At 42.9% G+C, this 144,179-nt stretch overlaps 2 protein-coding genes and 2 long non-coding RNA genes across 12 annotated transcripts; 2 read left to right on the top strand and 2 right to left on the bottom strand.

Moving 5' to 3' along the window:
• The first annotated feature begins 4,503 nt into the window (after positions 1-4,503).
• Positions 4,504-7,105, top strand: LOC309346527. The gene is made up of 2 exons (XR_014158671.1): positions 4,504-5,161; positions 5,198-7,105. It is a non-coding gene; the product is annotated as an uncharacterized lncRNA (long non-coding RNA).
• DPY19L3 (dpy-19 like C-mannosyltransferase 3) lies at positions 5,707-43,649 on the bottom strand. 3 transcript variants are annotated; one of them, XM_081870214.1, is made up of 19 exons: positions 43,515-43,649; positions 40,749-40,891; positions 37,845-37,969; positions 32,432-32,522; positions 31,597-31,718; positions 30,617-30,762; positions 29,388-29,511; positions 28,184-28,318; positions 27,501-27,632; positions 25,478-25,579; positions 24,607-24,680; positions 23,864-24,022; positions 22,399-22,521; positions 21,893-22,004; positions 21,289-21,345; positions 18,114-18,196; positions 11,130-11,262; positions 9,859-10,017; positions 5,707-9,033 (listed from the first exon to the last, which is right to left on the bottom strand). In XM_081870214.1, exons 2-19 carry the CDS (start codon positions 40,849-40,851, stop codon positions 8,863-8,865), a joined length of 2,151 nt encoding a protein of 716 aa, XP_081726340.1. In that variant the 5' UTR covers positions 40,852-40,891; positions 43,515-43,649; the 3' UTR covers positions 5,707-8,862. The 3 variants fall into 3 exon arrangements, with proteins under 3 accessions (XP_081726340.1, XP_081726341.1, XP_081726342.1); XM_081870215.1 differs by having other exon boundaries at positions 43,511-43,649; XM_081870216.1 differs by lacking the exon at positions 43,515-43,649 and adding an exon at positions 43,165-43,266.
• A 95-nt stretch (positions 43,650-43,744) lies between these two features.
• Positions 43,745-50,846, top strand: LOC309346504. 3 transcript variants are annotated; one of them, XR_014158641.1, is made up of 3 exons: positions 43,745-43,915; positions 46,000-46,435; positions 50,748-50,846. It is a non-coding gene; the product is annotated as an uncharacterized lncRNA (long non-coding RNA). The 3 variants fall into 3 exon arrangements; XR_014158642.1 differs by having other exon boundaries at positions 43,793-43,915; positions 44,795-46,435; XR_014158643.1 differs by having other exon boundaries at positions 43,793-43,915; positions 44,795-46,440; positions 50,748-50,836.
• ZNF507 (zinc finger protein 507) lies at positions 47,150-63,616 on the bottom strand. 5 transcript variants are annotated; one of them, XM_081870187.1, is made up of 9 exons: positions 63,443-63,616; positions 58,947-59,115; positions 58,423-58,704; positions 56,585-58,275; positions 55,446-55,551; positions 53,562-53,676; positions 52,716-52,820; positions 51,557-51,691; positions 47,150-51,184 (listed from the first exon to the last, which is right to left on the bottom strand). In XM_081870187.1, the coding sequence occupies exons 3-9, from the start codon at positions 58,691-58,693 to the stop codon at positions 50,833-50,835; spliced, it is 2,775 nt and encodes a 924-aa protein (XP_081726313.1). In that variant the 5' UTR covers positions 58,694-58,704; positions 58,947-59,115; positions 63,443-63,616; the 3' UTR covers positions 47,150-50,832. The 5 variants fall into 5 exon arrangements, with proteins under 5 accessions (XP_081726313.1, XP_081726311.1, XP_081726309.1 ...); XM_081870185.1 differs by adding an exon at positions 61,198-61,249 and having other exon boundaries at positions 56,585-58,704; XM_081870183.1 differs by having other exon boundaries at positions 56,585-58,704.
• Positions 63,617-144,179: the final 80,563 nt, after the last annotated feature.

Here is a 144,179-nt window from a genome sequence, read left to right on the forward strand (position 1 = left end):
GCAGAACCTGAACATAAGAGCACTCTCCCTCCCTCTACTGGTTCCCAGTAGATGATATTCAGAAGAATTCCTGCCTCCCAACTGTGGAGGAAACATGGCTAGTAGTGCCTTCAGAATGCACCCTGAAGGACACCACACCAACTCTCATTGATGCCAGCCAGCATGGCCAATGCTCGGGGATAATGGCAGGTACAGTCTAACAGTATCTACCTCCTCCCTGTCTTACACTGCCTTTGCAGCTTCCCAAGCCATATTGATCTATCTGGATGGCACATAAGCCTCAAGGTTACCAAAGCACGCGTGGAGTGATCATAGTCCAGTGCTGGGGTTCATGCTTTGCATGCAGAAGGTCTTATGTTCCATCCTTGGCATCTCCAGTTAAGAATACGATCAGGTGACAGAAGAGGGGAAAGACCCTGTGTCAGAGAGAACCACAAAGCCACTGCCAGGCAGAGGAGACGCTGTTGGGTGAGATGGACAATCTTGCCTGGTATGAGGCAGCTTCCTAGGTATGAACCGCCCTGTTAGGGATGCAGTTTTCAAAGTGTGAGGGAAATGATGATGTGGGATGGTTAGGCTAGACTCAAGAATGTCTGCCTGAACAGAAATGGAAGAGTGGTATGTCAATCTTAAAAGAACTTGCGTGGCATCCCACCCTATTTTGAGCACCTTCCAGCCTTCTCACTAAGTGAAGATGTGAAAAGCATTTCCAGCTATTCATGCAACTCTGCAAGGTGAAATGATGGCAGGGGCTGTCATCTTCCTCTTAATGGAGACTGTTATTCCTGCCACACTTCCAGTATTTCATGGCCACCACTGTGTTGCATGTTCCATGCAGCAGTCAAAAAGTACTTGCTTTCTGCCTTGCAGGACTTGCCTATTCGTTTCCTTAAAAGCCTATGCAAGGGAGTTGTGGCATTGTCAAGAAAGAGGCCAGCAGACCTGATTATTAGAAGTCCTGCAGCTGACAGGAAAGAGAAAAGAAATAAGTATGTCCCTAGGTAGTTGGATTTTCAGTAATCTGGTACTTTAACTAATCTCCTGCCAAGCTCTTTACAGGCTAACATGTAGCAACAACAATTCTATTTCCTATACAAATTGTGTATAGGCCTGCAATTTAAATAATCTTCTATATATTAGTATTTAATCTGTCAACCTGTCAAGCTCTATTGGTTTTCATAAGTTTCCAACCACCATTTCTACAAAATGAAAGTCAACAGATAACATAGTTCTGTGGCACTGAGGCAACCCTCAGAGCATCATCCCAGGAATAAAGTGTACTCTTTTACATGCCTTAAGAGTAGACACTGCAGCAACTAAAAATAAGTTGAGACTTCTGAGCCTGGTGGCCTCAGTGATGCAATCAACTGTTTCCCCCAAAAAGTCAGGCATGATTTCCTTATACCAGCTGCAAAGGGCTGTAGCTCAGCAGCTGAGCAGTTTGTATGCAGAAGGTCCCGAGTCCAATTCCTGCCATCTCCAGGTAGGTCTTGGAAAGATCCCCCATCAGAAATCCTGGGGAGTCATGCCAATTAGCATGGACAATACTAAGCCAGATGGACCAATGCTCTGACTTGCTATCACACCATTTCCTATCTTCCTGTGTGCTGCTAGGAGAGGGAACATAAGCCACTGCACCACCTCTTACCAGATGCTACCAAAGATATTCCCGATACAGGTTAACAATTGTTCTATGCCCTAAAGACTATGGCTGCATGCCACTCCCTTGATGAAGTTTGTCCAGCTAGCTCAGCTTCACGGATCTGCATTTTATTTAATATGAACACCTTAGTAACCAGAGCACTCCCATCACCTGATGTAGCTAGCACTAGCCACAGTAGTTCATGGTTACTGCAACAGCTTATTGTCACCCCCTGGACCCCAAGCTATTGTGTTTCCTTTCCTTTCCAGGCAACCTCCCAACCTCCACCTCTGGAGCAGCATGTAAAAAGGGTCACTGCCAGCTTTCCTGACAGTATAGTAAACGTGCTCTTGAGTAATACTGCTGCTCTACAGAGGCTCATACTAGATCAATTATTTCTGAAATAGGTTTCCTGAAGCAATTACATCCAACATAGACCGTCATCAACCCGATCTAGTTTGAGTTCCTAGCTTGCACTTGCTTTACACTACAAACTTTTAATCACTTTACTAGTCAAACAAGGCAGTGGTTTTGACTGAAGACAGGCCATGCTTATCCATGAGATCTCGGCAATACTGTATTTTTAAACCCTTGTCCTAGACCAACCTTTCAAAATTCAAATAAGGCCGCATGCCACATGCAATTACTTTTGGCTGGGCTTCCCTGACAAGAGACCTGCTTCTTTCTATCATATAAAGTTTCAAAACTATTGAGAAATTCACCATTAGGAGGAAAGGGAAAAAGCAGCAATGGATCCCCATGGATCAGAAAGCAACTTCTATTTAACGCTATCCAAATAACTTTCTCAGACAAGCTGCTAACCTCACAAAAGTTAAGTGCGCCAGGCAGCAATGGCAGGGGGAAAAAATGCTACTGCTAAATCATTTAACTTGGAAATTCAATAAAAGCTACTCTTACAAGCTGTCAAAGCCCAAAGATGATTTAAATAAATATTAACTCCTTTCAGCATGTTAAGGCGCTTAAGACAAGGTCAAAAAGCTTCTTTTGGCAGAAGAATGAGCTGCTTTTGACAGAGGATGTGAGCAACAACAAGAGAAGCAGGTTTTTAAATGGCTGCCTTAAAAAGGACAGATGGCAACAGGTTTTGATTTGCAGATCAAACTTTATTTAGAAGACAATATTCATGCATCTCAGTACAGCATCTTATAAAATGCCTGCACGGTGAAGTGTTAACCAGCAAAAATATTGAAGATGTGTGTCTCCTCATGTTCATACTGGCCTCCTTTTGACTTTTTAGCTCCACAGACTGACAATTTCACTTTCACCGTAACTGTATAGAAAACTTCTCTTCTGAATAAATGTAGAGTAACCTTTTCTTCCACACTAAGGGGCCAAGGAGCAGACAAGGGCGGCAACAAGTTGGGTTTGAACTTGGAAGCAGATCCACTGGACATCCGTTGGATCTACTTCTGTGTAAACATGGTTTAGGATTGCACTGCAAGTAGCTTGCAGGTTGGATGCAAGTGTTTCTTGCAAGCAAGAAGAGAATCATGTTTAATAATAAAACAACTTTTTTTGGCATGCATTTGGTAGCACAATGTTACAGATGGCACAGTGAGGAACGGGAATGGCTAGCATGTGGCCTTTCACTTGGGACTCTAGTGTCCATCATTGCTAAACACTGGCCACTCTGGCTGGGTCTGATGAACATTGAGTACAACCACATTTGGAGGGCTACAGATTTCTCATCCCATGTGCTAAAGGCAGGCTTCCCAGGCCAGCTCAACAAATGCAATTCATCAGCCATGTTCCCCCCACCCAGTCCCGCTCAGGTTTGCAGTCAAAGACAGGCAGATTTGCTGACCATCTGGTGGGCCAATAGGCCTGGCTGGTGTGTTACACTTGGCTTGGTGGGTCATAAATTGTACAGGCCTGAACTAAGGGAATGTAATACTGAAGAAGAAGAAAAACTGACCTGAAGCAGCATGAAAACCCCCAATCTTTGCTCCCAGAATGGGAACTAGCCCTGTCGCTAAACTAGCTCACAGCTAGACTTGAATCTTTGGCAGCTTATGAATTCTACAGCTGTGCCCCCTTCCTACAGTTCCCTCCTATGCTGTAGTTTCTACCCCAAGTTCAAGGGCTTGACCTGCTTCCCTCAAAACAGGGGACCCCCCCCCCGACTTCTCCAGTTTTGGTTGCAGCAGAAAAGTGAAAATAAATACAGATGACTCACAACTTGCGTGGGAGTTAGATTCAGACCACAATAGCTATAGCCTCAATAAGTGCAGGAGATGATGTGTAAAGCCAAAATTGTGTGTAGCCAAAACCACCCCAGAACCGCTCCCATGCAACCATCCCTACCTTTCTGGAGCCAGTACACCATGTGAGCCTTGCCACCCAAGCAAGGCAGAGCTTATAAGCTCTTTGCCTTGCTTAAGGGGCTATGGGAGGCTCTCATACCAGCTCTGGGAGGCTCCTGAGATCTCACTGGAGCCTCCCAGAGCCAATGTGAGACCTTCCCAGAACCAGATAGCAAGGTGGAGACCTTAAAAGCTTTTTCCACGGCAGGAAAATGTGATGCAGAAACAGCTTTTAAGCTCTCCACCTTGTGTGTGTTTAATTTGGGTGACTGTGTGCTGGCCGGCCGCTAAGAGCATAAAGCTGCGATTGTGCAAGTTAAATGCACACAAGTTGTGAGCTGGCTGTACACAGCACAGGCTGGGCAGAGCCCAGGACCTGAGAGATTATGTAAATCATGCCGTTCCCAGACATCAGACTGATCATTTGTTGAGTGGTGAGACGATAGCTCTTTCTTCATGGATCAGCTGAGGCAGGTGGGCTATGTGCCTGTGTGTGTTCCTGCGTTATAGTGTGGTGGCTGCACCCAGTTTTGGCAGGTGTGACCCTTGGGCTGTAAAAGGAAGCCACCCAGCCACAGCATGCTGAGAAACAGGGCAAATGCCTGCAAGGTTCTGAATACAGCTTTCTAGGATTCTGTTTCCAACCAATCCCAACTCCCGCTCCCCATATACTTATTTGCTAAGGGTCCCTCAAACTTCCTTTGATGATTGTGTCACTCACCACCTTGAGCTGTACCATGCTGGCATCCAAAATGTCATCTCCTGCACTTACTGAGGCTATAGCTATTGTGGTCTGTATTGCATGTGTTTCTCATTATACATGTCGCTGCTTGGATTTATTCCACAATCCCTGATGTTGGGGCTTTTTCAGGTTGTCAGACCTGCCTTCCAATTGTGCATGTTCAAGTAAGGATGTGGGGGAAACCATTGCTTTTCTTCTTGTAAAACGGTGCTGGTACTCGCCATGAAGCTGTTACATTAAATGCCACACTTTAAACCAGTGCTTTTCTTCTAGAAAAAAAAAGGTGCCAGCACTGTGTATCCTTGAGTGCTCGCAGAAAAAAGGCACGGGATGGGGACTCACCAGCCAACCTACTGGCCAATCTTTACTTCTGAACTTCCTCCTTCCTTCCTTAAATTAAAATGAAGTGGGTGGGGGTGGGGGTACACTTCCATGACTGGAAAGGGTGGGAAGGTGGGAAGGAAGGAAGGAAGGAAGGAAGGAAGGAAGGAAGGAAGGAAGGAAGGAATATTAGACAGGAAAAGGACCCCTGGCACATTCTAACAGGCCTCAAGTACAGGAGCAAAGCAAACAAAAATCATTTGGCACCCAGCATCTCAAAGGCTATTCCTGATGCCTACAACATTCCCACAACAACACCAAGCCACCCAGACCCCTGAAATTGCTTTGCAGGTATCAGGCACATTACAAAGAAAAGGAAATTTCCCTTTAACACCCTTAATGCAGCTCCAGCTCCATCATTCCAATGACCCAAGTAGCAGCTCTCTCTCTCTCCCTCCTTCTCCACTGACCATGTCCCTCATAAGGTCACACTAAGCCCACCAGAGAGTTCTGTGCAACCCAAAAACTTGCATCCAGTATTTTAGTTGGCCTAATAAAAAAAGATTGCCTTCTCACACTGTTTTGTTATAGTCAAGGTCAGATTTGGCTTGATCGGGGGTGGGGGGTGGGGGGTGGGGGGGGAGTGGGACAACTGACAGCTCCAGTTAAAAAAAAAAAAAGCTTGCTTTTTTAAGATGGCAATATTTGATCATACATATTTGGTAATAAAAAATGTGATGTGAAAATACTGAAACAGTGCATGGGTCAGTGTTCTTTTTAAAAAAAGATAGCAGTGCCATCGGAACTCTTGCTGGGGAAGCTGAATTTAAGCAGCAGGTACTAGTGTGGTGAGCTGCCAGCACCTCAAGTGCCCACCTGGCCATGCCCCTGTTTTGCATATGCCATGACAGTGGCGTCTGCAGCAGCTGCAATAAGACCTCAGAACCACATGCAGGCTGTCATATCTCTGCCTGCTCCTCCACACTGGCTGAGCTTAAGGCTTAAAATAAGATGAGGCCTGATATACTGCGGCTGTGTGGGCTGCTTGGGAGACAGGTGCATAATGTTCTGGGCAAAGTGGCCCTGAGCGCCTGCATCCTCAGCTGATTGTGCCCACTGCCTCTAAAGGACAGGGCAACCTTATCTCACTCCACCGTGCCTGGGATGTGCTTATCCTGAATTAGCATGCAGCATTACCAGCGAGGAATCTGCTGACCCAGGCTCCCAGCAAGATCAGGCACACATCACTACAGGCTTAATTAAAGTTTTACTACTTATTAGAATGTTTTATTATTGTATTATGTTGAAGCGGCAGTGGGCTCCAACCTCATTAAGGGAAACAGAGTAGGAATTATTCAGGGGCTTTGCTTCCTCACTAAAAAATAATAAAAAATAAATAAAAAATCCTGCATGGCTCACCTCCAGGTTTGATTTAAGTGTGAGCTGATTAAAGTCTGCTTTCCTTTTGGTGGTGGTGGGATGAAAGCGCAGAAGGATCCTGTGTGTTATTTAATGAATACTTGCACCTAAATGTAAAATTATTTTGTGTGAGGGTGACAGAACCGTATCTAGCCCTGCAGCAATTTACCAAGGAACAACTGCAGAGGGGAAAAATGTTTAAATCATTGGGAACTGGAACATAGCTCAGTTGGGGAACTTTAATCTCATTACACATCTTGATTTAATTAAATGTGGGGGAGGCTAGCTGAAGCTCTGCAAGTTTCTCATTGTTAGGAATTAATTGCAACAATTTTCTTACGTGAACTATTTGAGCAGGCCAAATATGCTTCCTATTGATGTTTTTCCAGAGGCACTTGATTACCATCAGATTTTGCACCAGAAGTGAACACTGGCCATTATTACACCAGGGAAAAAATGGAGTTAACAGGAGATGGATTGTGGCCTTGCCCAACTCCCATTCATTTGAATGGGACTTTGAAGTTAATAAAGATTGTGCCTACAGCTGCCAAGTTACATGTTAATGATTGGGAAGGTTCTACTTCCAAACCAACCCTGCCATAAATCTCATATAAAAATGTTAAAATTAGCTTTAAAAACATCACAGTGACTTTTTTTTAATAAAAAAGCACAGCATTATAAAGTTGATAGTCTTCATAAAAGTACAAAAATGTGAAATCTATTTGCTTCAACATAAGGAACATGATTCATGGGGTTGTTGTTTTTTCTCCAAGTAAGGAGGGGAAAAACATTGAAGGGGGAGGGAGGATCTTTGAGAGGAAACGGTTGGTGTAAGTACTTGTCACATACAATAAAGCAAAAATCTCCCTTAAAGCACAATATATCCTACCACTTTTAATAACGAAGCTTATGACAGTGTTTCTCTTGGGTTTGGTATTCTTACTTAAAAAGACACACTTAGAAGGGGGGTGGGAGAACAGAATACAGTAATTGAATATTGTAATATGCAGGAGGGGACATGGGGGGGGGCATTTTGCTTGTTTGTAAAAGCTCCTCTGAAAGGACGCCACAACATGCTACATTATCAAAAGAAAAACGAAGAAACCCAACATGCTCCAGTCTTCAAAGTTTGAAAACCACACACAAAAATCAGTCATCAAGTGTGGAACCACAGGTAAAACAAGCAGCCACTAAACATTACAAATGGAATGCTGAGCAACAAGTGTTTGAAAGTCAAGAGAGCTTGAGAAGTACCATACAATGAGGAAGGGGAGCAATGTTCAAATGATGGATGCAAACCTTTTGCTGGACTATGGTCTTCAGCAACAGCACTCACACAAAGCCCAGAGCTTTGCTTTGGGGCAGATCAACCTGCAGCAAAAATGTTGGATGAGCAATGGCACAAAGACAATGCTGTGGCAAGAACAGCAAAGCTGTCCCTGCTGGGGAAAACCCTCACTTTTTAGTCCCTGCTAAGAGCAAAACTGTACGCAGGGATGTTCTTGGGTTACTTTGCCCTTAGCTGCACAGTGGCTGCTAAGAGACTGGCAGCTCCATCCTTGTCAGCAGAGGGCCAAGTATCCTCAGAGCTGTGCTGTCTGAGAGAGAAGCAAGGGAGAGCAGGGAGTGCGTGTGAAGGGAAGGTTACCAAAAGCATTGCATTGCTGATGGCTATTACAGAGCTCACATCTGGGTCCTAGCATTAGAAAAGGAAAAGGTCACTGGTATATACACCCTAAGCACTTTGGCAGCAAAGCTCTGGGATCCGGGTTGAGGGCTGAGACATCAGAAGATTAGTCTGTGATGCTTAAGCAACCATGGAAAAAGCACCAAGAAAAACCGGGAGAAACTACTCCCAAGTAAATGTTTTTGGATTGGTGTTCCCAAGCACCCTAAGGAAAATAACCGAAGAAGCAACAACAAGACACAAATGGTATCAACAGGATCATGTTAGCAAGCCAGAACCCTGAGCAGACTCCCCTAGATTAGCAGTAGATGGAAAGACACGACAGCTGGTCCACAGAGGTCCTGGGTAAGTATGCTTTGAGTGCAATGCAGGTGAGACTAAGTCTCAGACTCCCCCCCCCCCCTTTCTCTGTATGTTGAGCATCGTTTTCATGGGGGATGTGCCATCGTGCTTCACAAAAGAGTCACTCCTACATGACACTGACGATGTCAGGGTGGAGCTTGCACCACACCACTTGTACAGCGTCTGCACCAGAGCCCTTTCTCAACCAGCCTTCTGTAGTCTAGAAAAGCTTTCTGGACACATAACAACATTATCAGCACAAACCCTTTCTAATGATCACAGTAATTAAAAGGTAAAACACTTAACCCAGTGTACAATGATTCCACCCCGCCCCATGAACCGTTTCTGTAAACTCTTGGCATGAGCTGCTGCGGTCACAGCAAAGCTACGTAGTCTTTTTATGTCTAGCGAGCTTGTAAACATGGAACGTTTTGTTCTGAAATACTTTAGCAAAATATATTGTGTATGAAGGCAGGTCTCGTTTGATTTCCTCACAGAAGCGAGGATGTGGCGAATGTTTTAAATCAGGATCATTCTCCCCAGGACCATCCATGGTCTGTAACAGAAATTACAAGGTTGTTCAAACATCTTCTTGTTGCCACATTCTAAAACAATGAACTGCTCTCTTAATGCAATACAAAGGAAACACACTAAGCTGTACAAGCACCAGATGCCATTGTATAGTCAGAGAAAAGCCCACAGCTGCCTACACACCATACACCTAAAAAGCACACGCACCTCACACACCCAGCAAAGATTCCTTTAGTTTGTTACAAACTGCAGTTTGTTAAGGGTGCTGGGAATTGTGGCTGTTTGAGAGGCAAACTAGAGTTCCCTAGATTCTTTGGAGGAAAAATGTGCTTTCAGTGTATGGCACGTTGTACTTTACTGCTGTACTTTACTCGATTCAATCCTATATTAATTCACATGGGCAATCCTAACGCCTGACCACAGATTACAGGACAATTCTAACTATGTCTACTCAGAAGTTAGTCCAGCAGAATTCAATGGGGTTTACTCACAGACAAGTGGGATTAGGATTGCAGCCTTCTTTATAAACTCCAAACAGAACATAAATGCTAGACTTCCCAGTGACATAATAGCCCTGCTGTCTGGTTCATAGTACATTTCACACTATGTTTGCTGTGTATTTAAGGCAAGACAGCCAATCAAGACACCATCCAGTTACTGTTGGTACAACTCCCATCATTCCTAACCATTTGCCAGGATGTTTTGTGGCTGATGGGAGTTGGAGTCTAACAACATCTGGAGTGCATCGTGTTGACTACAAAGCCACAGGGTGTTACAGGGAGAGATGATCCTGTGCCACAGTTCCTGCAAATACTGTAATGCAAACAGGAAGGCAGGCTCCAGTACTTACGTGGCCATTTGCTATGTCCAGAAGATCACGCAGCCGACAGCCCCTGCTGTGTCTTCTTTCATAACAAATACTGTCCTCCAGGATCACAAAGTCAGTCCCAAAAGATCTGAGGATCCTGTGGACTTCTTCAGGAGATCTTTTTGCATACACCTGATAAACCTAGAAACAGTGTAATTTAATTATAATTGTGATTCCCACCCCCATTTCCGCCATTTCTTTATTGCTCGAAGTTGGGGGGAAAAGACAACTCAAGAGGAGCATAAGACAGAGATTTATGAAATAACATGGAGAAATTTGACAGTCCCCTACACCTGTCCCATAATACTAGAATTCAGGGTCATCCACTGAAACTGGATGGAGGTATATTTCAGAACACACGAAAGGAAGAACACACGCAACACAAAATTGAAGTATGAAATTCATTGTGCCAAGATATGGTAACAGTCACTGGCTTAGATAGCTTTAAAAGACAAATTTGTGAAGAAGTCTGTCAATTAGTCATGATGGGGCCCTCTGTATTCAGAGAAGGTATACCATGGAATACGATTTGATGGGAGGTAACAGCAGGAACTGGCTTGCAGCCTTGATGGCTGCTTGTGGACTTCCTGCGAGCATCCTGCTAATTATTGTGGGAAATAAGACACTGGGCAAGATGGATCTTTTGTCTGGCTTAGCATGGCTCTTTTGCATTGACTAAAATAGAGATATGGATAAGAAATGGGTAGAAGAAAAAGATCAAAGAATCTGAATGCACAACTTCTGAAATATAAAGGAAGGGAATACTCTCTACAAGACTGCTACCTAAGTTACCAGCAGTACCTTAAATCTGGCTCAGCATCAAGTTTGTGTTTGGGATGGGATGGGATGTCAAACTTAGCAGTCTAGCACCAGCTATGGCTTCCGGACCAGACCTAATGGCAGCACTGCATAGAACGCACTCAGTAATTAAGTCTTGAGGTTCTCAATACCAGATTATGTTAGGTCCAGGTCCAGGTGCAGTTGCTGTTGGTGTGTTGATTACAAGTTGGGCCTTATGTGACAATGGTGGATCAAAGAGAACCCCCAAACAGTGCATCTGTTCCCTCAGAAAACAGTTTTGGTAATACTGATTTAGTTTTAATCACTGCTGAGTGCCTTGCAATGTATGTTTGACTTGGGCCAGGTGTCAGTGGGAGATAATGGAGCTTCCTTTAGCTACACTCATTAATAACTTTATGCCAGGCCTGACCAATGGCTCAGCTGTAAGGACCTGCTGAGAAGGTCTCCCTTACCTGTTTTGTTCTTTCTCTCAGGCTCTTGTCCTCGTAGTGGGGGTGATTTGTTAAAATCCTTCCTGTACACAGCTTGACGCCTGCTAAGAGCTGCATGCTTCCAGCAATCACTGACTTCTTGGGGGTGTTAGACCTGGGCAAATATTAAGAACAACTTTACTATCATATTGGTATAACTGTATAGCTAAAGGTTAAACTGTATACTTTGTAATATAGGCAAGAGAAATTCCTATATCCTCACATCTGCTTGCAAAACAGCTACATTTGGTTGCAAGAATTAATTTTGTTTTAAATTAATTAGTTCTTAGACAATTAACGTGATTTGTGTGTGTGTGTCTGTGTGCTGATCTAGTTAAAGAAAGTGAGACAAGGCATGTAAAACCCCCAGTCCTTTTCAAAAGGACCTGAACAGCTTTCTCAAGCAAGTGCTCCTGAGACGGATGGAGGGAATATCACTTTAGTGGGTTTTATCTGGCAACTCTCTTTGCAACTGAAGTGAAAGATGAAGAAGCAGTCAAGGACTGAGAGTTGGCAATTACATACCCAAAGTTGCAGATTTTGTCTCCATTGGAGGCAGACTTAGGCTTTGTGGGGCTCTAGAGGGGACCATCTCTACACACACACTTATTTGCCCTAGCAACTCCCTCAAGCCCCATGTCTTTTGACCAGCCCTCATTTTGGGGTTTTAGGATAGGCTTAAGAATTAAGGCAACAGTCCATGCAGGTAAGAGTTAGGTCAACCATCCTAGTAAAAGCCCACTTCAGATTGCAGCCATGCAATTCAGAAGGTCAAAAGCATCTTGCTTATGAAAAGCTAGTTTGTAGGGATAAGGCCTTTAAAACACTCATCCTGAAGTAATACAATCCCAGGCTGGCTGTACTGTAATCATAAGTAACAGTAGAAATAAGATGCCCATGTTGTTATTGCAGATACCTGATTGAAGGTATACAATTTAACAAATAAAGAGAAGAGGTCATTTCAAGAAAGCTGGAAAGCTGCCAACATGAACATATCTCTACACTTAACTATGTGTACCTGCCCAAGTTATTGCACATTATTTAAGCTCTCACTTAATTTTCCATTGAATTATCTGATCAAACTTTGAATATATTAAGAGACAACCATAAATGTTTGCTATAGCCCCAAAGGAGAAAACTTGTAGCAACGATGCAAGACATACCACAGGGCTGCTTTAAAACTTCTTACAAGGCCAAGTGAATCTCATATACAGACAGCAGAGTTAATATTTTTTAGTAAGCCATTTAAACTTTTGATGAAAAAAGAAAACTGTCAGTTTCTCTTTGACTTCTAAAGCCAGCTTCTTTTGAAAAATCTCTTTGCTCTGGTTTAATATTTTATAATTACATTTAAAATATTCAAAGTCACAAATACCATGAAGCGAGGTGGTCTCAGCATATGAATCGGCAGAAGAACTTAATGTGATGCGTGTGCGTAATCATCTCTCCCCATTAGCCCAAGTTGGGAGATGAATTTCAGACAGGTCTCAAGCTGAGACCTCAGCCATCTGAACTGGAAGAAACTCTGCCAAGGGCCAATGCAGCACCGTTGAAAAGTCAGATTGAAAGAGGACCCTTAGGTCAACCCATGCACTTCCTATGTCTCTTGCAATATGAGAGATCTGGGACATCATCCATGGTAAGTATTCTGGGACTTTTAAAACATCATTTAATTATTTAATTTATAATCTTTCCACCCTGTTTAAAGATCACTTAATGCAACAAATAATGAAACTGAATCACAAAACTAAGCATAATCAAATTAAATAGCCAGCAGCAATAAATAGCAAAAGATGGGCATCGTTCAAGATAAGCCCCAGGAAAACAGCAACAATTTGATGCCTAACAAGGTTAACAGTGATGAGATCAGACAGGGTCACCAGTGACTAGGCATCACCACTGAGAAGGCCTAACCTCTGAAGGCAGAGACACCCAGAGCAGGACCTTGGCTGATGACCTAAGCAATTAGGATCACCAAACAGCCAGTGTTTTACTGGTCCAAGCAGTAAAAGTCAATTCTATGTGGGAACCAGCACTTGGAGCTGAAAACCCAGCTGACTTCTGACTCTGCCAGTCATCAACCACAACCCCTGTCAGGTTTTGCCTAGTTCTATCCAGAGCCGGGCACATTCTTCCTGACTTGTCAGATTCTGCCATGGCTCCACTGGTGGCGATTTCACCAGCATTTTGAAAATGAGATGAGGTCTACAAATTCAACTGGGGTGCTTCAGTAGAAGGAAGAAAAGAGGGGTCAGGATTCACCTGTGCTTCTTCCCTTGGATCTCTTTAATGGTTATTTACTACAAATAAGTGGCAGAAATGTAGAGTAATTCTCCCAGGGAATGACCACAAGAGGGGGACAATTAGCCTGCATGGTCTTAGGCACATTGCAAAGAGGAACACCGAATTCCTCTGCTCTTATTGCCCAATGCAGCTGCTAAAAAGCTCAGCCTGAATCTTACACAGCTAATGTCTTCAAAGGCCCAAATGACACTTTTCCATTATGGAAAAACGAAGCAATTTTTACAAATGTCTGAACAAATGATGTATAAAATGAAAGGATAATTTGTTTTTATAGGTTTCTGCCAAGCTCCATAACCAGGCTGCCCAACCTGCAAACAATTTATTCTGCAAGAAATGTCACTAAATAATGACAAGGACTTACAGGTCAAACTGATTTACATTATGTAATTTAAATGTCATTCCATGCGGACCTGATGGCATTTTGAACAAATAATCTCATTTATTTTTGAAGCTCTAAGCTTCAACAAGTTAATTACTGCTGAACTAATGGGGTAAACTGAGCACTATAATACAAAATGGGAACCTCTGCTTTATCTACACTTTTAAGAATTATAGGATTACTACAAAATAACTCATTTACAACAGAAAGCTTTAATGGGAATTACAGGGCTCCATGTACAATTTTGGAGGAAGGTGGGTGGAAAGAACCCTGCTTAAGATTCTAGGAAAATTCAAAGCAAAAAGTCATGCTTAAAAAGGAAGATTTATTTGATGGTCAAATCAGAAGAGATAAATTATGAACATTTTATGCACATTTTGAGCTCCTCCACTTTAGAGCTTAGTGCTGCAAATAATGTATCTACAAGACACTTCTAAATGCAATATTAGAAATGTCAGAACTTTGAGACTTCTAGAGAATTAGGGTGGCCACTGATGCAGCTTCAAGGAGTAAAGTAACAAAGAAAAGGAAGATACAGTTGTACCTCAGGTTACATACGCTTCAGGTTACAGACTCCGCTAACCCAGAAATAGTACCTCGGGTTAAGAACTTTGCTTCAGGATGAGAACAGAAATCGTGCTCCGGTGGCAGCGGGAGGCCCCATTAGCTAAAGTGGTGCTTCAGGTTAAGAACAGTTTCAGGTTAAGAACGAACCTCCGGAACGAATTAAGTACTTAACCCAAGGTACCACTGTACCAGGAAGCACTTTTTAGAAAAGCCAATTTTTATGGGGGTTAGAGGTTTGACTGAGTGCTGCCCACTGCCACACACCCCTACTTTGTTCCTCATTTCAATAATAATAATAATAATAATAATAATAATAATAATTAGTAGTAGTAGTAGTAGTAGTAGTAGTAGTAGTAGTTTTATTTATATCCCGCCCTCCCCAGCTGAAGCCGGGCTCAGGGCGGCTAACAACAATAAAATAATACAACATTCTAAAATTATTTCATTCTAAAATTAATTCAAATCAAATTGATGGCAACCATTGGGCTAGAGTTCTGTGAAGATTGCCAAAGGAGGGAGTCAGGCGGTGCCTTGGCCAAAGTCCTGGTGGAACAGCTCTGTCTTGCAGGCCCTGCGGAAAGATGTCAAGTCCCACAGGGCCCTAGTCTCTTGTGACAGAGCGTTCCACCAGATCAGAGCCACAGCCGAAAAAGCCCCAGCTCTAGTTGAGGCCAGCCTAACCTCTCTGTGGCCCGGGACCTCCCATATGTTTTTGTTTGAAGACCGTAAGGTCCTCCGTGGGACATACCAGGAGAGGCGGTCCTGTAGGTATGAGAGTCCTAGGCCATATAGGGCTTTAAAGGTTAAAACCAGCACCTTAAACCTGATCCTGTACTCCACTGGGAGCCAGTGCAGCTGGTATAGCACTGGGAGAATGTGCTCTCGCAGCGAGAACCCCGTAAGGAGTCTTGCCGCGGCATTCTGCACTCGCTGGAGTTTCTGGGTCAGTCTCAAGGGCAGCCCCACGTAGAGCGAGTTACAATAATCCAGTATGGAGGTGACCGTTGCATGGACTACAGTGGCTAAGTCAGGGCGAGAGAGGTAAGGAGCCAACTGCTTAGCTTGGCAGAGATGAAAAAATGCCACCTTTGTTATAGCTGCAATCTGCGCCTCCATGGAAAGGTGTCGAAGATTACACCCAAACTCTTAATGGACGGTGCCGGCACTAACTGCGCCCCCGCAAGAGATGGGAGTTGCCCCCCCATCCCATATCGTCCCGACCCAGCTAAAAGACCTCTGTCTTCGAAGGATTTAACTTCAACCGGCTCCCACGTAACCATCCAGCCACAGCTTCCAAACATCTGATGAGTGTGTCTGGGGCCAAGTCAGGATGGCCATCCATCAATTTCAGCACAACCTATCCATTTTAGTTCCATTAGCCCAAACAAAAGGATGCAGCATACACATGCTTCTTCTGGTTGATGCTGAAGGCACCTTTGTGCTATATTTTCCTTTTTTAAAAAAGCAGCTGTTTTGTGCAAAACTGCTCTTGCACAAAACAGTTGTATTAAAAATAAAACTGTCCCCTCAGGAAGAACCAGCAGAAGCCATTTGTTCCTTCATTGGACAAAATGATGCTTATTTCCAATTGCTGCACGATGGGGGCACGTTTGCAGAACATAAATCAACCTCTTATTTTTTGTTTTGTTTTTTAATATGAAGGTTTGGCAAGACTGCTCTTGCGCAAAACCTCTGTATAAAAACAACAATTTAAAAAACGAACAGTAATCCACAGCCAAACATGAATTAGGAATGAAGGTACATTTGCAGATCATAAATCAATCTTTTAATTGTTTTATTTAAGTTTTTAATTCAGAGGTTTTGTGCAAGAGCAGTGTTGTGCAAAACCTCCATATTAGATTACACACACACACACACAGAGAGAGAGAGAGAGAGAGAGAGAGAGAGAAAGAGAGAGAAAGAAAGAGAGGAACTGAAAGTTGCAACATGAACTGGGAGGTAAAGGAGATAGGAATATGGAAGCAAGGTGGTAAAGGGCCCTTAGGCTCCAGTCCACTACTGTACAAGAATGGAAATAAAACAACATGATGTACAGCATGCAGCACAATTCACTGTATACTGAATAGTGCGCCCCCTTTCAGATAAACACCTTCTTAAGAAAGCCTGATGGTCCGTAATGATAAATTTGGCTTTCAAAACCTTTCTGAGGTAGAAAACTGCAAGCCAAAACAAAACAAAAAAAGTTATCCTATGCAGTAAACCCTGAATGAGATGAAGTTCAGCTGAACTTTTAAAGGGGCCAAATGAATAATGACTGAATCATTTCTGACACTAGGAGCTTACAAGGCAAGAACATATCAGTCCCAGTTTCAGGTGCAAGGCATAAATTGGTTGTCGACTGCTGTTAATGCAAAAGTAATTAACTTCTCCTTACGTGCATAACATTCGCTCTTTGACACAATAAATTCCAAGTAGCAAACAACAAAAAAAGTGTCTGTCATGATTTAAAAGGAAAAGAGGATAAGCAGCAGTTTAGTATTCTCTGCTCTGGGCTTGTGTGAAAAATTGCTCTCATTGCAACCAGTCAAATCCAGTTTGTGGCTGAAACCAAAGCCCCATGTATATTTTATGTATAAATCTATATATAAAACACTGCATATTGTACTCCAGAGACCAGGGCTATCAAACATTTAGCATCTCTTAATACAGAAGTGGTACTAAAGACCCCTGGCTGGTGAACATTAGTCATGAGAACATGTCAATATGGTAGCAAAGGGATGGAGATGACTTTGGTCTGCATTCACAATGGTGGTGAAGATTTATATTACCTATTTACTCATGAATAATTACACTGTCTGTTAACCCTACCCAAAAAAAGAGGGAAAAAAGGTAAAAAAAGAAGCAGCAATGCAGTGCTGCAAGAGGCAAACATATTCCGCTAACTGACAAAGTCTTCCACCTCCGCAGCGCCACTTTTTATAGCGGAAACTACAGGTCAAGGATAAACGAAACAGGGGGCCCACAGGTCACATCAAGTCATGTCTTGTGGTCTCCAAATGCCTCTCTCTGGTGCCAGGTTGGGGGCCATTTCCAACATAGCAGTTGGGGTGGGGGAAGGACTGGACTCTGCAAGCCAAGGTGCAGGAGGGCTGAAGCTCCCCCCCCCCATTCTGATGCTCCATAATGGCATCAACTCCAGGAAGCCTTGCTGGAATGGGTACAGCTCACCACCCCACCCTAGCTGAATAACATGTTAGGTACTTCCTCCCAGCACACAGTGAGAGGACTCCAGAGGCCTCATTTCAGAAAATGAGGATACATCACTTAAGCACCTGTGAAAATCCTCTGTAATATCTTTTCTCTGTACTGGAAGTGGTGCCTACCATGTTATTTAGTTGTGGAGGGCAAGAGATGAGTAGGGCTTGACCCATCTGGGAAGGTTCTTGAGACAGTTGCTACCATGCAGTGGAGTGTGTAGGTTCAAGCCTCCAAGAACCTTGCCTGGGAGATTCCAGCTGCCCATGATGATGAAGCTGGCCATCAGCGTTCTAGCCAAAAACTGTAAGAAGTTGCTGCAGTCAAGAGGAATTGTGCAGAGATTGCAACAAAATCACTAACCACAGGCCAAAAGCTATGTTGCCTGCTTTCTGGAACTGGTCAATATAGGTCACTGATGGAACCAGAGAGCAGCAACACTAAGAACATCAGCTAACTCTAAAGAGCGTCTAATTTAAATAAAGTAAAAATCCTCTTACTTAATCCAGTTCATCAGCTCCACTGTGTCTGGGTCATAGAATTCCCTCAGCTCCGACAGCTCAGCCATCACACTAGGCCAGAACTAGAAGAAAAACCACACGGGGGGGGGGGGAGAGTACAGAGAATAATCCACATGTCAAATACTGGGATGGAGCTCAATTCTGTAGCAGTTAGAAATGGCTGCTTTTAGAGAATGAGTGGGAAAACCTGACTGATGTCCCAGTCATAGGAAGAAGCAGGTCTTTTGCTCTGCTCAGCAGCAGCTGCCTTGTGTTTTAAAACATTACAAATGGAAACGGTATGGACTAAAGCAGGCCTACACATAGAACAGTAAGCTGGGAGGCTGCAGCAAGATGTACTACAGGTGAAGATGATGTTCTGTTCATTATGTCCAAAAACAGATCTCACAAATCACCAGCCACTTGAAGGAAAAGTGATTTTCCATGACAGCAAGTGACAGGACAATGCCCCAACCCCCTAAAATGAACTAATTTTGAAACCCCCCCCCCCACACTGGCTGCTTTGCTTACGGAAAGCATGGTGGCAAGAGGTCAATGGGGGATGTTTCACCCACTTCCTTGCCTGTCGCTTTTCACCCCCAGAAGCCATGTTTCTCCCCGTGGGGTTCCAGGTGTATGTTTGCAAGGGCAAAAGCATGCCCAGAATGTCACATAGAGAAAAGGAGATGGTTGGAATGTGTGATTGTATGGGAGCAGGAAAATAGGGAGCAGGGAAAGGGTTAAACAAACAGCCACAGTTGAAGCTGAACAAATAAATATTTCAAGCAATGTATCTGGACTTACAGCAACCACATGTCTCTAAAGAAGCTTTCATTAGCTTATTCGAGATTAGGTTATAATCCCCCCCCAAAACCACCACAGGTTTGGGAGGAGGGAAGCTCTTGCATATTTTGCTTGGGAAAAAAATGTATCCACAGAAGATAGTTCAACCTAGTTACTGAAAATGAGATGCTACTTAGAAAAAGTTTCAGGACATAACTAACTGGAACTGCTTGTGCAAAAACTGGAGGGGATTCAGGGAGTGTAGAGAGAGGTTTTGATGATTTGAGCGGTCTTCTGCCTCTGCCTCAATGGGAAGGTGATGCAGAGGGGAACCCACAGGCAGGTGACAGAAAGGGCACCCAGTGCCCCAGGTTCTACGCACGTTGCTTTGATGTGCATAAAAAGATGACTGAGCTGGTCAGATTTGATCACCAGTTGGAAGGGGTCTGGGTAGGACTAAATTGAGGCATACCCTTCTGTCTCCCCCAGCAGAGCTGATTAAGGCTGTCAGAGCTGACAGCACTAGTTGGTCTGCTTGTTGAGAAGAGAGAGGGCAACCTTTGCACTCATCAGCCAGTATGAAGCCTGGTGCTGCATGACATAATCTTTAGAGATCTATGCATAAAAGTTGGTATCTGCCACCATTTGCTTTCAAGCGAGAGCTAAAAATAAAAAAGACACATCTTACAGCAGTTTCTATTTTTAAAAGTGTAGTGAAGTAAAACACCAATCAGTAAAGAGTACTACAGTGAACATTTGTTGCTTTAAAAATGGCTCATACGTAGCAAACAGAGTATATTTGCAATGAGCCTTTCAACTGAGTACTGAAAAAACCTACAGGTTCAGAAAACAAAACAATTCTTGCAGAATGTAAGTTATATGTTTAATTATCGGTGTAAATATTTATCCAATGATAGCAATGAGATTTATTTATTTAATGTATTTGTATCCAGTAGCATATATATATATATATATGGCATTTATATAACACCTTCCCACCAAAGCACACAAGGAGATTTACCATTTTAAAATACTAAAACTAATAAATGACATAAAATGTAAAGGTGGCCTGGAGTTAGGAAAGAGGGCAGTCTGACCGGAAAAGTTGTCTTTAGGGCAAAACCTTCACAAGGTGGCTTACAGCAATTAATAAATACAACATATCAAACAACTAAAACAGGAGCAACTGAAACAATGTCAAATATGGATAAAAGGCTGAGTTTTTTAAAAAGTGGTACAGTGGTGCCCCACAAGACGAACGCCTCGCAAGACGGAAAACCCGCTAGACGAAAGGGTTTTCCGTTTTGGAGGCGCTTCGCAAAACGAATTTCCCTATGGGCTTGCTTCGCATGACTAAAATGTCTTGCGAGTTCCTGCGGTTTTTCCCCCCTCCCCCCCTTTTTCTAAGCCGCTTATCAGCTGATCCGCTAAGCCGCTAATAGCGCTAATCCGCTAAGCCGTCAATGGGCTTGCTTCGCAAGATGAAAAAACCGCTAGACGAAGAGACTCGCGGAACGGATTAATTTCGTCTTGCGAGGCACCACTGTACTTAAAAGCCACCAATGAGGCTCTAAATGAATCTTGTGTGGGAGGGAACTTGCAAAGATGTGGGTCCACCACTGAAAAGGCCCTATCCATGGTACCTGGCAATCTGATGGTTCTTCGCAGTAAACCAGAGTGCAGGTCCTTGGGACCAGTCTCTGGGCCCAGGCAAAGCTAATAAAGGTGCCCCATTTTATGATGTCAACAGAATGTGGTTTTCAGTTTCACTTTTATGAAAGTGTAACTTGTAAATGCCAGATCTGCAAAAATGTACTGTTCAAAGGAGGTAACAGGGTTTAACTGGACCAACTATACAGAATATATTATCACAGGTCTCCTTCCACAGGCGTAAAGAAAATGCCATTCAGCTACAGAGTCAGGTTGGTTGTATTCAGGTTGAATACTATTATTTTCACAGCTCTTTTTCAGGTTATGTCTTCATTGACAGAAATTATTGTATAAGGAAGTGAGACTTCATATATTTAAAAAAATCGCAGCATAGAAATCAGGGAGCTGATGGGTGGTTTGATTTCCTGATATATGAGATGAGTGGAAAATATTCCTAGTGTAACATAATTCACATAAATGATTTTCTCACGTACATAGGTAAGAACATAAGAATAGCCTGCTGGATCAGCCCAATGGTCCACTAGTTCAGCATCCTGTTCTCACAGTGGCCAACCAGATGCCTGTGAGAAACTAGCCTGTACTTGACAGTGTGAAGGAAAGTTAATGTGAGCAAAGAACAAATGTAATAGGGAGAAATGGACCTTAGTGGCTGGGAAATTTTCCTTATTTTCTAAAAGTAATTTTTCTAAAAAGAAAGATATAGACTAACAAAGAGCCCTACCTTGTAACAAAGATACAGTAATATGAGTACTGGTGTCAGATATCTAATCACAGATACCTAGGCAGAAAACAACAACAATTACATTTACTTAAATAAAACACTGTCAATGAATGATCAACAAATTTTGAGAACAGAGACAACAGGAGCTGCTTCACAAATTGCATTTTTAGGTCGAAGAGCCTCTTTGTGTTAGCAATTTCCGTCTCTAAAAGTAATTCCATTAAGAACTTTAACAAAATACTGTGTATTAATTTAGCTTCTGTGAAGCGCAAAATATTGTATTGGGCTATATGTGAAAAATTATATACTGTTGTCACTTTGATTTTTCATGAAAAGTGTTATTTTTTTAAAAAATGCATTCCATAGCTTCTGCAACATCACCATCTAGTGGACTTAAATAGAATTCCTTTAATAAGTTACACTCCCAAAATGCACCCTGAATTCCAGATTAAACCGTATATAAATCTAAACACTTTCCCTCCAGCGTACTGCAAATCTGTTTTAAGCATGTGGTGGTTCACCTCAGGCTACCCCTTAAAGAACTGGATTTTTCACACATCAGTGAAAACAAGCAAAGCAATAGCATGTAACAGCTCTAACTAACCCTTTGTGGTGTGTAAAGATGGACAAATCTCAAGATCAGCCCCCACATGTCACAACTGCACAGACCAGAAGCTGCAAACACACATATGTGGGAAGTCCAAAGATATTTCATCCTGCAAGATGTAAAGAAAGAAAGAAAATGCAGTATGTGGAGGCAAGTTGAACAGTAATAGTATATAGATAATGTAATCTATAATAGCACACATACTTAAAAAATAACTTTATTTTACTTCCAGAATATTCAGTATCTTAAAGCACCTACAAAGATAATTTTTTTGAAAATCAGTTCTGGCAGCTTATCAAATAGAGCTGGAAGTAAAATCCCTCTGTATCCTAGTTTGAGTGCAGTTTCCATAGGACAATTTTATTTTATAACTGGGACATATGTTATGGGAAAAAAGTAAGGTAAACAGACCGAATAGGAATTTATAGTCTATTTTATATGCTACTTTATACTCCACATGTAACATCCAGTGCCCAGTATGTATGATGTGTCAGATAGGATACCTCATTGTGCTCAAAGCCAGCAATCCAAACAGAATGGTGTGCACTAAATTGTAAGCGACACCTGGTTTCAGCAGAGTTATGCACTTTTGCAGTTTATCCGCAGGTTTGTTGTTCACAGAGCCACTGAGTGAGAGGGAAACAAAAGAAAAGAAGCACGGCTACATTAGCAATACGTTATTTTAAAACAGGACATTTGTATGCAGTTCAAAGGAACCTCCTGGTTCCAGGGAAAATAAAACATTCTAAGGCAATACTAATAGATTTTTCATGCTTGCTGAGTGCTTTAAATATTCCCCTGTGCAAGATTTTCTGCTTTCAAGCTGGACTGGCAAACGGTGGAACATGAGTGAAATAAATACGAAAAACAAATAATTTTATTTGCACATCATAATACTACAAATGAAACATAAATGTTCAGGGAGGGGTGTGTGGAAACAGACGGTTGACAGCTAATACCAAATTTGCAGTTAGGAGTACTCCCCTGGTTTTACATAAAATACTGGTCTCAGCTGCTACTAGGAATTAGCAAGTGTTGGGATAAAGCTGACAAAAGTTTCCCAGATGAGAATCCAGTTCTACAGAGCCACCTTCTCTACAATATCTATATCTATCTATCTATCTATCTATCTATCTATCTATCTATCTATCTATCTATCTATCATCTATCTATCTATTTATCATCTATCTATCTACATTAACTTGGTCATTTTTACTTGAGTTCCAGTAGATTTTCCCCTGCCCAAGTGAATCACTTTTGTAACAAAAGTCAAATGAATAAATCCACAGAAAATGACCAACAATTCTGCATACCATTGCAAAATATCCAAAAGTGGCCTATGAGGTTGGGAGCAAAAATGATCTATTTTTCCTGGTAATTAAAGTTGTTGTTTGCTGTGAGCATAAATTCCAAAGAGAGCTGCTACCAGTCAGGGGAGAGGCAACAATGAGTTTGATGGACCAATGGTCTAGCTCAATATAAGGCTATGTTCTCTCTAACATGCAATGTTTCATTGGAAGGATGTGTGTGTGTGTATGGAGGAATATTTTGTTATGTGATGGGCATCTTTTGGCTTAAGTTGTATAGCAAAGACACAAGTTTACTGCCTCACTGGAAACTAGGCTTTATTAACTCTACTCGAGCAACATTAAATTTGTTGTGGTTTCTGGACTGCGCTGACTACTGGCCTGAAATGCATCAGTAACCAAGCCTTGCTACAGTGACATGCTTCAGCAAGTGAACTAGCCAATATACACATCATTTTAAAAACTGAGGCTGCCACTGCTAGAGTTATATATCTTGGGTTCAGAAAACCAATTCTCTCTTATATAATTGGCTCAAATCTGAGGCAAGCATGCCCTGATGCTGAACTATGACTCTGTTCATGTCTTCCTCTTCTTATCAACAAGAAAGGAAAAAGACCCCCTGCACTGAAAACATAATCCTGCAATATAGAAACAGACATACCTGAGATTTTGAAAAGCAACCACAGCAGATGTTATGGTCATCACCAAGAGCACAAATACATAGGCATAGAAAACTAAAGTGCCCGAAAGTCTTGTGAAAGTATTAAAAGGCAGGAGACCAAAAGCTTCCTCACACAGGTACAGGTTAGCATCAAAATCTCTAAAGAAAAGGAAGACAAGTCAACACTGCAAAGTTATTGGCATAATGTGTGTGTGTTTTAAAAAATCTAACAAAATTAGTCCTAAAGTTGCATGTTAGAAAGTGCTCAAGCAAGATCAGTAACTACAACTCAGAATTTACAAGCAAGAGCAAATGCTGCCTTATTGCTATTTGTTGCATTTCTAACTTGCCCTTCATTCAAACAAATCCCTGGTTTTTTTAAACAAAGCAATAAATGCAGATTAAACTACAGAAGTAGACGTAATGCCCCCCAAATTCTGAAACCCTGGTTTCAGTACCACCAAAAGTGAAATTGAACGAGTATTTTGTGCTGGAAGTCCAACAAAATAGAGGGTAACCAACCTTTAGGGATGGGGTATTCTATCGTTGGGCAGCATAACAGAGAAAACCCTATTCTATCTCACCATCCCTGCCAATGGGACAACCTGAAGAGCCTCCACTGCCGGTCTTACGGCACAGGTTGGCTATTAAAGGGAAACATACTCCAATAGAAACTTGGGTCCCTCCCATGCCAAAAAACTAGAGGAAAACAATTTTGTTTTGAACTCTGTACAATACCGTACCTTGTTGCTCCAAATCCAAACTTTGCCTTCAGAAATTTAAATATATGCTCATCTGACTCCAGATTAAGAACTTTCTGTGAAGAGAGAAAATAAAAGTTATTACTTTCTTTTAGTTGTGAAGACAACTCTGCCATCACCATCACAACATTTCACAAGTGCCACTTTTTTTTTTACTTTGGTTTTTCTTAAAATTGTCTTCCACAGCACTGAGATCAGCTATAAGCCTCTGCTTGATCCCTGATAGAAAAAGGCAGCAGCAGAGACACATCTCCAATCTTAATGTTGTAGTACCAGTGGGCCAGAGGTTCCCCATTGCTGGTTTAAACGTTGTTTGTTAGGTGGTTTAAATCTGTGATTGTTCCTGTGAGTTGAAATTTAAATAGCCCAGCATCATATTAGATCAGGTGACTGACAGGTAGGTGTGCAGAGACGGGGCAAGTTCGAGATCCATCCTCTGGCTGGACCCAGTATCCCACCCCTGGTTTAAACTGACTGAGGAAGGATGTGAAAAGAAGAAAGCAGAACATGGGCATGTAGTTGAAGTTCATTGTATCTTTAGGGATCCCAAATGTAAAGCTACATATTCCATTTGTGTGTGTAGCTATACAATGTTAGGGAAAAGCAAAACATTTGCAAAAGCAGAACACATTTGGAATGCTAAATTCAATTTTGTCTGTTGTACAGACAAATAAGAAACAAAATTTCTTTACAAACTCACTATGAATTTGCACATAAAGCCATTTAAGGTTACAAACCAATGCATATAATATGCGGACAAACATAGTATTGCACTGTAAATCTGTTATACATATTGAACAAGATACTATACAGATTCAATTGGAAAAAAGATAGAAAAAAAGGATTTACTCACCTTAATAAAATTATTTACAAGAAATGTCAAGCACAGCACTAAGAGTACGTGAAGGAAGAGCTTCCCAAGCCTGCTAAAGAAGCCACCAGTTTTCAGGTTATTCTGAAAAATTTAAGCAATGGTATTTTAGCGTTTGCAAAGGAACACTGGGCACTCACAGTGAATGTTCTTTCTGGTTTGGGGTGTATGAGGCATTGATTACTAAGGGGCTAATCGCTCCAGAAAAGACAGGTGACTTGCATTTTAAGGTATTCAAGGAAGTCCTATCCTGCATGGTTTGTATGAATGTGCACTGACTCACCAGGCTGTGGCGCAGATGCGTCATTCACTCCAAGCCAAAAAGAAAATCCACAGTGAGTACGTAAAATTTGGTGTAAAAGAAGAATCCATTACTGATGTGATAATGTCCTAGCTAACCTAACTGTCGGGTAAATCCAATCATGGTGCTTATAGCTGAAATTTCTGTGGGAGGACATGCTGAAGCCCACTCCTGACAAAAGCTCTCCTTGAAGAGGTGAAGATATCTACTTCATAGTGCCTTGTGAATATAGATGAAGATTTCCACGTGAACAGAGCTCTCCTCCCAGCAGCCTATGTAAGGTTCTGTCATTAAGCTCTTTGTTTTGCATTAATTCTTCCAGCCTTGGGAGGGAGGCCCTGGGAAAAGGAGCACCAGTGGAAGCAGCCTAGAGAGGTCTCATGGGACCCATTAAGTGCCCCTTTGGTCTTTTCACTGTGTCCTAAAGACACATGTCATTGTCCTTAGATAATACGATGCCTGATAGGAGCGCCACCACTGGGGCTTTCACTACTGGAACTTTTAACATTTCCATAGGCTGAACTGTGAGAAAACATTGTGCTGTTTGGCCAATTTGATGACTCTGTTACTTTGACATGGACTGACCTATTTGGAATGAACCACTCCAAGATGAAAGGGGGACAGGTACCACTCTTGAGGCTGAACAAGATTTAGACTGAAGCCCCTCTAGAGGTGGTCCCCTCTGGAGCCTTCGCCCTAAAAAAGTACTGCTTTCACCCTCTGGCACTGGTAGAGACTAGATTTATTTGGGAGTTTGGTGATGGTCTTTCTGGATACTTTCAAAACAGCAGTTGCTGGTGGGGAGGAGCTCCTTGAGCGTCATCAGCTTTCAGCAGCTGCAAGGGACAAGCAGGGGCTCACTCAGCATTCTGGGTAACAAGGCACAGGAGCATGGTGGAAATCCAAAGCAGGAGGCCTGTGCCAGATGCTAGCATCTTTTAATGACCTTCACAGGTTGAATTTTCTTCTTTGCAGCTTTTTCCTTGCCAGTAGGAATGAACGAGGGAACACGGAAAATAAGAGGACATGACAGAAGAAAAAAAACTATTTCTCCTTCTCCCCCTGTTTTTTGTAAATAATGCATCTATCAAACAGCAAACTACGCTACTGAGCATTACTTGTCCAGCTAATTTTAATTTAAAAACTACTGCTGTACTGATGTTAGTGAATCAAGGTAGTTTCAGGTTTCCTTTCAGGATAGCATTAAATCTTTGAAGAGAGAAGCCAATAGGGTTTTCAAAGCACCGAGTTTCCAACAGCAAATGAAAAAAATGATTGTAAAACAGAAAACTTGAAGATATTCTGCAGTGAGAGCAGTTCTTATTGAACAAGACTGTAAGTAGGATGCAGGAGGGAATCTCATTTAAAATAATAATAATAATAATAATACCTGACCATAAAGCATCTCATGGGCTCATTATGCATGAAGACAGAAGGACTAAGGAGTTCCAGTCCCAATACTATTTGATCAGCAACTCTGCTTTCAATCTGACCGTGGCTATTTCCCTATAATGATGTGGAGATCATGACTTGCTCTTTATGAGTCATGGTCCCTAACATCTAACACAGCTTATCAAAGGTGGCAGGCATTTAACCATGTGTAATTTTATGAAGATTACCCAAGTAGCAAAGCAGACAACTTTTCAGCTTACCCTATTTAATTGTTATTTTAACAAAATAAACTAAACCATGATAAATACATACCTGGAGTTTTCTTGCTAACAAGGTGGACAAATTAAAGCTTATAAGTAATGATCCCACTATCATGGAATTAAAGAACTGTAGGAGGCAAACAAGCAGCAAACTAGCCACCTGTATTATGTAGATCCAGGTCACCTACAAACATAATGATAAGAAATTGTTCATGCCACAGCTTCATTTTTTTAAATTATCTAACTTGCAAAATGCTCACACCAGTCCCGCCTGTAATGAAGAAAATGGCACCAGAAGACAGAGAAGGCAGAATACCCACCAAGAAAACTGAGCTTACCTGCAGATCTTTGTGGGGTTGTTTGTTAAAAATTAAATAAAACAACCCAAAAAGCATGACACTGATTTACATTGTTGTTAAGTACTTTAAGATACACAGTTCTACTACTCCCATATCTCAACGCCAAGTTAAGATTTTTATGGCACTATGAAAGTCAAGATTCTAGTATTCAGTTAAAAAATATGAAAAACAAGACATTCCATCCTAAACATCCATACTTAACCAAGTTTACTTTGCATCAAGAACAGTATTATTTCATCAGAGTTCCTCATAATGAAGACAGCCTTCCAAACTTTGCAATCACACACAGTGGCCGCAACACTGCATACAATCAAGCACACCTAAACGTGACTGTTTTCCATTATTTCAATGGCGGCACATTAAGCAATTAGCTTACCTTTCCTCTAGGAAGCAAGTCAAGACAGTCAAGTGTGAACAAAACCAATGCCTGGATCAACAACATAAACTGATTAAACTGCCAAGCCAAGCTGAAGAGGAAGGTTGAAATAAATACTGCCAGAAGTGTCAGCCTCTGGAAAAACAAAAACATAAGCTAAATGAGATACATGAGGAAAGATCGTAGTGGAAAAAATGGAAAGTGATTACTGGGCATTTCAATGTATCAAACAGCTTTAAACAAAAACTATTCCCCAAAATCAGACTGTTACAAAATAAATTAAATACATCATCCATATATAATTTCAGAATACCATGCATCTATTTACAAACATAGGGATGTTGCAGCATTCTGACAAAAACAGAAACAGGAATGGAAATTGTTGGCGGTCACTTATTTGTCCCATGTCCAGAATAAAAATCAGTTCATTCAGTTGCTTTCAGTCTGCAAATGCTATTACGTCCCCCTCCTTTACCCTAAATTACCTTTGCAGTGAAATAAATGGGTTGGAATAACATCATGAGAACGTAATTTCCATAGCTTATTTAATTAATTACGCAAATTATGTAATTTTGCCACAGAGCTAAATGAATGGCATAGATTTGGGCGAAAGACAAACTGCAACTGGAAATAGTGCTTTATGTGAAGAATACAGGGCCGAATGGAAAATGACGTCTTCTTAGAACCCTACTCCAAAGTAGACATATCTCAAAGTACACTCTCTGGCTCTGAACCAACAGAGCACACGTGCAGCAATAAACCCTTTTTTAAACAAAAAAATATTAAAAATATTACCACCACCACCATCATCCTAGTGAGAAAGGGGAGTGGGAGGATAGAATCCAAACCGCCTTTTTCTCCCAAATAACGTAGCCAACAAGGCTGCTGCTTTTTTTTTTTTTTTTTACAAGGTCTCTATGCCTACAGCATCAGGTTGTGGAATAGGGTGCTCAGGAGGCATTTTCACATGCAATTCCCCACGCAACTAAGGATACAACATAGAAGCCTGTTTCTGTGTGTAATGTGGCTCTGAGCTGGATTGGAGCATCTGCATTCAATCAAAGATTTGACATTTAACTATGGAAGAACAGCAATAATTATTTTCTGGTATATATTTTCCGCCAGCATTACCTTGGCTATTCTAGAAACATTTATCATTACATTTTAAAGAGAAAACTTTTTTGTGCTTTTAAAAAAGGCTCACTTCATGAGTGGGTCGCAGATGAGATCTGAAGAGGAATGTAATTGCTGCTATCTGAACAGCAAAGAATGGCAGTGCCCAGTTCTCTCGTAACGGAATGGTGAATTCCACCCGGGTGGTATCTATTCTGCAGAAAACAAAGCAAAAGGTTCATATAAGCAACAACGGGCAAGTCCTCTACAAAGATGCAAATCTCAACATTGAAAATGGACATCGACTATTACTTCACTATTTTCAAATATGGCCGAAAGCATTCGGGCTAATTCAGTTAATACATTACAAGTAAACTGATATAATCTTATTTCAATCAGAGGGGGACCCTGTTAACATGATGTGTTGTTATAGATCACCTAAATCTAGAACAGCAATGTGCAAATGCCAAAGACTTGTAAAATTAAAAAAAGAAAAAAGAATTATTGGCACACGCTGTTTAGTCAAGGAAATACAGCCAGCTTCATTGAGCATCTTCGAAATATGTTCTGCGGTGAAATATTGCAGCAATTATTTTTATTAATATATTAAAAACCAGTTAATTGACAGCTTATTGACTGTGTCATGTTGTGCTCCCTACACTGTCTAGACACTAATGGCACAAAATAAATGTTTAGCAGCACTAAAGCACCTATAAGTGGCCAACAGCCCAGTTTTCAACATTTCTACACAAAAGGAAGTTTTTCCCCTTAGGGTTATTCTAAACTAGAAAAGGCTCTCTTTTATACAGAGCCTCCAGAGCTTCAAATGCTTTCTGTACTATGTTTTGGCTACCTACCTCATTCTATTCCCATGTATTCTCCCTCCCTCATATCTTTTCTAAATTATGTGTCCCATTCTGAGGCACCCTGGAATAGATTCACATACACAGGAAAGTCTTGAGCTAAAACCAACATGCCTTTGCTAGCGCAACACTTATCTGCCCATAAAAAACTAGCAGTTGCGTTGCTCGGGAATTCTAAACAAAAAAGAAAAAAATCTGTTTTGAAAGGCTTAGTCTACTATCTTGACTGAAAATAGAGTAGATCGAAGCACAGACAAAAAACCCTGCTCCTTGTTCTCAGGAACCATCATGTAAAAACTTGGTTATGATGTCCTAAAAAGTGTCTAAATGCACAGCAAGAAGGCAAACCACTTTCCAAAATATACAGCAGTCTAACTTGAAGAAATGAATAGATTCTTTTCTAAAGCATGGCAAATATTGGATTATTTCAGAGGAGGATTTGCAGAAGTATCCTCACCTGTTTGTGATATACCAGAAGGCTGCTAATACACCTGAAAGCCAAGTTCCACTGAGAAGCCAGCTGGTCACATACAGAGCAGCAACATAGACTGCCTGAAGGCTAAACAATGTGTAGATGTAAAAATAAACAGGTTCAAAAAAATTCTGTGAAGGAAGAACACAGGAAACCATTAAACAAATAGTACTTGTCTTAGCATGAAACCAACAATTCCGATCATAAGAATGTTTGTAAAGTGAGATTGCAATCTTATGCATACGTATTAGAAGAAGAGGAGTTTGGATTTGATATCCCGCTTTATCACTACCCAAAGGAGTCTCAAAGCAGCTAACATTCTCCTTTCCCTTCCTCCCCCACAACAAACACTCTGTGAGTGGGGCTGAGAGACTTCAAAGAAGTGTGACTAGCCCAAGGTCACCCAGCAGCTGCAAGTGGAGGAGCGGAGACGCGAACCCGGTTCACCAGATTACAAGTCTACCGCTCTTAACCACTACACCACACTGGCTCTCAGGAAGTAGGTACCATTGAAATATAGGACCTATATAGGATTCTACTATAAAGCTTCTTTGCGCAACACAGTTTAACTTTAGGGTGGTAGCCAATGCAATCCTGCTCAGAGAAGATCCATTGAATGTGTCTAAATTGGGTTTATTAATTTGAATGGGCCTGTTCTGTCAGGGTCATAGGCAGTATGCCTTTGAATATCAGTTGCTCAGGATCATGAGTGGGAGAGAGCTGCTGTGATCATGATCAGCTTGCTGGTTTTCTACAGGAATCTGTTTGGCACAGTGAGAACAAGGTGCTTTGGCCTGCCCCAGCAGGGCTTTTCTTAGGTCCTTACACACAATTCCTAGAGTAAATCGCATTAAACTTAATGGGACTTAATGCCGGGTAAAGACGAATTTTCACAAAACTTGTCACTGTACTGACTTGGGCAAGATGCTTGTGCATTTATCAGGGACTTATAATTAAACACTCACATTCATATGAAAAACCCTATACAGAATGCTGAGAAAGACTTCTTGGTAAACATTCATTCTTTCAAGTATGTTAATTGTCCTCATGGACTCAGTTTTATTGTCAAACATCAAGCGATGTAAGCCTGTAGAAAGAAGAAAATAAAATGAAGGCACACCTGCATTTAAAAGCTATTAAAATGTAAACGTCTTCTGCAAGAGAATTTAAAGTTAGAAACTAGAATGCTACTCATTAAATATGCTCTGCTACTGTTAAAGTCATTTGGCTTCTTACAAGGAACTAGATCTGGTTGGTGGGTGATACCAGTCAAAATGCACATGCTTTGAGAAAGTCTAAGGAAAGTAAGTCAATTTGCATCACTTATTTTTGAGTTAGAATACCCCCTCTTTAGGAGCCACATATGACAGTGTATACCAAGAAGTAGGTTCTACTGTGTTCAACGGAGCTTACCACTTAAGTATGTCCAGGAGTAGATTCATGGAAAGTAATCTAATAAATAGTGCTGCTTTTATTGCAAATGGAGTGCTCTGGGGCCCTGAGTCTACTTTTTAGAAATCAGTATCATCTGAACCATATAGTTTAAGATGAAAGTAATGCTTCCATTGATATAGGTAATACCTAAAATTCTATGCTATCTAGCAACAATAGGCACCTCCAGGTATGACAAGCACTTCTGCCACTAACAATTGGTTTGTGTTCCTGGGATTTATATAAAAAGCCACCGACAAACAGAAGATGGAAGTTGATAATCCAGCATTCTCTTTAAAAACACAGAAGAGTAGTGCTTCTGAGAGCCATTTGTACTTTATCCAGTTCAGAAAATAAAAGTTACAATACCTAGTTGAATGGATGGAGCTTGTAGCATCTGCTTGTAATAAGAGTAATACAGGCCACATTCTGTCCTGAATGAAATCTCCCGCTCTACCTCCTGGAAGGAAACATGCCAGTTAAGATCAAGAATAAACTTAACCTGATGCTTGTCTTACTATCGCTTGCCTCTGACCTGTTTAATAAAATTAGTGTAACATAGTTAAGATCAGCAACAATAGCAGTTTATGAGATAGAGGAAAACTGCTCTCTAATCCTCACCTCATTCCTCAGTGCAACAATACCATGCAATAGTAATACCATGCAATCCTTCCTACGTTAACCAAAAGGGAAGTGAGGTTGGGATTAGTCAAGGACATTTTGATGAGTTGGTGGCACACCAGAGATTTAAGTCCAGAGATCTCCAAGGTCCAAATCTACCAGAAAACTATGGCTCTAGTCCAAAAAGTAAACTAATAAAGACATGAAAGGCAGCTGAAACCTCCCTTTCATTTTGGATAGCCAAAGTATCTGCAAAAATCACAAGGAAAAACTGAAGTAACATGATTTCCTAGATATTACTTCTGTGTATCAGCCTAGGTCAGCTGCCAAGGATTTTTACCAACAGACTTACTGTGAGCAGATGTGTTCTTAGAACTGTCACTGGTCAATTTAAAACTCCCAGGGGTTTTTTTGTTTTTTTTTTAAAAAAAACCCAAATTTAGGAAGAAATACAGGTCTGAAACTTTGTGAAAACTGTCTTCAATGCATTTATATTTTTTTGCAGCTAGCAACTGTCTGACTCACCAATTTTTGTCTTCCCACTTTCTAGCTAAACTGTTTTTATTCCAGCAAGCATTTGTTATCCTAGTCTGAGGGGCTTTTATGGACTGCTACCCCTTGTTTTTAAGTACTTTTTACCTGTTTCTATTTTATTGTTTTTACTGTTAAATTATAGTGTTGGCTTCTATGCCTCATTCTGCAGCTTCAAAACTTTGTTCTTAGTCAACCCAATCACTGCACTGAAAGGCTGGATTGAAATGGTCTTAACCATGGGTAGGCAAACTAAGGCCCAGGGGCCGGATCAGGCCCAATTGCCTTCTAAATCCGGCCCACGGACGGTAAAGGAATCAGTGTGTTTTTACATGAGTAGAATGTGTCCTTTTATTTAAAATGTATCGCTGGGTTATTTGGGGGGCATAGGAATTCGTTCATTCCTCCCCCCCAAAAAAATATAGCCCGGCCCCCTCCAGGTCTGAGGGGACAGTGGATTGGCCCCCTGCTGAAAAAGTTTGCTGAACCCTGGTCTTAACTTACTATTAAAGCACAGTCATATTCTTATTATCCAAAACAATATTAATCCCAAGACAAACCAATGGAGAAAGAGAAAATGACAGGTAGTTCATACTGCAACCCTTTTAAATGTTACTTACCTTGTTTTTATTTAACAGAATGTGTATGCCCCTTAATTTTAATTAAAACCCCGAAGAAGTTTACAGAGATATAAGGCATACATTAAAATTATCAATAAAAGTCAAAATTTTTTTTTTTTAAAAAAATCAGAATATAAATAAAATCAACACTTATGAACTAAAATGACAGATTAAATACACGTCAACTTTACATGACTGGGTATGCTATGTAGTGTGCTGAAAGATGTGGGTAACAGTGGGTGTTCACTAAATTACCTGAAATACTGAAAGTTGCAACCTCTGTTTAATCAGTTCACAATGACAGAGTAATATGACTCAAGTTCCTATAGTAGTCCCACAACTACAAAAAGTATTAAAACTTGAAAACTCTGAAACATTTTGGAATTGATTCTGGAGGGCTGGGCACTGAAAGGGATCTAATTAGCAAGACTGTATCAAACGTGATTAATCTTTAAGCCTGGCACCAGCTGTATTCAACCAAATGCCATACTTTACGAGGTAAACACTACTGCTTTACATCTGTTTCATACGAAGATAACATCTGCTTTCCTCATTCACAACACATTTCCAATTTTAGAGCAATTCATACTTTTCCTAGAGTCTCAAATGTCAATAAAAGTGGCAAGAGATATGGGCTGAAATTTCAAGGCTAATATTTAGATAATACTACTATACACATTCTATATATATGTAATTTGTTTTTATGAAGTCTTGACTCTATGAACCCCATGATGCTTTGCTGAAACTCCTGATGCTTATATAGCAATTAAAAGTGAATTCTGCATTATTCTAGAGATATCCGATCAGCTGCAAGTACAAAAATATTTGCAGTAATGCCCTGCTCCATTATTATTATTCCCTTCAGGAATTACGGAAGACTAGGAGGTAAACTACAAAATGCCTACTGAATATTTTATTATTATCTATGGTGGTGACAAGCCAATCCCTTTCATCAATAGGAATATACTATCTGTGGTGTTATGTCTGTGTGATGGATGTTTTGCACATGAATTATGTTGATTGCTATTGCACTCATCAAGTAAAGAAGCTGCATGCACAAACCAGCCCCTGATGTTCCCTCATGCATAAGTTTCTTTCTCAGCAAAGCCTGAGAAACAGAACTCATCTGTATGAAATAAAATTGGTGGCAATGTGAAAGCCTGAGGAGGGAAACAGGAAATACCCTGCACTCCAGGGTCAGAAATGGAACGTTAGTGGTGGGGGAATCTTACGAAATGCTGCTTTCAGGAGTATGACTGAAACAATTTGTGGGTCTGTGAAAATACGTTATGTGTGCTTAACATACCTTTTACCTCTAAACTAGCTCTCAGGGTCAGGAAAATAGTGGTTGTGGGGGTAGGATGGAGGAGATAGCCACTAACGATGGAGGGAGTGTTTGTGTGTGTGTGTGTGTGTGTGTGTGTGTAGAGTGAGGGGGGTTAAACTTCCCCTTCCCACATTGTACTGAAGAGTTGGGGGCTGGGGGTGCAGCAAGGTTTGCAACCAAGCCTAAACTTGAATGCTGCAGGACTATGTGTAAGAGGGGGGAGGTTTCAAGGCATAGCTGCAAAAGCAGCATATACTGGCGCTCTGGTGAAGTGGAGCAGACCAGCAGAGGAGGGGGGAGTATACTGTCCCTCCATCCAGCCCCTCCAAAAGGCTCTTTTGACTTTTCTCTTCTACCCTCAGGGCAGGTAGTTCTTAAGTAGGAGAAGTCCAAGACATTTTACTGTCTGGAGTGAAGGACTGATGCCCCCTTCCACACTAGGATCAACACTTTAAAACATTTTGCTGCATTATTCAGACACCAGTTCCTGCCTTCATCTCCCACTGCCACCATCATGGTACTACATGGCAGGGCAGACCTATGAACCTTGTGGAGGGGAGGCCCAGCTCAGCTGAAATCTCCAAAAGGTGGACTTAAAATATTTCACCCAACTCTCTTTTCTTCCCTTTCTTCCCCTTCTGCAGTGGTCTCACTTGCACTGCCGTCGGGGATTTTAGTTGTTTCTAATGCTTTGTTGCTACACGAAAGCTTTGTATAGACCTTGTCAGGATAATATGAGGGGCTCTTGTCCCTTGTATCTTTTTATTCTTTTACAATATTCTCCAACTAGGGATTCACCTTTTTTCAAAAGGCTGGAGAACTGGCAAGGAGCTAAACATCTCCCATTATTGTGCACTCTTCTCCCTCTGTAAACACAACTCAATCTCACATCAGCACAAACATGTTATTCCTGCATTGCAGGGGGTTGAAGCAGATGACCCTTTGGGTCCCTTCCAACTCTACAATTCTTTGGTTCTGTGTGGAAGATAAGGATGATCAGTTGCAAGGTATTTTGAACAGAGTCATGTAAAAATATACTTCCAAAATTAATATTCTACTTATGTTCAACACATTCACATCTATAAAAGGTTCTGGTTTTTCAGTGATCTTTGGAGCCCAAAAGCCTTGTGGGTGATTGTCTGGAATTCAGGCACATGAGAGAATCTTGGAAAGGCAATGGCTTTCCAATCAGAGAACAAGGCTAACAACTGAATCCTGTGCTGCAACAAAATGCCTCTGGGGTCCCACATCAGTGAAGAGTTTGGGAACTAGATCAAACAAAGCTTGATACTGTCTTTCAAAAGAACCCAATGTAATACACTCAAGAAAGTATTTCAGCTTTCTTTGTTTGCTTGCTTAATAAAAACCAAAACTGCACCAGAAAAAGAAATAAAAGAATATTGCTTTTAAAAATAAAATCCAATTAATTACGTAGCAAATCTTCTTAAGCATAAAAGTGAAAGCTCAATACAGATAACTGCATTAACGTGACCAAGGTTGCACAGCATGCCGTCAACAAACACAGTTAATACACACAGAACTCTTGGCTGGTTAACCTCAAGCCCATTTGCTCTGATTGGAGTGTTTATTCAGCTTTGATGAATGAAGAAAGCAACGGATTTATATACAACAGCTAGCCATGTACTGAAATTAGACTTTGCTGGAATAGAAATAATGAATTCTATTGCTGGAAAGCTGAATCATGGCATGGGAAATTGGGTTCAACTCTCAGCTTGACTATACTAAATCATTATTTCTGTGCCTCAGTTTCCTATCCAGGACTTTGGGAACAGGACCTAAATGAATTGCACACATTTGTTTTGCCCAAGACTCAAAGAAATTCATATTTAGATGTTACAGACTTGCAAGACCCAGAAGAAGCAAAAGGTGTGTTCCTAATAAACCCTCTATTCTGTATAAATCATTTATTGTCTCTTCATAGAAAAAAATCTGTGTTGATAGCACCAAGTTATTGACTGAAATTTTCATTCTTCTCTTGGCAGATTTTCTATCACATCCAGCCCTGATTTATTTTGTAGGGGCTGACAATAAATTGCAATTGAGTTTTTCCTAATAGAGTCAAAGATAAAATAGGTGCTATTAATATGACATCATTAGATGAAACTACTTTAATGTACCGTAGTCAGAATGGAAAATCTACTGGAAACTTAAGAACCTTGCTTAAGCCCAAGTCACATCTAACACGGTGGCACAATTTTAATATATAGTATAGTGAAACAGTTTCTGTTTTACTGGTGGTATTTCGTGGGAACCCATGAAAAATAAAAACTTCTGAAGTGGTCCTTCTCTGAAGGGAAATTAAAGCCTTAACCTTCCTCCCTCAATAATGTAAGATCCAATTAAAAAGAACAGTGTATATACAGTTCATGGTTCAACCACCATTCAGTCTGAGCAATCCAGGATGCTTTATTATAAACAAATAAAAAACAAATCAACATAGCTGCTACTTTCAGCTTGCTATCTGCTTTCCACTACCTCAGTATGTCCTCAAGACACAACTGATAAGAACAGTGGTTGATGTGGGAGAGAGTACAATTATCAACAATGTAGAAAAAGGTAATGATATGGTAGTTGTGGACAGCTCGGCAGAAAAAAGTCTGAAAAGCCACAATGTGAACAATGCCTTAGGAAACCAATCATGTAATCAGAGTCATTCTGTTACCTTGATGTTGGAGAACCACAGATCATTTTCATGTAGTGTAGCAACATAAACAGAAGTGAAGATTCCCAGAGATATGCCAACGATTCCACCAACGATGAGTGAAAGTTTCTTCCACAATTTTCCACCTGCAGAAGATAGTTCTAATAAATATTTATCTTTAAAAAACAAAAACAAAACAACTTCTCCAATATGTTTGAAATGGATGGTAGTATCCACTCCAGATGTTGGCTACGGTTTATGTATCATAAACAGAGAACAGATTTCCAAAAAGAAAACTGAGGGAAAACTGATTTCTCTTGGATTGTTCTGGCACTGGAAAATACATGTAAAATGTATTCATTTGATTTATACCCTATCTTTCAAAAGAAACATCCACCCAAGGTGGTACACAAAAGAATATAAAACAACAAAATCTACACTAAAATGCACTAAATTGACCCAGCTGGTTCTTAAAAGGGTTGTATCAAAAGATGCAGAAAAAGGGGGTATTTTGCACAAAGAAGGCATTGTGCTAGGGCACTGTGTGAGGCAAGTGAGCTAAATCCCAAGATGTTCTTCTCACTTGTGCAAACTCTTATACAGGCAGAAATGTATTGAACCTATCTATTATAATGCTGTTAAAAAGAACCAAGGGTTGTTTTATATTCAATCCTTTTACTCAATGAGTAAATCCCACTGAAATTAGCAAACCTAAGTGAAGTCATGTTAATTCCATTCTTTCTACTCAGAACAACCTTAGTGCTGTACAGGGTGAATAAACTCCATTCTCTGCTATATTAATTAAAATTACACTAGTTTTTCATGGTAGCTCAAATGGGCAACAGCCAGTTTTGTTGCTATGACAGAAAATATTGCAGTCCTAATTCAGAATGGAGGTGGAAAGTGAAAGGAAAACAGCAGGGAGGAGAAAGTTATTTTTTATTTAATAATTTAAACAGGTAGAGTAAGGGGGAAAAACTATTTGTGGGAAATTACAACTGAAATAAGACAGTTGAGACAAAACATCTGTGGGTGAATTGAGAAAAGGCTCTGGTTGTGGATGGGGGTAAAAGGGAATGAATTGGGGATGCTAAGCTACACAACCCTGAAATCTTCTAAGAAGATAGACAGAGAAAACTCCATACTTTGATATCTCCTTCATAATGGGCATTAAGTGCAGATGGTTATTACTGGCCTCTGCTGGAAATATAGAAGCAGCTATCTATGCAATTTTTTCTATCCTTCTCTTCCACTTTAAATCTAGGGCATATGCATATTTCTTCTGTAACGAGTGGGCAATATTTTTCGGAGGGCCATATTCCCTCACAGGCAACCTGGATGGGGCTAGTGTAAAAAAGTCACATCCATTGCATTTGTAAAGTAGGCTGCATTCCAGCCACACACGTTGGGATTTCCACACACACACACACACACTCTCTCTCTCTCTCTCTCTCTCTCTCTCTCTCTCTCCAGGCAGGCAAAGCCAACTGAGGACACAGTGGGGTATGGTATTGGCAAGCACTAGATAGATAAAGCATTTTGCTCCTGGGCCTTATTGGGAATCTGCGATGAGATACACATGCAGTGGACTTTGCCCCCAGTTCCAGTCACAACATACAGGGCAGCTTAAGGTCCAAAATAGTTTACTGTAGCAGTCGGTAGAGCATGAGACTCTTACTCTCAGGGTTGTGGGTTGCAGTCCCATGTTGGGGGGGGGGGATTCTGCATTGCAGGGGGTTGGACCCTTGTGGTCCCTTCCAACTCTACAATTCTATGATTCTAACTCTTCAGAAAGCATTTGGGGAGCAGTGCTAATAGCTATTTCCCTTCCATTCACAGGTTCTCTAGTCTAGATCGAAGTAATTCCCTTTTAAGTGATGTTAATCTGAAGGACGGGAACACTGAAAGGGGCAGAGCTAACTATTTTCTCTCAAGCTTGCTACGTCTTCTGCAAAGAACAGTTAATTGCTCTTGTATTCATTATGAAAGCTCTGATCTGCTTTGTGTTATGCCCCTTCCTCGATAATAGAGTTCAGTAAAAAGCTTATAAGCTCAAAATAGTCTTGATAATCATCACCTCTCATTCTGAAATTATTTGAAATATCCTTTGTGGCATGCCTTCTAATAAATTACAAGCAGGGTGACTTTATTAATCACACCAAAATCTTGTTTTAACTTTAAAGCTTGGGTTATCTAAATTGTGCCTTCTTCTCTAAATGTGCACTTATCAAAGCAGTCCCTGATAATGGTGCTCGATCACAGGTGATTTACCTGCTGACAACAAAGCAGCAAAACCACAGACAATGGGATGCCAAGGGAAGATACAGCCCCTAACTACATTTAGAGTTATTCCTCCATGTAGACTATACTGGTTTCAAATCAATTCCTCTTCTCAGATTTCCCAATTAATCATGTTATTTGAAACAAAGACCAACCTTCTCTAGTTTTGATATATGGGCAGCACAATACCAAACTCTAGAAAACCCATCAAACTCAGTGGAACTAAAAATACTAGAACTGTGACTGACTTATTAGCAGATTAATGAACGTACCCAACAGAAAACCATTAATTTCTAGTGGCCTACTGAGTAGAAATTATATTTTATGTGCTAACTAGTTAGAGTTTGTGATAAGCTACTTGAACTTTATTTGCAAATAAAAAAATATTTGCATGAAATATTTTGTAGGCAAAAAGTAAGAAATCAAAACATAGCTCCCTAAATATAACTGCATCCTGGAAATACATGAAGTCAAAGATAGCTTTAAATGCCAGTAGAGAATGAATTTGGGTGAATCCTAATAATGGCTAAACTCAGCCATGTAATTCAATTGGAATAATAACCATTCTTGGTTTCCCCACTTTTCTTTCTACTTACACATGCAGTTATAGCTTAAGTACATTGAACAAGGATAACCGTGACCTACCAGCTAGAGTTTTCCCATTAAGTTTCCAGTTCTTCTCGTGGAATACACTCTCTTCTGGAACTTCTGTGGCTTTTATTCCCTTTCTCTGTCTAACAGCTGTCATGATGTCAGTAATATTCACACATTATACTTTGCGCTGGTTCCTAAATATACATACATAAAGTAATATGGAAGCAATTAAACATTTAACACTCTATCATTACTAACACCCTTAAAATGTATGCAAAAATATATGGCTATATATTTCACAGATAGCAGGAAATCATCACTTAAATTATCGTCTTGCTATTTTTGCAAAATATCCAAGAATAAATAATCATATTGTTTCAACTTGTCAAAAATAAATTAGCAAAATAAATATTTTATTATCAAATGCACAGAACCATTTGAGATAACTTGCAGATAACAGTGCAAAGGACACAGAGTAAAACACAGCTCATTTAATTTATTCCCCATTGGAATAGTTTAAGAGTATCATTCAAAAGTATGAATGCTTGCAAATTTCCTAATATTTTAGGGGGCTGTTGATGTGCCTGTCTCTGTAGCAGATAGAAATATTTTTAAGGCATTTTTTAAGCTCATGAAAATGCAAGTGGTACAGTTTGCAACTTCCATGTGAGCAGCTCCAATGTAAATCAGATGAGCACAAGGAGTCCAATCTCCCCTCAGACTGAACTTGGGTACATCATTTTCTCTCAGCCTAATTTAACTTACAGGGTTGTTGTTGGGCCGCCAGACTGTTGAAGTAGAAGAACCACGTTTGCTACCCTGAGCTCCATGGAGGGAGAGCGGTTATTAGTGGAATAAAAACTTGATATAAGGAGATATATGTTCCATCTCTCCACAGTAAAAATAGTATGCAGGGCACCACAGATTTACGGTGGCAGAAACTTTATGGACTGGAGTCTACTTCATTTGACACAACAAAGCTACAATCCTAGTCATCAGGGGCAGGAAACATTTGGCCCTCCAGATGATACTGAACTACATCTCCTATCAACCACAGCCTACATCTTAATAGTCAAGGCTGATGGGAGCTGTAATCCAAAAAGGTGAAGGTTCATCCTGGAGAGGCAAAGGTTCATCAGCCCTGCTATACATGCTTACCTGGAAGTAAATCCCATTGAGTTGTGGGGTGGGCCAGTGGTGGAGCATGCAGAAGATCCCTGGTTCATTTTGCGGCATCTCTAGGTACAGCCAAGAGAGACTCTTGTCTGAAATCCTGGAGAGCCACTGCCAGTCAGTGTACACAATACTGAACTAGATGGACCAACACTATGACTCAGGGTAAGGCAGCATGTCTTTTCTAGTTTTGCCAGAAAGGAAACACACACACACACACACACACTGAATAAATGTGGGTTTGTTAGCCTGGGTGATCAAATAAACATGACCACCAGACCAAGCAGTGGGGAAAGGAGTGTGTGGAAATACGGCTATTATCGAATTTTCAAAAAAATGGGTCAACTCCAAAATTCATTACATGAATTATACACACATGTACGGGAACAAGTCCTGTTGAACTCAATGTGACCTGCATGCAAAGCATATGCTCTTCCACTGACCCCAAAGACATACAGTGGTACCTCGGGTTACAAACACTTCGGATTACAAACGCTTTGGGTCACAAACTCCACTAACCCAGAACTAGTACCCCAGGATGAGAAAGGAAATTGTGCGCTGACGGCGCAGAAGGCTCCATTAGCGAAAGTGTGCCTCTAGTTAAGAGCAGTTTCAGATTAAGAACAGACCTCCGGAACGAATTAAGTATGTAACCCGAGGTACCACTATATAGGAACATAGGAAACCTCTTTATGCAGAGTCAGACCAATGCACCATCTACCTCTGTGCGGTCTACAGTGACTAGCAGCGGCTTCCCAGGGGTTTCACGCAGCGTATCTCTCCCAGGCTTACCTGGAGATGCCACAGGTTGAACCTGGGACCTTAGGAACATCAGAAGCTGCCTTATACAGAGCAAGATCAATGACCCATCTGCTTCAGTGCTATCTACCCTGGCTGGCAGCATCTCTCCAGGATTCTGGGGAGGAACTGAACCTGGGCCTTTCAGTATGCCAAGTAGATGCTTCTCCCCTGAGCTGGGGTGGTGGGACCCCATACCCACCCCCCCTCTTGCAAACCAGTATCGCCATGCACAAACAGACAGGTGGCATGCTGAAAAGTGTCGGCAGTGCATTATTTTTCCCAAACCCAAACCCTCCATAAAAACAGGCACACGTGTCTGTTTTGTCTTTCTGGGGAGCCTCCATCTCCTGTTCCTATTTATTTCGATACCAGTCTCTCCTCCGCTCCCCATTGGCAGGGGCTCCAGGCGGCTTGCAGATAAAACAGAAAGAGCTCAAAGCATAGAGGCGGGGGAGAGAAGGAGGAAAACCGTTTTAAAAACACAAACACCGACAGAATTAGAACAATGTATATACAGGCGTCGTTCCTCTTCTCTCCCGTCCCCCCGCCTTGGGAGGGGCTGAGATCTGTGCCAAGAAACGGCGTCCTTCAAGAAAGGCGGGGAAGCGGGGAAGGAGGAAGAAGCCTCCTCAGGGTGCGCTGGGTGGGCCAGGCGAGGCACCCACGAGGGGCTGGGGACGGGGGGGGGGCGTTGCGGGGCGGCCTAGGCCTCCTCGTCCCCTCAGCCGCCAGCACGGCCTCGTCCTTTTTTATTTTTTGGCCTCGCTCTCCGGGTCCAAGCGTGTTCCCGCCAGCCCTGAGGGGACCCCTTTCCCCCATCCCCACCCGAAGCCCCTTACCTACTCGGGGGGGCGGGCGGGCGGACATGCGGTGACGGCCCCGGTGTGTCACGGAGGGAGGAATGGAGCCGCCGCCGCCTCAGCCTCCCTCAGGGACGAAGGCGGGAGAGGGAAAGGGAGGCGGGAGGCGATGGCGGAGCGAGGCGCCTCCCGCTTGTGAGGCGGGGGGGGGGGAGAGAGAGAGGGGCTCTTTGAGGCGGGGAGGTGTGTGGGCACGAAAGAGGAAGATGGGGAGATGTGGGTTGGGGGGGGGAGTTTCTAGGGGGAGGGGTTTCCCGACGCCCCCTCCTCCCCTCTGTCCCTCATGATTTGTATTTAAAACCCACAATTTCCTCCAAGGAGCTCAAGGTGGCGAACACACACTCCCCCCCCCTTTTGATTTGATCTTCACAACAACCCTGTGAGGTAGGCTGGGCGGAGAGAGACTGTGGGGCCATAAAGGGCATGTGTGGCGTTCAGCTCAGTTGGTAGAGAGAGCACCTGCTTTGGGTACAGAAAGTTCTGGGTTCAGTGCCCCCTGGCATCTCCAGATAAGGTTGGGGTTTGGGGGCTGGGAAGAGACCCCCTCCCCGACTGAAACCTTGAAAAGCTGTTGCCTGTCAGTGTAGACAACACTGAGCTAGGTGGGCCATTGGTCGGACTCTGTATAAGGGGGCTTCCTGTGTTCCTGTATGTCTTTGGAGAAAGGCCATAGCTCAGGTGGTAGAGCGTCTGCTTTGCATGCAGAAGGTGCCAAGTTCAATCTCTGGCATTTCCAGGTACAGCTGGGGAGAGAGAGCCCCTTCTGAAACCCTGGAGAGCTGCTGCCAGTCAGGAAACTCAGTCTACACCAAGTCCCCTAAAGGGCTGTAGCTCAGTGGTTGAGATTTGCATGTAGAAGATCCCAGGTTCAATCCCCAAATGTATCTCCAGGTAGGGCTGGAAGAGACCCTCCTTCTGAAATTCATAGTGGGATGATGGGAGTTTCAGCCTGGAGGGCACCACATGTGCTACCTCTGCACCAAGATGGAGGCTAAAGGAATTTCTGGTTTCACTGGATCATTTTGGAGACACTTCCAATTGTTGCAGCTCAGTCCTATGCAGCTCAGAGTAACCAAACGAAACTTTTAACACATGACATGATAAAAGTCTGTAATTTTATCAGGACAAGTTACTTGTTTACTGTTGCAACAATTGTTTTCTCAAAATTTATCTTCAGTACCACGAAAATAAAAACAGTATTAAAAAAAGGAAAGAAAAGTCTGCAGGAATAAACAGGTTATTTTTCTGTCACTTTCATTTCAGAGGACGCCTTTCCCACTTTGATTAAATCTATCAGTTCATCCTTTGCTGATGCAGTGCAGTCTCCACTGTCATCATTCTCATATCCTGTTAGACTAAGGTTACCAGATATTTTTCAATGAATCCCGGGACACTTTTCAACTTCCTACTAAATAGATGGATTTTGTCAGGGGACCAATTTGTAAATCCGGGGACTGTCCCTGGGAAACGGGGACGTCTGGTAACCTTATGTCAGACCACTAGGATGTACTGGCATTTCCCACAGTTTTTAATAATTAAAACTATGTTCCTAGATGCCCAGCTCCTTAGCTGCCACCGCCGCCACCTGTAATTTTCAAGGTCTAGTAATAAGAGGGGGATAGCCAAATAAGCCACCTTGAGCTTTATGGAGAAAAATGTGGAATATAAATGCAGTAAATGAATACATATTAAAGGCCTTCCATCCCCCCACATCTCCATTTGTCTCAAGGGTTCCAGTAGACAGTATAATGGAGGACAAACAGCTGTTTTCTTCATGCCCCCATTTTATTTCCTAGGGCTGTGGTTCCCAAACTTTTTCTGCCACGGACCACTTGAAAACTGCTGAGGGCTTCGTGTAGCACTTAATGTTTCTGCCTCTTGTAGCAACTGTAATGCACTGTGCTAGACGCTATGATTTTTTACTTTTATTTTTATTGCTTCTTTTAATTCCTATATATTGTTGGTTTATTGTAGTACAATTTGGATTCTATAGAATTCAGATTTTAATACAATAAAATGAAATATAAGGAATAAAATAATAAAATAAAAAATAAGTATCACTATGAACATTTAATGCAATGGATGTGCTGTGCTGTCTCCCATCTTCAACCACAAAGCCACGTACACACCACAGGCCACCTGAATGGACCAGTTTGGGAATACCTGGCAAAACAAAAATATTGAATGGAAACCAAGTGTTGTATGAGATAGGTCTTTGGTCTGATCCAGCAGGGCAGTTCTTAAAGGAGAAAAATGAGCCACACCCATCTAGCAAAGTTCCTTGAACTTAAGACTCTGCTTGGGCAAGTATGATTCATGAAAATGTTCAAACCTTTGTGACTCGGTATTGTGGGACTACTAGAGCAGAATTAGGCCCACGAATATAGTGCAGAACTTCACTGCTAGATATGCTTTAACATTTATTTATATTCTTTACTTACTGGTTTTCTAATACTCTTTTTCTTCAGGGATTAAGTTGGTGGCTACCAGAGGATTATCTCAAAGAGGCTTCCTGGCTCTGGAATTTGCTCTCCAAGGAGATTAGACCAGCTCTGTCATGAATAGCTTTGGGATGCCAAGCCAAACTTGTCCCATTCACTCAAGTGTTGTTTTTTTTTAAATCGTAATTCACTTCAACCATATTTGACTATTTTTAACTGCTTGTTTTTGTTTATAGGGATTTTAATTGAAATTATAAGCCACCTTGAAGATAGGATATACTTTTTTTCAAATTAAATAGAATTGCATCACATGTTTCTGCCAAATGTTCAGTTTGTGAGAGCTTGTGTCAGGGAACACGGAAACGGTGATCAGAAGATCCGTCTCCCTTTGTGTTCTTACTCTCTGTGACCAATCAAGTTTGTCTCAGGAGGCTGCCTTACACAAGAAAGTCCCAAATAACTGGTAAGGTATGCACAGACAATAGTAATGTGTTTTTACAGATATTGCAAAGCTCTGACACATGTAGTAATTGAGAATTAAAAAAAGTTAGCTGAAGAATCCCCTAACATGACAACTATAATTCAGTTCATAGTCAACTTTTACATGCCTATCATACATGAAAGCAAAGTGCTAAATTAGGCTCACTAGAAAAACAGGAAGCATATCCCTTTCTCAGTTTACGGCTCACAGCTCATTGAACACAGAGCATCCTCAGCAAGCCCCTTGCCCTCCCTTTGTTGTCCTAGGCAGGCAACACAAACAGGTGGTTTAATTAAGCCTCAAAGGCATCACCATCCATGGTCAGTATATGGCTTGGGAGGAATGCAGGTGATACAAAACAGCATTTATATAGCACTTTGGTGTTCAAGAGTCTCGATATATATTATCACAGCCATTCTTTAGAACCACCTGCTAAAGTAGGTCACCCCATATTGGGGGCGGGGAGGAGGGTTAGGGTAACCTAGATAAGCAATTCAGGAAACTTGGGGAGTTCATGCAATGTTTTGAATTGTAGATTCACTGATTCATAGCCCAGGTATTTATTCAATACTCTACACTGGCTCTTTTAGTATGTTTCAGTATATGTGTGCATTTTTAAACAAAGAGAAAGGCTATATTTACAAGCTAACTTTCTTGTGTTCAGTAAAGCATATACAATCGAGGGCACAATATTGATGTGTTTAACAAAGGAGTTTATTACCAAAATACAATTAGTCAATACATGACAAAACTTCTGTAAAGCAAAATAAATTATTCTAACAATGTACAGTATTTCAGAAGGTAGTCAAAGTTGTACTACAAAGTTTGCTTCCGTAGTTTCCAAACAAGACAAACCTAGAGAGAACTTAAGGCATGCAGCTTAATGTGCGGGAAAGTATCTTATAAAGTAAGTCATCCTGTCAGTCAGATAATGCAAGGTCTACAGTCTTTTACATGTCAGTTTTCTAAAAGTTTTATACTTTGGCTATAAAAAACAGTGCCATAGTATTACAATTCCTTTTTCTTAAAAAAATATATGTACCCATGCCCATGAATATCAAATGCACATTTCTATTAAATATATTTTAACATTACTTTGAGCACCAACTGTACAGTTTCATTTTAAATGATTAAATAAGTGCTTTAAAAATGCAGCAACTAGCTGAATGCCACAATGTTTTTTCAAGCTAAGAACAAGGAATACAGCCTCTATTGGTGAAGCTGTTGAAGCCACAGTTAATTGGAAGCAAGCTCCATTGATTCCAACACCATGTTTCCAAATAAGTTGCTTATGCTACAGTCAAAGGGCTGGTTAAGAAAAATAAAATATGGTCAGATTATGGGGATGGGAAACAAGAGAAGAGAATCATCCCACCCCATGCCCTGTCTACTAATCTTACCTCTACACCAACCAAAATGCCCATCAGTTGGACATGTGCCAAAGCACATGAAAGCCCAAACCACACAGGTAAACATTTCCTAGAATAATAAGATCATAATCTGGACCTGCAATCATTTAATTGTGTGTTTGCCGGTCCTATATAAATATTACTTTATGTTTAGATGCCCAGTGGGCCTAAGAGTGGGGTAGCTGTGATCCCATTGCCCTCATGCCCTTCCTACTACTAGCCTGCATCACACACTAAATTAATCCTAACCAGCCCAAACAAGTGCAGTGCTGATCCATTGAAAGTTTTCTCCCATTGAGAACAACAGGATGAACATTGTTAGGATGTCATCCACAGCACATCTCTATGGGAATAATGCAAGTGTAATGCAATCTACTCTCAAGCAAGTGTATATTGGAATTGCAGCCAGAAGTATAAATGGAAGCTTTTTGCCCATAACAGAACAGAGCACTGAATCTGCTTCTCCATAAATTAAATGGGGGCAGGGGAAGAAATAAAACACTATAGTTAGCAGTATGTGTTTATCTTTTTAAAATCCTAAAACAGAGGGAAGACATGCAGTATGTCTGAAAAAGTGCTCTAAACAAAAACTCCCTAAATCCAAACAGCTCACACTCCAAGATAGGTAACATGATCAACAAACTGGTTTCAGCCTCAAGTCTGCTACATGGCAAGTGTGTAAATTTGAAGAGTGAACTGATAGCAACCCATGGGCTTTAAAATGGGGGGGGGGGGAGTGTGTCAGTATGAAGGATGCTTTTCTTGTGCAATTGAAGAAAATATATGTACCCATCAAACTTTTAAGTATTGAGACTATAGTTAGTTCGCTAAAAAAAAATTTAAAAAATACTTCCCTTTACTATTTAACAGTAATGGAAGATTACATATACAAAATGGTAAGAAAAGAACCTTCTGAATACATATGCACCTTGCCTGGCCTCCCCAATTCATTTCAATTGTTCTTCACATATTGTATTCCTGCAAAAAGCTTTACATGCCTAAAAATCAATACGTAACTTCAATAAAAATATAATTAGTTTTATAAGCTCGTGGTTTCACAATTTTCTTGTAGTGTAACAGACAGGCATGATCCATTAAGGAAAAAACCAAAACAAAGTAAAGGTTTGTGACAAAGAGCCTTCGCCATGGTTTTGAAATGAAACATTTAAAATAAACCGAGTAATTTTTACCAAGCTTTCAACTAATTGCAGTAAATAGACAGATAGGAGGTGGAATGTTGATAAAGCTTTGTATGAGCTCAGCTATTAAATAGTTGCCCAATAATTTCCTGTTTCTAAGCACATCAGGTTGAGGATACAATACTGATGCAAGGACTGAATACAAAGGTAACAGTAGTAGCCAGAAGTATTTCATCAAGGTTTGTGACCAATTGGATTCTGTTCAGTCTTAAAAGAGCTCATAGCAGAAAGTGAAATATAGCACCTTCTCAATTTCTCCCTGTTTGTTATATTTCTCAAGAACACAAAACAATCCACATTTTCAATCTCATATTTAAAATAAACTTGGTTGTTGTACAGTTTGTTGTAAAGTGAATTTACGCACTCACTTTTTATAAATGCACCTAGTTTAGAAACAAGTAACAGACTGAATAATAACAGGGATTCTAGTTTGGATTTTCTACAAAATGCCTTGAAATATTTAAAGCTTCTTTAAAAATGACACAAAATATTTTCCATTGGTCCAACTTCACAGTTCAGAAATTTTGAGGGGCAGGGGGTGACCCAAACTCAATTAGCACCATGAAAGCTGAGCTTTTAATGTATAATAAATACATTTTTTAAAGTTCTGCAGCTGTCTGAAAATAATGCATATCTGTGTACAAATCTGCTTACAAGCAATGAACTGCCAGAGTAAAGGGAAACGCAGCAATATGGCAAGAACTGGGAGAGGGCTCCACCCAAATGAAACATAACACTAGTTTCAAGAGAAAAATAACATTGGAGGCCGCTGAACTTCCACTGAAGTCAATGGCAGTTAAGCAGCTGAAGCTTGAAACCACAGACAGGAACTCAAGGTATTCTAGAAGGCAGGAAAACAGCTCCTTTTGAGAAACAAGTGTGAATGAAGTGGTTTTAGTGGCTATTTTATAACAATGTTACAATGGGGTAAGCTAGTAACTTCCATTGAGGTTTCATCAGATTTCTGTGTACTCAAGAAACTGGATTTTGACGTGTTAAATATTATTTAATAAAGAGGTAAACCTCCCTTCAAAGTTTACCTAAGACCACTTGTTCCTACCCACTCTGATCCAAGTTATGGCACTTCTAGCATTCTGAAATGCCTGATTTTATAGAGAGATATATGAGAAAGTTCTGGTGAACCATTAAGGTCCATCAAGACTTAATTATACATTCTCAGCATCTCATACTGAAATAAATGACCTAAGCCAAACAATTTGCTACTTTTTTACGATGCCTGTATCAGCAGGAAGATACAGATATTTTTATCTTTTCTAAAAAAAGAGGAAGCAGTAACTGAGTGAGGAACCATAAGGCCTAAGCAGTCGCTCAAGTCTCCCTCTCCCTTTCTGGAAATGCTGCTTCATAGATGTAGTCAGTCATGTCAGTTTTTAAAAATTTACCTAAAATGAATTTAACCCCCTTTAGCTAGTTTTGAGGCAGTAAGATTAAACCCCTTAAGGTAACACATTAGTGTGAAATTCCTATTATATGGCTAAGCTTTAGATTAGCAATAGGCATTGAAAACGGCTCTGTCAGTTGAGGATAATGGTTTCAGCGGACCTTTCCCTAAATGGAGTATTTACTGTTCAGTTACTTCAAGAGCTTGTGAAATAAATCCATTTTCTTGTTGACATAAATAACATTCCGACCGTTAGAAATATCACTGCATTTTTTTACTTACAGTTTTCGCTTTAGCAAGTAGTTCGGGTGATGTAAAGAGAACACAAGAAAACAGACTTTATGAAACCCTTTAAAGCAGCAGCTTCACCTATCTTACACTCTGAGTTGCTGTGTGGTCCTTGTTCAGAATTATGTTTATGATTTCACCTTCATGTTCCTTCATATGGTCCAACAAGTTCTCCTTGTTGGTGGACTCAAATCCACAAATGCAACAGCAGAAGAGCAGGACGCAGTATTCTGTGCCAAGGTGAGGCAGACCGGCAGTTTTGTCTGAATTGCATGAGGTATTAGTTGTGGAAGTAGGATTCTGATTTTCATCAGAATTCATGGTTTTGTCAGCAGTTTGGTTAGAGGAGTCTGAAAAGGACAAGCCCTCCGAGTTGCTTTTCAAAGGAAATAAACCATCAGCGGTCGCCTTCCCAGTCAGCTGACCTGGGAACCTAAGAAAGGAAGAAAGTAGTTGACTTTTTAGTACACAAATTCTAAGAAAATGGCAATACAGAATGTCTAAGGATCTGTTTGCAGGGCTCAGTGTATGTACAAGTTGCTTTTGGCATCTCTCACTTGTACGCCAGCCCTTTCCCTCCCTTTCACTACTGTGCAGCAAATCTCTAAACAGCTTATAAAATTTCCCCCAAGTGTAAAGAGAAAGTGGGAGGTTTGGCAAAAGAGCTTCCACCAGGGAAATCACAATGCCCCCCAGACTCCAACAACTTAAGTAACTATATTGCTTAAAGCAACTGACTTGCTATGCAAATTGTTAAGATAGTGCTCTATATTACAGGTATAGTGACCCTAATATGCGCACACACCTGCTGCTTTGTGAAATTGCATCATTAATAGCCTTGTTCACTTGTTCATAGTTGTAGTTTTGGTCACTTGCGTGCTTCCACATATGAGACTTGAGAGAAGGGGGATGGCTACACTCATACCCACAAAGCGAACATCTGAAGGGGGGAAAAGATTAAGAGAAAGAAGAAGGGGTCAACATGTCTTACCCAAAATGTGGTCAAATTATAAAAGGTCAGCACACCCTTTGATTTCTATCCCAGTTTAGTTTAGCTGTCACTGCATTTTTATGTGATATTTTAAAGATTTCTACCCCAAAAAGTATACCCAAAGCTATAAAGTCTGTCAAACATGGTGAACTAATACATAGTCTCATTAGGCAATAACAACAGAATTAATAGGTATTTAAAAAACGCCAAAGTAATAAAAAGCTAGAGGGAGAAATTGCACACATTAAAGAAATTTGTAGTATATCAAGTATTCTCAGAATTTAACATATGGTTAGATGCACTGGAGCATACCTAAATGAATACAGTATTTGCCCTGAACCTTGCTAAACAGATTTCTCTGTGGAACTAAGGAAGGGGCAACAGCTCAGTGATGCTGTGCATGCAGAAGGCCTTGTATTCAATCCCTCACATCTCCAAATAAAAAGGTTCTGGTAGAAGGTGCGAAGAAAGGCCTCTGCTGGCAAGTCATTGCCAGTAAGTGATTAGACAATACCAGGATAGATGGACAAATAATCTGACCTAGAATGAGAGGTCACAGTCAACTTTCACAATTTTTTTTTTTTATAAAATTCAACTTCCATCTTTTTTTCTCCAAGGCCTATTTAATTTGGAAGAAATTGGAACCATGCCCAGAACATTTCACGTACCAGGACTTCGTGCACCAAGCACATACGCAGCACATTTTCCTCAATACTAAGTATCTACAGTCAAATATTCTGAGGGAGACCCCTATGTTTTCCAGAGCTCTGGTACTTCTGGGTTGTTGTTTTGTTTTTTTTACAGGTTTTCTGGAGCCTCCAGAGTACCAGGCTCTAACAGCAGCAAGAATATGATCCCTTAACCAAGCAATTTGTGAGAGATCTCTAGCAAACGTTTGGTGATCTTAACTTCAAACTATCCGTATTAACAAGGCCACAGCTGCCACCGGCTTGCCAAGCAGTCAGTTACCTACTTGAACTGCTCCATTAGCTGCACTGCCTGGTGCTCCTGTGGATGGCGCCTCATATGGCACTTCAAGCTATTCATATTTGTTGTGGCAAAGTCGCACATTCGACACCTGAAGGAAAACAAAGAAGCAATTGGTTCCCAGCAACCTCACCCTCTTGACAAGACCATCTTTGAGGTGGATGTTGCGGAAGGGCGGACAAGGAGGCAAATTGGCCAATTATAATTCATTCTAGAATCCGTCGGTGCAGTAGTCAAGTAAATGGTGGCTGCCTGCTATTCAGATGAAAATGTCATTGGTTAAGGGCCTCTGGAGGTGTTAGCTGTCTGCTTAAACATGTGGTTCAATCAATATGGCTCTATCCATCTAGAAGTTTAAAATGGCAAACTTTCAGATGAATCATGCAAATGGTAAGAGTTTCCTGGAAAACTGTGCTGAATTTTAAAAAGAAACATTAAAGACTTGATAAATCTGCTTATTGTTTGTTTTGAATATTTTCTACCTCAACTTTCAGACCTTTCGGAAAACAGGTGGAAAAAGCCACATTCTTCTAGCATAACCCGGCAGCTGTTAGTCCTCTGGTTGATGGGATATGGCCCAAGCATCCTCCAATTCTGCTTTTAGGAACCTCCTTACCAGGTATTTCAATATGCATTACTTGCAGGTCCTTACTGTACTGATGTCAGTGGATTCTAAAGTGACTGTCAGAGTAAATTGGTAGCAAGTGACACACTCCTTCAAAATTAGGCAATTTCAAATCGCCCACTGTGTTCTAACTTTAGAATTGACAGCTGCAAGAAAACACATCAAAAAAATTCCAGCTGTAACAGAAAACCCCAGAGATATGCTCACCTGTATGGCTTATCGGAGTTGTGAATCCGCCTATGATTCCGCACACCAACATACATTGTGCTTGTGTAATCACAAATGTCGCATCTGTAAAGTTTCTGGACTGAAATCCTATCCCCTAAATGACATACAACACAGTTTTTAGAAATCATTTTCCTTAACAGAAAGACAGATCTTGTTTCAGCACAATCTGATCCTGCTTAGGTTCTAACCTCCCAATACTAACAGTTGAGTAGAGTTTGGTTCACACATTTGATTTGGCTTGCAGCTTTGGTTCTGGAAGGTATTTAATTCAGAATTTTTTGTACATATTTTCTTTTAAAATAATCAGGTCTGGGCCAACCACACAAGTGATCCAAGCAGATACTTAGGGTGGTCTTACTATTAAGGGCGCCCAAGAAAACCTACAATATGAGAGGTCCTTCTCAAGATCCTAGTTGTTGCATCGCAGCATCCTCATTAAGGGGGTCCTGGGAATTGCTCCTGGATCATGCAGTGCTGTGTCTTAGGACGCTAAGTTGCCTTGGACCAGCCTGGTAAATAATTAAGCCATTTCTGATCTAAATTGAATAACAATGAAGGAAATAACATTTGTAGGCAAATAAAAATATATTGCCTAATGATCACTAAAACCACCATATTTTATATGCAATTATGTCACGAAGATTTGTTGTTTTACAAAACACAACTCTGCCTTTTACTACATGCTTTAGAGTCACAGGTTTGGGAACTGCTTTTATCCTCGGAAGGGAGGGCAGGAAGTGAAGGAAGGCCAAGCCCTGTGGTGTGTAACAAACGGACTGGTTTCAAACCAACACTAAAAGCAGGTGTTCCTGTAATGCATGTTATTACAATCGCCCTACATTATTAGACATTTAGAATTCAATCATATGCAGAAAGATCCCTTTAACGTTCTAGCACAGCCGCGATGAACAGGGGCGCTGATGATTTCATAAACATGAAACAAATGTTCCCGCTCAGATTAACGCGTGCATAAACAGATGCTGTGCCATAAACTTCTTGGGTTTGGGCTGTTTTATAGAGACGACATCTGTTTGACAAGAGGGCTTCCTTCCTGCAATTGTGTCATAATTTGACTGCAAAGAGTTTCCAAACTACTTTAGAAAGCTTAAATTCTCATTTAATGAATGCTATTAAAAGGGGGAACATGTTCAGTCAAGTCATACTTCCAAATCCCAGGTTTTAAAATAAAAACCTGCATTAAGCATTGAGGCAGGGCGTAGGTGTTTGCTGTTTATTTTGGAGGGATGCATCATCAAGAAAAATTGGCATCCTTTCCCTCTGATTCAGAGGCTCTTCAGGTAAAAGGCACGCTTCTCTAAAAAGGTGTGGACAGTAGCAAAGGGAGGAACAAGCTTCTTTCCATACTGTTTGCCTAGTTGGAAGGCCTTACAAAAGCCTTGCCCAATCTTGTGCCCTCCAGATGTTTCAGACTACAATGCCCATCAGCCCCAGCCAGCATGCCTAATGACCAGGAATGATGGGAGTTGTAGTCCAATACATCCAGAGGGCTGGAGCTGCAGAAGGCTGTGCTATACGATCAAGTGATTAAAAGCCCTATGTGGCAACTGCTGAAAAGCTTTTTCCTCTGGTGATTCTCCATGAAGCGGGTGCTACCTTTAACGGCCCCATACCATATCTGTTGCACATATCATTATCTGCATACCAATGCTGCATATTCCTGGCAGTGGCAGTGCTGCTGCTCAGGTACTATGGGCGACTGGGAAAATGAATGTAGCATTGGCTTTTAACAGTTAAAAGTCACTGCCACAGCCGAGGGATTCTCAAGAACCTCCAGCATGTTGAGCTCAACTTTTTAAACTGGCCCAATGTTATCACTAAGAGAGTGAAAAAGACAGACAGTACCGACTCTTTCATCCACTTTGCTACAGGTTATTAGGCTGTCAGACGGGGGCATCGAGTATAGGTCTGGAAGGCTGTGTTGCTCTCTCTCGTGGCTTCGAAGCTGACTCTGCAAAGCAAACAGGAGTACCGTCTTTTAAAAGGGTGCAAATACGGAGTGGCTGAACCTCCATACTGAACTCTCGTGGTCTGTGATTACTTATCTGTCAGGCAGCCAAACAAAATGACAATACAAATCAAGAAGATTTTTAAAGAGGAGCTCAATACACATGATCACTAACCAACTCCATGGGGGTGAGGAGAGAAACACAGTTTCCAACTCAAGCAGGAATAATGGGAAAGCAGACTTTTCAGTTGCCCAAATCTGAGCGAGCTCCGTAGATTTAGAAGAGCACCACAAAGCAGAATTACCATTACCTGGTCTAATAAATAGGTAACAAGGTTCCACCCACCCACCACTCCACCAAGAGCTGTAGGAAGACCCTGGTTTGTACCCCAACATGGTAGAATAGTCATGCACTCTAACTTTTTATTATTAGGCTTTAACTTGATGATATACTGGTAACTTGGGCTTTTCTTGTAATTTTTCTATTTATATAGTTTATTGTATAGCACTTAAGCTGCTTTAAGAAAAATGGCATATAACAATCAGAATTGTTATGTTCCTCTTCAGACACAGGAATTGTTAAGATACTCAAGTGTTAAAAGGTATGTCCCTTGGTTTAAAAAAGGGGGGGGGGTTAATGCTATGGTTTAGGTTTTCCAAAATTGCTGTGTCTACTGGCTGAGTTCAGAGTTCTACCTGCCTTATTACTACAGGCTTAACTCCAGCTTTGAAGAGGCTGAAATAAAGTTCTGACCCTTATGCTTCCTTGACCCACTTCTGAACTGACTTACAGGTTTTGACAAACAATCCAGTCGTTGATTCCAAGGCCATTACTCAGGCACTGAGCAGCACCAGACACTCCAGTGCTAGCAATCTCAATGGGACCTTTCTGGCAACCAACCATCATCGACTGTTTGCAATTGACTGCCCCAGTTAAGCCTGTTATGACAAGCTGCAACTTCTCTGGCTCACACAGTTCAGAGCAACCAAGAAACAGTAAAAAAAACCAGCAAACACAAAAGTAAAAACACTTCACCTTATAATGAAAGGATTCTTCGCACTGTTTGCACTGGTACATTCGGGTTTTGCAGTGGTTGATCATATGGTTCTCCAAATCCTTACTGTTTTCTGCTATGTGCTCACAGATAGGACATTGATAGGGCTGCCTCTGGCGATGCACCCGCAAGTGTTGCTTGATGTACCCCTTGTTGCCACTACTGTAGTGGCACAGGCGGCATCGGAAGGGGCGATCCACATTGGGGATGTATTCCACCAGGTTGCTCCCGAGCACGTTGGCATCGGCTGCAGGTTGGCACTGCACGTTGTCTTGCAACTCCTTCAGAATGTCATCGTCGGAAGCGTTCTGGTCCGTCCTCTCCTTCAGCTTTTCAATGACGGTGAGAAGGGACATGCTGATGCCCATTTTAATGGGACCTTCAGCCAGCTCTGGCTTATCCTTCTGTATTTCCATGAAACCACAGTCCGTTTGGTTCAGGCCTGCCAATTCCTCTGTTTTAAGGGAGGTCACCAGCTTAGAATGGGCGACGTAGCTGTTGTCAGCTGGCCTCTGCCCAGCCTCTGAACCTATAGAATTCGCCTCGGCGAAAGCTCTGAGGCTTGACCGGGTTAGCTCTGCAGCTCTGATGGGCATCGTGACAAGCGCTTCGGCAGCCAGGGAGTGCAGCCTCAAGGACTCCGAATTTGTTCTTCTTCTGGTGGGAGGCGCGTTTTCATCTGCTGCTTTGGCTCTACCAGGGTTTAAATCGCCATCTTTCTTCTCCGCGCTGCTCCATCCGATTATGACTTCTTCGAGTTCCACAGAGCTTTTGTCCATATGATAAACATCCCCATCGCGTACCATATGAGCTTGCTCAGAGATTATTTTCTTCTCAGCTTCAATGTCAGTGTCCATAGAGTAAGGCTTCTGCAAGACAGGCTCTTCGGCGCTCGGCAAACGTTCAACTATGACATTAACGTGGCCTTTTTTATTTGGGCTGCAGCTAATGATTTTTTGGGCGGAGGAAAGCAAGCTGTCGGTCATCAAGTTGTCTTGCTCCTGATCGGTATCTGACAGAGTCTCTTCTGCTCCTCTGCCTGTGGGCGAGAGAGCAGCCGACTGACTTAGGAGCGCCTCCTCTTTCGCAGGCTCTTCTGTCGAGGAGTTTTTGTACACCATTTGCTCAGAGCTACAAATGTGGAGTTGAACAGCCTGGTCACCAGAGAGACCCAGTTCATTATTTTCTAGTGCGAGGACAACGGCATCCATGTTGCGAGGAACACCCGATACAGCAGGGTCCTGCAACGTAGCTTGTTCATTTTCTTCCTCAAATATGGGGTATGAGCAGTCGACTTCCCCTGCATGCTTCCAGGCATGCGTTTTCAACATTCTTTGCTGACCACAAGTGTAGCTGCAAATTAAGCATCGGTACATGCCGTATTGCTCGTATGTATACCATTTTTGCCTCCCCTTCTCCGTTGGACGGGAAGACTGAAGCTGTGCTGTCTGATCAGTGCTGGCATTGACAAAACCTTCCACTGGACCATGCAAAGTGGTACTAGGAAAACTTGCACATTGCTGCTGCTCCTTTGAAAGAGTGTGTGCTTTGCTGCTGTTCTCTGGGTGATGCCTCACATGAGCTTCAAACTCTTCTAGGCTTCTCATGGCAAAATTGCACACTGAGCACATAAGTATTACTTCGTTCTGCTGGCCATGTTGTTTCACATGTTCTTTTAAGAGAGGGAGAGTGGGAGATAGAGATTTACAGAGACTGCATTGGTAGCAAACCACCTTCCTTTTATTCTGCGGAGGACAGTCTGTCACATAATAATCTTCTATATTTATTGTGCCCAGGGCAGGCAGTTCAATGGTTTTACCTGGGATCTCTGGGAGGTTTTGTGAGTCAAGTGACATCAGGGACACATCGGGATGCAAGCGCTTTTTCCCTATTAAAAGGCATTTTTGTGACTTCTCACTCTCAACGATCCTGCTTAGCTTTTGGATGACCTGGATTAGTGGGTCAGGGTTACACTTTCTCTGGTCTTCACCACTTTCTGAAGTTGGGCTTACAACTGCTTCGGAGATCAGTACAGCTTCCGGTTCCCCAATGTTTGAGACTACTGCTGTAATACTGTTGCCTTCTTCCATAATATCTGAAACTTAAAATGTACATTGCTGTGTTACAAAACATCAAGCTTATGGAACACAATGGCATAAATGTTGCAGTCAATCAGTTCATGCACCTTAAATAGATGCACAAGTCATCCAGCCCCTTTTAAAAGCTGCTTTACATCTTAACACATTAGTGATATTCCATACAAAGTATGGCCCTTCAACTGTTCAATGTAGGTGTTCAGGAGGAAAAGGGACCTGAGCTTATCCTCCTCCTTGCCAACCTCACCATTTGTCTCAGCTGTGCTTGCACTCTATTAGCAGAGGCGATTAGGGATGAAGTCATCCCTGTGCACCAATGCAGAGTTTCCTTGATCTGAACATCTGTCTGTTGATCTCTTGCAAGTGCCCTGGGAGTTCCCGCTCCATAGCTAATTGAAAACGTTCATGGCAGTAAACTGTGAAAAGAGAATGTTAATTTGAGACAGGATGAAGTTATTAAGCACTTGAACGCTAAACAATGAGCACCCTTGAGCAGAAGATGGTCTAAAGATCAGTACAAATGACTAACATCAATCAAATCTGCAAGAATACCACATATGCCATTTTAACTATGACATTTTCAAACAGTTTTAAGGTGAGAGTATCACCAAACAACACCATGCAAGCTTGCTATGTGATTTAGTAAGCAAAACTGATCAGAAACATGACTGCAAGACTGAAAAAGTCTTACTATTCCAGACTGAGCTGGATAAAATTTGGTGAGTACTTAACACTTTGAAAAGTCTGTAAGCAATTCAATTGGCAGGGAATGCTTTTCATTTGCAGAATGATTTACTACATGTACTATTCTATGAAACAAGCTCAAATAATTCCACACCACCAATGGTGTGAAAACTAGGGAAATTTCTTCAGCTGTGTATGCCTTGGCTTAGTCAAAATCACAATGACAACAGAATAGCAACCTGGGAATAAGATGACATTAAACTGTCAGATCTTTCTTTAATATTCTGGCAGATAAAAAATGACAAACATTTGGATCTATAAAGGAAGCAAAAACAGTAGTATTCTTTTAAAAATAAAACACCTTAGCAGAAGGAACATTTTCATAATGAAATCAACAAGTACTTCACTGATCAAATATTCTATCCTGTGTTTGAGGAGTTCAAGCTTCAGTATCTGCATCCTAGTTTAAGGTGTTTTTTGGCACGTGATGAAGCAGAGCTTTGCCAATGACAACTCAAAAGGTAACTATAATCCTGCATATACTTACCAGACAAGAAATCCACTGAACTCACTGGGACTTACTTCAGAGTAAGTTGCAATCCTTTACCAACTTACCTGGAACCAAGCCATATTGAACTCAAGTAGGATTTAATTCAGAGTAGACCTATACAGGCTGTAGTGCCACACAACACTTTGGTCTTTAAGAATGTTGCATTTTCTTGCAGAGAATAATCAAAACAATCCATTCTTTGGCAACTCTTTGGTGAATGTTTTCACCAAACTAAAAAAGAGTTGATAAGATCAATGCTGATGATCTCATTTGAAGGAAATTCAGAAACCGCAGCTGGTGCAGAATTGAGTGGCCAGGTTGCTCATTAGAGCAAGACAGTTGGAGCATATAACAACAACCCTGGCCAAACTGCACTGGCTGCTAATTAGTTTCTGAACCCAAGTCAAAGGGCTGTTTTCGACCCACAAAGCCTTATGTGGGTCAGGACCACAATACCTCAAGGATCGCCACTTCCCATATAAAACAACTTGGACTCTGCAATCATCATCTGAGGTCCTTCTACGTGTGCCCCTTTCTTGTGAGGTTTGGAGGGTAGCAACATGAGAACAGGCCCTTTCAGTGGTGGCTCCCCGCTTGTGGAATGTTCTCCACAGGGAAGATCACCTGGCACCATCATTACATAGCTTTAGGTGCCATGCAAAAACATTTCTTTTTTACCAGGCATTTGGCTCTTAATTATCAATGGCATCTTTGAGTGGGCGGGATGTTTCAATCCTGCCTTATAAGAAGAGGATTTTTTAGATTTTCCTATGTTTTGTTTTATGATGGTTTCAATGTATGTGTTTGATTATTTATTGTAAGTTGCTTTGAGTTGCTCTGGTAACAAATCAATCAAGTTTTAATCATAATCAGAAGTGTAGCTCTTCTGCTATTTTCTATCCTCAATGGCTTTAAAAAAAATCAGGTAAGGCAACCAAGGTGAGTGGCGGACCGGAGGTTGAAGAAGAGGGGATTTCATTAAATCCTTCTTCCTGAGTCATTTCGAATCACACCTCTCCAGAACTGGTTTTTTGCACAAGAGACAACAAAAGATACTAGGGCCTTATATCCTTTACATCTAGCAGAGGAAAACAGTGGGTGGGAGAGGAAGTAGCAGGAATTTTGGATAAATGGCTGAGAAATAAAGAATTAAAGAGCCCCCCTTCCCAATCATCTGATGAACTCAAATTTCCCTGTAGACAACACAAGGCAAGGTGAACCCAAAGTCTGACTTCACTAAAGGTAAATTCACATTACACTATACCTGCAGCCACCAGACCAGAGTTTCCTCATCCCGTCATAACTGCAAGAACATCCTAAAAGGAAAATCCTACAAGTAAAAGCAGCTATAGCAACAAATTAAAGAGCATTCCTGCCAAACGATTTACCAGACATTACATTTTGAATACTACTTTATCTAGAAGTAATCAGGCACTCTTTTTTAATGCTTAAAACGAAAAATAAAAGAAAGCTGTACTTTTTTTTTTTACACTATGCTTGCAGAAGTCTTTCACTTTTCACAAAACAAACAAACTTTTTGTTTAACCTATAAAAGCATTCTATTGACACTGCAGTCAAAAGGGTTGAGACTGATAAAGTGTTAGCTTGTTGCAACCTCCAGTTCAGAGAAGTTTTAACAGGTTCCCTCTGCAGAACTTTTGAAAGCAGAATACCAGATTTAGGGTTTCCAGTTCTATTAGCATTCTATAGCTTCTTTGAGTTACACAAAACACAATCCTGTACATGTGACAATTTGCCTGAGACTAACAGTGAAGTAATTTATACCATTAAGGAGCAAAAGTGAAATGTAGGGTTCAGCACACTAGTTTTGTGGAGATCGAAAAACTGGTAGGAAAGCAGAATCATACCCTTAGCTTGAGGGCTCATTAGGGCTGCGATTCTAAGTGGGGTGGGTGTGGGAAATAAGTAGACTGAAGGTGGAGAATTACACGAAAAGAAAACAAATACAATCTTCATGTCAAGATACTTTGAAACAATGGTTTTGAAGAAAAGTGTGTGTGCACATTCTGAAGGGCTGGCACTCTTTTTAGACATACAACCCAGCTTTAGCTTACATTTTTTACTTATCGTTTTATAGATTAGAAAAAATTTGTTGAAGATCTATTAATCATGTAGTATTGCTTATGCCATAACTATGATGCTGAGATTATTTTTTCAGTTTCTGGTTTGTTAATAGCGTTTTATAGACGGCAATTGTTTTACTGATTATTTGCCAATTCTGTAATAGGACTTACGCTATATCTGTGATATTTTATTATGTTATTATCTTTGATCATTTGAATGGACAGTAGCATAGAAATCAAATCAAACCCCAACTCCGAAAGTGCCGGCGGAAAATCCCCCAAACGTCGTGCTGCTCTTTAGCCCAAAAATGCATTTGAGGAGCAACTACTTGGTTTTTAAAGCCATACTTTTGCATATTGGTAGTACTGTGGTCAGCTTGTGAGCAAGCCACGGGCCCCAACCTGTAAGCTGAGGACTGATACTCTAAAGGGAGAATGATGGGAATAGATCAGTGGCATGACTAGAGGATTGGAATTGGGACTATGGAGTTCCAATATTCCCATTTGGCCACTGGGCAATCTTGAGCTATGTTCCCTCCATTGCAACCTGTTGCGAAAATCTGATTAGGGACTACAAAACACTACGGAAATTATAGTCCATAGCTAGCTATTATAAATAGGAACTAAGCTTTAAAGATGAAGGAAGAGCCTTATTGTCTTTCAACTCATCAGTTTGAAGATAATAATTGTGTGTATGGACAACTGCATCAAAAAGGTGGATCAGAGAGAGAGAAACTCATTTCCTGAGCTTTGGAGGTGGCTAATAGGGGCAACGGGGGGGGGGCAATAACACTGCTAAGAAAGGATGTGTGTAAAAATGTTAGACTGAAGAATGGGAGCCTGCCTATTTGTTTGTAAAACCATGTAAAGCACACACACACATCAATGCACCAGAAAGGAATCACCAAAAGAATGACACAGGGGATTCTCTCTCTCTCTCTCTCTCTCTGTCTGTCTGTGTGTGACAATATCCCCATGTGGCGCCAAGAGTAGAGGAAGGCCAATATAAATCAATAAATGCAGTAGGTGCACAGACCGTTATGCGTATGAGGGAGGCAAACCCCAACTCCGAAAGTGCCGGCGGAAAATCCCCCAAACGTCGTGCTGCTCTTAGCTCCTTTAACGTCTGAACATCCACCCCTCACACCCCTCCTTTTGAGTGTGTGAGGTAAGGCAGCTCTACCTCACCGGGGTCGAGGGGAGATGCTCCACGCCTGTGACAGGTGCTGGGCGCTGAGCACCACGCGTCTCCCACCCAACAAACCTCCCACCCTCTCCCCCTCCTCTCGGGTGCCTGCTGAGAGAAAAGGCTGGGGAAGGGAGACCCCCAACCCCTTTCCCGGTCGCTCATAGGGATGTTTTTCCCTCCTCCCCATACACGCCCCCTCGAAAAACGCGCTCCCCGCCCCCCCCCTTCGCACCCACCTTCCCAGGGGAGCCTCAATGAGCTCTGCTTTTCCTTTTTTCCTCCCTCCCGCTGCTGCTGCCTCTGCAGGGAGCACCGCTTTAAAATGGCGACGATGGGAGAGGGATCACGTGGCCCGAGGGGCCCGATCAGGTGACCAGAGAGGGAAAGTTTCACCTCCTCCGCCTGCGCTAGCCCGCCCACCTGTTGCCATGGTGACCAAGCATAACGGGCTTCTCGCGCTCAGGTGCCTCGCGCTGGGCCCAAAGACTAGCGCGCCTCGGCCGCTTGTAGTTGTTGCGGCTTCCACTAGTAGTAGCTGATGCCTCTCCCACTCCCGGTCCCACCGCCACTCATAAAGTGCTGTCTCTCGTCTATGCAATCAGAATAAATGTGTGTGCGCGCGCATAAGGCGTCTGTTCAAACAATAAATATATAATAAAGTACTTATGCACACAGAATATGCAAAGCATCTATGCAAAAAACGTAGAACGTGTTTATGCAAGCAGAATATTATATTGCCTACCCTCTCTAACAAAGGTGGCGCTGTGGGTTAAACCACAGAGCCTAGGGCTTGCCGATCAGAAGGTTTGAATCCCCGCGACGGGGTGAGCTCCCGTTGCTCGGTCCCTGCTCCTGCCAACCTAGCAGTTGGAAAGCACGTCAAAGTGCAAGTAGATAAATAGGTACCACTCCGGCGGGAAGGTAAATGGCGTTTCCGTGCGCTGCTCTGGTTCGCCAGAAGCGGCTTAGTCATGCTGGCCACATGACCCGGAAGTTGTACGCCGGCTCCCTCGGCCAATAAAGCGAGATGAGCATTGCAACCCCAGAGTCGGCCACGACTAACAATGTCCCTCTCTTCTGAAGAGGGTGTCTATGCAAAGAGAATGGAAAGCACTGAATGGTCCTTGGTGATGGTTCCCACAAGGATGAATGCAGATGCTTCTCTGGATTCAACCTGCTCAGAGGTAAACTTCCTTTGGTGGGATTTGTACCTGGAAAAATGAAGCATTAGAACTGCAGCCGTGTTTGGTGACCCAATAGGCAGATGAAGCAACTGTTCTGCGCACCAGCCAAGGAAATTAGTTTTGATGTTTCCAACCTCCCCCCCCCCCCAAGTTGTCATAATGAGAAATATCAGAACTTTGTTAGGCTTCCTTATGCTACGCTCTTCCCCCATTGTGCTTCTTTCTGCCAGGCAAAAGATCACACATTTCTGGATCGTCACTGGATCTGCAAGTCCTGCTGGCATGGAAAACAGGTGCCAGACTTGATATTCGTGTGCCAGGCTCTGTTCAAATTAAAGGCTGGTTGCCATGAATCCTCGCTGACTCCTACAACCAGAGTAGGGACAAAGGAGGCAGGATGGCAGTTTCCTTCTAATGTAATTGTATGGGTGACATCCAAATGTCCGAATCCTCAGAGCTCTCCGTCAAGCACTGATTTTGAAGTGTTTTGAGCACCATGCGCTCAACAGTTGCAGCCACATCATGACGGCATGCCATATAATATTCTGTGCAGCAAATTTATGATTGTTGGGGCCCCAATTAGGTGTTACATTTATAATAAAGTGCCTGTTATAAAGTGTTTGAAGGGATTCCGGTGTGCTCCCTGTTCGCAAGTACAGCAAATGCATTGGGCTAGGTAAATTTATGACCCCAAAGCACACATAAAATATAATACATCCTTTAATCTTACGTTTGAGGAACTCCCTGCTACTTAACTCATTAATAACATTAAGGCATCCCATTCATCTTAATGACTGGAAAATGCTTTGAACCCAGGACACAAAGAATGAGTAGATGTTATGGAATAAAGGTTGGCTTCCCTGAGGATTCAAATTGACCTAAACAGGGGTCAAGATTTCGCTGTTTATCACCAAGGCACACTTCATGGTCTTCTATTATAGAAAGATTTACAGATGTGTTCATATCAGCATATTTTTCTGAATTAAAAAATAATAATCAGGTGAAGCATTTTGTTGTTAAAAAACCCAACTTATTATTACTTTTTAATATGTGCAAAAAACACTTGGCACCCAGTACAGCTGACAGATTTTCATTTAAACTAATTTGCAGCCTGGTGATTCAATAAGTTTGCATGCAATTGTTGCTCAGCGCCTTTACAATGCTGATAAAAGAACAACCCTGATGTTATTGTACTTTCATGATTTGTGCTCCTGATGCTCTTGGGGTGATCGTACGCTATCCTGCTTTTAATACTATTTACGCCTGCAGAAGTTTTGGGGTGCTCACACTGCTTCATTTCCAATCAGCACATAACCTGTAACTTCCTGCTGAAATCTTACAGCATTGGTGTGGGTGTCACACTTTTGTTGTGTTTTGTATCTTCTCTGGACAGCAGATGAGAACACATCTACACCATACAGGTAAAGCAGCCCTATACCAATTTGACAGTCATCATTCTCTCCCAAAGAATCCTGGGAAGGGTAGTTTCTTATGGGCGTTGAGAGTTGTTAGGAGATGCCTATTCTCTGCTACAGTTCCCAGAGTTTCCTGGGAAAAGGGATTAATTGTTAAAGTACAGTACTCTGATAATTGTAGATCTGGGAGGAGCTACAACTCTCAGGACCTTAACAAACTACATTTCCCATGATTCTTTGGGGGAAACCATGACGGTTAAGGTGGACTAATACTGTATTATTTTAAGTGTACTGTGGGCCAATGTGGTAGCATCGTGGAAGCACTGCGGAACAACAAATAAAGCAGAACAAATTCACCACTTTGTGGCACCTTTCTGTTTCGAGAAGCAATGGAGTGTGTCTCTGAGGGTGAAGTGAAACAGCTGTATTAGCAACACCAAAGTTACCACCCTGGGGTGCAAGCCTGGGCAGTGCGTATGGAGCCTCCCACCTCCAGGCGTCGCTGATGTGGTCCAAAGGAAAGCAGAGGGGAACATCTTGTGTTCCTTCTGCGGTAGTTTGTCCACCTTTGGCCCCCACCTGCACTCAGCATTCACCTGTGGCTCCTAGAAGCTGCCAGCATGTGACAGGGGCCATACCCTGGGAATGTCTTCGACTTGCCGGCTAAACCAGCTGAGGGTAACCGATAGGTCTCAAGCCATTGATGAGTTAGAGACTTCCCCCCGGTGGATTTAGTGGACAAGACCAAGGACTCAGCTATACAGCTTCAAATTTAACATTTTAAATGTAAAGTGCAATATACAAATGTGACACTAGATGGCATTGGTGAGCTATGGCAAATTCAATATATTATTCAAAACTTTTTTTAAAAAAAATTTTCACAGAGTTTTTTTTTAAAAATGTGTGTCGATTCCACCCAATAGTGGGTCCAACAGTCAAGAAGTTGGTTTCTGCACATGCTGTAGATGGAAGTGGGGGTAGATGGGGCTTGTCAACCTAGGAAGGTAGGTATCCCATCTAGGAGAAGGAAAACTCTGATCCTAAACCTTCGTTGCCTTACAGGATATCTCCGGGAGAAGAAAAGGCTAAGGAGTAAACCCTGCACAAATCTGGAGTGGAATCCCTAAGACGGTTGGGTGGCACCTTGTATTCCTCCTTCTGGCTCCTGTAACCAAGCAGCTGCCATATGTATTGTTCTGCTTTCCTCTGGACTACATCAGTGAGGCTGAGAGTGGGGTCTTGTCATCTGGGCAGCCTAGGGCCTCCATACACACTGCCCAGGCTTGTGCCCTGGGGAGATCACTTTGGTGCTGCTAACATAGCAGTTTGACTTCACCCCTGGAGGTGCATGCTATTGTCTCCCAAGCAGTAATGCTTCTGAATACCAGTTGCTGGAAACAGCAGGAGTGAAGAGTGCTCATGTGCTTGAATCCTGCTCGTGGGTTTCCCACAGGCATATGGTTGGCCATTGTGAGAGTAGGATGTTGAACTAGATGGCCCATCCTTGGCCTGATTCAGCAATTCGAATTGAATTGGATTTGAATTTATTAATTTGTTTATTGCCTAGGATGGCAAAAGCATCAAGAAATTGGAGAATGAGGGCGAAAAGACCAAGCAGGGACCGGGTACACTTTTCCTTTCCTTTGACGTGGTTCCCACTTCAGACTAGCAATTTAAACAGAACACTTCCTTCCCAAATAGCTTGTGTTTCTCATAAAAAGCCAAAACCCACATTTCAGCTGACTGAAGACCTGATGTTAAAGCTCAGTGCCCTTTGCAAGTTGTATGCCATTGGAAAATCTACCATGCTCATAGGGAGCTGCCCATGGCATTGGGCGTTTTGCTATATTCTGACGTTCTTTTGTTCTGTATGTATAAATCAGTACAGCTGCCTGTAGTTTTTTGCTCCCCTTCTGTGTGGGGCATAACTATGGGGACTCTCCAGCTGAGCCCCCCAGCACTTCAAAATTTATCACTACACCACTGAGCACCGTATCAATAAAGCCCCGTCGGATAGAAGCAGACTGAGATAAACTGTCACATTTTTCCTCAGAGACCTTGAGGTGGCAGCAACACTACGTTCAACTTCTGCCTTACCGTTGAAATGTGAGGGTTTTTCTAAAAAAACAAAAAAACACACGCGGGGGGGGGGGGGGGGGATGCCCTAAATCAAAACGCTCCTGTTTGTTATCATTTTATGGCCCAAGCATTAAGTCAATAAAACTTATCTGGGCTGTCATTTGCATTGTATACAATTTTTACTAGTTTATCAACTATGTTTTAAAAGCATGTTTAAAAGAGCTAAATGAAGAAATCAGTGATAAATGGCAGGGAAGCTGGGAACTTGTCTAATGCTATAGTAAAACTGAGAGTCTCCTTTGGAGAGTCGCGCCTCTAAAATATTCTTTCCGGGAGGATTTGATAGCACAATAACGTCTTGTGTCTCGACTAACTGTAGTTAATGTCCTAATGCCTGATTGAATATTTCCCCGTTTCTTGTCAGACTCTTTTTTATTCATGATTATATGCAGGAAGGTCATCTAATTATATGACTTCCTTTCAGCAAAGGAGAACGTGTTTGTTTCTTTTAATAATGAGAAATAATGAAACTTATTTATGCAGAAGTCAGAGGAATTTATTGAAGAATTACCACATGACTAATGTGAAAATTAATAATAATAATAAAAAAACTTTTAATAGCATATTCATTATAAGAAAGCTTGCCAGTAATGAAACAGCTGTAGAAAATTCTAAGTCCAGCTTGATGCAATAAAGTCTTATGTGGGGTTCAGGTCCTGATTACTGGGCATTTCTTGCTTGTCAATGATTATCGGATTAGCAGATTATAATTAGATAATTATTTAAGATGGAGAGTAGCTATTAAATAGCGTTAAAAAGCAGTTTTTTTTAAAACCGTAGGGGTTTTCTTTCTGGGGAGGTGAGGTTGTAATTTCTTGCTGACAAGACATTAACGTGTCAGGAGGACACACAATTAATTGTGCCCATCATCCTGCTTTACAATTCAGCAATTTGGATCAAACGACAAATTGTGAGAGTTTGGCTCAAGTCCTTTCAGGCATACTGAGGAGACTGAACTATTACAAAGCATGGGGGAAATATATATATATTCCTTTTAGTGTACAGTGGTACCTCAGGTTACAGACGCTTCAGGTTACAGACTCCGCTAACCCAGAAATAGTACCTCAGGTTAAGAACTTTGCTTCAAGATGAAAACAGAAATCGTTCTCCGGCGGCGCAGTGCAGCAGGAGGCCCCATTAGCTAAAGTGTTGCTTCAGGTTAAGAACAGTTTCAGGTTAAGAACAGACCTCCGGAACGAATTAAGTACTTAACCTGAGGTACCACTGTATTCCTGTTAAACTCTTGAGGACAGAAAACAGACCAGGCAGGGGAAATCTGTCATGACTGGATCACCCAATGATTTGATTTTGTGCGATAGAATATTAGAATTATAGAGTTGGAAGGGACTCATAGGATCGTCTAGCCCACCCCTCTGCAGTGCAGGAATACATTAAAAGCACATTCAGCACACACTGAAAGCATACGGCTTCCCACCAAAATACTCTGGGCACTGCGGTTTTGGGAATTGTAGTTCTGTGAGGGGCTAACTACAGTTCCCTGCTTTCTTTGGGGGAAGCCATATGTTTTACATCTGCACTGAATTCACTTTAAATGTGTGATGTAGATCTGCCCTTTACAGTGGTACCTCAGGTTAAGTACTTAATTCGTTCCAGAGGTCCGTTCTTAACCTGAAATTGTTCTTAACCTGAAGCACCACTTTAGCTAATGGGGCCTCCTGCTGCTGCCGTGCCGCTGGAGCACGATTTCTGTTCTCATCCTGAAGCAAAGTCCTTAACCTGAGGTACTACTACTCCGCTACTTCTGGGTTAGCGGAGTCTGAAACCTGAAGCGTATGTAACCTGAAGCGTATGTAACCTGAGGTACCACTGTTTTTTATTTTTAAGCTGCTGTTCGTTGGTATGCTTTGGATTGGGGCTATTGCAACAGGATGTGCGTGGCTGTATCAGTGTATTGCCCGTGGCTTTTTTCAGTTCAGAAATCCCTGCCAAATTGTTATAAACCCCTTACAGGGGGTGGGGTGGGGGGGGTGGGATCTGCTCATGTTGCATACCCACTCTCCATTGTCTTTCTGTCTGTCTTTTGCCTTTATAGCCCACCTTTTTCTTCAAGGAGCTTTCAATGTGACATATATTGTTTTCTCCCCCTGTCCATTTAATCCCCACAAGAACCCTGCAAGGTAGGCCAGGCTGAGAGAAGACAGTAATTGGCCCCCAAAGTCACACAGTGAGCTTCCTCCTGGCCGAGTGGGGGGGGGATTTGAACCTTGGCCTCTCCCAGGCCCTAGTCTGACACACTCTAACCACTGCACCACACTGCCTCCCTTAGTAGCCACGCAGAGAGGCGTTTTGACTGAGACTGCGGCTGGGGAAGAAGGTTTAAACCTTCCCTCAACACGCACTGTGGTGCTGATGACTATCATCCCTCTGTGCCTGGTATTTAATTAAAAAAACAACAACAATGTGATTACTAATCATGTCATTAGCTTCATATGTAATTAGCCCCTAAGTGAAACATCACAGGTCTCTTCCAGCCCTTAAGAATCTGCACGATGTTTTCGTCTTGCAGCAAGATGCAGCCAGCTAGGGTGACTTGGGGACTTGCTTAACAGAGGACAGTACTCTGTTTGAAGGTGCCCCCAGCACCCAGTCCTGTTTAAAGATCAAGAACACTAGATCTGCAGGAGTAGCCTTGAGCTTGCCCATCAGCTGTTATTATTTATTATTATTTATTAAATTTATTGGTCACTTTCCCTTGCTGACGGCAGCTCAAAGCAACTTATAGCCAACCCAGATCCTCCAAGTGTCCCTGTTTTCCAGGGACAGTCCTGCATTTACAGAAGCCATCCTGGTTCCTGATTTGATCCCAGAATGTCCCGCTTTTCCTTAGGATGCCTTATTTTCATCAGAGTAATGTTGGAGGGTATGGAGTTACGCAACCCCTGAGCCAAGGTGATAGGTAACTGTACAACCTTTAGAAGACATCTGAAGGCAGCCCTGTATAGGGATTTTTCCCCAATTTTTAGTGTTTTATTATGTTTTTATATATGTTGGAAGCCTCCCAGAGTGGCTGGAGCAACCAAGTCAGATGGACAGGGTATTATTATTATTATTATTATTATTAAATAGGATGTCCCTATTTTAATCCAAATAAACGTTGGAGGGTATGCCAACCAACAAACCAAAATCTCAGATAGATACATAAAAAGCCATTAAAACAATACATTAAAAATAGATTTAAAACTCCCCATCCACTCTAAGAGGCCACAGATAGTTATAGGCCAAAGGTCTGCTTAAATAGGAAAGTTTTTGCCTGGCACCTGTTTGTTTGTTTATTATATTTATATTTATATTATTTATATTGTGCTTTTTCCCCTGTCAGGGACACAAGACAGCTTACAGTTTAAATCAAAACAGCTAAAAACATTGGCGTTGTTTGTATGTGTGTGTGTGGGGGGGGGAGAAGCAATAATTAAAACACACACACACATATTTACAACAGAAACATCACAGCCCCAGCCTTTTCTTTTAAAAACAGACTGTTCCCAAAAACCTGTTGGAGGAAGAAAGTCTCCACCTGCCCTTACCTGCCATTAACACCTGGACAGCAGCTTGAGCGAGACACCCGATCACAGTCTTCCCCACGAGGGTGAGAGGTCCTGCATGTCTATTGAAATTATAGTAATTATTTCCTTCCCCCTCTTTTTTGACTTTATTGATTTATTAACAACAGCAACAAAAAGTGCAAACTTAACAAAAATAAAAGAAAGCAGAGAATAAAAAAAAACGCAAACCACAAAGCATCACCGGCTGGGAAGACAAAAGCACAAAGATCCAGCACAGCTCCATAGGGATAATAAAGTATTGAGTCCCTTTACAAATAAGAAAAATTTATAAAAATAAGTGCTCTCCACCTGCGAGTCCCGTTATTACTGAGAAGAAAGGTTCTATAGTAACTGTTTCTAAATTTGCATCTGTATGCATAAATTGGAACATGCAAACACCTTTTCAGGGTGCATGTGTTTTTTGCGGGGGGAGGAATGCAAAATTGGACACCTTCCTTAAGAGTGCAAGAAGAGGCACTGGGTGCTGACAAGTTCTAGTGTTATCAGAGAGGGAGAGAAGCTTTCCTCTCACCCCCAGCCCTTGTCAAGTTTCAGTATTGTAGCTCATGGGCTTCCATTGCATCTCATTCACTCAAAGGGCTTGAAGAGGCAATGAAGAGGCTGTGCTTCTCCAGATATTGTCAGGCTCCAGCTCCCAGCAGGGTGTGGGGATACATCCCACACAGGGGCGGAGGAAGGGGGTGCGGTGGGGGCAGTCCGCCCCAGATGTAATCACTGAGGGGGGTGACAAAATGCTGGGTGGCACTCACTGGAGAGCCAGTGTGGTGTAGTGGTTAAGAGCGGTAGAGTCGTAATCTGGTGAACCAGGTTCGCTTCTCTGCTCCTCCACATGCATCTGCTGGGTGACCTTGGGCTAGTCACACTTCTCTGAAGTCTCTCAGCCCCACTCACCTCACAGAGTGTTTGTTGTAAGGGAGGAAGGGAAAGGAGAATGTTAGCCGCTTTGAGACTCCTTCGGGTAGTGATAAAGCAGGATATCAAATCCAAACTCTTCTTCTTCACCGTGGGGCCTGCAGTGCGCCTGAGCCACGCGTTTTCCCGCCACCTCCCCCTCAGCTGAAGGGAGGCTGAGTGGGTAGAGGCAAGCAGACTCCTTGGAGGCCCTGAGGAGCGTCCTGCCCCGGTTGGCCCCGCCCCTGGGCGCAGGGCACACACGCCACCCCAGGCGCCCAATCAGCTTGCTCTGCTGCTGCTGGCTCCCAGCAACTCCAGTCGGTGTTGCCAGGGGCAATGAAAGCTGGAGCACAACATCTGGAGGGCCATTGTTTCTTCATCCTGGACTTCCCACAACCTTCCCAGAGCCTGGTAAGGAAGGACGACCCAACTGGGTCCGCTGGTGGGGTGAAAAATAAATAAATGGAGCACAAGCAATGACAGGGGTCACAAACATCTGCGTAAGGTTGCGATAGTGTAAGTAAAGTGAATATAAGTGGCCGCCCCCTGTCTCTCTGTGTCTATATTACCTACCATGGAAAGTGAGTCAGGTGCCAGTTTCATTCCTTACTTAAGAAGCACATTCTCCTTTGGACCTTTGGGACTTCTCAAAGCTCTTGCTGCACAATAGCTCAGTCTGTTAAACAGGAGGATTTTAATGTCAGGGTTGTGGGTTCAAGCCCTATATTGGAATAGGCTCCCAGGAGAGGTGGTGGACTTGCCTTCCTCGGAGGTTTTTAAGCAGAGGTTGGATGGCCATCTGCCATGGATGCTGTTATGTTGTGGGTGAACATATCAGACGATATAGCTATTCTCCAAACAGCTCTTGTTTATTCACAGGTCAGAACAGAACTGAACTGAAGGATTCAGCCAGCCTGCTTATATAGAGCTCCAGTACAACGTAACTGTAACAAATTTCTGTAGCTATCCAATCACTGAACGTCACTTTCAATTCCTTATTTGCATATGTGGACCTGAACTATCTACAGTATCCCCCTGCTGGCCCAGGGTGAGACCTTCAGTACATAACAGATGCTTTAGCTGAGATTCCTGCATTGCAGGGGGTTGGACTAGATTTCCCTTGGACCCCTTCTAGCTCTAAGATCCTACAATTGTATGAAAGATTCCTGCATTGCAGGGGGCTGGACTAGATGACTTTACAATTCTACTATCTAAAGTCTCTTTAGGAGGGGGTAGGTTGGTTCATTGGGTTTTCATACATTGTTTATATTGTTCAGATGTTGTTGCATTTTAGGGTTTTATTCTGCAAATGACTTTGTGATCTTTTTTTTTAAAAAAAATGAAGAGTGGTATATAGATGATGATTATAAGTTTCCAGTTCTAGAAAACAGCTGTGCTCCAGGTAGCAAACACAACGTTTGGATCATGCGTCAGCAAAACCAAGTTGGACCAAAACTGCTGAGTTCAGTGTAGTTGCTGATATCTCCCTGGGCAGGCTGTTAGGCAGCAGAGAGGTGAGTTGCAACACAGTGACAGCTGTCAGTAATGGATTATGGGTGGCGCTAGGAGCTGCTCCACCCTTTAGCAAAATACATATAGCTGATGGGCTGGATCCAACTGATGTGTCCCATTAGTGTAAATATTTCCACTTGCAAAAACTAGACTCTTCCCCTCTCCCCACTGCACCCTTCCTGACTCTGCTCTGGAGGGTTGGGGAAACCCAGTATTCAGACTATCTTCTGAATATTTTGGCAATAGCTTTACTTAGCAAATGGCATGGTAGGCTCTAGTCTATTATTCTTCCAGGGGGAACTGTTTTAGAGTACAACAAACACTCCTTCTACCATTGCCAGTAACTGTATTAGGAAAATTAATTCCTCTGTGTTCAGATTTTATTGGTTGAAAATAAGATGGTGGGTGGGTTTTGTTTGTTGTTGTTTGTACATTTATTCTTGGCACAAGATGCGCAATGTCCAGAAGGCACTGTTGATCTTGATGGATAGTTTCAATGTTTATGGGAATTCATTTGCAAATACAAGTCAACGAATTCATAGGGATGTCCCTCACGTTTTCTCCATCTTTTCTCAGCTCCTGTTGTGCTCCAAGATATCCTTCTGTCTCTTTTTGGTAGCTTAAAGGCACCAGTGCCTGGAAAGATGTAGAGAACGGGGGTGGGGTGGGGGAGAGAGACTCTGGTCTGAAACAGGCATATGCAGAAATCAGTCAGAGGCCACTAATCTGCAGTCCTACGTGCATCGATTTGAGCCATATTGAACTCAGTGGGGCTTACTTCTGAGTAAATATGTATAGGATGGAGCTGCCTGTGTGCTTAAGGTTAGAATTCGGCTGCTCATTTTGGCCATGATTTCAAGGGGACTCATTATTCACATAATGCTTTTTTAGGATTCATTGCGACCCTTTAACAGAATGTTTGTTTGACAGGTCTTCAGAACAGCCAGGCTTTGCCTCTGTTGTTACTGCGATAAAACACCTCTCTGCTTCCCCCACTCCAGGCATCTGCCATCTGACGTGATCACTTATCTCACTTCCTAATATTAGAGCCGGCCCTATGCAAAGTGCCTGGTACTTTCCTAGATCTTGGATTAGTAGGTTATGCCAGAGGTAGCCTGTGAGGTGACCTTCAGACGTTGTTTGACCACAACTTCCATCGTTCCTTGGGATGCTGGCGGGGCCCGATGGGCGATGTAGTCCAATGGTACCCAGAGGGCACCACGTTGCCTACCCCTGAGCTATGTGATCCATCTGGGTATTAACTTCATTGCACAGTGAGCCAAAGAGTTAGCACAACTGCCCTGGAGAAAAACCACAAATTCTATTAGTGGGAGAGAACACAGTTTCCGCCCCCCGCCCTCTACAATCCTTCGGCTTGCCTCGCATGTACGACTATCATGTTACATCAAATATATTTCGCTTTGGTCCAGCTATAAAACTAAGTGCACCATTTCAGCAAAGAGATGGCTTTGGATTTGTGTTGACTTTCAAGTCAAGCCAAACAGGCTTTTCATAAAAAAAGTGTGTGTGGGGGGGTGCCAGGGAGAGAGGGGAAGGGAGAGGAAAAAGAGAGGGGGGAAAAAATGAAAAAGCCATCTGCTACTTTGTTTCCAGATAACAGAGGCAGCACGATGTCCGACTGAAAGATCATCCTGTTTGGTTATGTACAGTCCTAATTTGTCCTGTGATATCAATGAATCAGTGGAGAGTTGCTGAAAGGGGGGAATCAAAGGCGGAATTAATCTCCCCTTGATAGCAGGAGTAATTTCAGAAGAGACCCGTTTTGCTGAATTATACATATCTATCTATCTATATATAAAAGAGCAGAGTTGGTGCGGCTCTTTGGATCAATATCACAGTCGCTGCACAAATACGGCGCGTGAAAAAGACCAGTGTCGCTCAATAGCCAATCAGAAATGGCATTAACAGAGTGCGGGTGGTGGGGGAGTCAATTCAATTGGCGTGTGTGTGTAAGGCCTGCACATAATAAGGGAAAGGGAAGGTGCACAGATTTGTATATGGCCTGGATGGGTAGTTAGTGATCCATGCTCAATTCCTTCTCTCCTCTCTGTTTGTAGGAAACTCTGCAAACTCTGCACACCCAGTAACCCTTTTGGTAGCACAAAAATGCAGTTTTTCTCCTCAACATGCTGCTTAGATCTAGATGGCTTCTCATTTGAAAACCCTCCCATTGACTAGGTTATCCACGCCTTAAGGTCCACAAATGACAAAATTTTGGAGGTCCCAAGTCGCAAGGTGGTTAGACTGGTCTCAACTAGGGCCAGGGCCTTTTCAGTACTGACCCCGACTTGGTGGAATGCTCTGTCACAAGAGACTAGGGCCCTGTGGGACTTGACATCTTTCTGCAGGGCCTGCAAGATAGAGCTGTTCCGCCTGGCCTTTGGTTTGGACTCAGTCTGACCCTTATGTTTCCCTCCCCTTATGGTTTTGATCTATGGGCTATTATTAAAATGAGGCTGCATTTTAAATTGTATTTTTAAACTGTATTTTAAATTGGTCCCCCCCATTATGTTTTTATTGTAATTTTACTGGTGTTAGCAGCCCTGAGTTTGGCTCTGGCCGGGGAGGGCGGGGTATAAATAAAAATTTATTATTATTTGATTATTTTCATCCCTGAACATGCACCAAGTGGATGAAAATGAAAGAACTCCCATCAAGCCCAGCCAGCTTAGCCAGAGGTGTTGGGAACTACACTCCATCAATATCTGGAGGGACACAGGCTCCTCAGCCCTAACTTATAGAATGCTATGAGAGCCAGTGTGGGAGAGTGGTTAGAGTGTCAGACTAGGAACTGGTAGACCGGGGTTAAAATCCTCACTTGGCTGTGAAGCTCACTAGGTGTGGCCTTGGGCCAGGTACTACCTCTCAGCTTACCTGTCATGGGGGGAGTTAGATGAGGAAGGGAGAGCCATGTATACCATCTCGAGCTCTTTGGAGGAAAAGTGGAATATAAATGTAATAAAATAGAAAGATAGATAAAAATAGCACCTTCTGTGATGTCATTACATGGAAAAAGAGCCCTGAATATAGAAAGCGAGCAAGTCAGGAAAAAAAAAAAGAGCCTTGATCCTTCTCTCCTGTTGTTTTTCTACATGCAGAGAATGTTTGGGTCTGCAGCAGCGTGCAATCAAGTGACACCCACTCTCCTCTAGACTGAAGTGGTCCCCTCTTGCGCAGGATTGTCCACCGCACTGAAAACTTAGCCAAAAATATGCCGCAGCTTCAACAACGTTCTGCAGCATTAGGCATGTATGAGATTTAGACAATAGCACCACCCCTGCCCCTAAGTCTACGTGTCATATGTAAGCACTGCTCTGGTTCGCCAGAAGCGCCTTAGTCATGCTGGCCACATGCTATATGCCAGCTCCCTCGGCCAATAAAGCGAGATGAGCGCCGCAACCCCAGAGTCGGCCACAACTGGACCTAATGGTCAGGGGTCCCTTTACCTTTACCTTTAGCCAAGATGGCTAAGCTCTGCCTCTACAGTCAGATGCAGCAAGGCTTCTGAATCCCTGTTGCAGGTAGCCATTGGTGGGGAGAGGGCTCTGGCATTCGAATCTTGCTTGTGGGCTTCCCTTTGGTTGGCGACTCTAAAAACAGGGTGCTCAACTAGATTGGCCATTGGCCTGATCCAAACAAACCCCCGTGTTGCAAAAGAGAACGTCAACAATGTTTAGGCAACATGATGACCATATACATACGTGGAGCTCATTTCCCACCACGCTGACGAAGATCTATGAAACAGCAGTCAATATCCGGAATCTCTTCTCAGTGTTGGGCATTATATTTGCTGAATAAATAAAGCTCCACAGCTCATCTTTCATCGTACAAAGTTCGGTAAGGTAAAGGTAAAGGGACCCCTGACCATTAGGTCCAGTTGTGACCAACTCTGGGGTTGCGGCGCTCATCTCGCTTTATTGGCCGAGGAGCCGGCGTATAGCTTCAGGGTCATGTGGCCAGCATGACTAAGGCGCTTCTGGTGAATCAGAGCAGTGCACGGAAACACCGTTTACCTTCCCGCCAGAGCGGTACCTATTTATCTACTTGCCCTTTTACGTGCTTTCGAACTGCTAGGTTGGCAGGAGCAGGGACCGAGCAACTGGAGCTCACCCCGTCGCGGGGATTCAAACTGCCGACCTTCTGATCGGCAAGTCCTAGGCTCTGTGGTTTAACCCACAGCGCCACCCACGTCCCTACAAAGTTCGGTACCTCGCTTCATTTAAAGATTTTCAGAGACTTGAGACTAAGATTTCATTTTGAACTTGTTATCGTCTATAAAGATTGTCTATTAGGTATGTATATGATCATTGTGTTGCCTAAATATTGTTGACATTGGCCTGATCCAGCAGGCTCTTCTTATGGAAACCAATGGAGGGGAAAGGGCTCTTGGGCCTGGATTCTGCTTGTGGACGTCTGTTCACTGTAAGAACAGGATGGTAGACAAAATGGGCAACATTTGGACTGATCCTCAGCAGGGTTTTCCTCGTAGTTCTTGCGTTCTTAGTTAACATTGGAGGGTGAAGGGGAAACCCTGACTATTTCCTGAAAATGTTTCAGCTTATGGGAATCATAACGGATAGTGCTTGCACGATTGCGATTTGTTTACCAGCCAACAGTGCGTCCTTTAAAAATAATAAAAAAAAATTCTCTCAAGCTAATATTTCTTATAAAGACACAACATGTGGAGTTTCCGATGGAACCCAACGGAGAGAGGTGCAATTAAGACTGTCGTGTAATAATGCATTCCTCTCCTTAGGCTCAGCATGAGGGTGGGCTTCAAAAAACGCAATGGCCTAAAATGCTGAGCTTTGTATTTTTCTCTCTCTCTCCCCACCTCCCATTTCTTCTTTTTCATTTTGCAAAAATTGGGGGTTGGGAAAGAGAGAGAGAGAGAGAGAGAGAGAGAGAGAGAAAGGTAAGGACACAGTTCGATGGCATTGTATGCTCTAGGAGCACAGATGGAAAAGAAAGCTGAAATGATATTTATACGAAAAAAGAGTGGTTTACAATATATAAAAACACATACACAACATAATAACAAACAACACAACCCACACCCCAGTTTAAAAGGCCATAGATTGTTTAATGAGCCAAAGGCCTGAGAGAAGAGGAGTGTCTTTGCTTGGTGCCTAAAGATATGTAACAAAAGTGCCATGTGAGCCCCCCTGGGGAGAGCATCCCACAAGTGGGGAGCCACTGCAGAAAAGGCCCTGTCTCATATTGCTACCTACCAGACCTCTCATGGAGAAGGTCCTCAGATGATGATTGCAGGGTCTGAGTTGGTTTGTATTGGGAGAGGCCGTCCTTAAGATACTGTGGTCCTGAGCCATTTAAGGCACTATAGGTGAAAACCAGCCTTTTGAATTGGTCCTGGAAACTGGCAGCCAGTGCAGCTGGGCCAGGACCGGTATTATATGTTCAAACCACCTTCCCCTGGTGAGTATCCTGGTCACTGAATTTTGCACCAGCTGAAGTTTCCAAACCAGAGCACAGACAACAGAGGTTAGGCTACCCCTGCCCAGATAGGGTGGGCTTTCAAGAATGCAACGGCCCCAAATGCTGAGCTTTGTACTTTACCTGCCCGTATCCGAAGAGGTCCAAACCACCTGGCCATCTCAAGATGCTTCTACCTGAGCAGGCCAGAGTCTCGCTCAGAGGGAGGACTGGAATCCTGTTGTCTCTCTCCTCCCCGCATCCCATATATCCGTGCCTATTTATTGTACTTTGCAACTGGTGTGTACAGTTGGATAAACAGTTTAACTATTCATGAGCGTTTTTATGGAATGGAAAATGAAACAGAAGTGCACCCAAATGGATAATGCATCTTGCTCCTCCTGTGCTCCGGGGGGGGGGGGGCAGCGGATGGGCGCGTGGGTGGGAAAAAAAACCTGACAGGGACCAGCCATTCAAGGCTATCAGTGCCTCTGTGACGTGCTAGGGGGTAAGGGAGCGCATGAATCATCGGTGTAGCATGCTTCACCTGTTTTGTTGCTAGCTTTATGATTTCATGCTGCCTTAAGCATTATGATTTTGTGATTGAACTGTCCGTTTTCTGCCTGGGCGCTGTAATAAGATGACAGCGAGAAAAGCCCCCACCCCACCCCACCTCCCCACCCATGGCTTGCAGCAGATTTTGAATATATCAACATTCAGTTCCCGAGTCCGTGGCAATGAAAGATGCCATAGTTCCACCACCCAAAGCGTGTTGCCAACTCTGCCTCTTTATGCAGACACCTGGCTTCATCTCAGGAACAAAGAAAGCTGCCTTATTCTGAGTACACAAAATTGGCCCACCTTTCCCAATAGTGTCTGCACTGACAGGCAACAGCTCTTCAGGATTTCAGACCAGGGTTCTCTCCCAGCGCTGCTTGGAGAACCAGAGATTGAACCCAGGGCCTTAGGAACATAGGAAAATGCCTTAACCTTGTCCCACCTGGTTCAATATTGCCTACTCTGACTGGCAGCAGCTCCCCAAGGTTTACGTAGGGGTCCCTCACAGCCCTCCCTGGCGAAGCTTCTGCATGCCAAGCAGACGGCTGCCACTGAGTTTACGACCCTTCCCTTGGTGGTGGTGGTGGTGGGGCTAGAGCCTCATCTGGTGCAGTGTGTCAGTCACACACAGCTCCCCCCTCCACAAAGCACCTGGGCAGCAGGTAAAACCAAAAAGGGCAGCATTGGTGGCAGGGGTGATCAGTCAAGGTAATGGGTGCAGGTGGAAAGGAGGCTGGCCAGGGAATGAAATGGGCCTACTACAGTGCTCCAGCACAGGGGTAGTCAACAGGGTGCTCTCCCGATGCTGTTGAACTCCCACCTGTCCCCCTGCCCACATGGTCAAGGGCCAGGAATGAGAGGAGTTGCAGCCCCAAAACATCTGGAGGGCAGGCACCCTGTAGGCTACCCCTGCCCAAAAGCGCACCTGGCAACAGGTTGGGCTCAACCTGCCTCCCCCAACCTGGTACCCCTTGGACTACTACTCCCAATGGCCCCAGCATCATGGCTCTGGGGGTGATGGGAGTCGTAGTCCGGAACATTGAGAAGGTCAGGTGACAGCCATAGGTGGCTGCTCATCTCCGCAGCTGAATTCTTGCAAGATATGGAACAGGAAATGCAGCTGAAAGACGGTGAGCATTTTTGCAAGGCCCACCATGTGGCAATATTTGAGAACATCAGAAGAGCGTGCTGGATCAGGCCAATGGCCCATCTCATCCTGCTTCCCGTTCTCACAGTGGCCAGGCAGATGCCCGTGGGAAACCAGCAAGCAGGATTCGAGCACCAGAGCCTTCTCCCCTTCTGTGGTTTCCAGCAGCTGGTATTCAGAAGCATAACTAACCATGATGGTTATTGGCCATTGAGAGCTCTCACTTCCATGAATTTGTCTTAATTCTTTTTTTTTTTTAAGCCTTTCAAGCTGCTGGACATCGCTGTCTGCTGGGGGAGAGGCTTCCATAGTTTGACATTTCCTCTGCCTCTTCTGCTTATATTTTGACCTGGTCTCGGACCAAGGCTTTGCAGTCATTTAAGTCCTCCAGATTCATGTGATGATGGCGGCTGCCTCTTGATTGTGAATCCCTGAGCTACAGAAGTACCGATATAATAATTATGCTTGGATATAAGCAACATCCTCTGTACAGGTCCTCTTCTGGATGATTGAAATAGCAATGGGGAGGTGATGCTGGAAGTGGAGGTGGCGGGTGGGGGCAGGGAAGAATTGAGTGAAAGGAGGCAAGACAAAAGAAACAAGAGCCACTTCCAGCCATCTGCAAGAAAGATGATCTCTCATCCAGGCTGCTTTTTTGCCGAATAAAACTTGATGCGATCAGGTCACTGCGTGGCAAAGCAGGTGTGCGAAGGCGCTGCGGTCTTCATCATTATGGAACTCAAACATTCTTGAACCATTTTATTCCGCCCTGTTCATATTTATCTTCCCACACCCCCCCTTCAATGGGCACCACATTTGTATTGATAAATTGTAGGGATCAGGAGATGTATTGATGGGAAGGAGACAGTTCAAAATGCAGAAAGCTGTGGCTTTGCATATCATTACACCTAGCTTGCTCTTTTGCCTCTCGAAATGCTGTCGATTTGGGCATTATTGCTATTCAGGCTGATAAATGACAGTAATTGTCCTTAAGTTGAAGAGCTGCCTTTAATGTGCTGATTTGCTTGGGAATTCTGAGCACCAGGGTTAAACTAGTGCTTGGCTGGTTCGAACAAAATGGTCTTTTCCAGCTCAGAATAGATACTTAATTAAATTACTTTTCATGCATTCTGTAGCCAGGCACTTGTGGGGGGTGGGAGGAAGAGGGAAAAAAAAAATCATAACAAGATCAGGGAATTCAGAACAGTTCATGAGAAGGCTATGATCAGGCTTCCCTCCTCCCATGTCAAAGCCTCTCCCCAAGCCGATGCAGACAGAATATCTACATCTACACGGGCATGTGTGAATGTATGCATGTGCTCGTGTGTCTGTTTTCATTTAACAGCTCTATCATGTAAGAAATAAAAGGGGATGCTGAATTAAAAATATTGATTGAATATACATTCTCTGCTGTTGTTTTCCTTGTGGGAAGTTGCCTCTGCGTGTAAGGACCCATTCCCACATTCAGAAAACCAGGCGTGGGTGGCGCTGTGGGTTAAACCACAGAGCCTAGGACTTGCCGATCAGAAGGTCGGCGGTTTGAATCCCCGCGACGGGGTGAGCTCCCGTTGCTCGATCCCTGCTCCTGCCAACCTAGCAGTTCAAAAGCATGTCAAAGTGCAAGTAGATAAATAGGTACCGCTCCGGCGGGAAGGTAAACGGCATTTCTGTGCGCTGCTCTGGTTCGCCAGAAGCAGCTTAGTCATGCTGGCTACATGACCCTGAAGCTGTCTGCAGACAAACGCCGGCTCCCTCGGCCAATAAGGCGAGATGAGCGCCGCAACCCCAGAGTCGGTCACGACCGGACCTAATGGTCAGGGGTCCCTTTACCTTTACCTATAATCAGAATCAGAAGACTCTTTATTTGCATCAGTCACTAGCCACAGCAATAAAACAGAGAATACAGTTGTGGGATTGTGCCCTCCTCGACTCGTACCTCGTTCAAGAACATAAGAAGAGCCTTCTGGAGCAGGGCAATGGCCCGTCTAGTCCAGCATCCTGTTCTCACAGGGGCCAATCAGATGCCTCCATGGGAAAACTGCAGTCAGGATTCGAGCAGAAGAGCACTTTTTGTTCCTGTGGTTTGTAGCAGCTGATCTTCAGAAGCATTTACTGCCACCTTCCTGAATAGTAACCACTGGCTAGTAAGCATCTCTTAGCCTAACCTGCACTGCAGAATAACATAAGTCAAGTCTGCTGGATCAGGCCAATGGCCTATCTAGTCCAGCATTTGTTCTCACAGTGGCTTACAGCAACTCCCCCCCCCCCCAACCCTGTGGTTTCTAGCAACTGGTATTCAGAAGCATCGCTGCCCCTAACTGCAAAGCCTAGTCACCCTGGCTAGTAATTTTTGATAGACCTTCGCTCCATGAATTTGTCTAATCCTCATCTAAAGGCATGTAGGTTGGTGGCCTTCAGCGCCTGCTGTGTGTGGACTTCCACAGTCCATAGGGTTTGCAGCAATAGCTACATGAGTGCCTGCACAGAGATTCCCTACAATTATTCCCTATTAAATTGAGTGTGGGTAGCAGTGAGGAGGAGGCAGCGGACCCATTCAAAGATGGAGCTGATCTCACCTGTGCTATGTCGAACCCTTCTGGATTAGATAGAGGGCACAACCCCTCCTCATTTCTGTCCAGGTGGAGCTTTGAAACTAGGATTGGAAACAGAGGTGAGTCGAATGGCTTGGGGCATGTGGGCCGCCAACAGGTCTGTAGTCAGAAATTTTGCACTGGGGGTTGGGGGGGTGGGGGAAGAAGCTGAGAGTTTGTTGGTGAGTTGGAGTGGGGATCAACACAGAAGAGGCAGAGTGCAAATGCAGGTAGCCTAGCATATTAAAATGCATTTGTATTTGCACATTTGAATTAAGCACAAATATATGAAATACAGTTGTTTAGCATTTCAGAACAAGAGCCTAGTCCTTGCACGTTATCCCAGCACCATTGCAGTCCCTGGCTAGAACACAGGAAGACTGGAGCAAGTCCACTTCTTAGGAAGTGAACGGGCAGAATCCCACTCCCATTAAGGGTGGGTGAATATGTCAACTTCAATTTCTCTCGGCTTCTTATTTTTCCAGTCTTAAATATAATTAGTTTGGGGAGTGTTTTTAAACAGAAAAACTCCTCCTGAAAATTCATCGGCATTTTGGTGCGAATTTATTTTGATAGGCACAATTTTGTAGGCTACTTTGTCTCAGATGTACCTTTTTTTCACGTGGCACTTTCCTTTGATAGAATGCATTTCTGCATGTTATTTTCATTAATGCAAACAATTTAAAATGTACATTTTATCCCAGTGTATGCATTTTTGTACACCTTATCTGGCTGGAGAATCGCATCGCAAAATACAGAGACATGCAAATTTCAAAGGCTGGCTCTGTGTTTTGGTTCACTTGTTGTTTTGAAAAGTGCAAATTAGATAAGTTGGCATTTTAAATGTGAACTGAATGAATTCAATCCCCCCCCCCAACCCTAGAGAGGGATGGAGTGGTTTGGCCAGAGATCTGAGCTGACCCCTTGCAGAGTGCTTTTCAAGTGATGCCGATAGCTGCAGGCTGCCCTCCTTTCCTCTAAAGAAAGATGATCTTCCTTTTGTTCTGCATCCTGTTACCTGGTTCCTGTGGGCAGCCTCTGTTGGGGGCAATAGAGACTGGGGTATCACTCACCCCAACGATTCCTTAAAAAACCAAGTAGCAAGCCTGGTTTGTTCTGATGGTGGGAAAAACAAAAAACTGCTGTAGCTGATTATTTGGTTTCTGGATTGTTTGGTCTTTGTGTCTTAGAGGTCCTAAGAGAATGGTTGGTTCCAAAGGGGGCCAAGTGGCTCTAAATAACAGACAGAAAACAGATGGAAGTTGCAGGCTCACAGAACTTTCTGGGAAGGAAGTGCAAAGGAATCTCTATATATCACCTGCCAGGAGGCCCTTATTGTGTGTTTAAAAAACTGCTGCCGTCTTGGGGATAAGTTTGCAAACAGCTTCATTCCCACCCCCTTATAATTTAGCTTTCAGCGGGGACAACAAACCACTTTGCCTATGCGAATGGGGTAGTTATACACGACCACACTCTCATTGCCGTTGTGAGCCGATCATAATGTTTTGTTTGCAACAGGGCCATGCCATGAAGTTTCCTGCTTAGATTTGCAGCTTTTCATACAGCAAATGTTCTTAGACTCCCACCCCCCCCCGGTCTGCTTAGTTTGAGTTACAACACAGGACTGCTCCCCCTCCAGAGAATAATAATACAGTAACATTGGGGAAGCAGTGCAACACTTTGGAACCCCCTGCCTGTTGATTTCATGGTATTCTTTTCAGTGCCTGCTAAAAACATTCTTGTTCTGACAAGCATCCCCAGATATTTAGAAAGTTGATGGGAGTTTTAATCTGTTTTTGGCCAACTGTTACTTTAAATTTGCGAAAGTTTCAAACTATTGTTAAATATTCTTAGTATAACTTTGTTGTTTTCCTTTTTTTAAAAAAATAAACCACTTTGAGCCCCTTTTTTTGCAATCAAGCAGTGTATAAATTCCATGAAATAAATAAATAAATGAACAAATCAAAACAAAAAAGTAGTCTGTATTAGCCACACCCCCGTCTCCTCCTTGATCCACCTTGGCTTGATTCTTGTAACATCCAATACTTAATTAAACCTGAACATGAGCTACTGCTTCAAATTGCTTGCGGCTTGACCAACAGACCACATAGGAAGATGGCAGCAGCACTGGTTGTGTTCAGCCTGGATCTTTGCCTAGATTGCGGAAGTCCTAATCCTTCCTCGGAAATGTGCACGGCCCTCTTAGCATTTCCTGGTGACAAGCTGGAGCTCTCAGGGACCAGAAGAGAGCACTCAGCACTCTACAGAAGGCATGTGCCGGGAGAGGGGGGAATGACGACACATGATGGTGTTTGGTGCAATTGGCAGCATTAAATAGAGTTATTTATGTATAACCAAACCTGGGAACAGAAGTTAATAACTTTTGCACAAAGCTGTAAAAATGTAATAGTAATGCTAAATGGACACCTTGGGCAATATCAAGTTAGCAGTATGCATTTTGATTGGAGTCTGGTGTATAATCTGAACAAAACCTTTTCCTTTTGCTTAGGTTCATTTTTAATCAGTAGATATAGAGCAGGCATGGGAAACAGATGGGCTGTCAGCTGCGTGTGGATCTTCAAGCCACTTTTGTGCTGACTGTGGGTTTTTGTTAGGATGTTTGGAAGACTCTCTCTCTCTCTCTCTCTCTCTCCCCCCCCCCCCGATCCCGTCTGTTCTTTATGACCATGGAAAGGGATGGGCGTCATCTCATCATGTGGGTGCAGCAACGGCCATTACACTTGGGCCTGTTTCCACAGTCCCTGTCCTGCATGACTCTAAAGTGGAGGATTTAGACTTTTGGAAATGCCACAGATGTCATCAACGTATTCTTTGTACAGTGGTACCTCGGGTTAAGTACTTAATTCATAACCTGAAACTGTTCTTAACCTGAAGCACCACTTTAGCTAATGGGGCCTCCTGCTGCTGCCGCACTGCCGGAGCACAATTTCTGTTCTCATCCTGAAGCAAAGTTCTTAACCTCTGGGTTAGTGGAGTCTGTAACCTGAAGCGTCTGTAACCTGAAGCGTATGTAACCTGAGGTGCCACTGTAATGGTTTTTGTACTCCGCTCCTGCCACAGTGTGAAACTCCAGTGGAAAGCCTGAAACAGAACCGAGCCTTCTTGAAAACAATCAAGCAATTTTGTGGGGCCAGATTGTCATGACTTCTCCCAAAGAATCCTGCGAACTGTAGCTTGTTTAGTGGTATTTGCTGTCATCAGGTTTTTTAAGTCTGTGAACATTCCATAAGTTATTACGTTATTTTTGGGAGGGCGTTTTTTTAATATTCCCTTGCAATGGATTGAAGTTAATTACATAATGACTTGCATCATTAATTGTGTTAGTTTTGGCCATAGCAGATAGCAAGATAAACCATGTCGGTTTTAGCAGAAGCTGATCTGCAGTGGAACAGAAGCAGCGCTGACTGTGACGAAGACAGAATAGGGTGGAAATCATTGGATTCTGGTTAGGATGTTTGAAACAGTCTTATGCCCCTCTGTACTTTTACCTATCTTCAGTTATTCCTTGATGATCTGAGGAATTTTTTTTGATAATGATTATCTAGATCTTTATCTACTCTGTTTTTGCTGTTTTAGAAACCCAGGAAGCTGCCTTGTACAGAGTCAAACCACTGGTCCATCTCTAGCTTAGTACTGTCTACACTGGTTAGTGGTCGAATCACCGAACTGTAGAACTGGAAGGGACCCAAAGGGGCACCTATTCCAGTAGCTCTCCAGGGTTTCAGATAATGGTCTCTCCCAGACATGCCTGGAGATGCCATTGGGGATTCAACCTAGGACCTTCTGCATGCAAAGCAGATGTTGTGATTCATCCCCAAAGATATATAGGAACAGAGCCAGATCAATGTTCCACTTAGTACAGTACTGTCTTCACTGATGAGCAGCAGTTCTTCAGGGTTTCAGAGAAGGGTCTTTCCTAGCCCTACCTGAAGATGCCAGGATTTTGAAACTGGGACATTTTACACATAAAATGTTCATATGCTCTATTACTGAACTGTAGTCCTTTCCCATCTTGCAGAGGATCTGGGCGGGGGCCAGTGGTGTCCCAGTTACTTAAAACAGCAACCCATTCCACAGGAAGCTGCTAGAATACAGTCACATTAACAAAAACTAATGCTAATTAATGCAAGTCTAAAATTGTCTTACCACACTCCAAAAGGGTACTGGAGAATGCAATGCTAATGACCAATACCAAGAGGAAAGTCTACTAGGTTTGTGTGTTGAGCAGACTGCTTGATGGAAGTGAGTTATGGGCAACTTATACCTGCTGAGAGTGACACCGCATCATGTCTACAGAATGGAAGATGGCCAACAACAATTCTATCGTTGACAAGCAGATGCCAATAATAATTATATAGCTGCCTCTTTGTACATTGCACTGAGAACTTTTTCCCCCAAAGCACAAACCCAACGATGGTATTCTGTTATTTAAAAATGTGTATGTCCCCTTTCTTTTTTTCTTTTAGCTATTAATATTTTATTTTATTTCAAACTTAAAAGTTACATTTTGGTACTCATCAGTTATATCCAGTTCTGCAATACTAACGACTTCCTGCTCACCCATCAATGTTTATGCTCAAGATTACAAACAATTACATTTTATAATCCCACCAACCCCCGTTTCATCTTCTTTAATAGGTTTCTTAATATGTTCTCCTATTTTTTCTTAATCTTCAAACATATGGAAAACAACTTTCCAGCAACTGTTATTCAGAAGCATTGTAGCGGCTGTAGCGGCAGAGCCTAGCCATCCTGGCTAGTAACCGTTGATAACCTTTGCCTCCATGAATTTGTCCAGTCCTCTTTTAAAGGCACCCAAGTGGGTGGCCATCACTGTTTCCTGTGGGAGCGAGTTCCATAGTTTTAACTACGCGCCGCATAAAGAAGTTATTTCTTTTATCCGTTCTGAATCTTCCAACATTCAGCTTCACTGGATGTCTATGGGACACGGGTGGCGCTGTGGTCTAAACCACTAAACCTCTTGGGTTTGCCGATCAGAAGGTTGGTGGTTTGAATCCCCATGATGGAGTGAGCTCCCATTGCTCTGTCCCAGCTCCTGCCAACCTTGTCGTTTGAAAGCATGCCAGTGCAAGTAGATAAATAGGTGCTGCTGCAGCAGGAAAGTAAATGGCATTCCTATGCACTCTGGTTTCCATCACAGTGTTCTGTTGTGCCAGAAGCGGCTTAGTCATGCTGGCCACATGACCCGGAAAGCTCTCTGTAGACAAACGCTGGCTCCCTTGGCCTGAAAGTGAGATGAGCGCCGCAACCCCATAGTCGCCTTTGACTGGACTTAACCGTCCAAGGGTCCTTTACCTTTACCTTTACCTTTTTTATGACTTCATGTGTCAGGAAGTAGAAAGAAAACTCTATCCACTTTCTCTACGCCATGCTTTATGTACCAATCCTAGAGCCCACCATACCCCCCAAAAGGGGACCTCTTTTACTCTAGAACCCTGCAACACTGCAGTCTCAGCATTCACAGTCTTTAAGTTCCCCCTAAACATCTCCAAGGCACTAGCTCACCAAATTGCACTGAGAAGTTCATTATCGTTCTCTAATTATTTCCATTACTCTTCCCCCCCTCTCAGCTTTTTTTATTTTCATGTATTGACTCTGAATTACCTTTGTGCCCATCTTTGAACATACCTGGTCTTTTTCTTTCTTTCTTTTTTTACCCCTTAGGAGGTACACGGAAGGCAAAGCCTTGATGTAAAGTCTGTGGTTTTTACTCCATAACCAGATTGTAAAATATGAACTGAATTAATCATAACTGCAAAAGAGTAATGGCGCATTTTCTCTTATTTTATCTTTAGTGCCTTTCAGATCATGTTTTAAAACCGTCTACATCTGGCACGGAGAACGAGGCAGCGGCTTTGGTAGTGGATAGCAGGAGGCAAAGGTCAAACCAGAGGCTGCACAAATATTGCAGGCTGGATTTATTGTTTTAATTAAGAGTGTGGCAGTTCATCATAAACTGTTTATGGTGTTTTTGCACAGTGCAGCGTTTTGAAATCAGCTGTTTTAATGAAAACATAATGTCATATATGTCAAAGTTCTAAATATTTTTGAGAGTGAAATATGGAAACATGAACTTTAATTCTGGGTTTACTAGGATTAGCTCATTGAATTATTATTCCTTAAAATCCCTAAAGAGTGTCATGGTATGGGGACAATGCAGTTCCATATTGGTATGTGAGTGTATACCAGTATATGGGGGAAGATCTAGCGGTAACTCAGCTTATTGCTAAATGCAAACACACAAGCTGAGGGGGTGGGGATCATAATGTATGGAAAAAACAAAACTATTGCTTGTTGTTTAAAATGTTAGATTAAAGAAGCAATCAGAGATAAGACACCCCATCTATAACACACAGTATTACTCCATTCTGTGGAAGAAGAAAACCAAGCAAGGGTTTTTAAACGGAAGGGGTGGCAGGGGGAGAGATGGGAAGAAGAAAATACGACAGTGTGATGTTTTGGCACCAGCGTTTTTGTAGCTAATTATTCATAACAACCTCAAGCATTATAGGTCTGAACAAACCTATAGAGCACTGAGTCATTTTCAGTTCTGCTCTTGCAGATGTGTGCTTTGTGTAGTTATGTCAGGCAGTTTAGGTTGCCTTTACGATGCAACATGATAAAATATTTGGATAATTCGAAAACTCTCTCTTTCTCTCTCTCTGTTTATTATTTTTGGGTAGTGCACTCCTTAGAAAATAGAAATTAAGTCAGTCATTAGATGCCGGGCCACAGTAGCTGACTGAACAGGATAATGTATGTTCTGTTCCGTGCTATACTTGGTCAAGTTTCATATATATTGTATTCCGCATTATTTTATTAACTTTAATATCTGCACTTCCTATTACCGAGCATGCCTCTCATTCAAAGCACAGAGGCACAGCTCTCTAATCAGAAGTGACAAGCTATATACTTTCTTTCAGCCATTATTCTGTAGCCTAGAGCAAAGAGCTGTGTTTCCACGAAAATGTTTTGAATTGGGTTATTTTTATTGAAGTATTAAAGTAATTCTTCAGATTTTAGGCTATTATTTAAGCACTTTTGGGGGGAGTGCAATAACCTCTGGATTGTAGAGTCTTTGTTAGGTTTAACCATTACAACAGGGGTTGAATTACAGGAGGACAATATAGGAAAAGGTTGCTGTGTTGGAATATGAACCAGGTTATTACAGGTCTGCTAAAACATATCTAATCTTAATTGTGCTATTTTGGAGCACATGTACTTTGTTAATGAAAGCCAGCCTAGTCTTTTTCTTAAATTTTCCCTAACGATGCCCCAAACGAAGTAACTCCTTGTTTCAGAAACCCATCTTAATGTAGAGCTCACAAGTCGTCTTCTTATTTTAGATGCAACCCTAGCTCCTAAATAATTCTACTCACAAACCACTCTTTGGATTTTGACTCACTAATTTGGGTAGGGGGGCTGCAATACCTGGGGATTAATCCATCAGAAGCTGCATGTAGGTGGTGGGTGTGGCATAGCTACTGCCAGTGTGGTGTAGTGGTTAAGAGCGGTGGACTCGTAATCTGGTGAACCGGGTTCGCGTTCAGCTCCTCCACATGCAGCTGCTGGGTGACCTTGGATCAGTCACACTTCTTTGAAGTCTCTCAGCCTCACTCACCTCACAGAGTGTTTGTTGTGGGGGAGGAAGGGAAAGGAGATTGTTAGCCACTTTGAGACTCCTCAGAGTAGTGATAAAGTGGGATATCAAATCCAAAACTCTTCTGCTGCTGCTGGGCAAGGCCACCCTTCTCTTTCTCTATTTCTGACACCTCCCTCTTCCTCCTCACCTAGGGGGATGATAGACAGAGAGACAGACTGTTCTTAGCCAAAGAGCTGAACTCATCCCTTGCAGGGGGATCCCCCCTGCTGCCACCATTTCTCCAACACTCCCCCACCCCAATTTCTCCCCACCTGCTTTCTTTTCTATCTCCCCTCCCCACTCAATGAAAGTTACCCACTCCTGAGTAAGAGGACCCTTAACAACCAGTGCATCCAATTTTTACATTTAGGGAGGAAGTGTGATGCTGACCTTCCTGTTGCTGGATGACCCAGACATCAGGTGCTTGCATGTGTGAATGGACCCACCCACAGGTAAAACAGAACTTCCATTTCCTATCACTTCACTCTGAAAAGAATGCTTTCCCAGTGAGTCTATTCACTCATTCATCTCCAAGAAACTGAGAATTAACAAGCCTAGGAATCTGCATGCATGTGTGAATCCAGCTATTCAGAATGCAGGTACAGGAACTGCATGATTGAATGCTCCCTGACATCAAAAACTCCATGTCCATGGAAACCCAGCAAGTTATGGAGAAGATCTTTGCTTATTCATTTACTTCTTTGCAGCATTTCTAGACTGCCTTTACAAACCAACAGCTGCCAGAGCGGTTCTCAAGCCATAGTACAAGATGGCGCAATACAGTAAAATGAAACAACTCAAAGTAAAATCAACATGACTGAAAAGCCAGCAGATTGAAAAGGTAGAACTAAAAAAAAAAAGCAGAAGGTGATCCTTGCTGGATAGTATCAAAGGTGCTTCAAGTCCTGCATCTGGTTCTCACAGTAGCAGCCAGATCCCTGTTGGAAGCCCTCAAGCAGATATGGGAGCCATAGAACATGAGAAAGCACCAGTGGAATTTCTCTAGGAAGTGAATTCTGTAAATGGGGGGCCACCACCAAGGAGACGTCTCTCCAGTTGCCAGTCTTGTCTTCTTGACGTGGCATTTTGGGGGAAAGACTGGCCTATACTAGACTACAGGCATAATTTAGTGCCTTGCTCATCTTGCTGCATCTTTAAGGGAAAATAAGTAGTGTTCTGTGTAGTTCTTTACGGTATGACTATACTTATATATCTATACTTTGGAGTAGTCCCACTAAGAGCTTGCATGTACTTTAGAGCAAGTGTTAGTGCAGGTATCTCCAACCTTTCCAGACCCAGAGCTCACCTTTAACCCAAATATTGGGGACCCATTTCTTAACCCTTTACGATATAGTTGCATGACGGTAGTGCTCCTGTTTTGACCTACCTTCGACTAGACCGCAACCCACTCATGGGTCCTGACCCACCAGTTGAAGACCAGTGGCTTAGCGCTTTGACTTGCTAACAGATGTATTAGCCGTGAGTGCGCAGTTAACACAATTCAGTAAAAGTAAAGCGTCGGTTGAGTCCTGTGGATTGATTTACCATTCAATCTTATGCATTTTTACCCAGAAGTAGAGACATCACCTTGCCAACAAAGGTCCGTATAGTTAAAGCTATGGTTTTCCCAGTTGTGATGTATGGAAGTGAGAGCTGGACCTTCAAGAAGGCTGATCGCCCAAGAATTGATGCTTTTGAATTATGGTGCTGGAGGAGACTCTTGAGAGTCCCATGGACTGCAAGAAGATCAAACGTATCCATTCTTAAGGAAATCAGCCCTGAGTGCTCACTGGAAGGACAGATCGTGAAGTTGAGGCTCCAATACTTTGGCCACCTCATGAAAAGAGAAGACTCCCTGGAAAAGACCCTGATGCTGGGAAAGATGGAGGGCACAAGGAGAAGGGGACGACAGAGGACAAGATGGTTGGACAGTGTTCCTGAAGCTACAAACATGAGCCTGACCAAACTGCGGGAGGCGGTGGAAGACAGGAGTGCCTGGCGTGCTCTGGTCCATGGGGTCACGAAGAGTCGGACATGACTAAATGACTAAACAACAACAAGCACCACACTCTATCCAGTGGGGCTTACCCCCGAGTAAGTCTGCTTAGGAGTGCAGTCTTAAGCAGCCAAAACTTAGGTCCTAGGCTGCTTCTGCCAACATCCTTCCAAAAATGCAGACTGTAGCAGGTATTCCAATATATTTACATATTTAGCTGATTCAGGGGCCTACGCAATGATAGCGCCCCAGGTTGGTACTGAATGCTGTGTGGATCCTCTGTGTGCTTCGCTCCCGTAATGAAGTCGGTGGATCTTAAAAGTGCTTAAGCTTGCTAGAAAACAACCTGACATATTTTTTTTTGTGGAGTGAGGGAGGTGCAAAAATCCTGCAGTTGACGGGCAGCTTTATGAGAACCCATGCCACTCTTTAATCAGCAGTCCATGGAAAGCCAGAGTAAAACCACAGAGGGAAGGGAACCTGGCCGTAGAAATATATTAAGATCTATGCGCGTATTAGACATTAGCACTATAGACAAGGGCATATTGGGAATACATTCCCAAAATATTTCAGGCGTTGTTGACCTTTGTTATATAAGACCGAGCTCAGAGAAATAGATTTGCATAGATTTAGTATTAGACTGTAAATAACGACAGAGGGCAGTGCGTATTTTTCCTTAAGATGCAACATTATGAGCAAAACACTAAATTATGCCTATCAGACAAAGCAAGAGAATCTCAACCAGATATATATATAGAGAGAGAGAGAGAAAGAGAGAGAGAGAGAGAACATTCTGTTGGGGAAGACGTCTCTGCTCCTGAAAAGCGCATGCATTAGTTGCCTGATTCATGCGGTGACATGTGGCATATCCAAATGTGTTATGGATCTCCCAGGAATAAAAACAACATAGCCAAATCATCACCTTGGGATCCTCATTGAGTGAATATTTTACAGACATACTCCTTTTATATTTATATAATAATTTAGTGTTATGACAATTTTTTAGCCGTGTTGGCAGTTTTTCTTTTTTATAATGGCATTATATTTGTGAGCCTATTAAGTGTACATGGGCTAAACTACGGAAAAAAGTATTTTTCATAATTCCTCGGGGTGCATGTAGCAAAAGAAACCATATTGGTGGAGGGGAAAAAAATGTTAATAAAAGGTCAAGCAGAACTTTCCTGTGTTTATCATGATATCCGCAGCTATTTGGAGCTTTCTGGAATGGTGTGCTGGGAGGAGATTTATGGAGATAGGTAGATAGGAAACGGTGCCTGGCGCACTTTGTTGGCTCAGGGAGGAGAGAAATTTGCTTGAGATTGGGAGAAAACACACACAGCAAGGGCACAATTGATCTTTGCTTAAGGAATTTTTGGCAACCTGCAGTCAGGTTACAGCACATTTTCACATGCATGTATGTTATGTGACTCATCACTTGATTCCTTATTTGTGGGAACATCTACCCTGGAAGTTTATTGTTGTGCTTGAGATGGTGATCAAAGAACCATCCCAGTTGTCCTGGGATGGATGTCTCATGCATTGCATGCCATCATTTGAGATGAAAATGAGCGGTCAAACTTAAAAGGCCAGCTATGTGATTGGCAGACTCCCTTGTAGTATCTGTTGCTAGAATGCTGCTAGATTGCTCCACTTTCTATAGGGACGTCTAGGGAATCCCGATATAGATGGGAGAACCGGGGGCCCTCCAACAGTTGTTGGACTCTTGTCATCCCCAGGCAGCATGATGGCCAGTGGTGAAGGATGCTGAGAGGGGCAGCAGTGATATTTTTCTAGAAAAATAGGTGCATGAACTCAACATGAACACCTTTCTCATCCCCTTAGAATGGCAATGGCGCCCACGTGAGAGGTGCCGGAACTGAGTTCTGGAAAGTTCCAGCTGAAAAAAAGCCATGAGTGATAGCCTAACAGACTTTGGAGGCGCACAGGTGCCCCACATCTCTTGTATGGTGCATGGACCAGGATTACTGAGCCTCATCATCTCCTCACTTGGACTGAAAGTACACCCTAGAACATCTACAACACTCATCCATGGCTGTGCACTGGAGGAGAAGATTAGATCCCTGTGATTCCTGCTGATTCTATGATTCTAGAATCAGCACTGGCAACAATCTGTCATACAGAGAAGAAAGTCTACCATTAATTATCTTCTTTTTGATAAGCTTCTCTTGATAAGCTCCAGAGAACCATCCCCAGAAGACGGTTTTGGAAACCACTGCTGTATGTTTTTCATATGTAACTAAGACTGCGATTCTACACATACTCGAGAGTTCACCCTCTTGAGTTGAACATGTCTAGCCATGCCCTGGATGACTGGATGATGTGGGAAGGTTTCTGGACACAGAAAATGTAAGTGAATGTTTAAAAATACTAAGATAATCCTATCCCCTTGGAAACAAATATATGGCACTCGATAAGTACTAGGAAGAATCCTGAATTGTGGTTTAGAGAGGTCACGGTGACATTTATGTTGCCATAAAGACAACAGGTGTCCACCATGCCCCCACCACCTTCGATTGTGATATATAAGGCTGCCCATTCATAAGAGACAAGTGTGTGAATAATCTGGAAAAAACGAATAATTCTCCGAAGCGCAATAAGCTGTTTACACCCCTCGTAAGAAGACAAGCCAGGAAATGGGATGAATGTTGTCATTGTCTGGGTGAATAAATCTGAGAGGCCATCTTGGCTGTGAGTCCTCTGCTCTCTGCCTCACAGGCCTTTTCCCACCTGGCTCAGGAGAGAAGGACCGTGACTGAATCCAGCTACGAAATCTGAGGCTTCTGAACAGACTCTTGGGCTGGGGTGTTTGGGTTTGCTTGTTGCGTGGGGAAGAGGTTGTTGCTGTTGTTGTTGTTGGCTCTTTATATTTTTATTTTACATTTCGTTGTGATATATGTGGAAATGGTTCAGTTTGGTTGTGCATTTTTAAACGCTTCAGGCTCCCAGAATTCTTTGCAGGAAGCCATGGCTGCTTAAAGTGCTTTCAGTGTACAAAGTGAATGTGGTTTGTTTCAGACTCAGCCACTTCTCTCTGTCAAATGATAGGGCCGGCCTTCTCCATTGTCAATCTGCCCTTACAGCGACCACAGTCAGGCTATAACTTTAAAGTCCTATGATACTACGGTAAACAGTCATAGCTTCCCAGAGTGGTTTAATCTCTCTTCCCAGAGAACTCTGGGAATTGTAGCTCTGAGAGGGGAATAGGGGGTCTCTTAGCAACTTTTAGCATCTTTAACAAACTACAGCTCCCTGGATTCTTTAGGGGGAATGTATGACTGTTTAAAGAGGGACACGGGTGGTGGTGTGGGTTAAACCACAGAGCCTAGGACTTGCCGATCAGAAGGTCAGTGGTTCGAATCCCCGCGACGGGGTGAGCTCCCGTTGCTCAGTCCCAGCTCCTGCCAACCTAGCAGTTCGAAAGCACATCAAAGTGCAAGTAGATAAATAGGTACTGCTCTGGCGGGAAGGTAAACGGCATTTCCGTGTGCTGCTCTGGTTCGCCAGAAGCGGCTTAGTGCTGCTGGCTACATGACCCAGAAGCTGTACGCCGGCTCCCTTGGCCAATAAAGCAAGATGAGCGTTGCAACCCCAGAGTCGGTCACGACTGGACCTAATGGTCAGGGGTCCCTTTACCTTTAACTTTTATGACTGTTTAAAGTGATATGAGATTGCTTTAAATGTAAAGTTCAGATGGGGCTTTCCTTTGTACAGTAGGCTACCCAAAAGAAGTTTCTACATGCACCCTCAGAAACACATCTCCCCATCCTTCAACCTGGCAGATGAGAGACGTAATCTCCCTTCAAGAGCACAGTTCTTGCCACACGAAAGGACTTGAGGAGGCTTGTGATGGGTGTGACCTGGGAAGAGTTCTGAGGGCCAGACAGAGAGGCATGGAGGGCCACATTTACCCCCCCCCCTCCTGGGGCTGAGTTTCCCTACCGCTGGTCTATGGTGTTTTATATGTGGGATGGCTCCATCCACACACACACACACACACACACACACACCATCCTTTGTTTGTTGCAGTCACCCAATCATCATGCAAGCTTGAGGCAGGCCTGTGTCCATTGTGGTGAAGGAGATGGAAAGTGGCCTACCTCCAAACACAGAATCTGTCGTTGCATTTGTATGTTTGCGGCGTGTAAAGGGACTGAAGCTTTCGATTAGGCTATATACCTACCAGCCAGCCAGCTGGATACATACATAGACGCACGTACAGCCTCTAAATAGAAATGTGTTTTTTCCCCCTGTGCAGAAGTGTAGATAAAGGCTATTTTCTTCAAATTGATCCAAGCTGGCTCCACGGGAGCAGAAGCACGAGCATCCAAAGTAGCTGTAACAGCAGGAAATTCACTTTTCATTGCCATTTTGCTGCATCCCATGTGAGAAGGGTGGAAAACAGTGCAGGAAAACTACAGGAAATCTATATCAAATTTTCCCAGGGATCCATCTTATTGTTTAGCAATTTTCTATTGTATCATATCTGAGCTGTACTTGGTGTTTCTTCCCCCCCTTTTTTTGGTCAGAACAACATAAGAAACATACTAATAAATATTATTATTATTAATAATGGTGTTGAGGATGGGTGGGCGGGAAAGCTTAAGCCGTGTGCTAGCTAAGAGCAAAACTAAAATGCTTAAAATGAGTTCAGCAAGATTAGAAATAATTTGCTAGTTGGTTAACTTAAAAACAAAACAAAAACACCATGTGAATTTGCCTGTGCACTCTGCAGCTTCTTATCATTATAAGCTGCCAGTGGTTAGAAATATTTGTTATAGTAGTCATAATTTTTTTTTATTAGAGTCATAATTAATTTTTTTAATTATGACTATTGCTTGATTCCATAGGAGCCAACTCCTAGGGGTCGAGGGGGCTTTGTCCCCCCAATAAAATATTTGAGGGGGACGCAAGTTGATGGGCATTGCCATTCAAATGGTGTGCATGCACCAGGTCGTGTGATTGATTATGCCGGACAGGGCTAGCCTGCCTCCCCTATTTTATTCAAGTTGGCACCCTGCTTGATGCATCTTCATGTGTGTGCCTGGATGCCTGCTAACTTCACCTGCTCCCAACTTGGGGCTTGAATTTCAGAGGGAAATGTGCGTGGACATCAGTTACTTTCAGAACTTGGATTATTCTGTATCACCATGATTAGTCTTATTAATTTCACATCATTACAACATGTAGCCAAAACATCAAAACATCCTTGCTTCTCTTTTTTTAAAATTTTAAATTTATTTTTATTTTTCATGCCAAGTTACAGCATAAGATACAAATAAAATAAAACATTAATCAGAAAACTAAAACAAAGAGAAAAAGAAGAAAAGCAAACAAGAAAAACGACTATAACAAAACATAACCATACATACATACATACATTTTTACTTCCTTCCATCCTTTAGCGACTTCAAATTTTCCATTTTTCTTTGTCATTGTGTTATATGTATATGTCCATTTATTACTTCCGGTTTTATGCCTTTCATAACTATTTTTTCTTTTCCTTAAGTCTGCAAACTTCATTCATCACATATCAATATATTTATTCCAGAACAATGTTTTTTCATATACTCAGTCCCATTCTTTATTAATTTTTGGTCTGATTGTCCTCTTAAGACTGCTGTTAACCTTGCCAAGTCTATGTATTCATATAGTTTGATTTGCTACTCTTTTACTGATGGAATCCCCCCCCCCCCAATTTGCAGCTATAAGCATCCTGGCCACCGTTGTCGCATATAGGAATACTTTCTTTTTGTCACCAGGAATATCATTTGTAATTAAGCCTAGAAAAAATGCTTCTGGCTTTTTAATAAAGGATTTTAAAAACATTTTTAAAATTTCCTCATATATATTATTCCAGAATTGTCTGATAAGTCCACACTCTCACCACATATGATACATTGTTCCGGTTTCTTTCTTACATCTCCAACAAGTGTTGGATTTTAACTTGTAAATTTTTGCCAATTTGACAAATGTAGAAGAAGAAAACAAATGAAATAAAAAAGGTTTAAAAGGGAAAGATAATACAAGAAAATGACATACAGTGTGAAGCAGGGAAAACGATAACACAACAAAAACTCTATGGTAACATGAAGGGAACAGAAGGGCCATCTAAATCTGACCCCCTTGCAATGCAGGGATCTTTTGACCAACATGGGGCTCAAACCCACAACCCTGAGATTCAGAGTCTCATGCTCTACCAACTGAGCTATCATCATTTACAGTGTCTTCCAAGAAATGTGAAAACAAGGCCCACCTCTCAATAAATTTGTTTTCCTTTTTATTGTGCCTCTCTCAGGATTATTCTGTTCCTTGACTAGCTGAATCTGTGAAGATGTGTTTGGTGGGGGGATGATGTGGACTTGGTAACGCATCATTTATACAAGGGAGAGTCAGATGTAGAGCCAGTGGTGGTGTATCAGTTAGAGTGCCAGGCTAGGACCTGGGAGAGACCAAGGCTCCAATCCCCACTTGGCCTTGAAGCTCACTGGTTGACCAACCACTCACTCTCAGCCTAACCTACCTCACAGGGTTGTTGCAGGGATTAAGGGGGGGGGGAGAGTCATGTCTCCCACTTTGAGCTCCTTGGAGGAAAATGAAGTAAACAAAAACACATAAATGATGCCCCCCATGAGTCGAAAGACAGGCTAACCTCTCAACCACCTTCCTTAGTGGCACTGCCCTATTTGAAATTAGGATTCCCACCCCCACAAAGGGGCACCACTTTCCCCTTTCTTACAAGTCCGCTCCCCTTCCTTGGGGGGGCGGTGTTGCAGACCAGCATCTGGGAGCCCCAGTGACCCAGCTTGGGAGCGGAGGGATGCCGCCCACGTCATGGGGATTCCTGGCCGCATTACGCCCCCGGCCGTCCAATCAGGAAGGCTGGGGGCGTGGCCGCAGGCCGTTTAAGCGGCGGCCTATTTTAGCCCATTAACCTAAATTGGGCTTCCTCAACCTCGGCCCTCCAGATGTTTTCAAGACTACAGTTCCCATCATTCCTGACCACTGGTCCTCCTAGCTAGGGATCATGGGAGTTGTAGGCCAAAAACATCTGGAGGGCTGAGGGTGAGGAAGCCTGACCTAAATTATTTGTGTCTGTGTGTTTATTATATAAGGGAACTAAGGGGCCCGGTTATTGTCATGCAGTGAGCCATGCAGGAGGAGCTCTTTCCGTCATTGAGCTCTGTTCCTTCCCTTAGCAGTGAAGCCCCAAATGGATTGCTTATTTGGTTCAAAGTTATGTAGCCACGGAGTTCAATGTGGCATAGATAAGCTGCTTCTAGTCCAGTGGTTCCCGAACTTTTGCCAGCCACCGCCCTCTCCAGCTCCATAAACTCACCCCCAGTGCTCGCTACCCTATAAAAAACATTGTCCGGAACAGCACTTTGCACGACCGACTACGGGAGATAATAACACTGGGCAATTCAAAACAAAAGCAATTAATTGAACATTTATTCCAAATCTGGTTTAAACTACCTAGTTTGATTAATTCAAAAAAGCTGGATAAACCTGAACCAGTGATATGAGCTTTTCAAAATCTGATAGCCATTTACATTGGTGCCTCGCAAGACGAAATTAATTCGTTCCGCGAGTTGCTTCGTCTTGCGATTTTTTCGTCTTGTGGAGCGCGGATTCCCCGAGTATTAACGGTTTTACAAAAAAGGAAGCAAACTCACAAGACATTTTCGTCTTGCGAAGCAAGCCCATAGGGAAATTCGTCTTGCGAAGCACCTCGAATAACGGAAAACCCTTTCGTCTAGCGAGTTTTTCGTCTTGCGAGCCATTCGTCTTGCGGGGCACCACTGTACACTTCTAGGAGTCCCTCACCCCAGACAATCCCACTGCCCACTTTGGGAACCACTGATTCAGACAAAGGCATAGGGGTCCCACGTCCCACAACCTAGCCCTGCATGTTGGAATAAAAAAATGATTCACTTTAAGAGGGTTGCGCTTTTTCGAGTTGTATAAAGAGCCAAAGAAAAGCATTGAACTGGATTTGTGCTACATTTTAGATTACAGTGGTACCTCGGGTTACAGACGCTTCAGATTACATACGCTTCAGAGTGCTGTGCTCCTCAGAGCACAGCCTTCATCCTGCCTTGCTGCCAGTTCTGCCTTCACTCTGAACCTCATACTTTGTATTTAGCCTGGACCTCACCTCCTTCACCCTGGTTGGGCCTTGCAACAACACAGAGCAGGATAGCAAGGTCAGGAAAAAGCAGCATGGAACTGCTGGCTATAAGCAGCCTTGCAATCCAAAGCAATCCTTGAATATACAGTGGTACCTCGGGTTACAGACGCTTCAGGTTACAGACTCTGCTAACCCAGAAATAGTACCTCGGGTTAAGAACTTTGCTTCAGGATGAGAACAGAAATCGTGCTCCAGCGGTGCAGCGGCAGCAGGAGGCCCCATTAGTTAAAGTGGTGCTTCAAGTTAAGAACAGTTTCAGGTTAAGTATGGACCTCCAGAACGAATTAAGTACTTAACCTGAGGTACCACTGTATTGGTACCTCTCTGCCATTTTTCTTAAGTTGTGGATATTTTATCTATCATCTATCTATCTATCTATCTATCTATCTATCTATCTATCTGCTACCTATCATCTATCTATCTATCATCTAGCAGGATAGGGACCCTTCTTTGCTGGTGACATGAATAATGTACCATCTTTTCTCTCTCGCTCCCCCACCCCTGCTTTTTTGGGGGTATTCATACCAGGGGACAATCAAAGAGTGATGTGAAGCTATTTTGTGAGTTTATTGCTTTTCAGTGATTGCACATTGATTCTTACTGTACGCTGCTATTTGCAGCCGCGTAGCATTTGGCAACTAAGCTTCTAGCTTAGCAGGTGGCCAAAGCTAAGAGAAGCGATTCTGGTGTCAAGGAGGGCCTTGTAGTGTTGAAACAGTTTTAAGTGTGTGTGTGTGTGTGTGTGTGTGTGTGTGTGTGTGTGTAAAAGTAGTGCAGGGAAGGGCAGGGAGAAAAACACGAGGCTCGGAAAACTTCTCCAATTGCTTTACTTTTGGGGATGATGTTTGAACCACCTCCTTCCTTTGTGGGTTTCATGTGACAGAATGAGTTTCCCTTTCTTTATCTGGGTCCGAAAGGCTCTGCAAACCAAACCATGTGAGGAACAGTTGAGGAAGCTGGGTCTGTTTTGCTTGGAGAAGAGAAGACTGAGAGGTGATATGAGAGCCACCTTCTGTCCCGTGGAAGATATGGGAATCTACTTTTCTGCTGCTCTGGAGGGGAGGACCTGAACCAATTCAAATCACAAGAAAGTAGATCCCAATTTAAATGTTAGTGCAGAGCTTTCCAGACTTTTCATGTTGGTGGCACACTTTTTAGACATGCATCATTTCGCGACGCAGTACAGTGGTACCTCAGGTTACATATGCTTCAGGTTACATACAGACTCTGCTAACCCAGAAATCGTGCTCCAGCAGTGCAGTGGCAGCAGGAGGCCCCATTAGCTAAAGTGGTGCTTCAGGTTAAGAACAGTTTCAGGTTAAGAATGGACCTCCAGAACGAGTTAAATACTTAACCCGAGGTACCACTGTAATTCAGTTTTACTAGCAAACTGGAGGATAAACTAATCTCTTTCCAGCCCCGGGAGGAGTGTAGGGAGCATTCGCGCGACACACCTACACATTGCAGCCGACACACCAACGTGTCGTGACAAACAGTTTGGAAAGCTCTGCGGTTGGGAGCACATTCTGGCAGAAAGATCAGTTTGACTGTGGAATGGGCTCCCTTGGAAGTGAGTGGACTCTCCCTTCATTGGAAGTTTTTAAGCAGAGGTTGGATAGTCACCTGTCAGGGATTCTTGAGCTTTAATTCCTGCATTGCAGGTGTCCCTTCCAGTTCTATGGTTCTCTCTAGCTGTCTCATTAGTGTTCTGCTTCTTTAGCTCTCATACTAAACTGAAGAGTTTCAGGTACGTTCCAGATCTCTCTCTCTCTGAAATGTCTCTTCCTAGACTATTAGGAAATGTTTCTTTTGTTGAATCCCAGACTGCGCTCAGGCCTTGCTTTAAGGCAATCCTATAGAAATAATTCCACCCACAGGATTATTGCAGCGCTGCAATATCAAGTGACAGCTTTTGTGGCAGGTGGAACATTCAACCAGATGCCATCCAAATATTATTGGACTACAACTCACATCATCCCTAACCATTGGCCAGCTGGGGCTGATGGGAGTTGTATTCCAAAATGTTTGGAGGGCCCCAGGTTGAGGAAGGCTGGTTCATACCATATTTTAAAACAAAAACATGTTATCATAAATTTTAAATCCAAAAAAGGAAAATATCTCAAATAATACATCAAGGTTCTTAAGTTTCAAATGACATTATTGAGTTCCAGTAAATGCAATTAGATCAAAGCCAATATTAAGTTCTTGTCAACATCCTAGTGGGCATTGTCCTGTTCCAGTAATGAATAAATAGGCTCAATTGTCTTCAAAGTCTGTCACTTAAATTAGTTTTCCCTTCCCACAGACGTTTAAAGTTAATACATTAGCATGGTGCTCCAGGTTCTGTGCTTCCAAAGTTCCTCAGATGGTCAGGGACGTGCTCCCAAAGTTTTGCCATCAAATTTTATTTGTAGTTAACAAATCAATCATAATTATCATAATTTAATTCTGGTCAGGTTTTTTGGGGGTGGGTGGGTCTTCAACTAGCATAGTAATATGGTCATTGGATTCAGAATCTCTAGTAATATCTCACATGTTTATATCGTCTCCCAATACCTCATAGGTATTGTTTTACCATTGACTTATTATTTACATAATCTGCCAGTGAAATTGAGTGCAGAGTGTTCACACGTGCCAATACGTCACATGTTCTCTACATTTCATGACACTCCTGATGATTTGCAGTCTAATGTTTCCCAAACCAGCTCTGCCAAACACTACTGTGGCTGAGCTGATGTCAGGATTTTATTTTAGGTTAAAATTGTGCCTGTGTTGGCCCTTGTCACACATGCACAAGGATTCACCTGATGTTGCAGTCGTCAAGTGATGGGCATGCATGTGGAAAGTGGGACCAAGGGCAGGGACATCAAGTGATGTGTAACAGTCTGTAAGCTAGGATTCTTGAGAAGCACAGTCTTTGAGATGACGTGGACTGATACGAAGGTGGGCATATGAGATTTGTTCTTGCTCATTTGCAAATGCATGCCGTTAAGGGGGGATGAATTTGCATGTGTGAATTGGACCTCATGCAAAGGAAATTTGAGGCTTTTGAATTACTGCAATGTGTTATACATGGAGCTGCCTTCAAAGATGGTTTGAAACCTTCAGCTGGTGCAGAATTCAGCAGCCAGGTTGCTCACCAAGGCAAATATGGTTTGTGCACATACAGTGGTACCTTGGGTTAAGAACTTAATTTGTTCTGGAGGTCCATTCTTAACCTGAAACTGTTCTTAACCTGAAGCACCACTTTAGCTAATGGAGCCTCCTGCTGCCACCGCGCTGCCGGAGCACGATTTCTGTTCTCATCCTGAAGCAAAGTTCTTTTTTTAAAAATAATAATATTTATTAAAGTTTCAAAAAAAAAAAGCTACAAGAATAAGAACAGAAAAAGGAAAAAGAAACAAAAAATACAAAATACAAAAAAGTAAAAACAATTAAAAACAAGTCAACCTTTCAATGCCTTAACTTTCATTTGCTTGTTTCCCTGACCTCCTCACACGTCCCTTTTTTGTATTCTAGTTCAATTAGTTATTTCAGCAAATCCTTTCCATTTTTACTTTTATCTTACTAATTTATCTTAATATGTTATAACTTTACATTCTCATCTGTTAATAATCCATCTTTAAATACTCCTTTATAACATTACTACTAAAACCACATCTCTTCATTCCAACATCCTTCTAACATTCCTTAATTTTACAATATTTCTGTAAATAGTCTTTAAATTTCTTCCAATCTTCTTCTACCAACTCTTCTCCCTGGTCTCAGATTCTGCCTGTCATTTCCGCCAGCTCCATGAACTCCATCACCTTCATCTGCCATTCTTCCCGGGTGGGTAAATCTTGTGTCTTCCAATACTTTGCGATGAGTATTCTTGCTGCTCTTGTGGCATACATGAAAAAAGTTCTATCCTTCTTTAACACCAATTGGCCGACCATGCCCAGGAGAAAGGCCTATATTTAAATACCTTTTTCATTTCATTATAGATCATCTCCCAGAAAGCCTTGATCCTTGGGCACGTCCACCAAAGGTGAAAGAATGTACCTTCAGTTTCTTTACATTTCCAACATTTATTATCGGGCAAATGATATATTTTTGCGAGCTTGACTGGTGTCATGTACCACCTGTATATCATTTTCATAATATTCTCTCTTAAGGCATTACATGCCGTAAACTTCATACCAGTGGTCCATAACTGTTTCCAGTCAGCCAGCATAAGGTTGTGTCCCACATCTTGTGCCCATTTTATCATAGCAGATTTCACCATTTTGTCCTGAGTATTCCATTTCAACAGCAAGTTATACATTCTTGACAGAGTCTTAGTTTTGGGATCTAACAGTTCAGTTTCCAATTTTGATTTTTCCACCTGGAAGCCAATTTTCTTGTCCAATTTGTATGCCTCCATTATTTGATAATAGTGAAGCCAGTCTCGCACTTTGTCTTTTAGTTTTTCAAAGCTCTGCAATTTCAATTTATCTCCCTCTTGTTCCAAAATTTCCCAATATTTTGGCCATTTGGCCTCCATATTGAGCTTTTTCAGAGCCTTCGCTTCCATCGGTGACAACCACCTTGGGGCTGAAGCAAAGTTCTTAACCCGAGGTACTATTTCTGGGTTAGCAGAGTCTGTAACCTGAAGCATACGTAACCTGAAGCGTATGTAACTCAAGGTACCACTGTAATACTAATCCTGGCCTGACTGCACTGACTACCAGTTAGTTTCTGAGCATAGCTGTCAATGTTTCCCTTTCTTAAAGGGAAATTCCCTTATTCTGAATAGGATTCCTCGCAAGAAAAGGGAAAAGTTGACAGCTATGTTTCTGAGCCCAATTCAAAGTGCTGGTTTTGACCTATAAAGCCTCATGTGGCTCAGGACCCCAATACCCCAAGGACCACCTTGTGCCATGTGAACCAAGCCAGACCCCGCAATCATCACTTGAGGCCTTTCCATGCAAGGTCTGGAGGGTGGCAACACAAGAACAAAGTATTTTCAGTGGTGGCTCCCTGTTTGTGGAATGCTCTCCCCTGGAAGCTTCATCTGGAATCATCATTATATATCTTTAGGTGCCAGGCGAAAACTTCCTTCTATAACCATGCCTTTGACCATTAGCTATCTATGACCTTTTAGAAGTGGGTGGGATGTTTTTAATGTATTTCCCCCCTAGTTTTAATGTATCTCTGTGGTTTTGTTGTTGTTTGGTTGTATGTTGCTTTGAGTTGCCTTCGGCAAGAAAAAATGACTGACAAATGTAAATAACCACCACTTCCACCACTCTCATTACTGCTAAGAATGTTTTTGGCTGATCTAAAAGATGATGTTCTGAAGTAGCCACCTTTTTTTGGCCTAGTATGGCTGTTGCGCCTCCAACAGGAATTTGATGCATAAATTCAACAGGTGGAGCAATGTCTCCATTTCTGTAACTCCAGGTGGGAGAGAAGCTGCTCCTGTTGATTTTCTGCCTAGCATGTGGCTAATAAATGATCATGAGCCCTGCTAGAAAAAGAGGGGCTGCTCTAATATTACAGTACAGGAATTAATAGGGAAACAAACGTGCCTTCAAATATATATTTTAGGACTGTGTGAAATAGTATTTGAAAAATCCTCTGTCCTGTTTGCCTGTGATATTTATTTAGAGCATTTGTAGTCCACTGGCCAGTCAAAAAGGCTCCCAGAAGAGGCTTGCATTCTATCAGCTGAAACAAGCAGGTAGGCTTACAATCCAAAAAACACAGCCCAAAAGGAAAAAGAGGCAAGGAAGTAGATAGATGATAGATAGATGATAGATAGATAGATAGATAGATAGATAGATAGATAGATAGATGATAGATAGATAGATGACAGACAGACAGACAGACAAACAAACAAACAGACAAACAGACACGCTCTATTGTATTCTGATTCTAAACTATAGTGCACAGGTGCTAGAAAGTTGGGATAGAGATGGTTATATAAATAATATCTATATGTTTTGGTTTATATTTACTGACATCTTATTGTCATCACCTGTAGGAAGCTGAGCTGAGCTGACAAAGTTGAAATAATATTAACTATTAAATAATATTAAAATCAAGAGCGGCAAGTGTGGCATTGCCTTAATGGGCAGAGCAGCTGCAGGGAAGGGGAAGTTGACCAAACATTCTCTGGAGGGCTGAGAGCCTGAGAAGAGAAAGAAAGAAAGAAAGAAAGAAAGAAAGAAAGAAGCAAAAAATTGCCTGGCGTGAGTTTGTATAGAACTGTCTGAATTTTGTGTGGTGAGAATGTAACCTTCTATACAAAAGTGTGAGTCCCATCTGTTGCTCTGTCTACTCTACCCCCACACCTCTGGTATGTGGTCTTCAGAAGGTTGCCCATGATAGAATGTGGTCCTTGGCTGAAAAAGATTGTCCACCCTCCGTCTGACTCAAGGATGGGGAACCTCTGTGGCTCTCCAGATGCTGCAGAACTAGAACCCTTGGCTGGCTGGGGCTGGTTTAAGCTGAAGCCCAGCAACATCTGGCGGGCTCTCAGAGACCCCTCCACCCCTGAGATAACTGATCACGGTACTGTTGAGCTTTTCTCAGTGGACGATGGTGGCTTTCCGCCTTCTTCTCTTTAACATACGATGCAGTTTCCTTGCTCAGAGCACCTGATTGCTCCTGCCAGTGTAACTGAAATCTTGCCATTGGCAGGACCCAGGAAGTTCTTTCCTGCCCTGCCCTGATCTGAAGCCGATCCACGTTCTTTGTCTTTTGCACATCACTAAAGCGGTGCGGTGTGTGCTTCCTGTTCTGCATTTATTGCCTATTATAATCTTGGCTAAAAATGGCAAAAAGCGCATTTGGTGAAGTGGGAGATCTGGCTCCTTCGACGCTGGGATTCTCTTCTCGCTTTACAGCTCTGCAAATCTGGCCGAACCCTCATTTGGAAGGATTTAAGAAGGCAAAACACACTGGTTTTTTCATCTTTCTCAAAATGAAGCTCAACTCTCTGCCTTGAAATAATAATCATAATAATTTTTTTAATTATCCCTCCCCGTCTATGTTTGCTTTGGGGCAGAACAAAACAATGCCAAATGCGCAGCAATAGTTTATAAAGCCAGTTTCAGGAGCAATGTAGCAGTCTTACTCCCGGGGAGGGGCAGAGGGAATGAAAACCCCCGCCAAGGTGTAATACATCCCTTGGCCTGTTGGTGGGAGTGCCGGCACACGTAGCCGGATCATCCACCAGCTTAAATGAGGCCACCGTTGACCTCTGCCAGGCGGAATAGCCTTTCATTTATCACTGATCACAAGAGTGGAATGAACATATTTACTTGTGTTTTACTTTCCACTTATAATATCCAGTGGCACGGGAGGAAAATGAAAACAATTGTTCATATGGGAAATTTATGTGCTTCATCTGGCTATATGGTTTTCACACTTGTACCAGGGCCACTTAGGAACTGGGATTGCGTTTTACATCTTTAGGCTACATGGAAGTCGCCTCACCCACCCCCAATCTGCTGCTGTGAAAAAACAAAACAAAAACCCTCTAATAACGTCTAGCTGTGGTTTTTGGACTGCACGGGAGCGGTTTCAAAGCGCAGACATTTGCAGCTCCTGCAGATGTTCACATACGATCAGAGAACCAAATTTCTGGGCTTTTTATAGCATCTGTGGCAAACCAGCAGCAACCTCCCCTTCTTCCTCTGCCTTCCTGTTGCATGTTAGAACACATGTTAATTTAACTAGGCTTCCTGGGACAGCAGTGATTGGTTCCTGTTATTTCCAAGATTCGGATCCCACAGTTCTGATATAATATGGGGAAAGGAGGTTTGTTTCCCCTGGATCTTTGGGGTAATGTTGTTAGCAGAACACTAAGTGGAATCTAGTTCCTAATGTGTGCCTCTTCCAAGGTATGAGTCATTATTGATACCCACTCTTTCAATTATTTTTTAAATAGCAATACTTATTTCAGCGGTTAGGTTAGGAATTCAAATCATTCTTATCTTGCTCTATGTTTATACAGAAGCTATGCTCATATAACGCCAAACAGGTATATGTTCAATAAAGCTTGCCTAAAAGACACAAGCAAGGCTTGCTTTCTGTGGTGGTTAAAGAAAGCATTCTCATACTGTAAAAATAATAAAAACAAAAACAACTCTTCTAATTCACAGAAATTGATATTGCTTGTATGTGCTGTGTTTTCAAAGCAACTGAGCAAAATCAGCAACAGAATCTGATTATATATATATATATATATATATATGTATGTATATCTGTTTTCTAAGTATTTTGAGAATACTTTAGTGATCTTTCACTTGCAAAGGAAGAATGGAAGAAGTAATTTGTTCTATGAATTAAAACAGTATGAACACAGAATATATATTGCTAGCAGTTGCAATCAATAGTGTTGCAATCAAAGGTGTATCTAACATTTAAGATTTTTGTTGTTTTAATAATTGCAGGATTCAGAAGTGCTTTTGTATGATTTTCTCTCTCAAAATAATTGACAGCAGAATAAGGGGCTCACCTTTAGATAACAGACTTCAAAATGTAATATCTAATGGCTCATTGAATTATTAGAATATTATTATACTATTTCAATTTTCACATTGGGAGAATATGTACTTCTGGACACTTCCCAGTAAAAAATCTTACTATTTTAAGTGTAAAAGGCAATAAAAACTCTAAGGAAATAATAGTGGGAGTGACTCTATCACATTGTAGAGGAAATTTCTAAATATTTCACACATTTGTGCAAATGGCATCTCTGTCTGAAACCTAATTGATTGTGAAATACTACAGTATTATAATTATGACCTCTCTACAGCACACTGAATACTTTTTAACTTCTGCTGTATATTTCAGGGTACCCTAGAGTGATTCCTGTATTTTCAATACAGTTGTACAGTAGGAGGATGGCAAAAAGTCGACCGCAGATACCATTTCACAGACTAATATTTTTGGAGGAGCTAAAAATGCAAGCTTGATTTACCTTTGTTCTCTAATTATAAACACATGGGGTTATTTGCCAGAAAAAGCAGGGATAATTACAAACCCTAGACCTTTCCAAACCAAAGATCTATCCTGCTCTGAGTGCTATTGCCAAATTCTCTAGATCTGCAGTTGCCATTTTGGCTTCACACAGACACACTCAATTTGTAGTATGTGCTGCCTTAAAAAAGAAAAGAAAAAAGGTGATTGTTAAAGTTGTCCAACAGCATCAGAATGCTTTCCATTCTTGAGACTTCCTGCTGAGTGCGACCTTGTTACTCCAGCTCCTCCAAAATGTTTCTTGAACAAATGGACACACTGCATACTTTCTGTGTGTGCGTGTGCACGCACGCGTGCGCATGAGGGCACACACACATGTTCACACAAGGATTTTACTATACTGAAAATTAAACATCTCCTTTAACTTGGAATTCCAACATTTAAAGCGGGGGTTGCCGTTACAGAATTCTGCACATCTTTCGTTCCAAACCAAATTGCGAAACTTGGCTGTGACTGTATGCTTCCCCAATTCAGATCTTCAATCTCTTTGCTGAGAATCTGCTCGAAATGACCCATTTTAGAAGTCAGGGCGAAGAACACATCGCCCCCTAATTTAGGTGAACGTTTGCTATGTGTTAAAAAAAGAAAAAGAAAAATGCTTGCCGTTTTTAAAAGCTTGAAAGGTAATTTCTTGTCAGATAAAGTTTCGTTAGATGCCAGCTTGTGCATCAGAGCAAACCATTCCTTCAGCTGTGCCTGTTTCCCATTTGCTTTTTTAGAATCTTTCAGTTCTTGTTCAGGTTTTTTAGGGTCCTGCCCTTCCTCCCCTTCTGGCACCTTTCCCCCCCCAGAAGAAAAGCACTGGTTAAAAGTGTGGCACTTACAGTACCAACTTCATGGTGAGTGCCAGCACCCTTTTTTTGCTGGAAGAAAAGCATTGCTCCCAGGAGTCTTATTACGAAACCATGCCAACTTTTCTTCATTGCATGTGCTAAAGAAGCATTAAACCAGTGTTCGCTAGAAGTTACTACCCTTTAGCTAAAAATGAGCAATCGCAGTTCAGCAAATAAGATGGAAGAGGGGAGCTATCTGTATAAAAACGTTTGCAGGAAAGAAAGAGGTTTGGTTGATTGCCTTGTGCACATCCCTATTCAAGCCTGTCCGCTCCTCTGGTGTGGGGAATGCACTCGGATTCCATTTGTACGATTGTTACAAAGGGCTTCTGTGGAGGAGTTGGAATATTTCTTGTCTTCCGTCCCAAGGTTTTCGCACTTCGCAGTGATAAAGACACACTGAAGAGCATTTCACTAATTTCACACTTCTGAGTTCCGAAGACCTCGTATTGCTGGAATTCAGAAGTTAACTTTTTTAATAATTTATGGTAGCAATAATGCATGTTTTTGTTATTGAATTCTATCTCTATAGTTTATCTACTGAACAAAAACCCTCCCTCAGCTAATTAGAACTTACAGTATTTTCCCAGCAGTCTCACAATCAAATTATTCAAAATTGCATTTCTTTATTGCATATTGCTAAAACCCAAGACAAGCAAATATCAAGATAATAAACAATTATTTATTGGAAATTATTACCTAATATATAAGATTAACAGCTTGTAACTATTAAGATTAATACATGCGGTAAGCTGTATTTATTATACTTATTTTGCCATAAATATCTTTGCACAAAACATATGTTTATGTATTGCAATTAATGAGAAAAAAGTGTAAGATTAACAATTTATGCCGCATTTTGCGTTAGATTTATGTGCGCTGTAAAACTTATTTATTGCACTTATTAAAAGTATTTAATGATGGACTTTTAGGTGCTATATTTTAATGTGCAAATATAAACTAAAGGAGTATTAAATTACAAAATGGAAAATTATAACTGAAGTCCAAAGATCTAACTGTGTTCTGCTGTAAATCTATTTTAGAGTGATCATCACTGGAGTTGCAGGATCTTAAAATTGTGTTCCTTTCAGTTCATAATCTGTTGCAATGTGCAACCATTTTTTAAAAAAGGTCTCTTTTGCCTTCATTAGAACTAACCTCACCATCTTGTTGTTTAAGGTAAGTACAGGATATAGCAGAAACAGTGGGGTAATTTCCTTTTATGGGAAGATGGTGAAATGTTTGCAAAAGAAAGGAAAGGAAAGGAAAGGAAAGGAAAGGAAAGGAAAGGAAAGGAAAGGGAAAGGTTTCAAAACTAGATTCCTTGAAGCTAATTCCACCCACAAAGAGCAAAATGCTCTTTCCAGTGAGGGGCTGAGATGGGGGCAAAGAGAAATCTTTCCCTCCCTTTACAACAAATTCTACTTTTCAATTTACTATCTCTCCCCAATAAGCAAAATCAATGTGTCACAGAGCTAATTACAAAGGACTTTATTTCATCAAAAAGTATACTGGAAGCCAGCCCATAAAATTCTCTAATTATTTGACCCCATTTATAAAAATCTGTTAAGTGTTCTCTGTAACCAGAGCAAGCCTTTCCAGCTTTCCAGCTGGCTAGTCTTGAGTACTTGGGTTGAAACAGATTTACACCCTCATTCTAAACCTACCTAAGCCAGGATTTTATTTTATTTTAAAGCAAGGGATTCACATGCATCCAAGATTCCCTTATTCCTTGAACGAGCAGCACTCCCCTTGCCAATGGTATAGAGGCAAGGATATAATAGGAGGCGGGAACATGGTAGACTCTGGGAGTCACTGATGGACTTCCCTCGCTCTGGCCACCAAATGAGGCGATACTGAGGCTTTCAAGTTTGTGAGAGATTAGCACAGAGGAAGTCAGAGAATGAGGGGAAACAGGCAAGCAGAAACTGTGTGTCACTTTTTGATGGGGGTTCCCACTTCATGCAAGCATTTTAACATGGCAAGGTTTCTATGGAGGATTGTTTGTCTTTCTAATTAAAAACTGAAGGTTGTATTTCAGCTGGCTGAAGATCTGTTGTTAAGGCTGAATGTGTTTTACAAGATGAACCTTTGCAGTCTGAAGCAAGCACCATGGAGCTGGGTGCAGCTTGCTCCCAGGAAACTCTGCAAAGGACCACAAGGCTGATTCAGGATGTGACCCTAAGTTTCTCCAGCACCATTGTGACGTGTGAATAACCACTACTCTACCCTTTCCTGGCTCACCATTCTATGACTTATCATCTGATCCTACTAAACTGGGTATCACGTATGGCTGCTCAATGTGTGTAAGCTGCCTCCCTTTCTGGACTCTCTTTGGGGTTATGACTGTAGAAGCTGTCATCATGATCTCCTGCGCTTGAGAATTCACCAGCACAGGGCAGACAACTTTGGAAAACCGAGTTGCATTTCAGGTGCAGAATTTTGTGGTGCATTAATTCAGCCTGTTCAAAAACCATCATTCCTATGAGACCACGTTACCTAAAGGACTGGCATTCCTACACTTGTCCTTGTCTGGACATGGAGATTTGCGGGGGAGGTCCTCTTCTGCATCCACCGCACAGGTGGTGACAGGGCTCCTTTTGCTTGTAGTGTCTTGTTGATGGATCCTGTTGAGAGGCTCACCTGGTGCTTTCATCCTTCTCTTTTAGGCACCAGGTTAAAACCGTTTTATGTGCCCAGGTTTTGTTCAAAAAGTATTTTCTTTTACACCAGGGTATAACTACCTGCTGCCGCTTGACCCCTTCTGGGCTACAGTTCCCAGAGTGGCTTAAGAAACAACCCATCTTTCCTCTTTGGCAGGGGTAGGGAACCTTTGTCATCCTAAGGGCCACATTCCCTCATAGACAACCTTTCAGGGGCCACATGCATATGGGGCGTATGGAGCAACAGATGTGACTTGGGGCCCCATCTCTTTGAGACACTTAAAGCAGTATCACACCCCTTTAAATAGTCATGGCTTCCCTCCTTCCCCTCAGCTACCATTTCCAGAGTTATCTGGGAAGAAGGGTTGATATTTATACTGCTCTGCAAGCCAGCCCCAGAAAAGCTGCTCTTAGATGAGTCTACTAGACCTATGCCACTGAAGATGTGGCCCGGAAATCATTGGAGAACCCCACTGCAGAAGAACCAGAGAAACCAGAGGGTCCCTCACTCCATCACAGCAAGAGAGAGGACCTGGAGAGGACTGGGTCCCTTAAATTATAGTGGCACCTTTCAGGGTGAAACAATTAAGATGCTCCTCCTCCTCCTCTACAGAACTCAATCTCAGATTCTTTCTCACTGAGGCAATCCCAGAGCGCTGTGTTCCTAGCACCAGTCCTCTGAGTTAATTGAACCCACTGGGACTTACTGATGAGTAGACATGTATAGGACTGTACCTATTGATGTTCTTTTAAAAACTCGGTTTCTTGAGTTGTCTGAGCACAGAATGCAACACTAGTGATGGTGTGGATCTTGTCCAAGTTAAGCACTTCCACACCCTATCGGATCCAACGAGAGATATTTGAGTAATATGCTCAATTCCCCTATTCAAATGAATGGGACATAATGATACCTGCCTTCAGGTGGTTTCTTGCCCCCAGTGTTTTTTTTTTAAAAAAATTCATTCTGATTTTTGTCAGGTTATCGGACCTACCTGGTCCTTTGCTGAGAGTGCACACTTTTAAAGCAATATCATTTCTCTTCTGTATTTAAAATATGTATATGGAGAAATGGAGGAAAGGGCATGTATAATTTAAATCTGGCTGTTTAACCAATAGTGAGACATTAGAGCCAGTGAACCAAAAAATTCTACTTTCTGCAGTGTTTGCACACAAAATGGCTTCAGGTTTCCAAAGCACACATTAATGGGATGTGTTAAACCTGGATCTTTTTGCAATTATGTGCCATGCTGAAAGAAATACAACACAAACCATGATTTTGGTTATAGGAGAGAGTCCAAGTCAGGAATATATATTCAAATGATAGCTCAGGCACTAAGGAAACAAGAAATTTTATCTTGGGCTGCATGACCAAGTCCAACTTGTCCAGAATTCTCTTGCTATCCACAGTCAGTCATATACTTCTCTCGGTGCTGGGCAGCAGAATTTCACCTTCTTTTGTTTCTAGGTATATTCAGAATTATATTGCCTTTGTACAAGCCCTGGGTGTCAGTGCTCAGCGGAGCAGGCTGAGCAAACAACACAATCAAAGGGATGGAGCAACTTCCATATGAAGAAAGTTTACAACATTTGGGGCTTTTTGTGTGTGTAGGGGGAAAGAAGGTGAGCAAGGCAGGGCATGGAAGAGCTGCATAAAATTATGCGTAGGTTGGAGAAAGTGGCTAGTGAAAACGTTTCCTGCCTCTCTCCTAATACTAGAACTTGGGGATATCCATTGAAGCAGAATTTGGGAAGATTCAGGGCAGGCGAAAGAATGTCATTCTTCACACAGTGTGGAGTTAAATGGAGGGATACATTCCTACATGAGGCAGTGCTGGTCACCAGCTTGGATGGCTTTGAAAGAGAATCCAAGCAAACCCATGAAAAAATGTGGCTGTCTTCTGTCTCCATTGCCAGATGCTGGAAATCACAAGAGTATTCTTGGAATCAGGTTCTTTTTTGAGAGCTTCCCACAGGCATCTAGTTGGCTGCTGTAAGAACAGGATGACGGACTAGATGGGCCCCTTTTGGCCTGATCCAGCAAGAGCGCTTCTTAGGTTGTGATGTTCTTATGGACTACTGCAATGCACTCTATGTGGGGCTACCTTTGAAGGTAACCCAGAAACTACAACTAATCCAGAATGCGGAAGCTAGACTGGTGATTGGGAGCGGCCGCCAAGACCATATAACACCGGTCCTGAAAGACCTACATTGGCTCCCAGTATGTTTCCAAGCACAATTCAAAGTGTTGGTGCTGACCTTTAAAGCCCTAAATGGCCTCGGTCCAGTATACCTGAAGGAGTGTCTCCACCTCCATCATTCTGCCCGGACACTGAGGTCCAGCGCCGAGGGCCTTCTGGTGGTTCCTTCACTGAGAGAAACAAAGTTACAGGGAATCAGGCAGAGGGCCTTCTCGGTAGTGGTGTCTGCCCTGTGGAACGCCCTCCCATCAGATGTCAAAGAGATAAACAACTACCTGACATTTAGAAGACATCTGAAGGCAGCCCTGTTTAGGGAAGCTTTTAATGTGTGACATTTTTATGTATTTTTAATCTTTGTTGGAAGCCACCCAGAGTGGCTGGGGAAACGCAGCCAGATGGGCGGGGTACACATAAATTATTGTTATTGTTATTGTTATTGTTATTGTTATTGTTATTGTTATTGTTATTGTTATTGTTATTGTTATGGCCTCTGGGAAGGCCCACTGGGGTTGATGCCAGTTGTCAGCATCCCTTTCCCTTTTTAAAAAGAAGATTGCATCTAGGCTTCATTGTGTTAGGGCTCAGAGATATTATGGGGAAATGGAAACAGTCGTAGCTGCGGCTACTCTTCCAATTGTGTGCCATCACCTGACCTCATGGATGCCTGGCCAGTGTACTGAGAAGGGAACTTAAGATGGTGATGGGGATACCCAAAAGGCACATTGTCCAGGCACTGCCCTTTAAATTTAGCTCTCATCTGGAGGTCTAACTATTGACTGACAAGTTCCTCTTGTCTCTCTCCTCATACTAGCACCCATATTTCCCAAGTGTCAGGCATGTCCAACCAGTAGATCATGATCTACCAGTAGATCCCTGGCTGTTCCTGGTAGATCACCCCTCAAAAAAGCTCAACAACTCTGGGCAACCCTCCCCTTCCACCCACCCACCCCATGCCAGTTTTTTTATACTGGGAGTAGATCGCAGTCTCTTGGGAGCTGCACGTGCCTGTGTTAGAGCCTTCCTCCCACCAAGTCCTCAGCACTGCATCGTAAAGAAATCCTCATCATCCAAAGCACTTTCAGAACCAAAGCGAAAGCAGAATAAAAATGAAGGCAGGTGCCTCGCCTTCAGCTTTGCAAACAGCTCTCCATGGGCTCTACCTCTCCATAACTCCAGAAGGAATCTGGTCGCATATACACCTGGTTGACCCTTGCCTTGAGTTGTGTGATTTACTCCCTCTCTTTAACTTGCAGAATGATTTTGCAAACTGGCCTCCATGTGGTGCCTTCAAGATGCATGTGGTGCCTTCAAGATACCACACCTCTCATCATCCCTGGCTGCAGGCAATGCTGGCTGCGGCTGATGGGAACTGTAGCATACAGAGGGCACTATGTTGGCTACCCCTGCCTTTATACACACATTGGGATGAGTGCATACACCTGTTCCCTCTACTATGGGATGACAATCCTCAGCTAGGTGTGTTGACCAATCCTGTATTATCTATACTAGGGTGCTTATCTTTTGTGTCAATCTTTTCCTTTGTTTTTACCATTTTAACCAGTTATAATTGGATATTATGTTGCTGTAATCTGCCCTGGTGCCTTATGGTAGAGGGTGGGCAATAAAGCTTCTAAATAATCAAACAAAACAAATACTGACCTCTGAATACTGTTATCACCATCGTGCCAAATAACTGTGCAATTAGTATAATCTTGCAGAAATGGATTACAAATGTGAACATGGGTTTGGGATGCATACTTATACTGGGATAGATGAAGGGCCTTCTGTCCTAGCACTAGAACATCTAGAGGACTACAGATCAGCTGCTGTGATCTGCACTGCATTTTCCATGCAGAACATGTGCTTTACCACTGAGCTATGTCTCCTCCTTTGAGCCATCTTGGGGAACACCAACCATCTTGACATTGTTAATCTTCCCGGAAGCATTTAATCAGCATAGCCCAGTGCTGTTCAGAATCCTCATGCTCAAAGACATTTACCAGCAACAGCTTTTCTATACACCTGAGGTTGCATGCATGTGCTAAGGAGCCCAGCAGCAGTACTTACAAACAACAGGAGGTGCACTGGTTCCTGCTTCTTCAAAGCATCTGGTGGAATGATGGAGCAGTGTCACAATGGGGAGCGTGTGAAATTGTCACATGGAGTCATGCGTGCAAATCTTGACACTGTTTTTTTCCATGCAGGCAACTGACACGGTAATTTCTTCTTTCCCTAAGTAAGTTGAAGATCTGTCTCTGTTTTTCTTGTTAATCTTTATTCATGTTAAGATTGTGTGTGTGTTTGTGTGTGCGTGCACACATGCACAGAAAGAAACACCAGTATCAGCCTCCATCTGACAGGCCTCTCCTCTGTAGATCTTTTCTGCAAGGCACTTTCTGATTTGGCAGTATCAGAGGCACTGACACTATCTTTATGTGGCTTAAAAAAAAAACCCTAGAAAGACAAAAAGGGGAAAGAAACGTCACCACTCTGAAGGTGAACTTCAGTTGCAATGTCTAACACAGTCTCCACACACCATCTTATCTTTGTCGAGCAAGTTCAGATCATGCAGCAATTGTCCAAAGGCAGATGTGTCCAAGAGAGGAGATTGCATAAATATGCATGCCACACTGTTTCAGATTCTCTCGACATTTCCAATCTTGCTCTGTTGTGGAAACTGTGTGTGTATGCTTGAAACTTTTGTTATAATGCAGTAGAATTGGCTCATCTATTAACCTGGGATACCTTCTGTTGTAAAAAGGAAGAAGCAGCCACAACACTATGGGGAGGTGTTGGAAACTGACATGCTCAAATTGAGAGAGGTTTAGTTGTTGCTAACCTACCTGTCTCCAAGGAGCTGTCCGCAGTGCTGAACTGTGGCCTTCTCATTACCCTTCCGATGTCCATGAATCTCGGTGCATATTCCTGTTGCTGGATTAGCCAGCAACAGTGTCTAATGGATAATAGTTAGGATATTCCCCTTTCTCCCAACATATTCCTCCTACAGGCTTAGATTTTTGGTTGGGAAAAGATGAGCAGAGTGGTCACCCAGAAAAAAGCTCTGACCAGAGTCAAACTGCTTTGACCCAGCTGTTAAACACTTTCGTGCAAGACTAGGGGCCATTTCTTGGTATATATTTTGTTTGATTGTATTTTAGAAAATGTATTAGGGCTGTCTCAAGACTCCTTTCCAATGGACCTTTAAAAAACAAACAAAAAATAAATAAACACAAAAACGAAGATGGTGGGTAGGTGGGTGGGTGAAATGTGTCAAAAAGTGAAAGTCATTTGACTTTTGGCACTTTTTGAGGTGGTCTTAGATGTGCTTTGCAAATGGGATTGGAAACATTCCTGAAGCATGATTTTCAGGAGTGTTGCATAGGGGAGAAAAGGATTGCTGTCATATGAGTTCTAGCGCTTGTAATCTCAAATGTCCCCATGGCAGCAATATGGAAAAACCATAGAGAAGCAATGTTAAAAGGACCTCAGTGTCTAGAGTGGCCTTTAGCAACCTTAGGTTGGAGGACAACCCCCTTCATTCATGACCATTAACCATGCAGACCAGAGATGATGCAGGTTGTGGTCTAATAATATCTGGTGACCCAAGTTTTGAGAATGGTCTGGAACGGTGAAACTTTTTCCATATGAGGGCTACATTCCCTTCTGTGCAACCCATCAGGGGCACATGCCAGTCCTGTGTGGAACCAGAGGAATAGTGGGTGGAGCCATGAATGCACATTTGCAAAGTAAGCTAGTTTCTGCACGCACCATCACACATCTTGCTATCATTCATCCAAGGAAGCAATACCCATGTTCAAGGGTGTATTCTAGCAAGACAAAAATGTACAAATGTACAAACCAGCAAGGTGTGTGGCTGGGGAGAGTGTGTGCCTTGAGGGACAGTCTCAAGGGTCATGTAGAAAGTCTTGGAGGGTTGCATTTGGCCTCCAAGCCTGAAGTTCTCCACTCCTTATCTAGAAGTTAGTAGTGAACCTTACTCATCACACCCTCTGCGGTATCCCCCACCTCCATTAATTCATGCTGCCCTCTTGACTACCTCTTGTTCAATTAGCTTCTTGGCTTTTAAAAATGATCTCAGCTTCCTCCATGGGGTCAAGCTGCACCTGTCAAAGTAGCTCACCAAAGTAGCTAACCGGCCTCATTCATAAATGTTATCGGAAATGAAGGAATGATCTATTTTATCCATGCTCCTTAAATGGATTCCATTTTAGCCCCCAGCCCATAGTATTTTTTAACCTCCCCCCCGCAAGCGAATTTATTGACACGGTGCCTAGCACAAGCGCTGGGTTTTTTGCATCATCCTTTTGTCTGCAAGCATATTCACCAGCCGCTTAATTTGTCATAGCCCTGGAGGTATCAAAACTAATGAGCTTTGTTTGAATAGACTTTTTCCAGTTCATCTAGCACACTTTGGGGTAATCATTCAGTTTCTGTTTGCTTCTTGATGTGGAGCATTGTGGGATATATAAGGGAATCACAGTGTTAATTTATGTGGCTTTAAGAAAAACAACAATGCCCAGCCAAATCCTCTAAGCAAACCCTAAAGATTTTATATTGTTAATTTCAGTATTTACTGAAGTATTTTCAGTATGTTTCAGAATGTTTGAGTATGTTAAGCATCGTCTAATCTTCACTGTATGAAACTTCCAGCAGAGGTGAATCTGATAATAGGAGCTTTTCCAATTAGCTGTGTTTGGGGGCAACAATTGTAATTCGGAGGTAGCAAATATTTAAGCCTGATTTAGAAGTAGGAAATAAAATGATGAATGTGTGATAATTTCAACAGGAGTAATTGGTTTAAAAATCTATTCATTGGGACAACATGGGAGACTCAAGATGACTATTTTTGGTCAGACCATTGCATTTTCATAACCATTCCCTAAGATTTGATGTCATACCACAAACATATACATTTGAAACATGCAAATACACACATCCAAATGTCTGTACTGCATAAGTAATCTCTGAAGGTGTCACACTCTCTGGGACGACACAGGCTTGAAAGCTTGAATTCCTAGGTAGATTTGTCCTGATTCCAATTAGGATGATTCCTGCTTAGGTTATTTGCCACCAACGCTTGCGCGTTAACATATCTTTAATGTACAGGAAGTTTCCAATTATAGACCAAAGGGGGTTTCAAGTGTCTTTTCCAACTAATAGAGGAAGAGCTCTCCCTCCTTCCCCCTTAGAATAGTGGGTTTAATTTCATCTATAAAAACAGGTGGGCAGTGCTCTAAATTTGATTGCTAAGCAGCTTGGCGGATCATTATATTTCAACAGTGAATAATAACTTAAGACTTCTTGCACGAGCCCTTTAAAAAAATGCTGCTTCCATATTTTTACAGCTGTGCTCCCACATTTGTGCCTTGGGACAATAAAGTAAGATTTGCCTTGTTGGATCAGACCGACATCAATTGGGCTGAGCTATAAAGAGAGCTGGTGTGGTGCAGTGGACTAGAACCTGCAAGAGACTGGGGTTCAAATCCCACCACTTGGGCATGAAACTCTCTGGGTGATATTGAGGGCTAGTCACTGCCTCTTGTCCTAACCTACCTCACAGGGTCGTTGTGGTGATTGCATGAGTTAGAGGAGAACCACATGCTGCACCTTGAGCTCCTTGGAAAAAAACTGGAATGTAAACGCAGTAAATAAATAGATACTGTTATGAGTTTGGGGTGCTTACCTGGGTGCCAGACACCTCTAATCCTTGGACCCAGCAAGTGTTAGAATTTATGGGTGATGAGCCATTAAGGGGGATTAGGAGATCGACGGGAGCTGCCTTACACTGAGTCAGACCATCGGTTCACCTAGCTCAGTATCGTCCACAATGGCTCTCCAAGATTTGGGGCAGGAATCTGTCCCATCCCTACCTGGAGATGCTGGGATTCAAGCTGGGACCTTCTGCTTGGAAGGCAAGGCCATAGTTTTATAGCTCCCTGATCCAGTATACTATTGCTTCCAACAGTGGACATCCAGATACCTCTGGCAAAACTCCGAAATGAGGCATGCTGGAAATGGTTATCTCCTGTTGTTTTCTCCTAATGTCTGGTAATCGGATGTCTATTTTTGCCTTTTGTGTGTGAGAGACCCAGTTGCCTAGCTGCCTAGAGATCTATCTTCTATTAATTTGTCCAATCATCCTCAAAAGCTGATGGTTGTGGCACATAATGAACTCTGTGGGTCATTCACATTAGGATGAGGGACGTCCATCCTTTTGATGGGCCCTTCATTTTCCACTTGAGTTCTCAACTCTGCTTCTCTAGATGGAAAGGCTGCATGTCATTCCCTCAAAAACATGATGTGAAAGCACTTATAAGGTGAAGGCATATCATTCCTAAATAGGTAGGGCTGAGCCGGAGGCCGCAGTCAAGCACAGAGCTGGGAGAAACCAAGATGGCACCTACCATGATCTGCAGATGCCAATCAGGGGAGAGTTGTAGCTTAGTGTTAGAGCACATGCTTTGCACACAGAAGGCCCCAGGTTCAACCCCAAAGAGCAGCTACCAGTCAGTGCAGACAATACTGAGCTAGGTGGATCATCAGCCTGCCTCCTTTTAACCTAGCTTCTCACATGGTTGCCAAATCTTACTTCAAGCTGGCAATGGGTTTTGCACCTGTGGTATAGATCTGACTGGAGCTCCATTAGGGCAAATAGGAGCCACTGACTTCCTCCCACTTGAGTCAAAAAGTCTGTGCTGGTGCATTTATTGGTATCCTAGTTTTAGCTGGAGAATCCGACATCACAAACACTGGAGTCTGAAGACAGGATGGAAAGTGCAATGCTATGACACAGAGAAAGCTTGCAAAACATCAACATTGTATTTGTGTTTATAAATATTAAAAGAGCGGTTTCATGAGAAAAGTGTGCTAAAATATTAAATGAAGTTGTCTGTTCCTTATCACAACATGTTTTTAATGCACTTTCCTTTCTCTAGCCTGTGTTTCTCCTTTGAAACATTTACTCACAGCACTTTGAAAAGATTTCTTTTTTTGGGGGGGGAGAGAGGGAGGCGCAGAGGATTTGTTGGAAACTGTCGCTCTTGGATTGTTCAAAGCTGAGGAGGAGGTTTCTGGGGAGTCTGTCTTAGGACATTCCAACCAAATGACTATCGAGAGGTACCCCAAATGTTAAGGCCGGGAGACTAAACATTCTGTGCAAAATTGAAAGTGCTTCTACCCAGAGCTGTTTTGATGTGCATGGGTTGTGTCAAATGTTGCTCTGGCATGCAAAGATGTTGATGGCCCCTTTGAATCCTGAATTCAACACCCCTACAGCCCCCTCAGGGACGTGGGTGGCACTGTGGGTTAAACCACAGAGCCTAGGATCAGAAGGTCGGAGGTTCGAATCCACGGGATGGGGTGAGCTCCCGTTGCTTGGTCCCTGCTCCTGCCAACCTAGCAGTTCGAAAGCACGTCAATGTGCAAGTAGATAAACAGATAAATAAATAGGTACTGCTCCAGCGGGAAGGTAAATGGCATTTCTGTGCACTGCTCTGGTTCATCAGAAGCGGCTTAGTCATGCTGGCCACATGACCTGGAAGCTGTATGCTGGCTCCCTCGGCCAGTAAAGCAAGATCAGTGCCGCAACCCCAGAGTCGGTCATGACTGGACCTAAAGGTCAGGGGTCCTTACAACCCCCTCAGTTTTATTTCTAAACGTAAGGTATGTAATTGTGTGGACAGTCGTGCCTTAGTAAATCTAGTCAACTGATGTAAATTGCCATCTGGAAATGATGTACGGATACGGAGCTATTATGCTTCAGAAATGGAAATATGTGTCCTGATGGTGCTGTATTATTATTATTATTAATGTTATGGAATAAATGTTGGCCATTTCATGGGAAGCTACCTTATGATAAGCCACAGCAGCGGTCCATCTCATCCATATTGCACCCTCTGACTGGAATTGGCTGTCCAGGATTTCAGGGAAGAGTGTTTCCCAGCCCTCCCAGGACTTAATGTAAGACTTTTGGCATGCAACTCCTGTGGTCCTTCCCTGAACAATCTGGACTCTGGAAAACAGTTCTCTTTGTGTGTGTGTTGTCAGGAGAGGGAAGAGACCTTATTGTCTGCACCACCAGGGCAGCATTTGAACCTCATTTCTGGTCCTCTCTCCTGCAGCAGCTGCAGATGGCCAGAAGGCACATTTCAGCTTCCAAGACCAGTAGGGTCAGATTCAGTTTGATCTTATATATTATCACTGTGGTGTTTGGGCTGTCTGAAAGCCCCGGTGAGTGGCTAGTCCACCTCCCAAGTTGCCAGCCCTGATAATGATGAAAACAGCAACAACAAATCATTGGATCAATGCCTGCAAAAAGAGGCTGGGCTGGATCTTGACTTAGTTAGGCTGCCGTCCTAACCCAACCCACTCCAGAGTCTGACTTTTGCTGCTGGTCTGTGGCCCCTGGAAGGATATGTGGCCCTTGGGCTGAAAGATGCCCCCACCCCTGCTATTACATAAGAACACAAGAAGATCCTGCTGGATCAGGCCAGTGGCCCATCTAGTCCAGCATCTTGTTCTTACAGTGGCCAACCAGATGTCCTAATGATGCACAAGCAAGACCTGAGCAGAAGAACCCTCTCCCTTCCTGTGGGTTCCAGCAACTGGTACTCAAAAACATTGCTGTTTCCGGCTGGGGAGGCAATCCCTCATACACTGAAGTGCTACGCTGGGAAATGTCTTCTTGTAGCTTAAGATTTCCTCCTTCCTTTTTGGAACTCTTTGGATTGAAGCCAGAGTGCTTCCAGTATCTTCTGACACATGGGTGGACTTTGGTACTATGGTACCCTGAGCTGGACCAAAATTTGGCACCTTCCCATTGCCTCATGCAGTGCTGAGCTTTGGGAAGGAGGCATGAGAGCTTCTGCAGGGTTGAAGAAGAAGAAGAAGAAGTAGTAGTAGAAGAAGAAGAGTTTGGATTTGATATCCCACTTTATCACTCCCCGAAGGAGTCTCACAGCGGCTAACATTCTCCTTTCCCTTCCTCCCCCACAACAAACACTCTGTGAGGTGAGTGGGGCTGAGAGACTTCAAAGAAGTGTGACTGGCCCAAGGTCACCCAGCAGCTGCATGTGGAGGAGCGGAGACACGAACCCGGGTCCCCAGATTACGTGACTACCGCTCTTAACCACTACACCACACTGGATCTAGAGCCCTCCCACCTCCTTCTCAAAGGAGCAAGTGCTAACAAGGCTTTGGGAAGGAGGCAAAAGGACTCTAGGACCCTGTCTGAGCCCTCACGCCTCCTTCCTGTAGCCGGGCAAGTGTTTCCTGGATGCCCTCTCCATTTGGCACCCAGTGCAGGGGAATCAGACATGCTGCCCTAAAACTGCCTCTGCCTGACATGCTGATTTGGGGTGGGAAGATCTTTCTGCACTGCTTTTTTTTTTTTTGAGGTGTTGGTGGTGGTAGGACATCGTTCAAAGATGCTTCAACAATGCCCTCTGGCAAATTCTTTAGTAAGTGGTTCTGTACCTTTTGTATGTGTACAGGGGAGGCTGGTTCTGTCACTCGCACAGGTTTCCAGAGCATCAGATGTAATGGAGGAGTCGCCTGGAGAAATGAGTTGGATCCTTTAATCCAATTGCATAAAAATGCAAATTTAAGGCAAGGCAATTAAAAATAGATAGAAATTAGAGCTTTGGCTCGTCTTCCGGTGGCGAGCCCTCCATAGCTCCAGCCTGCACCGCGATTCAATTCATCTGGATCCTGCCAGCAATAGTCAGGCGAGATTTTGATAAAGAACTGCAAATCTGTCCCTCTGCAGCGCCTGTGACTTGCCGCAAATTTCATTCAAGCTGAAGCATCTGTACAATCCCTTGAATAATTTGGAGTTAATCATTTGTACTTCACAGCCTCCGATAGGCCTTAGACTTGGGGGTGGGAATAGATTTGGCTTTTTAATCGCCTTGGATATTGTGCGGCGTGAGATAAATGACACTGACTGTCTGAAATCTACATTCTTGCTTCTGATGCAAAACTGTAATTAATTTTGTGCAGTGTTTCAGAATTGATTGTGGTCACTTGAATTCCTAATTTTTCATCCACTTCAAAGACCTCTCTCTCTCTCCCTCTCCCCCCCCCCTTTACGGATGTGCTTTCTAGGACGTGATGCTTGCAGATGCACATGTTCTAAATGACTCTTTTTACGCCTCCTCTTCAATAAGGTGAAACAGAGGTCAAGATGTGAGGTTGGTGTCTATCTTTCTCTCTTGCCTTCCTTCAGGACTGTTCCTCTGCCACCCCCCCCAGCCAATAACTTATATAAAACATAATCAAAACTTATTAAAGGTTGTCAAAAAAGTGGATCTGTCTTCCTTCCCCTCTCTTGCAGGAACACAGAAGACTTCGTTCATGGGATTCTATTCAGCATAAAACAATTAGGCACAATTTAGACAACAATTACCCTAATTAACTACACTCTTAATGTTTGTATTGAAGATAATAAAAACATTGTAGAAGTTTGCTGTTTAAACAAGGTCCCCCTAATTTCTGTGTCTTGATAGTTGTGGCATGTGGTTCTTTTGTCTGGTATATTTCACTGTACAAAAAAAAAAATGTCAGTGAAAGATTTAACATTATGAATGAATTTGATTATGCCATTGTCAAAAAAAGCCCCATGCATCACAATTTCTTGTTTTTAATCACTACTGTAAACCTCACAGCCTGGGGGCATAGTTTTAATTTGGGTGCCTTACTAATGAAAAGAAAAAAAAAATAATTGTTTTGCCAGGATTTAATAATAAGCAATAAAATCAGCCAACCAGATTTTACCTCTGCATTCAATCTCTTTTTTATTATAAAACATTTTGGTCCTTTTTTTTTTTTTAAGATTACAGGCGTAGATACCGAACATTTTACTAATAAATATTTCAGTTTGCTTATGAAGGCTAATGCTGTCATCTGAATATGGAATTATATTTCTTTCATGCTTCATTATCATTTCATGACAGTAATGACAGTGAGGCGATGGAATATTTACCGGCTTTTCAGAAGACATTTATCCAATACATTTCCCTGAAGGGCACCTAGGCTTAAAGATACATTATCCTTTTATAAAACACTGCCCAGAATCCCAATTTCAGCATCAACCAATCAGAACTTGTTTTGGAAGCAGGAACTGATCAAACAGAAAACCCAACACACACCCTGCAGCCACTTTGGTATTAATCCTGAGATTTGATGGTAGAGGTGCTGAGCATGTGTGCGTGCGTGTGTGGCTATTAGCCTCGATGTTTGAAACTTGGAGTAACAAACATTGCATTGCTTATAGAACTGCTTATTCTCAATCACAGTGGAAGAAAACCAGCTTCCTTCGCATAATGCTTCTTCAACAGACTTATTTGCGGAAGGAATCCTTAAACTGAGGATGGGGGAACTTGTGGCTCTCCAGGTGTTGTTGGACTACAGCTCCTATCACAACCGACGGTTGACCATGTTGAGCGGGGCTGATGGGAATTGGGGTTCAACAAAGGATCCCTGCCCTGAGCTTTTGCAATGGAATTCCTGCTCATTGCAGAGAATCGGCTCAGTTTGCACAGCACATTGGAAAGGTTGTACCGTCATTTGTAAGTACATGGTGTGTGGCATCCTACAGAATAACCCTAGGTGTGCATGATCTGGACCAAATGGTTTTATGGCCCTCTACCCTACTTAGATGGTACTGAGCATTGCTTCACTTCAAAACCATGTAAGCCAGCCCTGATGCATTTGTGGTCCAGACATCTGCCCCTTCCCCTAACCTGTATTGGAGTGAGTGTCACCTGTGTGAGTGTCTGGAAGCGGTTGGAGGATGGATGGCGGCTAACAGATTGAGGTTGAATCCTGACAAGACAGAAGTACTGTTTTTGGGGGACAGGAGGCGGGCAGGTGTGGAGGATTCCCTGGTCCTGAATGGGGTAACTGTGCCCCTGAAGGACCAGGTGCGCAGCCTGGGAGTCATTTTGGACTCACAGCTGTCCATGGAGGCACAGGTCAAATCTGTATCCAGGGCAGCTGTTTACCAGCTCCATCTGGTACGTAGGCTGAGACCCTATCTGCCTGCAGACTGTCTCGCCAGAGTGGTACATGCTCTGGTTATCTCCCGCTTGGACTACTGCAATGCGCTCTACGTAGGGCTACCTTTGAAGGTGACCCGGAAACTACAACTAATACAGAATGCGGCAGCTAGACTGGTGACTGGGAGCGGCCGCCGAGACCATATAACACCGGTCTTGAAAGACCTACATTGGCTCCCAGTACGTTTCCGAGCAGAATTCAAAGTGTTGGTGCTGACCTTTAAAGCCCTAAATGGCCTCGGTCCAGTATATCTGAAGGAGCGTCTCCTCCCCCATCGTTCTGCCCGGACATTGAGGTCCAGCTCCGAGGGCCTTCTGGCGGTTCCCTCACTGCGAGAGGCCAAGTTGCAGGGAACCAGGCAGAGGGCCTTCTCGGTGGTGGCGCCCGCCCTGTGGAATGCCCTCCCATCGGATGTCAAGGCGATGGACAACTACCTGACATTCAGAAGACATCTGAAGGCAGCCCTGTTCAGGGAAGTTTTTAATATGTGACATTTTAGTGTATTTTTTATCTCTGTTGGAAGCCGCCCAGAGTGGCTGGGGAAACCCAGCCAGATGGGCGGGGTACAAATAAATAATAATAATAATTATTATTATTATTATTATTATTATTATTATTATTATTGGTTCTATTTCCAGCATCTAGTGGTAAGTGGTTTCCCAGGTTTTCCCAGTAGTGATGTATGGAAGTGAGAGCTGGACCATAAAGAAGGCTGATCGCTGAAGAATTGATGCTTTTGAATTATGGTGCTGGAAGAGACCCTTGAGATTCCCATGGACTGCAAGAAGATCAAACCTCTCCATTCTTAAGGAAATCAGCCCTGAGTGCTCACTGGAAGGACAGATCGTGAAGCTGAGGCTCCAATACTTTGGCCACCTCATGAGAAGAGAAGACTCCCTGGAAAAGACCCCGATGTTGGGAAAGATGGAGGGCACAAGGAGAAGGGGACGACAGAGGATGAGATGGTTGGACAGTGTTATCGAAGTTACCAGCATGAGTCTGACCAAACTGTGGGAGGCAGTGGAAGACAGGAGTGCCTGGTGTGCTCTGGTCCATGGGGTCACGAAGAGTCGGACACGACTAAACGACTAAACAACAACATCTAGTGGTAAGTGTAGTGTCTGAAATTGATATGCTGACGAACAAGGCTTATCATACTGATTCACTCTTGTGCTACACAGAAATTATAGAAAAGGATGATCTGATGAAGAGCGTCTAAACTATTTATACATATATTTTAGACCACTTTTTCTGCTGGGTACTCAGAATTAGTGCTAAATAGTTCATATGAATCACATGACACATTTTTCAAAAATTGTCAGTTTTTACAGTCAAAATGGATTGGTTCCCGGGGTTTTATTCATGAGTTCCAGATGCTGGTGGGACCAAGAGCGAGAGCCTGTTGTCCTGATGTTCTGCTTGTACATCTCCAAGTGTCACTGAAATCAGGGAAGTAGACCTAAGGATGAGAGGCTATCCTTCAATCTGCTCCTTTTACCCATTCTCTGATTATTGAACCTCTAGCTTAGGGGGAGGGTGGTGAAAGAACATCACTTTGCATGGAGAAGGTCTCAGGCCCCTAAGAATATTAGAAGAGCTTGATGGGTTAGGCCAATGGCCCATCTAGTCCAGCATCCTGTTGCCACAGTGGCCAACCAGATGCCTGTGGGAAACCCGAAAGCAGGATTCAAGCACAAGACCAACACTCTCTCCACCTGCAGTTTCCAGCAACTGGTATTCAGAAGCATTGCTGCCTCCAGCTGTGGAGGAACAGCATAGTTGTCATGGCTAGTAGCCGTTGATAGCTTTCTCCAACATGGATTTGTCTAATCATCTTTTAAAGCCCAGGTTGGTGGCCATCACTGCTTCCTGCTTTCCCATCTATAGGTAGGGCTGGGAAAGACCTGCAGTGCCAATACGTGCAGAGCCCAATGAAACAAAGCTCTGACTTGATGTAAAGTAGATTCATTTCTCTCTCTTTTCGCATTGCAGTATCAATGTGGACATGTGCATAAGGAATGCAGAGAGGGTAGATGAGCCACATACCGTAAATTCAAGAAATTGTGGCAAACACACAAACACACACACACACGGCTCTGTGCAACCTTTGAAAATTAAAGCAACAATACTCATGCAATAATGGAGAATTGCTGGTGGACCTATTTGGCTTTAGAACCAGGGTTGGGTAACATGGGACTCCCAAAGGAGGATAAAGAGAACTTTAGGAGCATCCCTAACCAGAGCAGATGGATCTTAGTTTGGCTCCACAATCTCTTGCACCCTTGCTAACTTCTTGAGCATTGCAGTGAACTAGTTGCACAGCTGTGTGCAAGGGACCACTCTATATGCTATCCCTTACTACTGGCCATGCTGGATGGGGGGATTAGGAAATTTTGAACTCATAACATTTGCAATCAGTTGTTGTTCTAAATGGATTTTAATATTGCGTTTTAAGTTGTAACCCAGCCTGGCACTCTAGGGTGAAGGGAAGGCAATTAACAACAACAAGAAGAAGATTATTTCAGGTTATTTTGAGGTAACCATGACAAATTTTTGTGCAGAATGTGGTGGTCAGACTGCTTCCTAAGGATGCATGACACCATTCTTAAAACAGCTGAATTGGTTGTCCGTCTACTAATGAGCCAGGATCGAGGTCCATGTATTAATTTACAAAGCCCTGACCCAACTTAGTTCCAAGGTACCTCAGGGACTGCCTGAACCCTTATATCCCAGCTAAATCACTGAGATCATGTGCAGAAGCATCACATAGTTCCACAAGCTGGTGAGGCTCATTTGACAACAAAAAGAAACCAAGCCTTTAGTGTCATTGGCTCAGTTCTGTGGAACTCTCTGCCACTAGAAATTCAGCAGTCACCTTCTGTTTCATCTTTTAAACACCTGCTGAAAACTTTTCTACTACACCAGGACTATGCAGGCAGTTCAGAAGCTGTCCTTCCACAATAGTTGAAACCAATGTTTGCTTTTAATGGTTTTTATTGTACAGTTTTATGATTTATTGTTGTAAACTGCTTTGATACATATTTTTATGGCATAAGGTAAAGGTAAAGGGACCCCTGACCATTAGGTCCAGTCGTGGCCGACTCCGGGGTTGCGCCGCTCATCTCGCTTTATTGGCTGAGGGAGCCGGCGTACACCTTCCGGGTCATGTGGCCAGCATGACTAAGCCGCTTCTGGCGAACCAGAGCAGCACACGGAAACGCCGTTTACCTTCCCGCTGGAGCGGTACCTATTTATCTACTTTCACTTTGACGTGCTTTCGAACTGCTAGGTTGGCAGGAGATTCGAACTGCCGACCTTCTGATCGGCAAGTCCTAGGCTCTGTGGTTTAACCCACAGCGCCACCTGCGTCCCTATTATGGCATAGTGATACATATATATTTTTATAACTAACTAAGTAAAAGACACTTAATTTGGGGGGGGGGGCAGAAAAATATGTCTCCTTATGACCTGCAGAGACTCTCTCACCAACTTTGCCCACCCGGCTTGCAGAGATTTGAAAGGGCACCCCCACTTTTCATTCAAAACAGTGCTGATTCTGGAGAGAGAGACAGAGTTCCTTCTATGCAATGCTGGCTTTAAACCCAAATCAATCTGTTTACCAGCCTAGGAGGGAACAGTCAGTGTTGCAGCAGCTTGAGACTGGCTTGGCCCCTTTTAAATTGCTGCGGCTGGCATCTGATGGAACACTTACTTTTCAAAACACACTTTGATCATTGAGCATTAAGCAAAGTGTTGACAAAAAAGGTCATTTGCCTCCGGGGCAGAAATGGAGAGTTCCACATACATAACATGCGGCTGGGTCATTAGAACAAGGAGGATGCCTGATGGATTCTTCCAGCCTCCTTTTCTTCCTTGGCTAGCTTTGAACTTGGCATGAAAATATGTTTGCCGAAGCAAGACTCCTCCCTCCAGTGATCACATGATCCCCTGTGAATTCATGCCAGGCCCTGCTGAGAGAGAGAGAGAGAGTCCTGGCCTGACATATATTTGAGATCATATTTTTGACATGGGGACTTTGACGGCAGAAATGTTGATGGCCGGCACAAATGGATCGATTTGTTTTTTCCTCAATAGACTGTGGTGTTTGTAGTTAACAGGGGGGAGGGGGAGGGAGGGGTGGGGGGTTGAATAAAGGAGAAGCCGTTGAAACAGTGTTGAATCTACTTCTTAGAAACCTGGGTTATCAAACTCATTAATCTACATGTCAAGAGGCTAGGAATGAATAATTGTGTGTAAGAATTTATCTGCCAACATGATAGCTACTTTTCAGGTCTCTCTTCAGAGTTCTTTCATTGCGCTTGCCTTTATTATATGCTTTGTCTTGTAACACCCCCCCCCCCGCTAGTCAGCTGAGGAGGTATAGAAATATGTACCTCAGCACAACAACCATTTTGAAACACAGCACTCATTCAGCCTCTTGCACACCCACCCACCAACCCATTGTTTCTGCAGCGACTGGGCATTAGCATCACATAGATGGCATCATAAATAAGTTAATTACTTTTTAACGGCATGAATATTCATTACGTGTGTGAGCACAAGCACACACACACAAATCACAGAGGTCAGCTTTTTAGTGACCTTTTTTTGGCATTTGCCTCACTACCTGGATTATGTTGAAAAAGTGGCATCCAAAAATAAAACAGGCTTTGAAATAAGGTGGTTTGGAATATGTTAAAAAGTCTAGTAGTGCGTTCCTTTTGAAAGCAGACCTAAGGAGTTTGAGTGGCTCCTCCAAAACAACAACAACAACAACAACAACAACAACAATAATGAAAACACACTTTCTGTACAAGAGCAGACAGGTTGGTTAAGGGCAAAAGGCACTGATGGATTAAATTAATATTATCTAATTTCCAGCTGAAGAGCTAGTTTAAAACCTATAATCTAGCTAGTTCTTCACTGGCATGAAGCTTCAGTGGAATCTGTTAGTAACAGTGGAGTCATGGGGTCATTGAAAAAGGGTCATGATAGCTTGATGGTAGCACCTTTGCTTTGTATGTAAAGGGACCAGGGTTCAATCCCTGGTGATTGCTTTTTAAAAGGATTGAAGGGCTGGGGGAAAGCAATAACTTATTCCCGGGCCTTAGGGAACCTGCTCAGCTTCATTGTGTAGACTAGAACTCATGGGCATCCAATGAAGGTGAAGGCTGGAAGATCCAAGACTGAAAGAAGGAAGGATTTCTTTATTATTCTTATTGTTATTCATTAAATTAGTATACCACCCATCATCTGAAGATCACAGGACGGTTCACAACAAGAAAATACAAAATGGAAATGTGAAAAATACAAGACAAAGCAAAGCCAACAGAAAGAAACCAATAAGTCCCTTCCCACAAACACATTGAAAAGGCCATAGAATGTGAATCAGCCAAAGGCCTGGTTATAGAGAAATGTATTCACCTGGCACCTAAAGATATGCAATGAAGGCACCAGATGAGCTTCCCTGAGGAGAGCATTCCACAAATGGGGAGCTGTTGCAGAAAAGGCCCATTATCATGATGCCAACCTCAGGACCACATGTAGAGGAGGCACACAAAGAAGGGCTTCAGGTGATGATTGCAGGGTCTGGGATGGTTCATCAGGGAACAGGTGGTCCTTGAGATACTGCTGCCCTGGGCTATTTAAGGCTTTATAGGTCAAAACCAGCACTTGGAATTGGGCCCAGCCAGTGCTATCATACCAGGACGGGTGCAATACACTCAAACTATCTTGCCCTGGTTGCTGAATTCTGCACCAGCTGAAGTTTCCAAACCTCCTTCAGAGGCAGCCCTATTTATAACTTAACGATTTGGATAATGCTCTGAAGATTAATACTTTCAATTAATGTAAACGGAATGCAGCATGTCCGCTTGCTTTTTCCCAGGGACTTACCTGAGGGAGAACCCTGAAAGAGAGAGGGAGAAGAAGACCTGCACCCGGCGTTACGCAGAGCACGGCCTGCAGGAGTCGGAAGCGCTGCAGGTATAAGTGGTTTCAACAACGTTGCTCTCGATCCCTGGAGCATCTGGGCCCAGCTTCTGCCTTGTCAGCCACATTTATGATGTGTTCATAATTAAATGTCCGCGGTGCTCACAGTATGCTGACCACAGAGGGGCCATAAGCAGTAAAGATAAATGAGAGAGAGAGATGTAATATTGCTTCACTAGTGGGCCTCGTCTGATGTTCAAGATTGTCACTGATAATTATTAATATGTGACCTGGTTGAGTCTTTATGTGAACCATCACCATTTTAATAAGATAGCAAACTTCTGTCCCTGCGAAGCTTTGCATTCAGTGTTGGGCTCCCATTGTTCTTTCTCCCCCCTTTCTTGTTTAAAAACACTTTCAGAACTTTGAGCAGGTTTTTTTTTAATTAAAAAAATATAGGATTTTAAAATATAGCTGTGATGGAAAGATGTAGTGGAAGCTGATGCATTCCCAGGTGCCTGCCTTTTTATCTTCTTGCAGGGGACAGCTGATCTTGAAGCAGGAAGGGAGAAGTGTCTCAAAGGGAAGGTGCCCACAGCACTTGTTCGGAAATCCAAATGTGTTCACAGGTCTAAAAAAGGTTGGTGGCCCCTGTATATGAGGGACAGGAGTTAGGGTAGTGATTCCCAAACTTTTTTGGGGGGCCACCACCTACTTGGTTCCATAAAATCATCCCCAGTGCCCCCCTACCCTATAAGAAGCATAATTCAGAATACAATCAAACCTTGGTTGTCAAATGGAATCCATTCCGGAAGTTTGTTCGACTTCCAAAAACATTCAACAACCAAGGTGCTGCTTCTGATTGGCTGCAGGAGCTTCCTGGACTCAACCGGAAGCCACAGAAGCTGCATCAGACATTTGGCTTCCAAAGGACATTCGCAAACTGGAACACTCACTTCCTGGTTTGCAGAGTTCAGGAGCCAAAACGTTCAACTCACAAGGCATTCGGGTTCCAAGGTATTCCTGTAGTGGCTTGTATGACCCACTAAAGAAGATGATAACACCAAAAAAAATTCAAAGCAGTAACAATTTGTTGCATGTTTATTCAAAATTCAATTTAAACTATTTGGTTTGGTTAACAAAACTGATGAACTTGATCCAATGACACCAGATTTTCAAACCCTGGTAACCATTTACACCTCCAGTGCTCCTTAGAGTGACTCTAGTGACTCTTAGAGCCCCCCCAAGTAATCCCCCCCTGGGGTGGTGGTGGTGGTGGTAACGCCCACTTTGGAAACCACTGGGATATGGTTTGTATCCTGCTGAAACCACAGGTGTGAGCCCAAACTCAAAACAGGTGAATTTCCAGGGCATCCCATCAAACAATATATTTATGAGGACCTGTGTCCAATAGTTTGAGTTGGGGATTTTGAATCCCAGCCTGCGATGTGCAAGATGTTGGAATGAATAATTGTGCAGAAAACACAAGCTGTCCCCCTGCCCAATCCGGTCTTTGGCACAATTATTGTCCATAGCTCACCTGTCAGGCACAATGTGTAATAACATTACACACGGTGGTCTATTTGTTCGGTACCATTTCAGCGCATTCTCCTGCACTAGCCTGTTGTTTCTCTGTGACACAACCAGACTGGACAAAAATTCCCCTTTGTGCAGCTGCAATTATTTGAAATAAATAAGAGATAAAGACAGTTTAAATATTCAGTGAACAGTTTTAACCATGTGGTAGTTGCAATAACAGCATCTCTTCACCTTCAAACTATATTTAAGGAGCACACACAGCACTATCGCTTCTTCTGGGTCAAATACTCAGCACGAAGATTCCACCGAGTTTCTCGTGCTTTGGCAACATTTTCCCATCTCTTCCTTCTCCTTGTGTTAGTCATGAGGATGACCCCATCCAATTTGTGATCATGTAACAAACTTGGGGATGCCACAATACCACGTCAATCAACAAAATAGCTTGTTGATCAGTGTGTCATGTCCTGGAGAACAAATAAGGGGAATGGAGAGTGAAGGCAAGCAAGGGCACTTATATAGGTGAATTTTTTGAATGCTGATGAATCTCCAAAAAGGTGACTTTCTTAATGCAAAGCAAAGGAAGCTGAGTCATTTTGGCTTCATCCTTTAGCCTTTGTTGGAGCCAGTTGTTTTTCTAGGAGCTGTTGGTGGTGCTGAAACTACCTGCCTTGCTATTCTGCTTCCTGGATTGCAGCCACAGCAGAATAATAGAGTTGTAGAGTTGGAAGAGATCCTGAGGACCATCTAGTCCAACCTCCTGCAATGCAGGAATATGCAGCTGTCCCATAAGGGGATGGAACTAGCAACATTGGCATTATCCACACCATGCTCTAACCAACTGTGTAGAAGCAGCCAAGAAGCAACAAATGGGTAGGTGGCATACCTATTCATATGTCATTTAAAACCACCTAATATCTTTGGGGAAGACTTGCAGCAAGTCAATATTCTCCACACTTGGAAGCTGAGCCAGGTAAACACTGATAAATTGGAACTTTGATAGTGGTTTATATAACATTTCTCTTCACCCCTCCTGGAAGTGAAACACTTGTTTGCATAGTGGGCACCAGGAGGACTTTGTGTGAATTGTTGTTCATCCAACTGAGGGGCAACTGCTCTGTGGACTGGTGAATGGATTGGCTCCCCAACTCATTTGAGTCCCACATACCTGACCTCGATCATATGCAATAAGCTTTTGCAAAGCAGAATTGTCATGGGGACTCACAGGCTTAGGAACATGTGCTTTCTGGGCTCATGACATTGCCCTCAAATATGAGGCATGCCTTATCATCTCTGGAGCCTTCTTCAGTCATAGATCTTAGGAAAGCTACATTTCCCAGGGTCTAATTGCAGCTGGTGGACTGCATAGCAGGAAGGGATGGGGAAAGGCCACCAACAGATAGGCAGGTGGGATGAGAGGGAAGGATAAAGGGAGCCAGAGGGGCAAGCATGGGTGGTGCTGTGGTCTAAACTACTGAGCCTCTTGGGCTTGCTGATCAGAAGGTCGGATGTTCGAATCCCTGTGATGGGGTGAGCTCCTGTTGCTCTGTTCCAGCTCCTGCCAACCTAGCAGTTGGGCTACATCAATAGGAGTATTGCATCTAGATCAAGGGAAGTAATAGTGCCACTGTATTCTGCTCTGGTCAGACCTCACCTGGAGTACTGTGTCCAGTTCTGGGCACCACAGTTCAAGAAGGACACGGACAAACTGGAACGTGTCCAGAGGAGGGCAACCAAAATGGTCAAAGGCCTGGAAACGATGCCTTATGAAGAACGGCTAAGGGAGCTGGGCATGTTTAGCCTGGAGAAGAGGAGGTTAAGGGGGGATATGATAGCCATGTTCAAATATATAAAAGGATGTCACATAGAGGAGGGAGAAAGGTTGTTTTCTGCTGCTCCAGAGAAGCGGACACGGAGCAATGGTTCCAAACTACAAGAAAAAAGATTCCACCTAAACATTAGGAAGAACTTCCTGACAGTAAGAGCTGTTCAACAGTGGAATTTGCTGCCAAGGAGTGTGGTGGAGTCTCCTTCTTTGGAGGTCTTTAAGCAGAGGCTTGACAACCATATGTCAGGAGTGCTCTGATGGTGTTTCCTGCTTGGCAGGGGGTTGGACTCGATGGCCCTTGTGGTCTCTTCCAACTCTATGATTCTATGATTCTACGATTCAGTTTGAAAGCACGCCAGTGCAAGTAGATAAATAAGTACCACTGTGACAAACGCCAGTTCCCTTGGCCTGAAAGCAAGATGAGCGCTGCAACCCCATAGTCGCCTTTGACTGCACTTAACTGTCCAGGGGTCCTTTGCCATTACCTAGAGGGGCAAACTGGTTAGTGGGTAGTGGTGGGGCTTGGAAATCAATCTGGATTGGCTCCAAAATAAGCTGAGCTATTTTCCTTACAAAACAAATGAATAGCTTGGCTTATTTGAGCAAACCAGTCTGAACCAGGGGGAACCTACCTATACTATTGCAAGCTAATCCCATTGCTCAGTGCAAAAGGGTGTGATAAAACGAAGGCAGGAAGTTTCACGGCCTGTCTACAAAAGCTTCGCCACTTCAACTTGACCACTGCATGCAAAATACTAATGATACTTATTTAAGCAATGTGCGTATATATCAAAGGCAATAGTAGCTTTATGACGTGAATAAAAGTAATTATGCTCATTAGCATGATGAACAAATATGCAAACAAACGTTATTAAATGCAGCTATTTATCAAAAACAAATAGTGGGGCACTATATCTTGGTCTGGAAGAGGAGGGCAAGCATTATGTCAAAGTTGGCCTGTCAAGTTCTCGTATTTTAGCGTGCCCGATTGACACTAATTGGTGTGGGAGGAGGTGGAGGAAATTTAGAAATACAATGCCGTGCTGAAATTGAAATTCCAAATCACTGTGCGCTAATTACAACTATGTATAACTATGTGACAACTAAGTATAACTAGGCACTTTTCAAGTTGGAGGCTTAAACAAAGGAATATCATCGAGTTCATCATACTCCAGCAGCAATGAGCAGGTACAGAAGGGGAAGGTGACCTGTCAAATCAATATTTGTAGTGCTGAATGAATCATGTTCACTTGACAGGACATAATTCAGTGTTATTTCCACCAGCTCTACATGTATCCATCTTAACACGCACGTTAAATAAAACCCAACCAAACCCTCCCTTGTCCACTCAAATTCATTATCTCACAATAAACAAAGACAGTTTAATTTCCATGACGTGTGGGTCTGAAACGCTGCTTTAAAATGTACTCATTGCTCTTATTTCCCAGTGAGTCCTTCTAGGTTCCCCCCGCCCTCTGCTAAAACGAATCCCGCCCTTCATCCACTAACCCTGTTTGAGTTGTGTCCTTTATATAGTGATCGTATCCTTTTCTTTCCGCCCACCCATAACTGCAAAGCACAGATTTGAAGCATTATTATGGGGTGTTGTGATAGAAGCATTCTGTGATTCCCTCGGTCTCTTTCAGGGAACTTTAGTGATGAGTGTTAAACAGTGAAAAATTGAGTGAGACTCTTTTTTTTTTTTTAAAAAAAGAAGAAAATATATTCTTACCGTGGTTGAGAGCTCATGATCACTATCCTTATTGCTGATTAATGCAAACACTCTATATATACTGGGTACTTTCCATTAAGGTGGGGGCTGGGTGGGTGGGCTGAATTTGGCCCACAGGCTAATCACAAAAGATTTGCAGAACCTCAGAAAGCCTTTAGGGGAGAAAAAAAATCAAAGGGGCGGGGAAACCCAAAACCACCTAGTAAAGACTGAGCATGCTCAGTGGCCATGGAATGCTGACTGAGAGAAACAAAAGCACAGAAAACCAGTGGGAGAGGGAATGTAATGGAGCATCCTGAAAAGGGGCATGTTTAGCTGGATGGCAAACTTATCAGCAGCATTTGAGGCTACAAAAGGACCTGCATATAGCAAACATTCTGAAGGCACATGATACGGTTCTACATGGCTTTGAAAGAGGATCAGACAAATTCATGGAGGAGAGGGCCATCAATGGCTCCATAGTCAGAGACAGCATGCTTCTGAATATCAGTTGCTGGAACCCGCAGGAGAAGAGAGTGTTCCTGAGCTTGAATCTTGCTTGGCGGTTTCCCACAGGCTTCTGGTTGGCTACTTGTGAGAACAGGTTGCTGGACTAGATGGGCCATTGGCCTGATCCAGCAGGCTTTTCTTAGGTTCTTACGAAGGGCTCAGTTCCAGCTCATTCCTTGCTGGAGTAAGTTCAGAGTGCTGTGTTCCTCAGAGCACAGCCTTCACCCTGCCTTGCCGCCAGCTCTGCCTTCACCCTTAACCTCACACTTTGTGTTCAGCCTGGACCTCACCTTCTTCTTCACCATGGTTGGGCCTTGTAACAACACAGAGCAGGATAGCAAGGTCAGGAAAAAGCAGCATGGAACTGCTGGCTATAAGCAGCCTTGCAATCCAAAGCTATCCTTGAATATACAGTGGTACCTCGGGTTACAGATGCTTCAGGTTACAGACGCTTCAGGTTACAGACTCTGCTAACCCAGAAATAGTACCTCAGGTTAAGAACTTTGGTTCAGGATGAGAACAGAAATCACGTGACGGTGGTACGGTAGCAGTGGGAGGCCCCATTAGCTATAGTGGTGCTTCAGGTTAAGAACAGTTTCAGGTTAAGAACGGACCTCCAGAATGAATTAAGTTCTTAACCCGAGGTACCACTGTATACAGAAACTGTAAGTAAACAACTTTCCCTTCTTTACTGATGGGAACCTCTGTGTGGTTTTATTTACCTATTTAATTGATGTTGTTATGTGGGAATGAGACTCCAGCTTCCAAGTTTTTTAACTCTTCTTTTTATTTTTATTTTAAACCCAAGAGGAATGATGGCAGGAATATCCCTGTGTTCCTTTGTTGTGGATTTCACCCCTCGGTTGTAATCACCATTATTAGAAACAATCCTTTTACCTTCCAGATGAAACTCCTTCTGTGAGGGATGTAATATCAGCTAATGTCCTACTTAAACTCTGGAAAGTGTTGATGTGATAAATGTTGAACTAGATGTTGTAGCTGTAGTCCTTACTTGGGCAGAGTGATGTAATGGGGGTGGAATGGCATGAAGCTACATCAGGAATGTCGTTCCCTCTCAATAGGAAGTTCATTATTCAGAAGGCAAGTGGGTTACCTTCTTCTCAAGCTCGCGTTCAATTTGGCGAGTGTCATGTCCAGAAATCGTTCCTTTCCTCCCCCCCCCTCCACCAATCCATGCATGCGGCAACATCGAAATATCACTGGCCATCAACTTCTCCAGCTCCTGCATCGAACATCCTCTCCTTTAGGGAGAGCTCATTGATTCCACAGATGCAGGAGATATTTTTGGTCATGTAGAGACATGAAGCGCCGAGGCGCAAATCAGCAGTCATGCTGCTGGAAGAAGCCGAGGGATTTTTTCTCTCTTTGGCAACTGGGAAATCAAGAGCTCCAGGTATTCTTGTTCCTTTCACTAAGAGTTAAATCCACCTCTCATTGCCTTGCTCGTTTCTGGAACATCATCAGCTTTGAAGCCCAAGCACTGCAGAAATCCATTGTTGATCTTACTCATTTCCCCAATTCTCCCCTCCAGTTTCTTCATCTGATGCTCCTTTTCTTCCTTAGCCCAAGTTTTGCCCTCTTCTGACTTCCCTCGTCCTCCTCAACTTTCTTTTCACCACCACATCTCCAATCTCCCCTGCCTTCTGCTGCTGCCCTTTCTTGCTTTGAAACCTACTTTCATTCCTCTGTTTGCAAAATCACCATGCGGGCCTTGTAGATTCCCTCTTCCCAGCATGAATCAATGATGTCTATATGTGTTGGCCAATGGCACCGCACTGCAGAATTCAGAAAATCTGCAAGGATTCTCATCTCATATTGTTTCGGGATGTGCGAATTTGGTAGATTCACCTTTAAATGGGAACTGAATCAAATTTCTTCTATGCCCCTGTCTCACCCATTTATCATACCTGCCAATTTTAAGTGGGACGGCCCTGTTTTCTTCGAGGGCACCCTGGGCTCTGCCTTCATCCTGATGTGCCCTGGTTTTGCACAGCCTGAGGGTGGGGACTGCTGAAGCAGCTCCTGGGGTGGCATCAGCATTCTGGGGTGGCATCACGGCACCCTTCTGGGACTGCAACTCCCATCAGCCCCTGGGAGAGGGCAGCTAATGTAAATTGGGCAGTGGCAGAGGTGGTGACAGGTGGCAGGTGGCTGTGGCAGGTGAGTGAGCAAGTAGGTGGGTGATGGGGGCAGCTGGATGGTGTAGAGATGTGTGTGTGTCATTTTGCCCTGCCAAAATGTTGGAGGGTATGCATTATATCTGAGTGCAATACATTTGATAGATGTGTGGGGCCTGATGAAGGATATCCCACCCCCCTTTTTAAAGTGTTATTTTTTGTGGGTCTTACTTTGCAATCACAGTTCACTCAAGTATGGGAAATAGCATTACAGTCATACCTTGGGTTGAATGAGCTTCAGGTTGAGCATGTTCAAGTTGCACTCCATGGTAACTTGGAAGTTACGGAGTGCGTTACCCCTGGGTTTCACCGCTTGCACATGCGCAGACACTCAAAATGATGTCACGCGCATGTGCAGAAGCGGCGAAAAGTGATGCGCATGTGCACAGACGTGCCGTCACTAGATACGTTTGCTTCTGGATGCGAATGGGGCTCCGGAATGGATCCCGTTCGTATCCAAAGGTACCACTGTATCTTAATGTTTGACTCAGCACAGCTGAGTGATAAGGGCAAAGTAAGAAAGACAAATTTCTGAGGATATGGTCTTTGTTTCTTGAGTGTATTTACTGCAGCCACCTATGTCACATGTTCCCCTATGGGGAACTCTACTTCGTGAATGAGATGTTTTTGTGGTAGCCTATATGATGCTACTATATGTGTTTGATGAACTGTATTCCAAGTTTTACTTTGCTTTGTTTGTGTTTGTTTTTCTGCGAAAATCAAGAAAATACTATATATATATATATATATATATATATATATATATATATATGCAGGTTTTGGTGTCCTCGGGTGTCTTCCCGTGTAAAAGTTGGGGTGTCTAGGCGACGTTTCGACGAGGTCTCACTCGTCATCTTCAGGCTGGTGCTTTCGGCTTCTTGTTACTGGAACAGAGCAGGATCTCAGTGTTTGAGTTCCTATAAATACTGTAGAGGGGGTGTGGTGTATAGCCTCCAATGTTCTGGGCAGAGAGGAAGTTCCCAGGCTAGTGTGCCTTTTCTTCTTTTGTTCCTTAATTACTTGAGAGATATCTTGAGTGATTTCTTGAGTGATATCCTGAGTACCACTTAGGTGGGTCATTAGGTGTGGATTAGTTGTTAAAGTCTTTGTGTCTTGACCTCTTGAACTTTGTGAAGAGTTTTCCTGAGAAGATGGCTGTACTGTACTTAGTTGTGCTCTGGCTTGGCTTCGTGTATAGGGGCGAGCTGTGGTTTTGTGGCTTGTGTCAGCCAGATCTGTGTAGGGATTGCAGGGGGGTGCAGCATCCGGAGGTGCCACCATGGATTGGCTACTGGATGGTGTCTGTAATTCATCTGTGGAGAGGGTCTGGGTTTGGGTCTGGTGTGGTTGATTGGTGTTGGCGTTCTGTGTGCCTCTGGATCTGGTGTCACTACAGATAAAATTAGCAAAATCCTCCATAAACACAATATCAAAACAGCCTTTTGCACCAACCAAAAAATAGCCAATATCCTCAGAAACCCCAAGGATAAAATCCAGTTGGAAAACCAAGGGATCTATGAAATACCCTGCAAAGTCTGCCCAGCCACGTACATTGGACAAACAAACAGACGAATAAATGCACGTATCGCAGAACACAAGAATGCCGTCAAAAAAGAAGAAAAAACTTCCTCTCTTTTCCAACACATGAAAGAAACAGGACACGAAATTAATTTTGCAGATTCCAAATTGCTCTTTAACACGGAACATCACCACAAGAGAATAATCATGGAAGCCATCGAGATAGAGAAACACCCTCACAACATGAACAAGCGTGACGACACATCCCGCTTGCCAGACATCTGGAAATTAGCCCTCCCCACAAAAACCGACACCAGATCCAGAGGCACACAGAACGCCAACACCAATCAACCACACCAGACCCAAACCCAGACCCTCTCCACAGATGAATTACAGACACCATCCAGTAGCCAATCCATGGTGGCACCTCCGGATGCTGCACCCCCCTGCAATCCCTACACAGATCTGGCTGACACAAGCCACAAAACCACAGCTCGCCCCTATACACGAAGCCAAGCCAGAGCACAACTAAGTACAGTACAGCCATCTTCTCAGGAAAACTCTTCACAAAGTTCAAGAGGTCAAGACAC

Source organism: Podarcis erhardii (assembly GCF_964252035.2).
Source record: "Podarcis erhardii genome assembly, chromosome: 7".
Lineage (NCBI taxonomy): Eukaryota > Metazoa > Chordata > Lepidosauria > Squamata > Lacertidae > Podarcis > Podarcis erhardii.

Excerpts from the sequence above, each read along its gene's own strand:
- ZNF507 (XM_081870184.1), bottom strand. The coding sequence starts at position 58,693 with ATGGAAGAAGGCAACAGTATTACAGCAGTAGTCTCAAACATTGGGGAA. Across the intron at positions 51,692-52,715 it reads CAGCTAATGGAGCAGTTCAA|ATGTTCGCTTTGTGGGTATG; the intron begins GTAGGTAACTGA and ends TCCCCCCTTCAG. Across the intron at positions 51,185-51,556 it reads GCAATTTCACAAAGCAGCAG|GTTCCCAGGTCAGCTGACTG; the intron begins GTGTGTGCGCAT and ends TTCCTTTCTTAG.
- DPY19L3 (XM_081870214.1), bottom strand. The coding sequence starts at position 40,851 with ATGACAGCTGTTAGACAGAGAAAGGGAATAAAAGCCACAGAAGTTCCA. Across the intron at positions 25,580-27,500 it reads TGTTAGCAAGAAAACTCCAG|AATAACCTGAAAACTGGTGG; the intron begins GTATGTATTTAT and ends TAAATTTTTCAG. Across the intron at positions 22,005-22,398 it reads CTGGCTTTGAGCACAATGAG|GATGAAATATCTTTGGACTT; the intron begins GTATCCTATCTG and ends TACATCTTGCAG.